The following is a 144,179-nucleotide window of genomic DNA, read 5'->3' as shown; positions in this document are numbered from 1 at the left end:
GCAAAAATGTTTTCTCATTCTGTAGGCTGCCATTTTATCCTATCGGTGATGTCCTTTGACTTTCAGAAAATTTTCGGTTTCATGAGGTCCCATTTATTGATTGTTCTACGTACTGTGTGTGCTACAAGTGTTCTGCTCAGGAAGTTGACTGTTGTAGCAATATGTTCAAGGCTATCCTCATCTTTCTTTTCTAAGAGGTTCAATGACTTTCTCTTTATGTTGAGGTCTTAGATCCACTTGGATGTGAGTTTTCTGCAGGGTGATAGATATGAATCTATTTGTATTCTTCTACATACAAATATCCAGGTAGACCAATACCATTTACTAAAAATATCTTCTTATTTCCATTGTAGATTTCTCACTTCGTTATCAAAAACAAGTGTACATAGGTGTATGGGTTTGGGTCAGGGCCTACTATTCCATTCCATTTTTTTACTTCTCTGGTTTTTATGTCAATGCCTATAGTGGAGCTTCAAATCATAAATGGTGCAATCTGCAGATATTATTTTATCGTGCAAATTACTTTTATGTTTTCCACATGATGTTGATTATTATTCTTTCAATGTCTACAAAGAACTATGTTAGATTTATGATGGTGATTGTGTTGAGTGTGTAGATTATTTTGACAAAATCCCTAACTTTACTGTCAATTCTATTGATCCATGAATATAGATCTTTCCATCTTGTGATGTCTTCTCCAATTTCTTTCTTCAAAGATTTGAAATTTTTGGCATAGAAGACTTTCAGTTCTTTGGTAAGAGTAACTACAGAGTGTTTTTTTGCTATTTGTGGCTTTTATGGATGGTCGTGATTCCCTGATTTCTTTCTCAGTCTGTTTGTCATTTGTGTTTAAAAAGGGTACTGATTTTTCTTATTTACTCTTGTATCCAGTCTGTTCAATGAAGATGTTTATCAGATGTAGGAATTCCCTGGTAAAATATTTGGGCTCACTTATATGTACTACCACATCCTCTGCAAATACAGATACTTGAAAGTCTTCCTTTCCAATTTAAAAATTTGTATCCCCTTGATCTCCTTCAGTTGTCTCATTGCTCTGGCTTGTACTTCAAGTACTATATTAAATAGATATGGAGTGAGTGAATGACTTATCATGTTCCAGAATTAGTGGAATTGCATTCAGTTTCTCTTCATTTAATTTGATGATGGATATAGGCTTGCTGTAACATGCTGTTATTATATTTTGATATGTCTTTCTGTACATAATCTCGCCAAGAATTTGTCTTAAATAAGTGTTAGAAACTGTCAAAAGTTTTTTTCTGTATCTATTGAAATGTTCATGGGTTTTGCACTTTTTTCTTTCGGTTTGTTTATACAGTAGACTCATTTAGTGATTTTTGTATGTTAAACTACCCCTGCATATCTGCGATGAAGACTACTATATCATGATGGATGGATAATTTTTTTTATGTATTCCTGGATTTTGAGAGTACTTTTGAGTATTTTAGTGTCCATGTTCATGCAAGTAACTGAACTTAAATTTCTTTGTTGAATCTTTGAAGGACTTGGGTATCAGGGTGACTGTGGCTTAATAAAATGAATTTAATAATGTTCCTTCTGTTTGTATTTTGTGGAAAAATTTAAGGAGTATTGCTGTAAACTCACCTTTGAAAGTCTGGTCAAAGTCAAAACCATCATTTGTTTGATTTGGAAGTTTTCCATTGAACAGTTCAAATTGTAGGAGTTGTGTGTCTATTTAAGTTGTTTACCTGATATTAATTTAACTTTGCTAAGTGTATTTATTCAGAAAATTATCCGCTGGGACAGACATAAGACACAGAGCTTCTAAGGCAGGCCCCTTTTCAGGCTCCAGACATCCGGGCACCTTCCCTCCCAGAGTAGAGGTGTCTGCCCACCCGAGAGGCCATTGCTGGAGCATGTGCTGGAGACATATTTGTTCCCAGATCCTGCCAAGACTAGTCTGCACAGGTGAGAGTGTAGACGAAAGAAGCTAACAGCTTCAGGGACAGGCCCTGTTTCAGGCCTTCATCTTCTGCCAGGAGGCAAGTGTGAACAACAGATATCTGTGCACCTTCTCTGCAAGAGAAGAACTTGCCTGGAGAGAGTGCTCTAACCACTGAAACTCAGGAGAGAGCTAGTTTCTCAGGACTGCTGGTAGAGGCTAACAGAATCATGAAAGGAACAAGCTCTAACCAAAGACAACTATAACAACTGATTCCAGAGATTACCAGATGGTGAAAGGCAGACTTAAGAATCTTACTAACAGAAACCAAGACCACTCACCATCATCAGAACCCAGCACTCCCACATCAGCCAGTCCTGGGTACCCCAACACACACGAAAAGCTAGATCCAGATTTAAAGGCATATCTCATGATGGTGGTAGAGGACATCAAGAAGGACTTTAATAACTCACTTAAAGAAATACAGGAGAACACTGCTAAAGAGCTACAAGTCCTTAAAGAAAAAGAGGAAAACACATCCAAACAGGTGATGGAAATGAACAAAACCATATTAGACCCAAAAAGGGAAGTGGACACAATAAAGAAAACCCAAAGTGAGGCAACGCTGGAGATAGAAACCCTAGGAAAGAAATCTGGAACCATAGATGCTAACATCAACAACAGAATACAAGAGATGGAAGAAAGAATCTCAGGTGCAGAAGATTCCATGGAGAACATCAGCACAACAATCAAAGACAATGCAAAAAGATCCTAAAACAAAACATCCAGGAAATCCAGGACACAATGAGAAGACCAAACCTATGGATAATAGGAGCAGATGAGAATGAAGATTTTCAACTTAAAGGGCCAGCAAATATCTTCAACAAAATTATAGAAGAAAACTTCCCAAACCTAAAGAAAGAGATACCCATTAACATACAAGAAGCCTACAAAACTCCGAATGGACTGGACCAGAAAAGAAATTCCTCCCGATACATAATAATCAGAACAACAAATGCCTAAATAAAGATAGAATATTAAAAGCAGCAAGGGAAAAGGATCAAGAAACATATAAAGGCAGGCCTATCAGAATTGAACCAGATTTTTCACCAGAGACGAGGAAAGCCAGAAGATCCTGGACAGATATTATACAGACACAAAGAGAACAGAAATGCCAGCACAGGCTACTATACCCAGCCAAACTTTCAATGACCATAGATGGAGAAACCACAGTATTCCACTACAAAACCAAATTCACACATTATCTTTCCACGAATCCAGCCCTTCAATGGATAATAACAATAACAACAACAACAACAAAAAAAAACCAATACAAGGACAGAAACCACATCCTATAAAAAGCAAGAAGGTAATCCCTCAACAAACCTAAAAGAAGACAGCCACAAGAACAAAATAACAACTTTAACAACAAAAATAATAGGAAGCAACAATTACTTTTCCTTAATATCTCTTAATATCAATGGACTCAATTCCCCAATAAAAAGACATAGAATAACAGACTGGCTACACAAACAGGCCCAACATTCTGCTGCTTACAGGAAACCCATCTCAGGGAAAAAGACAGACACTGGCTCACAATGAAAGGCTGGAAAACAATTTTCCAAGTAAATGGTATGAAGAAACAAGCTGGAGTAGCCATTCTAATATCTAATAAAATCGACTTCCAACCCAAAGTTATCAAAAAGACAAGAAAGGGCAATTCATACTCATCAAAGTTAAAATCTTCCAAGAAGAACTATCAATTCTGAATATCTATGCTCCAAATGCAAGGTCAGCCACATTCATTAAAGAAACTTTAGTAAATCTCAAAGCACACATTGCACCTCACACAATAATTGTGGGAGACTTCAACAAACCACTTTCATATATGGACAGATCATGGAAACAGAAACTAAACAGGGACACAGTGAATCTAACAGAAGTTATGAAACAAATGGATCTATCAGATATCTACAGAACATTTTATCCTAAAACAAAGGAATATAACTTCTTCTCAGCACCTCATGGTACCTTCTTCAAAATTAACAGTATAATTGGTCACAAAACAGGCCTCAACAGATACAAAAATATTGAAATTGTCCCATGCATCCTATCAGGTCACCATGGATGAAATAAGGCTGAACTTCAATAACAGCATTAATAATAGAAAGGCAACATTCACGTAAAAATTGAACAACACTCTTCTCAATGATAACTTGGTCAAGGAAGGAATTAAGAAAGAAAATAAGGACTTTTTAGAAATTGATGAAAATGAAGCCACAACATACCCAAACTTATGGGACACATTGAAAGCCTTTCTAAGAGGAAAACTCATAGCTCTGAGTGCCTCAAAAAAGAAACTAGAGAGAGCACACACTAGCAGCTTGACAACATACCTAAAAGCTCTAGAACAAAAGGTAGCAAATTCACCCAAGAGGAGTAGACAGCAGGAAATAATCAAACTCAGGGGCGAAATCAACCAAGGGGAAACAAAAAGAACTATTCAAAGAATCAACCAAATGAGGAGCTGGTTCTTTGAGAAAATCAACAAGATAGATAAACCCTTAGCCAGACTTACTACAGGGCACAAGGAAAGAATCCTAATTAACAAAATCAGAAATGAAAAGGGAGACATAACAATAGATCCTGGGAATCCAAAACACCATCAGATCCTTCTACAAAAGGCTATACTCAACAAAACTGGAGAACCTGGATTAAATGGAAAAGTTTCTAGACAGATACCAGGTACCAAAGTTAAATCAGGATCAGGTTAATGATCTAAACAGTCCTATATTCCCTAAAGAAATAGAAGCAGTCATTAATAATCTTCCAACCAAAAAAATCCCAGGACCAGATGGGTTTAGTACAGAGTTCTATCAGACCTTCTAAGAAGATCTAATTCCAGTTCTTCACAAACTATTCCACAAAATAGAAGCAGAATGTACTCTACCCAACTCATTCTATGAAGCCACAATTACTCTGATACCTAAACCACAGAAAGACCCAACAAAGATAGAGTACTTCAGACCATTTCCATTATGAATATTCATGCAAAAATACTCAATAAAATTTTCACTAACCGAATCCAAGAACACATCAGAACAATCATCCTGAGCAAGTAGGTTTCATTCCAGGGATGCAGGGATAGTTTAATATACAGAAATCCATCAATGTAATCCACTATATAAACAAACTCAAAGACAAAAAACGCATGATCATTTAGTTAGATACTGAGAAAGCATGTGACAAAATCCAACACCCATTCATGATAAGTCTTGGAAAGAGCAGGAATTCAAAGCCCATACCTAAACATGATAAAAAGCAATCTACAACAAACCAGTAGCCAACCTCAAAGTAAATGGTGAGAAGCCGGAAGCAATCCCACTACAATCAGGGACTAGACAAGGCTGCCCACTTTCCCTTACCTATTCAACATTGTACTTAAAGTCCTAGCCAGAGCAATTCAACAACAAAAGGAGATCAAGGGGATACAAATTGAAATGGAAGAAGGCAAAATATCACTTTTTGCAGATGATATGATAGTATATATGAGTGACCCTAAAAATTCCACGAGAGAACTCCTAAACCTAATAAACAGCTTCAATGAAATAGCTGGATATAAAATTAACTCAAACAAGTCAATGGCCTTTCTCTACACAAAGGATAAAAAGGCTGAGAAAAAATTTAGGGAAACAATACCCTTCTCAATAGTCACAAATAATATAAAATACCTTGCCATGACTCTAACTAAGGAAGTGAAAGATCTGTATGATAAGAACTTCAAGTCTCTGAAGAAAGGAATTCAAGAAGATCTCAGAAGATGGAAAGATCTGCTATGCTCATGGATTGGCAGGATCAACATTGTAAAAATGGCTATCTTGCCAAAAGCAATCTACAGATTCAATGCAATCCCCATCAAAATTCCAACTCAATTCTTCAACGAATTAGAAAGGGCAATCAGCAGATTCATCTGGAATAACAAAAAAACCCAGTATAGCAAAAACTCTTCTCAAGGATAAAAGAACCTCTGGTGGAATCACCATGCCTGACCTAAAGCTGTACTACAGAGCAATTGTGATAAAAACTGCATGGTACTGGTATAGCTACAGACAAGTAGACCAATGGAATAGAATTGAAGACCCAGAAATGAACCAGCACACCTATGGTCACTTGATCTTTGACAAGGGAGCTAAAACCATCCAGTTGAAAAAAGACAGCATTTTCAACAAATGGTGCTGGCACAACTGGTGGTTATCATGCAGAAGAATGTGAATTGATCCATTCCTATCTCCTTATACTAAGGCTAAATCTAAGTGGATTAAGGAACCCCACATAAAACCAGAGACACTGAAACTTATAGAGGAGAAAGTGGGGAAAAGCCTTGAAGATATGGGCACAGGGGAAAAATTCCTGAACAGAACAGCAATGGCTTGTGCTGTAAGATCGAGAATAGACAAATGAGACTCATAAAATTGCAAAGCTTCTGCAAGGCAAAAGACACTGTCAACAAGACAAAAAGGCCACCAACAGATTGGGAAAGGATCTTTACCTATCCTAATTCAGATAGGGGTCTAATATCCAATATATATATATATATATATAAAGAACTCAAGGAGGTGGACTCCAGAAAATCAAATAATCCCATTAAAAAATGGGGCTCAGACCTAAACAAAGAATTCTCACCTGAGGAATACTGAATGGCTGAGAAGCATCTGAAAAAATGTTCAGCATCCTTAATCATCAGAGAAATGCAAATCAAAACAACCCTGAGATTCCTCCTCACACCAGTCAAAATGGCTAAGATCAAAAATTCAGGTGACAGCAGATGCTGGTGAGGATGTGGAGAAAGAGGAACACTCCTCCATTGTTGGTGGGATTGCAAGCTTGTACAACCACTTGGGAAATCAGTCTGGTGGTTCCTCAAAAAATAAAAATGGACATAGTACTACTGGAGGATCCTGTAATAACTCTCCTGGGCATACATACCGAAGATATTCTAAACCGGTAAGAAGGACACATACTCCACTATGTTTGTAGCAGCCTTATTTATAATAGCCAGAAGCTGGAAAGAACCCAGATGCACCTCAACAGAGGAATGGATACAGAAAATGTAGTGCATTTACACAATGGAGTACTACTCAGCTATTAAAAAGAATTTATGAAATTCCTAGGCAAATGGATGGATCTGGAGGGTATCATCCTGAGGGAGGTAACTCAATCACAACAGAACTTACATGATATGTACTCACTGATTAGTGGATATTAGCCCAGAACCTTAAAATACCCAAGATATAGGATACAATTTGTGAAACACATGAAGCTCGGGAAGAACAAAAACCAAGATGTGGATACTTTGCCCCTTCTTGGAATTGGGAGCAAGTAACCCATCGACCGAGCTACAGAGACAGAGTTTGGAGCTGAGACGAAAAGATTGACCATCTAGAGACTGCCATACCCGGGGATCCATCCCATGATCAGCCTCCAAATGCTGACACCATTGCATACACTAGCAAGATTTTGCTGAAAGGACCCAGATATAGCTGTCTATTGTGAGACTATGCCGGGGCCTGGCAAACACAGAAATGGATGCTCACAGTCAGCTATTGGATGCATCACAGGGCCCCCAATGGAGGAGCTGGAGGAAGTACCCAGGGAGCTGGGGGGGATCTGCAACCCTATAGGTGGAAAAACAATATGAACTAACCAATACTTCCCTCCCCCACCCACGAGCTCGTGTCTCTAGCTGCATATGTATCAGAAGATGGCCTAGTTGGCCATCAGCAGAAAGAGAGGCCCATTGTTCGTGCAGACCTTATATGCCTCAGTACAGGGGAACGCCAGGGCCAAGAGGTGGGAGTGGGTGGGTGGGGGAACGTGTGGGGGACTTTTGGGATAGCATTGGAAATGTAAATAAAGTAAATACCTAATAATAAAAAAAGAAAAAGGAAAATTATTCATTTCTTTAGACTACAGTATTTTCAAGTATCACCTAATGATTCTCTGGATTGCCCCAGTGTCTGTTGTTATATGCTATTTTGATTTCTAATTTAGTTAATTTGGATATTCTCTATGTGTCTTTTACTTAGTTTGGATAGGGGTTTTTATAATTTGCTAATATTTTCAATGAACCAACACTTTGCTGGTTCATTCTTTCTTTGTATGGTTCTCCATGTATTGATTTGATTGTTTTTAGATCTCAGAATATTTTCTGATCATACTCCTCTTTGATGGACTTGCTTCTTTTTGATTTAGTGCTTTCAAGAGTGCTGTAAATTTACTAGGAAATTTCTCCAATTATTTTTCTTTTTCTTTACCTTTTCATTTATTTATTTATTTACTCATTCATTCATTCATTCTAAATCCTCATAGCAGCTCTCATGCATACTCTTTTCCCTCTCTCACCCTTATAAGTCCCTTCCATTGCATCATCCTCTTTTCCTCAAACAAGGGGGAGCCTTCCTTGGGTACAATAGTGCCCTAGGTTTGCCAGCGACAGTAGGCCTAAGCCTATCCTTTCCTACTGAGTCCCAAACAGGCAGTTTATTTAAGGAAGGGGATCCAATGGTAGGCAATACTGTCACAGACAGATTCGATTACAATTGTTAGGGGACCCACATGAAGACCAAGCTAAACATCTCCTATGAACGGGTAGGGAGCCCAGTCTAACCCTTATATCCTCCTTGATTGGGCGTTCAGTCTCAGTGAGCCACACGCGCTCAGCTAATTGACTATGGACACTTCTTGTGGTGTCCTTGCTCCCTCCAGCCAGCTGAATTCTATCCCCTACTGTTCCACCAAACTCCCCAAGCACCTTTGGATGTGTCACTGTTGTTCTCTGCATCTGTTTCCATCCATTGCTGGATGAAGCCTATCAGGAGACAGTTATACTAGGTTCCCATCTGCAAGCCATTTATAGTGTCAGTGATTGGCTCTCTAAATGAGATATATCTCAAGTTGGCTATTCCTTCCACCTTTGCTCCGTCCTTATTCCTATTAACCTAAAAGGAAAGACTACATTGAGACTGAACAGTTTGTGAGTGGGTTGATGTTCCCTTCTTTTTACTAGAAGACCTGCATAGTTCCAGATGGTGGCCACTTCAATCTCCATAACAATTTGTGTTATGAGTCTCAGCTAGAGGCACTACCATAGACACCCTGAAACTCTCCCTTGTTCAAAGTATCCAGCTACTCCCAAGATTCCCCATTTGTTTACCACTCTCACTCCCAGCCCTCTCCCACACCCCTCTTCCTATACCTGATCCCTATCCCCTTCCCAGTCCTCATTGTATCTCCGACTCAGTTCCCTTCCTCCATACACCTCCAGTGACTATTTTGTTTCTTCATCTGGGTGAGATTCACTTACCTTCCCTTGAACCTTCCCTATAGCATCTTTTGGTATGTGGATTGCAGCATGCCTCTTCAGTATGTTATAGCTAATGCCCACTTAAAATTAAGAGTATGCCATGTTTGTCTTTCTCTGTTTAGGTTATATCACTCATAATGATATTTCTAGTTGCATATATCTGCATGTCAATTTCATGATATCCTTGATTTGATAGCCAAGTGGTATTCTGCTCTGTAAATGAACTACATTTTCTTTATCTAATCTTATATAAAAGGACATTTAGGTTGTTTCTAGTTAATAGCTATTAAGAATAAAACTTCTATGAACATAAACTGAGCAAGTGTCCTTGTATAGAATGGAGCATCTTATGGGTTTATTCCCAGAAATAATATGTTTAGATCTTGGGGTAGAACTCTTCTCAATTGTTTGTAAGAAACAAATTGATCTCCAACGTGGTTATACCAGTTTCCTCTCCCATCATCAATGGAGGAGTGTTCCCCTTGATGCATATCCTCAGCAGTGTATGCTATCTCCTGTGATTTTGATCTTAGCCATTCTGAAATATGTAAGATGGAATTTCAGAAATGTTTTGATTTGCATTTCCATGATCTGTAAGGATGTTGAACATATCTTTAAGTGTTTCTTGGTCATTAGAGATTTCTCTGTTGAGAATTCTCTGTATAACTGAGTACTCCTCTTTTTACTTGAGTTATTTGGCTTGTTGGTGTCTAATTTCTTGAATTCTTTATGTATTTTCAATATTAGTTCGTTGTCAGACACATTGTTCTTGAAGATCTTTTCCCACTCTATAGGCTGCGATTTGGTCTTATTGAAGGTATACTTAGACTTACAAAAGCTTTTAAGTACCATGAGGTTCTATTTATTATTTGTTGATCTTACTGCCTGAAATATTATGTTCAGGAAATTGTCTCTTCTGCCAGTGTGTTCAAGGCAGTTGCTCAGTTTCTCTTCTATTAGATTTAGATTGTCTGACAGTAAATTGAGGTCCTTAATCCACTCAGACTTGTGTTTTGTACAGGGTTATAAATATGGATCTATTAGCATTCTTTTTCAGGCAGCCATCCAGTACTATTGGACCATTTGTTGAATTTTTTTTTAACATTGCACTGTTTGGGCTTCTTTGTCAAAAATCAGGTATTCATAGGTGTGTGGGTTTATTTCTAGGTCTTCAGTTCTACTCCATTAATGAGCCTTTCTGAATTGAAGCCAATACTATGAGATCTTTTACTATTGCACTGTAGAATAGCTTGAAATCAGAGGTGGTGATACCTCGAGAAGTTCTTTTACTTTATTTTTACTGTACTTTAACTATACTTTTACTGATTGTTTTAGCTACCCTGGGTATTTTGTTTTTTCATATGAATTGAGAATGTTTCTTTGACACTGTTTTTAAAAATGTGTTGGAATTTTGATGAGAATTGCACTGAATCTGTAGATTGTTTTTGGCAAGATGGCCATTTTCACTATGATAATCCCACCAATCCATAAGCTGGGAGATCTGTCAACCTTCTGATATCTTCTTCCATTTCGTTCTTCAGAGACTTGAAGTTCTCACATAGACCTTTCATTTGCTGGGTTAGAGCTAAAGCAAGATATTTCATATTATTTCTGTCTATTGTGAAGGGTGATGTTTTCCTAATTTCTTTCCCAGCTCATTTTTTGTTTTTATAAGGATTTTTTAGTTGATTTTAATCCTACAACTGTGCTGAAGGTGTTCATCACCTATAGGAGTTTTCTGGTAGAATTTTTGGGGTCACTGATGTGTGCTATCTTATCATCTACCAAAAGTGATACTAAGGCTTCTTCCTTTTCAATTTGTGTCCCCATGATCTCCTTTACTTGTCTTACTGCTATGGCTGGAACTTTAAGTTCCATAACATAAATTGAATAGATAAAGAAGAGAGGGTGAGCAGCCCTTTCTTGTCCTTGATTTTAGTGGAATTGCTTTAAGGTTCTCTCCATTTAATTTGATACTGGCTATTGGTGTGCTCTATATTGCTTTTATTATGTTAGGTATGCATCCCTGATCATTCCAAGAATTTCTTCACTTGTTCCTATAACTTGAAATTTTGATTTCTCTCATGGTTCCCACATATACAAACTTTTTAGGCATGCTGTCTGTCAACTGGGCCACATCCCAGTCCCAATAGCTGAGTTTCTCCTGATAATACATTGTCTCACTCCTGTGTGCTCCTTCAGAATGATTACTTTTCCTAAAAGAATTTGGAGGATGTGACACATTCTTAATTTTGTCTCTAAAATGTTAATTATTAGGGGAGACACTAAAGATACTGTCAAGTAAGTATGGAAGGGACAATGAATATTTTGGAAGCAGAAAGGATACCATGGGGAATCTGAAAGTGTTTTCTACTTTTAAGTGGCATGTTATTGTTAATACTTTTGGTCACAATGACAGGAATTAGTTAATCCACAAAGACAGATATAGAATGGAGAGAATAGCTCACACATGGGAAACCCAGAGCTCAGGTGTTCCTACTCTACTGTTTTCCTGGAATTTGGGAAGTTCACTTTTCTATTTGATAGTGTTACTTCCTAACAACCTCAAGGTTAGAACTGCCTTCTCCAGGTGACATGATAACTGTGGGTCTAGAGGGATACTAGCTGATGACATCTGTTCCTTATAACTCCTTCTTGGGACCTCATTCCACAAGGATGTTTGTAAAAGGCCCAGCTGGGTGAATGTTTCCTTACTCTTCATTTTAATGAGAACTGAAAGTGTGTGGTAGAAGGAAGCAGGATTTTCTGTAATAAATGATTAGAGAGTTCTGTTTGCAATATTACTTTTGAGCCACTCTGAATAACAAGCATTCAACAGACACTTGTAGACATAAAGGTATCAATGTAATGATTAATAAAAAAGTATATATTTATCTTAATATGATCTCTGGTTATATAGGTAACACTAGAAAGGGGCTACTCAGAAGAGCAGGGCCTAGCAGAAAGGTTGCTAAAGATAGAGAAAAGACTAATAGAGTAAAGATGACAAATAGGTATTATATATTCAGTGAACATGTCATGCAATCCATCATTTTACAAGGACTGTACATTCATATACATGTAAAAAGTTGCTCCAGATGCAACATTTAGGGAGCTCATAGTAATATCCTTAGAGTGACAACAAACAACAAAATGGTTCTACATAAGTATTTCCAAATGCGCTCATTTTCCATCCTGAAACAAAACACTGAAATACCTTAGAGGGTGATAAACAAAGAAACACACTTATTGGTGTGCAGGATTACCTTCATAGTATTAAGTTATCATAAATTGTACTTTCTCATTTTACTTTTCTCAAATTGACTGTCTGTGAGTGTTTAATAATATGTAACTTAAGCTAAAAATATACAATTATTAACTAATTTAGTGTCTATCTGTAATTTTTCACATTTACATATCCTTAAGAATTCTCAGGAAAGTTTTAAATCATAGCCTAGGAATACATAAAACATTGTTAACATTATATAAAAGGGTTTTTTATCTTTATTGACATTTGTTTATTACATTACACTGATATTTTTTGCTTACAAAATTACATTTGTTTATAATTTATTCTGTTTATGGGAAATTATTCAAGCTGGCTAAGAAATTTCTCAAGTCTTACATCTAAGAAATTACACAGGTAAGCATTTGAATTAGTTATACAATCATATAGCTTTTGTGTACATCCATATCTTAAATGGATAACTCTTTTACATATCACAGGCAGATGTTTAAGACAGTGGTGCAATTATCTTTATGGCATTTTCACAAGAAGTGTTAGGAACAGGTATATCTATCCAGTTATCAAGTATAATTTTTGATCACTAGGCTCTTTGGATAACTCCAGCTTCAGTCAACATTCAATATTAAACTAAAGAAATCAATACTGAAAGTAAAATTTTAGCATTTAATGAAACCTCAAAATAATACTAGGGTTTTTGCAAGTATATTTATAATTTTATAAAAATAACTCTTAATTTTCCATTACCATACTCCATATATATATGGAGTAAAAAGATATACATATATATACATATATATATATATGTATATCTTTTTACATGCATAATCTCCCAAGTATTGCTTGTCAGCACAGACAGCTTCAGGTTCAAACATTATATGCAAGCTTATATTCAGTCATTTAGCTTGGTAATATCAATTTTTCACCCTTATTGGCAAAAGTACCCAACGTTACATGGTTCTATGCTATAGACCACAAATGTAAATTGAGGCAGCACTGCTACTGGATCTATCACTAATCAGCAGTTTTTTACATTAACTTTTGATCATTTACTTTGGGCATATTACCCTTGGCTACCAGTACTGAACATTTATGTGTGAGAGACTAGCAATTAAATATCCCAGTTCCTATTCAAGTGACTATACACACAGTGCTCATTGCCTCTTTGGAATTATTCCTTACTTTACAGCAGCAAAATAAACCTGGGAAATGTTAATATTTTCTTCTGGTAAGTCACCCTTATTCCACCAACTTTTTTCACAGTTCTTCTCCAATAAAATTAATTATATTTGTTCCCTTTTATTCAAAGATGTTCACCCTACAATGTTCCTACCACGACATTTTCATGCCTTTCTTGTACTGGAGATGAAAGTAAAGATCAGTGGCCACCACCTTTCTAGCAGTGGGAGATTAAACAGACAATGTCCTGGGAATTTCAAAGTTCTCTGTGTTTCACTATAGCATCTTTGCAATGATTTCTAATAAAATGGATCTTTTTCTGTGTATTTCAAACATATCTGGAAATCTCACTCTCTTACTTCTTAAGTCCACATAAATTTATCCTTAGAAAAAAGGAAAATGAGATAGATTTGTGTTTCGATTCAAATAAATTCAGTTTTACAATTTCAAGTTTTCTAAATTGAACTTTGTAACAGCACTACTGATATAATATTGAGTAAGCTATTCATTAACAGTGAGAATTTTTTTTCAATTTTCAAGTAGTATAAAATTATTTAAAGTCAAATTCCTCAAGGTTTCCTCTAATACTTACAAATATAATAAATTACTCATTAAAATATTCATTCACAAAGAAATGCCAAATAAATTTAAATTTAGATGACGAATATCATAAGTATATTTTTATTTTGCTGCAGTGTCAGTTACTAATGTAATGGATTATAATGGAAAATGAAGACAGGTATTGTGCTACATGCATATGATCCTAGCACTTTGAAGGTTAAGGCAGGAAGAATGTGGATTTGATTGAAGTCAGTCTGAAATACAGGTTGTGATCTTCCTCCTTCTTTTGCTTCAACACACACACACACACACACACACAAATACAAGAATATTAAACTGGAAAAGATAATGTAGAATTATAAAATTAAGATTTTTAAAAACAACAAAATTATGACAGTTAATATCATTAAGTCACTGGCCACATAGTATCAATACCACAAAAAGCAAATGATAAAAAATGATGTTTATCAGCCACCAAACCCAGACACTATTGCATATACCAGCAAGATTTTGCTGACAGGACCCTGATATAGCTGTCTCTTATGAGGCTATGCCAGTGCCTGGCAAATATAGAAGTGGATGCTCACAGTCATCTATTGGATGGAACACGGGGCCCACACTGGAGGAGCTAGGGAAAGCACCCAAGGAGCTAAAGGGCTCTGCAACCCTATAGGAGGAACAACAATATGAACTAACCAGAACCCCAGAGCTCATGTCTCTAGCTGCATATGTAGCAGAAGATGGCCTGGTTGGCCATCATTGGGAGGAAAGGCCCTTGGTCTTGCGAAGATTATATGCCTCAGTATAGGAGAATGCCAGGGCAAGAAAGTATGAGTGGGTGGGTTGGGGTGCAGGGAAGGGGGAGGATATAGGGGGCTTTCGGGATAGCATTTGAAATATAAATGAAGAAAATATCTAATAATAAAGAATAATAAATGGTGTTTATGTTTGTAATCATTACAGGATGTTTAGTTTGTTTTACATAATTTACATTGAATGACTGTACCAGTCCACTAGGTAAGGCCCATGCACTTGATCAAGTCAATCAGAAACAGAGGACACCTTCTCCATTTCCTTAAAATTCATTTTACTTCATGAACAGATTTAATTTAATTTTCAGTTTTTCACTCAGTTGATGTAAAGGTATTCATGTTAGAGGACCCGGTCCACACTATGTCGTTGCTCTAGTCTAAGTCTCAGTAGGCCAATAATTTCACACACACACACACACACACACACACACACACACACACACACACACTTCACATTTCCAGTGAACACCTTTAAATCTTTCCCAAACTCACACCATGTAATTTATGAAGCTCTGGGGATGATTGCTTCCACAGTCTCTGCAGGGACTTTGACACTGCCACTGCTGCTGCCGCTGCCTCTGCCGTTGCACTAAACTCATTTTTGACAGAACAATGAATACATTTCATTTATTTAAGAGGAACAGGTAATATCTATGTATTAACACTTTCTTAATAAGTGATAAGTACTTCTTGTGTATTTGGTCTTTCAATTTCAGCAGTGATCAGTTCTTCTCTGCTGTTGCTTATGCCAATGTGAGTGAGAACAACCAGTTGAAGGTCACTAAATACTACTCACATTTTCCCATGAACAACATCATCAGGCAAATGATTTTAACAGTGTCAACTTTAAGAGATGTGTTTCTTACAGGAGTCATGATAAACACAAGTGCATACATGGTGATTGTCTTGTATAGACATCAGAGAGAATGCAAGCATCTTCATAGCATCAGGCACCTGACAGCATCCACTGAGAAAAAGGCCACACAGACCATCCTGCTGTTGGTGGTTTTCTTTGTGGTCATGTACTGGGTGGACCTCATCATCTTACCCACCTCAGTCTTGTTGTGGAGGTATGACCCAGTCATCCTGACTGTTCATAAATGTGTGATGAATGCCTATCCCACCACTTCTCCTTTGGTACAAAATAGTTCTGATAACAAAATAATCAATGTGCTGAAAAACTTGTGACCAAATGCCATCAGGATAATATAGGGTAACTTTTTCTCTTCTTTTAAAAAGGAGATTTATTTTATTTTATTTTATTTTATTTTATTTTATTTTATTTTATTTTATTTTATATGTGTAAGTGTTTTACCAGCATGTTTGCATTCCTGGTGCTCAAAGAGGTCATAGGAGGTCATTGAATCTGTGGAACTGGACTTAGTAATGTTTGTAAGGAGTTATTTTGGTCTAGCTTCAATTATTTCTCTTTAAAAAAAAACAGATACTTTTTGGACTGTTTAATAGTTCAACTTGCAAAAGAAGATTTTTCATATGGTTTGAATAAAATTAGTGATTTCATACATTCTTTTAACATTTCTGCTCCACTTTAAGTCATACCATAAATGTTCCCTGATACTGAGTTCACTCAAAAGAATTTTGTTACTTTTAAGTGTTTTGTAAAATATCTTAATTTACCCCAAATCACCAGAAAGAGTTTTAAGAACACATTGTAGATTTGTTTCCTAATTATTATTATTTTTTACTCTTTCATACTGTACTTCCTGACCTCAGCTTTCTATCCCTCTACTAATTCCCTTCCATCCACACCAACTTCTCTCTCCCAAATCCATTCATTTTCCCCTGAGAAGAAAGGAACAGGCTTCCCAAGGATATTAACTGAGCATGGTATAGCAAGTAATAGTAAGTCTTGGTACAAACCCTCGTATTAAAGCTAGATGAGGCAACAGGGTAGGGAAAATTAAGGCCCCAAGCATAAGCAAAAGAGACAGAGACATCCCAACTCCCACCTTTAGGAATCCCATAAGAACACCCAAACTGCACAACTAATCATGTGTATGTAGAGGGCCTACCTCAGACCCATACAGTCTGTGTTTGTTGCTTCAATCTCTGTGATCCTTTGTGATCCCTGCATAGTTGATTCTGTGACCCTGTTCTCTTGGTGACCTAAACCCCTCTGCCTCCTTTAATTCTTTCTCCTTCTTCTCAGCAGTGGGTTTTCCCTGACTCTGCCTTGTCTTTGCCTATGGATATCTGCATCTGGTTCCATCAGTTGCTGGATGATGCTTCTTTGGTGATTATCGGGTTGTGCCAATCTCTGAGTATTGCAAAATATAACTAGGAATCATTTCATTAATAATTTTTCCACTTGTGTTTGGTTCTGTCCTGGGTCTATGAACTGTCCTGACATTGGTTCCTGGTAATAAAAAAACATGGGCTCCCTCCAGGGCTATGAGTCTAAATTTGTACCAGAGATTTTTTAGCCACTCCCATAAGCTCAATGTCTCCATTACCTCAGCACATCCTGCAGGCAGAACAGATTATAGGTAGACTGTTTTGTGACTGGGTTGATGTCCCAGACCCTCTGCTATGAGCCTTGCCTAATTATAGAAGATTACCAGTCCAGGCTACAAATCCCACATTACTCGGATACTTCACTAAGATCACTCTCATTTATCTCAGAGAGTTTCCACTTAATTAAGTTTTTACATTGCCCTCCCCCAATTCCAGTCATCTTTCTTACTACTCTCTCTCTCAATCCCTCCCACCTTCACCCTGATCCCTTCTGTTCCCATGCCCACCTGCCCCCCAGTATACCTGCAAATTCTATTTTTTCCCCTTCCCAGGGAGATCCATGCATCTCCCTTTGAGCCTCTTTGTGACTTCACCTCTCTGGGCTGTGAATTGTACCATGATCATCTATTATTTTATAGGTAATATCTGCTTATAAGAGTGTATACACATTTGTCTTTTGGGTGCTGAATTACCATGCTAGGATGATTCTTTTCCTAGTTCTATCCATCTGCCTATAAATTTCATGATGTCATTATTTCTAACAACTGAGTAATACTCTATTGTGTATATTTACCACATTTTCTTTATCCAATCATAGGTTAAGAGCCATCTGTGGTGTTTACAGTTTCTGACTATTATGAATAAAGCTTCTGTGAACATAGTTGAGCAAGTGTCCCTGTGTGTGTATAATTGAGTATACATTGTATACATGTATACATACCAAGGAGTATTATAGCTAGGTTTAGAAGTAGAATGATTATCAATTGTGTGAGGAAATGCCATATCGATTTCCAAAGTTCCTATACAAGTTTGCATTCCCCTTAGCAATGGATGAGTCTTCCCCTTATTCCAGACTCGTGCCAGCATAAGCTGTCATTTATGCTATTAATTTTAGCCATATTGAAGGGTGTGTCTTAGTTAGGGTTTTACTGCTGTGAACAGACACCATGACCAAGGCAAATCTTATAAAAACAACATTTAATTGGGGCTGGTTTACATGTTCAGAGGTTCAGTCCATTATCATCAAGGTGGGAACATGGCAGTATCCAGGCAGGCATGGTGCAGGAGGAGCTAAGAGTTCTACATCTTCATCCAAAGGCTGCTAGTGGAAGACTGACTTCCAGGCAACTAGGGTGAGGATCTTATGCCCATACCCACAGTGACACTCCAGGTCACACCTATTCCAACAAGGCCACACCTCCAAATGGTGTCACTCCCTGGTCCAAAAATATACAAACCATCAGAGGGTGTAAGTCTCAAAGTAGTGTTGATTTGCATTTCTCTAAGGAGTAAGAATGTTGAACAAGAGTTCCTCAGCCCTTAGAAATTCCTCTTTGGAGAATCCTTTGTTTAGATATGTACCCCATGTTTAATGGAATTATTTAGTTTCTTAGTGTGTAGTTTCTCTGGTTCTTTATTACTTTGCATTTTAGCTCTCTGTCATATGTGGATTTGGCAAAAATCTTTTCCAATTTTGTAAGCTGTCATTTTATCTGATCTTTGATGTCCTTTGCCTTTCAGAAGATTTTCTGTTTCATGAGGTCTCCCTTATTGATTGTTCTATGTAGTACCTGTGCTACAGGTATTCTGCTCAGGAAGTTGTCTCCTGTAGCAATATGTTCAAGTCTATTTCCAACTTTCTCTTCTATGGGGTTCAATGCATTTCACTTTATGTTGAAGTTCTTGATCAACTTGGATGTGAGTTTTCTGCAGGATGATAGATATGGACATACTTGCATTCTTCTACATGCCAACATCCAGATAGACCAGTACCATTTGTTGAAAATGCCTTCTTATTTCCATTGTAGATTTCTTACTTCTTAATCAAAACACCAGTGTCAATAAGTGTGTGGGTTTATGTCAGGATCTTCTATTCTATTCCATTCCATTTGTGAATTTCTCTGATTTTTATGCCAATACCTTTAGTGCAGCTTAAAATCAGGAATGGTGCAACCTGCAGATGTTGTTTTATTGTACAAATTACTTTTATGTTTCCCACATGAAGTTAACTATTATTCTTTCAATGACTGTAAAGAATTGTGTTAGAATTTTCATGATGATTATGTTGAGTGTGTAGATTTCTTTTGGAAAAATCGCCAATTTTGCTATGTGAATCCTACTGATCCATGAGCATAGATATTTCCATCTTCTGATATCTTCTCTATTTTATTTCTTCAAAGATTTGAAGTTTCTGGCATAGAAGTATTTCAGTTATTTGGTTAAAGTTACTCCAAAAAGTTTTATGTTACTTGTGGCTATTGTGAAGGGTCTTGTTTCCCTGATTTCTTTCTCAACCTGTTTGTCATTTGTGTTTACAACAGGTACCTATTTTTGTTAGTTATTCTTGTATCCAGTCATTTCACTGAAGTTTTTTTGTTTTATCAAATTTAGGAGTTTCCTGGTAAAATATTTGGGCTCGCTTATATGTACTATCACATCATCATCATCTCCAAATATAAATACTTCAACTTCCTCCTTTCCAATTTAAAAGTATGTGAATACTATGCATGTCTTTCTGGGTTTAGTATATCTCACTCCTAATGATATTATCTAGCTACATATATTTGTGTGCAAGTTTCATAATATCCTTGCTTTTAATAGCCAAGTAGTATTCTACTATGTAAATGAACTACATTTTTTATACATTCTTTAAGTGAAGGACATTTAGGTTACTTCTAATTACTGACTGTTGTGAATAAAGCTGCTATGAACATAGCTGAGCAAGTGTCCTTGTATAAAGTAGGACATCTTTTGGGTTTATGCCCAGAAGTACTATAGTTGGGTCTTGGGGTAGAACTATTCTCAATTATTTCTAATAAACAACCAAATTGATCTCCAAAGTGGTTGTACCAGTTTGCACTGCCATAGGCAATGGAAGAATGTTCGCCTTGATCTACAGACTCACCAACATGTGCTGTCTCTAGCAATCCTGAACTTCACCACTCTGATGGGTAAAAAAATGGAATCTCAGAGTTGTTTTGATTTATATTTTCCTAATGAGTAAGGATGCTGAACATCTATTTAAGTGTTTCTCTACCATTAGACATTAGTCCAGATTAATTGAGACATCTGGTCCTCTTACAGTGTTGCCCTCTTCCTCAGCTTCTTCCAGCTTTTCCCTAATTCAACCACAGTGGTCAGAAGCTTATGTCCAGTGGTTGGATGTAAATATCTGCATCTGACTCTTTTAGCTGCTTCTTGGGTCTTTCGAAGGGCAATCACGATAGGTCCCTTTTTGTGAGTGCTTTATAGCCACAGTAATAGTGTCAGGCCTTGGGATCTCTCCTTGAGCTACATCCTACTTTAGGCCTGCCACTAGACCTTCTTTTCCTCAGGCCCTTCTACATTTTAATCCCTGCAGTTCTTTCAAACAGGAACATCTATGCTTCAGAGTTTTGACTGTGGGATAGCAATCCCATCCCTCACTCGATAAGGCCCTGTATTTCTGCTGGAGGTGGGATCTATAAGTTCCCTCTCTCCACTGTAGGGCATTTCATATAGGGTTTCTCCCTTTGAGTCCTGCAAGTCACTTACCTCCCAGGTTTCTGGTACATTCAGGAGGGCCCCCCCAATTTTCTACCTTCTGAGGTTGCCTGTTTTCACTATTTCTGCTCACCTTCAGGGACCTTCAGTCCTTTCCCCTACCCGAACCAGACTATAATACCCACTTCCACACACCTCGTTTCCACTTTTCCTCCAATATTCCTTCCTCCCACTCCCACCCCCTTGTGATTGCTTTCTTTTCCCTTCCAAGTGAGACTGAGGTGTCCACACTTGGGTCCTTCAGCTTATTAACCTTCTTGATTTCTATGGTCTATATCTTGGGTATTCTGTACTTTTTTTGTTTTTGGCTAATATCCACTTATTAGTGAGTACATACCATGCATGTCCTTTTGGGTCTGAGTTACCTCACTCAGGATGATATTTTCTAGTTCCATCAATTTGTGTGCAAAACTCAGGATGTCCTCATTTTTAATAGCTCAGTAGTATTCCATTGTGTATGTGAATCACATTTTCTGTATCCATTCTTCTTTTGTAAGACATCTGGGTTGCTTCTAGCTTCTTGCTATCATGAAGAAAGCTGCTATGAACATAGTGGAACACATGCCGCTGTGGCATGGTGGGGCATATTTGGGTATATTTGCAAGAGAGGTATTGCTGGGTCTTCCGTTAGATCTATTTCCAATTTTCTGAGGAAACTCCAGATTGACTTCCGGGGTATTTGTACCAGTTTGCAATTCAACAGGCAATGGAGGAATGTTGCTCTTTCTCCACATACTTGTCAACATGTGCTGTCACCTGAGGTTTTGATTTTAGCCATTCTGATTGGTGCAAGGTGGAATCCCAGTGTTGTTTTGATTTGCATTTCTCTGAGCACTAAGAACTCTGAACATTTCTTTAGATGCTTATCAGCCATTTGAGAGTCCTCTATTGTGAATTATCACTTTACTTCTATATTTTCCATTTTTTGATTGCATTTTTTTGGGTGGTTAGCTTCTTGAGATCTTTATATATTTTGGATATTAGCCCTCTAACAGATGTGGAGTTAGTGAAGACTTTTTCCCAATCTGTACGTTGCTGATATGTCTTATTGACTATGTCCTTTGCCTTACAGAAGCTTTCAATTTTCATGAGGTCCCATTTATCAATTCTTTGTCTTAGAGCATGAACCATTGGAGTTCTGTTTAGGAAATTTCCACCTGTGCCAGTGAGTCCAAGGCTCTTTCCCACTTTCTCTTCTACTACATTGAGTGTATCAGGTTTTATGTTGAGTTCCCTGATCCACTTGAACTTGAGCTTTGTGCAAGGTGACAAATTTTTATTTTTCTACATACAGACATTTACATAAACCAGCACCATTTATTGAAAATACTTTCTTTTTTTCCATTCGATATTTTGAGCTTTTTTTTTTTTGTCAGAAATCAAATGTACATAAGTGTGTGGGTCCTCAATTTGTTTCTGGGTCTTCAATTCTATTCCATTGATCAATGTGTCTGTTTCCGTACCAATATCATGAAGTTTTTATCACTATTGCTCTGTAGTAAAGCTTGGGGTCAGGGATGGTGATTTTTCCCAGCCATTCTTTTGTTGTTAAGAATTGGTTTTGTTATTCTGGGTTTTTTTTTTGTTTTGTTTTTTTTTTTTGTTTTTTTTTTTTTTTTTTTTTTTTTGCCTTTCCAGATGCACTTGAGAATTGCACTTTCCATGTCTTTGAAGAATTGTTTTGGGATTTTGATGGGGATTGCATTGAATCTATAGATTGCCTTTTGTAAGATGACCATTTTTACTATGCTTCTACCAATTCATGAGCATAGGAGATCATTCCATTTTCTGAGATCTCCTTCAATTTCTTTCTTGAGGGACCTGAAGTTATTTCATACAGGTCTTTCACTTGTTTCATTAGTTACCCTAAGATATTTTATAGTATTTGTGGCTATCATAAAGGGAGTTGTTTCCCTAATTTCTTTCTCAGCCTGCTTATCATTTATATAAAGGAAGGCAACTGATTTATTTGAGTTAATTTTATATCCAGCCACTTTGCTGAAGTTGTTTTTCAGTTGGAGAAGTTCTCTGGTAGAATATTTGGGGTCACTTATGTATACTATAATATCATCTGCAAATAGTGATACCTTTATTTCTTCTTTGCCAAATTGTATCGTCTTGATCACTTTTTGTTGACTTATTGTTCTAGCTAAAACTTCAAGTACTATATTGAATAGATAGGGGGAGAGTGCACATCCTTGTCTTGTCCCGATTTCAGTGGGATTGCTTCTATTATCTCTCCATTTAATTTGTTATTGACTGTTGGTTTGCAGTAACTTGCTTTTATTATGTTTAGATATGGGCCTTGAATTCCTGATCTCTCCAATACTTTTAACATGAAGAGGTGTTGTATTTTGTCAAAAAAAATTTTTTTGCATCTAAGGAGATAATCATGTGATTTTTTTCATTGAGTTTGTTTATATAGTGGATTACATTGATGGATTTTCATATATTGAACCAACCTTGCATCCCTGAGATGAAGCCTACTTGATAGTAGTGAAGGATGATTTTGATGTATTCTTGGATTCGGTTTGCAAGAATTTTATTGAGTATTTTTGCATTGATAGTCACAAACCAGATTGGTCTGAAGTTCTCTTTTTTGGTTGGATACTCATGTGGTTTAGGTATCAGAGTAATTATGGATTCATAAAAGGAATTAGGTGGTGTTCTTTCTGTTTATATTTTATGGAATAGTTTGAAAAATAATGGTATTAGGTCTTCTTTGAATGTCTAGTAGAATTCTGCACTAAATCCACTTGGCCCTGGGCTTTTTTGGTTGGGAGGTTTTTAATGACTTCTATTTCCCTATAGAATATGGTCCTGTTTAGATAAGTTTACCTGCTCTTGATTTAACTTTGGTATGTGGTATCTGTCTACAAAACCATCCATTTCATTTAGATTTTCCAGTTTTGTTGAGTATAGGCTTTTGTAGAAGAATCTGATGATTTTTTTGAATTTCCTCCATTTTTGTTATGTCTCTCTTTTCATTTCTGATTTTGTTAATTTGGATACCACTTCTGGGCCCTTTAGTTAGCTTGGCTAAGGGTTTATGTATCTTGTTGACTCTCTCAAAGAACCATCTTTTGATTGTGTTGATTCTTTGTATTGTTCTTTGTTTCTATTTGGTTGATTTTGGTCCTGAGTTTGACTATTTTCTGCCCTCTACTCCTCTTGGGTGTGTTTGCTTTTTTTTGGTCTAGAGCTCTCAGGTGTGCTGTTAAGTTCCTAGTGTAAGATCTCTCCAGTTTCCTTACGAAGGCATAAGTGCTATGAATTTTCCTCTTAGCACTGCTTTCATTGTGTCCCATAATTTTGGGTATGATGTGTCAACATTTTCACTAAATTCCAGGAAGTCTTTAATTTCTTTCTTATTTCTTCCCTGACCAAGTTATTATTGAATAGTGAGTTGTTCAGTTTCCACATGTGTGTGGGCTTTCTGTTGATTTTGCTGTTACTGAAGACCAGCCTTATGCCATGGTGGTCTGATAGAATGCATGGAATTATTTCAGTCTTCTTGTATCAGTTGAGTATTGTTTTGTGACCAATTATACGGTCAATTTTGGAGAAGGTACCATGAGGTGCTAAGAAGAAAGTGTATTCTTTTGTTTTAGGGAGAAATGTTCTGCAGATATCTGTTAAATCCATTTGGTTCATAACCTCTATTAGCTTCACTGTGTCTCTGTTTAGTTTCTGTTTCAATGACCTGTCCATTGGTGAGAGGTGGGTGTTGAAGTCTCACACTACTGTTATGTGCATTTTGAGCTTTAGTAAAGTTTTTTTGTTTTCTGTTTTTTGTTTTTTGTTTTTTTTTTATGTGGGTGCCCTTGCATTTGGGGCATAGATGCTCAGAATTGAGACTTTCTCTGGTGGGTTTTTTCTTTGATGAATATGAAGTGTCCTTCCTCATCACACTTGATAACTTGTGGTTGAAAGTCTATTTTATTGTATATTAGGATGGCAACTCCAGCTTATTTCTTGGAACCATTTCCTTGGAAGATCTTTTTCCATCCTTTTACTCTAAGATAGTGTCTGTCTTTGTTATTGTAGTTTTTTTTGTTTGTTTGTTTTGGTTTGTTTTGGTTTGGGTTTTTTTTTTTTTTTTTTTTTTTTTTTTGTATGCCACGAAATGCTGGATCTTGTTTGGGTATCCAGTCTGTTAGCTTATGTCTTTTTATAGTTGAGTTGAGTCCATTAATATGGAGAGATACTAAAGACAGATGACTGTTGGTTCCTGTTATTTTTGTTTTTGTAGATGACTTTAAGTGTTTGTGGATCTCTCCTTTTGGCTTTGTTGAAAGATGCCTAATATCTTGTCCTTTCTTTGGTGTAAGTGCCTTCCTTGTGTTGGAGTTTTCCGTCTAGGATCCTCTGTAGGGCTGGATTGGTGAATAGATAGTGTTTGGATTTGGTTTTGTCCTGAAATATTTTGTTTTCCACATCTATGTTGATTGAGAGTTTTGTGGGGTATAGTAGCCTGGGCTGGCATTTGTGTTCTCTTACAATCTGCACGACCTCTGACCAGGCTCTTCTGGCTTTTAGTGTCTCTGTCAAGAAGTCTGGTGTAATTCTGATAGGTCTACCTTTGTAAGTTACTTGGCCCTTTTCCCTTGCAGCTTTTAATATTCTTTCTTTGTTCTCTGTGTTTAGTGTTTTCATTATTATGTGACAAGAGGATTTTCTTTTCTGCTCCCATTTATTTGGTGATCTATAGGTTTCTTGTACCTTTATGGCCATGTCGTTCTTTAGGTTGGGAAAGTTTTCTTCTATGATTTTGTTGAAGACATTTTCAGGTCCTTTGAGCTGGGAATCTTTGTTCTCCTCTATTCCAATTTTCATTATGTCATGAGTTCTCTGAATATTTTGGATTAGGAGATTTTTGTATTTTGAATTTTCGTTGCCAGTTGTTTCCATCTCTTATACAATATCTTCTACACCTGAAATTCGTTCTTCTATCTCTTGTATTGTGTTGGTGATACTTACATCTGTAATTCATAACCTCTTTCCTAAGTTTTCCATTTCCAGGTTTGCCTCCACTTGTTTTCTTTATCGTTTCTACTTCCACTTTTAGGTCTTGGAGTGCTTTATTCAATTCCTTCACCTGTTTGGTTGTGTTTTCTTGTATTTCTTTAAGGGATTTATTTGTTTCCTCTCTAAGGGCTTCTACCTGTTTACCTGTATATTCCTGTATTTCTTTCAGTGAGTTATTTATATACATCTTAAAGGACTATTATCTTCATGAAATAGGATTTTAGGTCAGCTTCCTGATTTTCACATATGTTTGTGTATTCAGGGCTTGCTCTGGTGAAAGAGCTGGGTCCCGATAAGACCCATGTGTATTGGCTTCTGCTGCTTATGGTATTGTGCTTGCTTCTCACCATCTGGTTATCCCTGGTGTTTGGTGGTCTGGGTGCTTCTGTCTGAAGTCTGCCTCTTTTGTCCCTGGGTTGCTTCAGGTTTCCTGGTAGGCCTGCAGCCCTGGCTGTAGCAGACCATCTGTAGGACCTTCCAACTGGGGGCTCTTCAGAGGGGCAGAGAAGCTACTGATCTGTTGCCATGGCTGCAGTAGATCTTCTGGGAGGCCTTAAGATGGTTGGGTCTTCAGAGAATCAAGCTGTTGTCCAGTGTGAAGCTGTTCCCCAGGTGTCCTCTGGACAGTGGTTTCTGTTTCCCTGTGTGCAGTAGAACTCCAGGGAGGCTTTTGTTCTGTTGACTCAGTTGCCCTGCATGCCACAGATTCCCCGGGAAGTCTTCAGACTGTGGTGTCTGTTGTCCCTGTGTACAGAGGAACTCCTGTGATGCCTTTCAGCTGTGGTGTGTTCAAGGGAGCAGACAAGCTGGTAATCAGTTGCTCAGTTTCTCTTTGTGCAGCGGATCTCCTGGGATGTCTTCAGGCTGTGGTATCAGTTGCTCTGTGTGTAGCAGATCTCCAGGGATGCCAGTTGTCCCTGCGCACAGTGGATATCCTGGGAAGTCTCATGCTGCTCTCTCAGATGCCCTGAGTGCAGCAAATCTCCTGAGATGGCTCAGAATATGGTATCTTCAGGGGAGCAGTCTGTCTCAGCAGAAAGGACAACACAGAGGGGAGTGATATTCAGAGGGCAGGTGTTTTGGGGGATGATGTGTCCCAAGTCCACTGGGCTCCCAGCAGCAGCCATGGGACTTTGGGAGGGTTCTTACCAACTGCTCTGAGTACAGCGCATCTTCTGGGATGGCTCAGGATATGGTGTCTTCCGGGGAGCTGACTAGCTAGCAGTATCATTTTATATTTTCAAAAAGCTTTTTCTTAATTTATTGAGTTGATCATGTGGCTTTTGTCTTTAAGTCCATTTATGTGGTTTACTACACTTATTAAGTTGTATGTGTTGAGCCATCCCTGCTTTTAATGGAGAAAGATAAAATGATCATGGGTAGACCTTTCTTTTCTTTTTTATGTATGCCTGTGTTCTGTTTGCAACTATTTTATTTATTTATTTAGTCCATTCTCCTAAGGGATATCAGCTTGTAGTTTTCCTTTTTTGTTGGGTCTTACTTAGTTTTGGTATTAAAGTTACACTGGCTTTGCAGAAGTAGTTTGAGAGTCTTCCTTATGTTTCTTTGTGTTAAAAAAAAATGTGTGAGAAGGATGGGCTCTAGACTTTCTTTGAATGTCCAGCAGACATTCTGCTGTGAATTTATTGGTCCTAGAATTTCCTTGGCTGGAAGGCTTTTATTATTATTTAAGTCTCCTCATTTGTTATTGGTCTGTTTAGATTGTTAATGTCTTGGTTTGATTTTGTGATTTGACAGAATTGGTCCATACAGGACCTTTCGATTTTCCTGTTTAATAGAGTACATGTTTTTAAAATATCCTCTTACAATAGCCTAAATTGCTTTTGTGTTACTTATAACATTTTCCTATTCATTCGCTTCTGTGTTAAGTTCGGTTCTATCATTCTCTCTCTCTCTCTCTCTATCTCTCTATCTATCTATCTATCTATCTATTTATTTGTGTTGTTTTCTTTGTTTATGTTTTATTGATTTCTGATTTATTTTCTATTATCAATTTGATTGTATTTGGTTTTTATCAGTTTGAGTTGTGTTATCATGTCATTTATTTGTGCTGTTTGTTTCTATTTTAATGTCCAAACTTAGAGCTATAAATTTTCCTCATAGGATTGCTTTCAATGTATCCCATAGGTTTTACCTTATTATTTCATTTTCACTTAGTTAACAGGAAGTTTTTATTTCTCCATTGATTTCTTTTTGGATACTGTCATCATTCTATAATATGTCGTTTAATCTCTAGAGTGTTTGTACTTAATAGAGATTTGTTTGCTATAAATATTACATTTTATTGCAGTGTGGACAAATTGGATACAATGAGAGATTTCAAACTTTAATTTTTAGTGATTTGTTTTTTATTTTGGGATGTGGTCTAATTTAGAAAGGTGGTTTTTGCTGCAGAGTAAAATTTGTGTTCTTTGATGTTTGATTAGAAAATTCTGTAGATGTTTGTTAAGTACATTTGGTGAGTAATGTCATCTATTTATTTGATGTTTCTGTTTATTTTTGTCCAGATAACCTACCTATTGGAGAATGTTGGGTATTAAAATCATCTATAATTAATGGATTGATGTTAATCTGTGTCTTTCAATCCCCCTGCCCAATAGAAGTATTGCAGTTGTGGCTGCTGTGTCACATGTGTGTCAGTAGGTGGCAGACAAGATGCTTTGTCTGTGCTAAGTGTTCTCACATATGGACATCTGAATGCTTAGTAGCCTAACATTCGCTGAAAAAAACCGAGCCTGAGACTATCACCATCTGGTACCGGGGACCTGCACAGGGAGCTACCCTAAGACAACAACCACTCTGGTACAAGGTGGGCTGGGGCTAGCCAGAAACCTGCTAGAAGAACCCAGTCTGGTCTATGGTGCCCCAAAAAAGGAGCTAGCCTGAGATGAACACCAGTCTGGCACTGCCCAGACCTGGGGGAGGAGGGGAGACCATGCTCAAGAAGACCCTCCCCCTACCACACACACACACACCATACTGCATAATGCATAGTGTTAGAGGGCTAACAGGGCATAAGACTCCTAAGATCACTCCTGAAATGACTCAGATATTCAGACCCTGGACACCACTAAGAAGAGCAAGTAAGTGATAGAGAAATAGAAGAGAAAGAGAAACAGGAGGATGTAAGCACAACTAAGAAAGGTAGAATTCAATGTTAATTTAAAAAAAAAAAGCCTGATATGAGTTGTCAGTGACGCCACCTGGGACCATGATGCGGTCTTGACCTGTACTGACACTGGAGGGTGTTGGGTAGGGGTGGTATCTGGGTCTGTTGCACTGCACAGTGGTCTGTTACCACCGAAGTACAGGAGGACATCCTTGGTTTGAACTGCTACTAGGGACATGTTGATGTCTGAGGACTGTGAAGAACTGGCTTCACCCTTTACCTGGGCATCCTGGGAGAGCTGGCCCTGGAGGCATGAGAACAAGAGAGCTTACCTTGCCCCTAGCCAGCTGTACTCTGGAGAGTTCCCTGCACATTTTGGGAGTTGCAATTGAGTCGGTGTGGGATAGCTGACCCTACCACTCATCTTCCTCTGGTAGCATTTTCCCCCCTTACCACGTATGGCAGGCTGGAGACCTGGCCCTGGGGTGAAGAAAGCAGGAGATCTGGACTTGTCCTTCAATCTGGCTCGCCCTTCACCTGTGCAGCACAGTAGAGCTAACCTGGGATATGGGAGTTAAGATAAAGTTGGCCTTAAGGACTTGAGTGTGGGAGAGCTGGTCCTGTCTCTTGTCTACTGTGCAGTGACTTCCACAAAGAAGAGATTTCCTCCTCTCTCTTTTGCCCTTACCACCAGAGGTGGGTGGAAAAGTTGACCCTGACAGGATCATGAGACCAGGAGAGCTATCCCTACCCTTCACATGCTGCAACATTTGAGAAAGCAAGTCTTGTACTTCACCTGCACAGCAGGATATAGCTGGCCCTGGTGGCAGGGGTTGTAGATGGTCTGGCCACAAGGGAATGGGAGTGTGAGTCTGCTGGCTGACAAGGTCAACTACCTCTCAGGCCTAGATGCAGGCCTTTGAATTGGTCTGCCTCAGCATCTACCCTATCAATGAACTGCCACTGTGCATGAAGTACCATTTCTACAGAGCCAAAACTATAGGATCACCATGACACAGGGCAACAACAGGATATCAGAGAGGAGTCTCAGTGAGATTCCAGTATTGATAGAGTAGTAGAAGCCAGAGGCCTCATACCATGACTTGTTAGTCATTACAATGAAATTTTATAAGAAAGAAGTGTGGACAGAAGTGAATAATGTGGGACAACTGTGACACACTACAGATTCCATGATGAGATTATTTTTATTTGTTGGGAGGGAGGTTGCAAGGGTGGAAGGCCAGTACAAGAGGAGAGGGATTCTGGTACCTGATGTGAAGTTCACAAACAATTAACAGATTTTAAAACCTTAGAAACAAAAAGAAAAGACATTAGTTATCCCTGAGTTTGGCATATATATGTTTAGAGTAGTAGTTTTTTCTTGGTTCACTGTTCCCTTGATTAGAATGAAGTGTCCCTCTTCATCTCATCTAATTAGTTTTAGGGCGAAGTCTATTTTGCCAGTTGTTTGGATAGTGACTCCTACTTTGTTTCTGATTCCATTTGATTGGAGTACTTTTGCCCATTCTTTAACCCTGACGTAGTGTTTAATACTATGATGTGTTTCTTGTAGGCAGCAAGCAGAGTTTGGTTTCTTGATCCTTTCAGTCACTCAGTAATTTTTGAGTGGATTGCTGAGGCGATTCATTCATACATCATTATTGAAATCTGTGTGTTACTTCTGATCATCATGTTGATTTTTGGAGTTGTTCTTCATGGTACTTGTTATTTTAATAATTGTAGTTTTATATTTTTTCCACTGTCTCTCAGCTTTCATTATTCCTCTTTTCAGGCCAAAATAATGTTCCGTGTATTTTCCTACAGTATGGCTTGTTGAATTTTTTTTTCAGACCTTTAATGTAGAAATTTTTTTTTTCTCTCTCAATCATGGCAGCCATTTTTCTGGGTATATCACTTTAGACGGAATGTTATTTAGGACTTGGGATATATTGCTTCAGGCTCTTCTAGCTTTAAAGTTTTCTCTTGAAAAATCAGCTGTTCTTTTTTTTTCTTTTTCTTTTTCTTATTACATATTTTCCTCAATTACATTTCCAATGCTATCCCAAAAGTCCCCCATAACCTCCCCCCACTTCCCTACCCATTCATTCCCTTTTTTTTTTTTTTTTTTTTTTGGCCCTGGCGTTCCCCTGTACTGGGGCATATACAGTTTGCATGTCCACTGGGCCTCTCTTTCCAGTGATGGCAGACTAGGCCATCTTTTGATACATATGCAGCTAGAGTCAAGAGCTCCGGGGTACTGGTTAGTTAATATTGTTGTTCCACCTATAGGGTTGCAGATCCCTTTAGCTCCTTGGGTACTTTCTCTAGCTCCTCCATTGGGAGCCCTGTGATCCATCCAATAGCTGACTGTGAGCATCGACTTCTGTGTTTGATAGACCCCGGCATAGTCTCACAAGAGACAGCTACATCTGGGTCCTTTCGATGAAATCTTGCTAGTGTATGCAATGGTATCAACGTTTGGAAGCTGATTATGGGGTGGATCCCTGGATATGGCAGTCTCTAGATGGTCCATCCTTTCGTCTCAGCTCCAAACTTTGTCTCTGTAACTCCTTCCATGGGTGTTTTGTTCCCAATTCTAAGGAGGGGCCTAGTGTCAACACTTCAGTCTTCATTCTTCTTGGTTTCATGTGTTTAGGAAATTGTATCTTATATCTTGGGTATCCTAGGTTTTGGGCTAATATCCACTTATCAGTGAGTAAATATTGTGTGAATTCCTTTGTAAATGTGTTATCTCACTCAGGATGATGCCCTCCAGGTCCATCCATTTGGCTAGGAATTTCATAAATTCATTCTTTTTAATAGCTGAGTAGAACTCCATTGTGTAAATGTACCACATTTTCTGTATCCATTCCTCTGTTGAGGGGCATCTGAGTTCTTTCCAGCTTCTGGCTATTATAAATAAATCTGCTATGAACATAGTGGAGCATGTGTCCTTCTTACCGGTTGGGACATCTTCTGGATATATGCCCAGGAGAGGTATTGCTGGATCCTCCGGTAGTACTATGCCCAATTTTCTGAGGAACCACCAGACTGATTTCCAGAGTGGTTGTCCAAGCCTGCAATCCCACCAACAATGGAGGAGTGTTCCTCTTTCTCCACATCCTCGCCAGCATCTGTGTCACCTGAATTTTTGATCTTAGCCATTCTGACTGGTGTGAGGTGGAATCTCAGGGTTGTTTTGATTTGTATTTCCCTGATGATTAAGGATGTTGAACATTTTTTCAGGTGCTTCTCTGCCATTCGGTATTCCTCAGGTGAGAATTCTTTGTTCAGTTCTGAGCCCAATTTTTTTAATGGGGTTAATTGATTTTCTGAAGTCCCCTTTCTTGAGTTCTTTATATATGTTGGATATTAGTCCCCTATCTAATTTAGGATAGGTAAAGATCCTTTCCCAATGTGTTGGTGGTCTTTTTGTCTTATTGACAGTGTCTTTTGCCTTGCAGAAGCTTTGGAGTTTCATGAGGTCCCATTTGTCAATTCTCGATCTTACAGCACAAGCCATTGCTGTTCTATTCAGGAATTTTCCCCCTGTGCCCATATCTTCAAGGCTTTTTCCCACTTTCTCCTCTATAAGTTTCAGTGTCTCTGGTTTTATGTGAAGTTCCTTGATCCACTTAGATTTGACCTTAGTACAAAGAGATAGGTATGGATCGATTCGCATTCTTCTACATGATAACAACCAGTTGTGCCAGCACCAATTGTTGAAAATGCTGTCTTTCTTCCACTGGATGGTTTTAGCTCCCTTGTCAAAGATCAAGTGATAATAGGTGTGTGGGTTCATTTCTGGGTCTTCAATTCTATCCCATTGGTCTACTTGTCTGTCATTATACCAGAACCATGCAGTTTTTATCACAATTGCTCTGTAGAAAGCTTTAGGTCAGGCATGGTGATTCCACCAGAGGTTCTTTTATCCTTGAGAAGAGTTTATGCTATCCTAGGTTTTTTGTTATTACAGATGAATTTGCAGATTGCTCTTTCTAATTCATTGAAGAATTGAGTTGGAATTTTGATGGGGATTGCATTGAATCTGTAGATAGCTTTTGGCAAGATAGCCATTTTCACAATGTTGATCCTGCCAATCCATGAGCATGGGAGATCTTTCCATCTTCTGAGATCTTCTTTAATTTCTTTCTTCAGAGATTTGAAATTTTTATCATACAGATCTTTCACTTCCTTAGTTAGAGTCACGCCAAGGTATTTTATATTATTTGTGACTATTGTGAAGGGTGTTGTTTCCCTAATTTCTTTCTCACTCCATTTATTCTTTGTGTAGAGAAAGGCCATTGACTTGTTTGAGTTAATTTTATATCCAGCTACTTCACCGAAGCTGTTTATCAGGTTTAGGAGTTCTCTGGTGGAATTTTTAGGGTCACTTATATATACTATCATATCATCTGTAAAAAGGGATATTTTAATTTCCTCTTTTCCAATTTGTATCCCCTTGATCTCCTTTTGTTGTCTAATTGCTCTGGCTAATACTTCAAGTACTATTTTGAAAAGGTAGGGAGAAAGTGGGCAGCCTTGTCTACTCCCTGATTTTAGTGGGATTGCTTCCAGCTTCTCTCCATTTACTTTCATGTTGGCTACTGGTTTGCTGTAGATTGCTTTTATCATGGTTACATGTGAGCCTTGAATTCCTGATCTTTCCAAGACTTTTATCATGAATGGGTGTTGGATCTTGTCAAATGCTTTTTCTGCATCTAACGAGATGATCATGTGGTTTTTGTCTTTGAGTTTGTTTATATAATGGATTACATTGATGGATTTTCATATATTAAACCATCCCTGCATCCCTGGAATGAAACCTACTTGGTCAGGATGGATGATTGCTTTAATGTGTTCTTGAATTCGGTTAGCGAGAATTTTATTGAGGATTTTTGAATAGATATTCATAAGAGAAATTGGTCTGAAGTTCTCTATCTTTGTTGGATCTTTCTGTGGTTTAGGTATCAGAGTAATTGTGGCTTCATAAAATGAGTTGGGTAGAGTACCTTCTACTTCTATTTTGTGAAATAGTTTGTGCAGAACTGGAATTAGATCTTCTTTGAAGGTCTGATAGAACTCTACACTAAACCTGTCTGGTCCTGGGCTTTTTTTTGGCTGGGAGACTTATTATTAATAACTGCTTCTATTTCTTTAGGGGATATGGGACTGTTTAGATGGTTAACCTGATCCTGATTTAACTTTGGTACCTGGTATCTGTCCAGAAATTTGTCCATTTCGTCCAGGTTTTCCAGTTTTGTTGAGTATAGCCTTTTGTAGAAGGATCTGATGGTGTTTTGGATTTCTTCAGGATCTGTTGTTATGTCTCCCTTTTCATTTCTGATTTTGTTAATTAGGATTTTGTCCCTGTGCCCTCTAGTGAGTCTAGCTAAGGGTTTATCTATCTTGTTGATTTTCTCAAAGAACCAGCTTCTCGAATGGTTGATTCTTCTTGTTTCCACTTGGTTGATTTCGCCCCTGAGTTTGATTATTTCCTGCTGTCTACTCCTCTTGGGTGAATTTGCTACCTTTTGTTCTAGAGCTTTTAGGTATGTTGTCGAGCTTCTAGTGTGTGCTCTTTCTAGTTTCTTTTTTGAGTCACTCAGAGCTATGGGTTTTCCTCTTAGAAAGGCTTTCATTGTGTCCCATATATTTGGGTATGTTGTGGCTTCATTTTCATCAAATTCTAAAAAGTCCTTATTTTCTTTCTTTATTCCTTCCTTGACCAAGGTATCATTGAGAAGAGTGTTGTTCAATTTCCACATGATTGTTGCCATTCTATTATTTATGTTGTTATTGAAGTTCAGCCTTATTTCATCCATGGTGACCTGTTAGGATGCATGGGACAATTTCAATATTTTTGTATCTGTTGAGGCTTGTTTTATGACCAATTATATGGTCAATTTTGGAGAAGGTCCCGTGAGGTGCTGAGAAGAAGGTATATCCTTTTGTTTTAGGATAAAATGTTCTGTAGATATCTGTCAGATCCATTTGTTTCATAACTTCTGTTAGTTTCACTGTGTCCCTGTTTAGTTTCTGTTTCCATGATGATGAAAGTGGTGTGTTGAAGTCTCCCACAATTATTGTGTGAGATGCAATGTGTGCTTTGAGCTTTACTAAGGTGTCTTTAATGAATGTGGCTGCCCTTGCATTTGGGGCATAGATATTCAGAATTGAGAGTTCCTCTTGGAGGATTTTACCTTTGATGAGTATGAAGTTTCCTTCCTTGTCTTTTTTGATAACTTTGGGTTGGAAGTCAATTTTATTCGATATCAAAATGGCTACTCCAGCTTGTTTCTTCAGACCATTTGCTTGGAAAATTGTTTTCCAGCCTTTCACTGTGAGGTAGTGTCTGTCTTTTTTTCCCCTGAGATGGGTTTCCTGTAAGCAGCAGAATGTTTGGTCCTGTTTGTGTAGCCATTCTGTTAGTCTATGTCTTTTTATTGGGGAATTGAGTCCGTTGATATTAAGAGATACTAAGGAAAAGTAATTGTTGCTTCCTTTTATTTTTGTTGTTAGAGTTGACATTCTGTTCTTGTGGCTGTCTTCTTTTTGGTTCGTTGAGGGATTACTTTCTTGCTTTTTCTAGGTTGTGATTTCTGTCCTTGTACTGTTTTGTTTATTTTTTTCTGTTATTATCCTTTGAAGGGCTGGATTCTTGGAAAGATAATGTGTGAATTTGTTTTTGTCGTGGAATACTTTGGTTTCTCCATATATGGTAATTGAGAGTTTGGCCGGGTATAGTAGCCTGGGCTGGCATTTGTGTTCTCTTAGTGTCTGTATAACATTTGTCCAGGCTCTTCTGGCTTTCATAGTCTCTGGTGAAAAGTCTGGTGTAATTCTGATAGGCCTTCCTTTATATGTTACTTGACCTTTCTCCCTTACTGCTTTTAATATTCTATCTTTATTTAGTGCATTTGTTGTTCTGATTATTATGTGTCTGGAGGAATTTCTTTTCTGGTCCAGTCTATTTGGAGTTCTGTAGGCTTCTTGTATGATCATGGGCATCTCTTTCTTTGTTTGGGAAGTTTTCTTCTATTATTTTGTTGAAGATATTTGCTGGCCCTTTAAGTTGAAAATCTTCATTCTCATCAACTCCTATTTTCCATAGGTTTGGTCTTCTCATTGTGTCCTGGGTTTCCTGGATATTTTGAGTTAGGATCCTTTTGCATTTTGTATTTTCTTTGATTGTTGTGTCGATGTTCTCTATGGAATCTTCTGCACCTGAGATTCTCTCTTCCATTTCTTGTATTCTGTTGCTGATGCTCACGTCTATGGTTCCAGATCTCTTTCCTAGGGTTTCTATCTCCAGTGTTGCCTCGCTTTGGGTTTTCTTTATTGTGTCTACTTCTCTTTTTAGGTCTAGTATGGTTTTGTTCATTTCCATCACCTGTTTGGATGTGTTTTCCTGTTTTTCTTTAAGGACCTGTAACTCTTTAGCAGTGCTCTCCTGTATTTCTTTAAGTGAGTTATGAAAGTCCTTCTTGATTTCCTCTACCATCATCATGAGAAATGTTTTTAAATCTGGGTCTAGATTTTTGGTTGTGTTGGGGTGCCCAGGACTAGGTGGGGTGGGAGTGCTGGGTTCTGATGATGGTGAGTGGTCTTGATTTCTATTAGTAGGATTCTTACGTTTGCCTTTCGCCATCTGGTAATCTCTGAAGCTGGCTGTTATAGTTGTCTCTGGTTAGAGCTTGTTCCTCAGGTGACTCCGTTAGCCTCTATAAGCAGACCTGGGAGGCTAGCTCTCTCCTTAGTTTCAGTGGTCATAGTATTCTCTGCAGGCAAGCTCTCTTCTTGCAGGGAAGGTGCCCAGATATCTGGTGTTCGAACCAGCCTCCTGGCAGAAGTTGTGTTCCACTCACCAGAGGTCTTAGGATCCCGTGGGGAATCCTGTGTGGGCCCTTGCAGGTGTCGGGAGACTCCGCTGGCAAGGCACCCCGGTGCTCGAGTCTCAGCTGTTCTTTTGGTGGGTTTTTTTTCTCCATTTGTGATGCTCTGTTATTCTCTTGCAGCTTTTAATACACTTTTCTGTTCTGTGTATTTAGTTTAACTATGTGGTACCATGGAAATTTTCTTCTTCCTCTTCTGCTTCTGCTTCTGCTTCTGCTTCTGCTTCTGCTTCTGCTTCTGCTTCTGCTTCTGCTTCTGCTTCCTCTTCCTCTTCCTCTTCCTCTTCCTCTTCCTCTTCCTCTTCCTCTTCCTCTTCCTCTTCTTCTTCTTCTTCTTCTTCTTCTTCTTCTTCTTCTTCTTCTCTCTCTCTCTCTCTCTCTCTCTCTCTCTCTCTCTCTCTCTCTCTCTCTCTCTCTCCTGTTTACTTCCTATATTTCTCTGGGTTTGTCTTTCTTAATTAGGGACGATTTTCTTCTGTTATCTTTTTGAAGATCTGGTCCATGCCATTTGACATAGGATTCTTCTCCCTTACTTGTACCTATAATTTGAAGGGGTTTTTGTTTTTGTTTTTTACTGTGTCCCACATGCACAATACTGTCAAGGCATGCACTCTACCAGCTGAGCTACATCCCAGTCACTGAATTGAATTTCTGCTGATAATACATTACCTCACATATGTGTGCTCTCTAAGAAAGATTACTTTTCCTGAGTGTGTTTGAAGGAGTTAATATTTTCTTAACTGTATCAAAAGAGCTGTTATTTCTAGGTGAGACCCCAAAGCCACTGTCAATTAAACATGGAGACCTCCATGAATGTTTTGAAAGAAGGAAAAATACTTTGGGGAAGCTAAAATGTTTTGGGGAAGCTAAAATGTTTTATTACTTTTTAAAGTAGGGTGTTGTTATTGTTACTTTTGTTCTGCTCATGAGGACTGGGATCACTTAATCCACACACTGCCTGGAGAGAATATCTCACACATGGGAAACCCAGAGCTCAGCTGTTCCAACTGTACTGTTCTCCTGAAATTAGAGAAGTTGACTTTTCCATTTGATGGTGCAACGTTGTAACAACCTCAAGGTCAGAACTGACTTTTACAGATGACATGATAATTATCTGTCTAGAGAGAGATGAGCTGATTCCATTTCTTCCTTATAACTGCTTCTCAGGGCCTCATTCTACATGAATGTTTATCAAAGACCCAGCTAGGTGAGTGTTTCTTTTATTCTTCATTATAGTGAAGAGGTGTTAGAATGAAGCATGGTTTTCTGAAATAAGTGATTAAAGAATTCTCTGCTTAGAATTTTACATTTGAGCCATACAGTATCTTAAGCCAATAAAACAAGTGCTGTAGACATGGAAATATCAGGATATATATATATACATACATACATAATTTCACACACACACACACACACACACACACACACACACACATTTTCAGTTAACATTTTCATATCTTTCCCAAACTTATGCCATGCAATTTGTGATGAAGCTCTGGGTATGATTGCTTCCCCACATTCTCTGCAGTGACACTTTTGCTGCTGCTGCTTCATCTCAGGGAACTGGCTCATAAGTGTGAGACTGTAATATTCTAGTCAGTGTCTGTGTGCTTCCAGTTACACTTGTGCTAAACTCAATTTCCAAAGAAAAGTTAAAAAAATGATACCTCTGATGTAATATATTTGTATATCCATGCATAATCATTGTATTATTACATCTGCACATATATATATGTATGTATATATATTACAGTAGAGTGGGGCTATTGAAGACAGAGACCTGCAGATGATTGAATACAGTCGTGAAAGGCTCATAAGATGAAGATGAGCAATGGGTATTATATATCAAATAAAAATGTAATGAAACTCATCACTTTTTAACAATGAGTGTACACTAACACTTATGTAAAAAGTAACCCCAAGTAAACTATTTTAACCAGTATATCTGACTATGGATAATCCTGAAGGTGTACTTTAATAATTCTAAGGGTGTATTTCTACCTAAGTAATAGCAATTGTGTTAGTTTTCCATTCCTGACACAAAACACATGAAATAACTTAGAGGATGAAAAACAGAAAACACACATTTATTGCTTTGCAGGACTACATTTAAATTGTATTTTGTATTTTCTCATTTTAGTACTTTTCTCAAGTTAGCAGATTATATTCACTTATTTATATGAAACTTCAGCTAGGAATATCCAACAAATATAACTTATTTAGTGTTTATCAATAATTTTTAGTCTGCTAAATTTACATATACTTAGGAATTCTTAGGGAAGTTTCAATTCATGGCCTATGAAAACAAAAGATGTTTTTAACATTATATAATACACTTAAATGTTTACATAGATTTGTTTCTTCCATTGCATTGATTTTTAAAAATAATCTTTTCTGGATACCTCGAAGTATCTAAATACTTTACCTCACTTATCGCATCTTTGTAAATGTATCCTTACAAAAATGTAAACTAGAAGTTTTCAGTATTTTGGATGTTTTAAGTAAAATAAATTCAGGTTTAATATTTCTTGTTTTCTAAATTGAACCTTGTAACATTGATATGATGCTATAATGAGTAAGTTTTCCATTAGCATAGAAAAAACATTTTAATTTCTCCAGAAGGATAAAATTATTTAAAGTAAAAATCCCCAGTGTCCTCTAATAGTTACAAGTACAATTACTTGCTAAAATATACCCTTCCCAAGAACACCAAGCAAATTTAAGTTTTAGCTGCTGAAATGTATCATAAATTCGTTTTTATTTTGCTAGAATATTATTTACTAATGTACATAAAAGAATCAAATCAACAATGAAGCACTTTCAAGTCTAAGGCACGAGCAGTGTGTGCTTGATTAAAATCAGTCTGAACTAGAGGGTTAAACCCTATCTAACACACACACACACATACAAATAGAGAGAGACAGACAGACAGACAGACTCATATAATACAGAAAAATTAAATTGAAGTGGAAATTAATAACATAGAATTATGAAAATATTGTTTAAAAATGCAACAAAGTTCTTCCAGTTAATGTCATTAAGGCACTGGCCACACAGTAGCCACACCACAAAAACCATATGATATAATCACTAGTTTATGTTTGTAACTGTCACAGAATTTTCAGTCTATGTAACTCACTGGTACACTAGGCAGAGCCGCCAACAGATCTCATTCAGTCAACCAAGAAACATAGGACACATTCTCCACAATCTCCGTTTTCCATAAACTTTATTTTATTTTCATGAACATATAATGATATAATCCTCAGCTTTTCATTTAGGTGTTATAGTTATTTGTGATCACAGTCTTAGCACACACTATGATATTGATCTATTCTTAGGCCCAGGAGCCCAATAATTTCACACACACACACACACACACACACACACACACACACATTTTCAGTTAACATTTTCATATCTTTCCCAAACTTATGCCATGCAATTTGTGATGAAACTCTGGGTATGATTGCTTCCCCACATTCTCTGCAGTGACACTTTTGCTGCTGCTGCTTCATCTCAGGGAACTGGCTCATAAGTGTGAGACTGTAATATTCTAGTCAGTGTCTGTGTGCTTCCAGTTACACTTGTGCTAAACTCAATTTCCAAAGAACAGTTAAAAAAATGATACCTCTGATGTAATATATTTGTATATCCATGCATAATCATTGTATTATTACATCTGCACAAAGCAGAATACAGAGACAACCATAAAACAAAACTTTCAAAATCAAATATTATGGCAATGAAAAAGTAAACTGATTTGTCTCTGAAGAATGTAGATATGTGGATGAAGCTGCTCTTGGTTTATTTTGTTGCAGTTCTCTTCAGATATCTGCCTACAGACTGCATAATGTTTTGCTCTAGGTAAATTTCATAGTTATAACTTCTCCACTATTATGAATGTTTATGAATACACTTTGAGTTTTAGTACCTACAACTAGAGTTTACAACTTAAAGTAATGTGAAATCCAGACGCACAGCAATAACTGTCATCTACAGCGTATGCTCTGAATGTGTTCCTGTGATTTCACATCAGCCTGATCAGCCCTAACCTGTATACTCCTGTAGACTGTGAGGTGCGTATACAGTGAATAGTCAGAGTGTCATAGAGGATCCAATTCTCCCTGGCACTATACAACTTTGTAGACTTTATCTCGGATGTTTTCTTCTATTTTAGGGCTTTTTAGTTAGCATTACATTAGTATAGGCCTTGTTATTCTTTTGCTATGGAACTGACAGAGTTATCAAATACAAATCTCTGATAAATACTTAAATTTTAAATTAAAATGAATGGTTCAGTTTGATATTCAAACCAGTAACTCTGTCACTCAGGAGGCAGAAGCATAAAGAACATAAATTTAAGAACATCTACATACATAGCAAGGTCAAGCCTGCATCAGCTGTATAGTGAGGTCTTGTCTTAAAACCGGAAAGAAAAAGCAAACAAGCAACAAAAAGCCAGAGCTTGAGATCATGCATATCAGTTTTAGAGTGCTCTCCTAAAATGTACAAAATATTTAGATTAACCCCAGCATTGCAAATTATTTTTCCAAATAAAACAAATGACTTTTCTCGGGGCAGGCATATGTTAACAACTCAGTTTATAGCCATGGTAGCTCTGGTCATTTCTGGTCCAGTCTCAGATTCAATGAACCCCAGAGGAAGATTCTACTTGATCCATCAGAAGATGTGTTATTTTCTGTATGTGATAAGCATCTACTTCGCAATGAATATGAAATAGAGTGGGGAGTTGCATGCATCTTTTTGTATGACTCATAACACATGTGCTATATTAATAAGTTGAAGACATAAGAAATAATAAATGATTCTACATACATTTGCAAATTTAAAATTAGAATTGTGCTATAGCTATAGTTCTTTCAGTTCAGAGACCAAGGCTTGAATTAAGTATTATACTAGAGCATTTATTTGTTTGTTTGTTTGTTTATTTTAATGCTTGTTTTATTTATAAAGATGAGTGTTTTGCCTGCGTGTATGTCTGTGTGCCACTTGCATGCCTGGGTTAGATAGGTTAATGTATCCCCTGGAACTAGATTTATAGACGGTTATGAGCCACCATGTCATTGTTGGGAATCTAACTCCTGTCATTTGCAAGAGCAAAAATCATCTTAACCACTCAACCATCTCCCTAGCTTTTAGCCTGGAATTTTAAAAGACAGAGCATCACTATACAGCTACTAAAATATATATATTGTTGAGAAAACCAAATGTTTGATTCTGGCAATTGGGAAGAATCCATTATTTTGCTAGATTAAGCTTTTTAGGAGCAAAAATTATGTAAGCATAAAATATGTGACTCATGGTATCATATAAATGGAAATGTTATAGGGTGGTCTCACCCACCAATTTCTGCATAGTTTCCATACATACATGCATGTACTATATACGTGAAATATGTAAGTGAACTATATAATTTGGCACTCTTCTAACACAAGTCAGTATAGTCATTTTTATTTCTGTATCATAAAGCTGGCTTTAAAGTACTAAACTAAATTAATTTGATATTAAATTGATTTGGGTAACCACGACAAATAACTTACATAAACACCAAAGGTATTGATGATGTGTGATAACACTGGAGACCTTGATTTTCACTGCATGGGAAGGAATCTCTTTAAAACAGAAATTTCAAAACAGAATCACTCTATGGTCATCTTTGGTGAGTTCATGTTTATAATATCGTGTAGAAAATTAAAATGTTTGTCTTAGAGTCTCATGTTCTCTTTCATTGGAGAGATTTGGATCTTCAAATGTGATTCTGTAGCCTGTAGAAACTACAGAAAACAGGGATGTAAAATAATACCATTGCCAGGATAGGGCTGGAGGTGGTGGTAGAAGCAATAGAGAGGAGAATGGCAGAATACAAGTGATCTCATAAGGGAAATGGAAAAATAGGAGGTGAGGGGGTGCTTAGGGAGGTTGAGGGAGAAGAAAGAGGAAAAGAAAAAGGGAAATGGTGTGATACAAGTGTTCTCATTAGGAAAATGGAAAAGGGGGACTCTTTAGGAAGGGGAAGAAAGGTAAATCCAGAAGAAGCTGGGAGGAGACTAAAGGGGAATAGCAGAATAGAATTGATTTGATAAGGAAAATGGGTGCGTTTTTAGATAAGGGTGAGGTAGATAAATACAGAAGGTGGAGAAGGTAGGTAAACTAACAACCAGGGTGGCTGAAAAAGCCATGAGGGATCATACTGTTAATGATTTACTTCCTTCCCCCACAAAAAGAAAAGAAAAATAGTGTCGGTCTTACAAAGGGTTGAAATTGGATGGGAACTGAACCAGAAGACCATTTAAGACCATAGTTAATTGTTATGCAATTAATAGAGTGTGGAAAGTCCATTAATGATCTCCAACTATATCTGTGTCTTTAATTCCAAATTCTGGTGGTGTAAGATGTTTTGGAAAAAGAAACATAAAAACAGATGAATTGTAAAAGATATTTTGATGATTAAAATAGTGAGATTACCATGAATTAAAACTGTGATTCCATTAGAAATACAAGTTAATACATGGATAGTTGCTAAATAGAGCACAGTAAAATCATGTAGTATGAGACTGACATCTTAGTTTTTTGGATTCCTTTTGTGGTTTTTCCCAGACTGATATGATTTTTGTTGAGTTGTGCAAATGTGATCAATATTCTGTGCTCATCGTTACTGGATCAGGTGATAATTACAAAATGAGACAATTTAAATTATAGGAATGGTTTTCTAAGGCAAGAGGCTCAAATGCAATACAGGCACACAAAGTGTACATTCTGTATAGAAGTTACTGTGGATGCATGTACTTTCTATAGTATGAGATATATCTAGGAGATACACGTAAAGCATATAGAAATTTATGCTATGATGTACAGTCTGGAGCATTAAAAGTAATAGACACAGGATATCAATAATAAGTAAGTAAAACAGAACATACATATACATATGCATATAGAGAGACTATTAATCAAAAGTTAGATGTACACACTATTATTTTTTCTAGATATGTGAAATATGTTTCCTCTCTGCTTTTTTCCCTCTCAGCTTTTATGATGAGTAGTCTTTTCACTTATGTCCTCATCAAATACTGTCCTTTACTTCCAAGCTGGATTTGGAGTCCTAGTCAATATGTTTCTTCTTTTTTTCTATACTTTCATAATACTATGCCACAGACCTAAGCCCATGGACCTGTTCTCCTGTCAACTAACCTTCATTCATATAATGATGATTCTCACTGGTGGGGACACTTTGCTTGCAGACATATTAGAGTCACTAAAATTTGGGAATGACATCAAATGTAAGACAGTATTTTACATAAACAGGGTGATGAGAGGCCTCTCTATCTGCATCACCTGCCTCCTGAGTGTGTTCCAGGCTGTCACAATCAGTCCCAATACCTTCTTGTTTGCAAAATTTAAACAAAAACTAAAAAAATACATGATGTATGCTTTTTTCTATCTTTGGTCCTTCAATGTATTATTCAGTAGTAGATGGTTCTTCTACGTTGCTGGTTTTACCAATATGAGTGAGACTCACCAGATGAAGGTCTCTAAATCCTGCTTTCTCTACCCCGTGAACCACATCATCAGGGGATTGATGTTAACAGTGGCAATGTCTAGAGATGTTTTTCTTGTAGGTGTCATGATGACCACAAGTACATACATGGTGATTATTTTGTTCAGACATCAAAGGCAATGCAAGCATCTTCATAGCATCAGCAACCTGAGAGGATCCCCTGAAAAAAGGGCCACCCAGATAATCTTGCTCCTGGTAGTTTTCTTTGTGGTCATGTACTGGGTGGACTTCATCATTTCATTCACTTCAATCCTGTTATGGGCATATGACCCAGTTGTCCTGACTGTTCAAATGTTTGTGATGAATATCTATCCTACAATTACTCCTGTGGTACAAATCAGTTCAGATAAGAGAATAATCAATGTGCTGAAAAACTTGAGGTCAGAATGACACTGTATGTTTTAAATGAGGTAATTTTTCTCTTCTTTAAAAAAATAAACTGATTTCTTTTATTTATAACTATAAATTTGTGAGATCATGTATGTGTGTTTGTATTCCTGGTGCCCAGAGAAGTCAAAAGAGCTCATGGGATCCTCTGGAACTGGAGTTACAGAGTTTTTAAAGACTCCATGCTGGTGCAACCCCCAACATTTTTTTTCCTAAAAGATATTCTTTTTAAACTTTAATGGTTCAAGTATCAAAGCAAGATTCTTTATATGACTTAAATGAAATGTGCAGTACCACACATAAATATTCTTTGACATTTCTGCTGCCAAGAAGTATAGAGTTCTTTAAGTTTATTGTACACCATAAGTTGGTATTTCCACATGAAATCTTTTACACTTCCATTTTTTACTTTATATCATAAATATTCTCTTGATGTTGAAGTTACTCAAAGAAGCTTCTTGGTGATAGTGACTTTTTAAGCTTCTTTGCAATATAGATTTATATTTACTCTAAATCTTTAATAACAGTTTAAGTATCCTATTATAGCTTTAATTCTGTTTCCTACTTATAATTTTGCTGGATCATAAAATAATGTGAATTTAGATTTTCCAGCTTTTTATTTAATGTGTTGCTTATGAATTATATATCCTGTTTTCACTTCATTTCATCTACAATTATTAAAACAATAATGGTAAATAAAAACTGTTTATCTATTCGTATGTGTTATACAATGTGGTTTTTGTGTATGTGCACATGGAGGCTTGGAGACAACCCTGTCTTATCTTCATATGGTATTTATCTTGTATTTTGAGAGAACATCTCTCATCGTGACCTGAGACTTGCCAACTAGACCAGGATAGAAGTCCCAGGGATTCTCCTGTCTTTGCCTGTCCCGCTCTAAAATTACAATTTGCATCTCTATGCCCTAATTAATTTTTATTGAAAATAACTTTTTTCATACAATATATTCTGATTAGTGTTTTCTCTCCCCAATCCATGCCAGTTTCTCCCCACCTCCCCTCTTATCTGGATCTAGACTCTCTTTGTCTCTTCTTAGAGAACAAATAGGCATTTAACTAATAATAATAAAATAAACAAGAATAAGAAAACAAAGTCAAACAAATCTGAATAGGACAAAGAAAATCAAACAGAAAGGGATTAAAATCACACAGACACACACACAGACACACAAAAGAAACACATACAGACCTAGAGCTGCATAAGTTCACACACACAGGGATCTCAGAAAATCACCAAGCCAGATGCCACCATAATACATATAGAAAGTACTTGCAACAGGAAAAAAGTATTGCCATAAGCCCATATTATGAAGCAAAAAGCTTTCAAAGATGCCATTGAGTTTGTTTTCTGTTGGCTGTCTTCTTCAGGGCATGGGACAACCCTTATAAGTGGTTTGTTTACCTAGTAAGACTCCTTGAAGCAAACTATTTTTTTCATTTACAAATGCCTATCAATTAGAGATAGCTTCTGGGTTAGGGATTGGGCATGTGTCCATTTCTCCTATTTGCTCTAGAACCCTATCTTGTGCAGACCCCCATAGGTCTTTTGCATGCTGCCCCAGTCTCTGAGTCTATATGCATGTTCACAGTTTTTTATATAGAAGGCCTTGTTTCCTGGTAGCCCTTCATCCCCTCTGACTCTTACAGTCTTTCCATCTCCTCTCCCACAGAGTTCCCTGAATCATGAGGGGAAAGATTTGACTGAAACATTCCATATAGGGCAAAGTGTGTCAAGGTTTCGTGTTATTTACATATTTTCTGGGTGTGGGTCTCTCTGGTGCTGGCGAGGCTTCTCTAATGATAACTAAATAAGACGCAGATCAAAGAGAATAGCAGAATATCATTGGGAGACATTTTAGTGCTAAGTCCCCTTAGGAGAATGGTGTGTTGGTTTTTCCCTCAGTTCCTGGCATATGTAGTCTCAGGTTCTTGGCTATCCAATCAGTATGGGGTATAGGTTCCATCTCATAGAGTACATGCATTAAGTCAAGTCAGTTATTGGCTGGCTTGTCCCACAAGCTTTGTGCTAATATTGTATCAGCATACCTTTTGTTTTTGTTTTTGTTTTGTTTTTTTGAGACAAAGTTTTTCTGTGTAGCCCTGGCTATCCTGGAACTCACTCTGTAGACCAGGCTGATCTCGAACTCAAAAACCCATCCTCCTCTGCCTCCCAAGTGCTGGGATTAAAGGCATGCACGACCACTGCCCAGCGTGTCAGCATACCTTGGAGACAAGTTATCATTGTAGATTTTTAGGTAGTTAAGATGATGCTTACCTTTCTCTCCTTTGGTAGTATGACGAGTACTTTCTAGTACCATGAACACTAGTCCATAGGGGTGAAGTCTCTACATTGGCACCAGCATGAATTATCCACGTTTACTGAATTGCATAGGTTTTGTCTTCAATGCCTTAGTGTTAGTTTGTGATGAACAACCAATAGCCTGAGCTGTCTGGGGGTTCCTGGCATAGCCACATCTAGTGGGAACGGTGAAAGTCATAAAGCCAGCACATCTGCTTGACAAAAATCCCACAAATCTAAGCTACTACTATCCCATCTTTCACTTTTGGTTTTGATCTCCTGTGTGTTGCATGCTTGGGGGGCTTTTATACTTGTACAATTTGGGGATATTGGATTGATGGGAAGTTTCTTATGAGTCATATACCTTCTCCCAAGAGTACTGCTTTTAACCTTCTCCAGGGAAGTCCTGAGCATACTACCCTTCCACTTTTAGGGAAATATCCATATCTGGCCTTACGTGAATGTCTTCCTTGTGCCGTGGAAGTTGTGACTCACATGAAAATGCCAGAGATCTCCTTATAAGAGTCTGGCTCCAAGATACTCTCAGAACATCTGACCCTGTACTTACTCAGGAACAAGATAATCCAAACAAAGTAAGCTTAATAAGGTAAACAAGATGCAGTGGGCTAGAGAAATTGGCAGCATATCCGATTAAATTCACTCAGGTGATGACATAATGCAATATAAGATTGGGGGTTACATATGATATGTCCATCCTGGAAAAGATACAAAGTTAGATTGGCAGAGGCCCTAAACAGGGGCTTATACTGATGGACAAAGAATAGTGTGGATAAATGATAAAAGTGTTAAAACCACCCTTTCTTACAAAAGTTATCTTGTGCAGGAACAAAATTAGACATATAAAATCTACAAAGATATAAACATTGTGTTATAACAAGAATTGAATAATAACCACAGCAACTTGGCCTGAAGATTTTTCTTGGGCCTAATGACAATTATCATTCTTACAATTTGAAGTTGATAATTCACTGCCTGGGGGCATGGCAATCTTCCCAGGCTGGCTTGGAGATTTTCTTTCTGTCTAGTGCCTTTTAAACTGCAGAAGCTACCAGACTGAGAACAGCTGTCAGGCTTTGGCAAATTATGCTTCAAGATTTTTAAATATTGGCTTATGGGGTTGATGATGGAAAATGATTGTAAAAGATAACTCTGATCATTGTTTATCAATGATGACTAAACTTATGACCAAGAGGAAGTCAAAACACACGTTCAGGGACCAAAATGATAAGATCTATGTTTTAGAACAACATGAATCTATCCCTGCCTACAGAGTTCTGTATAAATAGCGAAGCACCTCAACTACCAGTCAGGGTGCACAATTCCCCAGAGCCCCATACATTACTCACTCCTCCCTCACTGACTCCTTGTCTCTTCTCTGGGACCTGCCCATAGCCAGGCTGGTCCTTGGCAGGTTCCCATAGGGCTCCTTTGGGCAACAACTCAATTAGGTTTAAGAATGTCTCCAAGTAGAAGCTTTGTTTGGTGATAAGTGATGTCAAGCTGGAATTGCATCTCCCCTGTTACTTCTCTATTTCATTTAGATTGCTTTTATATAAGTATATATTTTAGGAAGCTTCTACTAAATTAGGTTTCCATACAACACCCCCCCAAGCTGTTCCTCAGTTTTAGCTGTCCCTCTATGCATTCCCTTCCTTGCCCCTTTCTTGCCCCCTCCCTCTTTAATACACCCATTCCCCCACCTCTGTTTATCCTCTTCCTAAGGAGATCCATCCCTACTCCTTGCCACAGTCTCTTACTCTTAACTTTGTGGTAATTGTAGGGTGGTGGTGCTTCTTGTTGTTGTTGTTGTTGTTGTTGTTGTTGTTGTTGTTGTTTAAATCGATGACATAACAACTAAAATCCAGAGAAAGACAAATTGTCTTTTTGGAACTGGGTTACCCAACTACAGGTGATTTTTTTTTTCTGGTTTTATCCCCATGTGAGGCGAGGAGGTAATTTCGTTCAGCAAAACTCAGTAAGCCATGTTGATCCCAACTTTGTCTGACACAAGTAGTTTACTTTAGGTATATTTAAGCTCAACACAATTTGGTGATTTTTTTCTCCTGTTTAATAATTAACTCAATTCCATGTGCACAACAAAGCTAAGGACATAACTACATCAAAACCCTTTGTAAATTACGAGTAACAGCTTCCACAAAGATAGGGTCTACAATTTGACCAAAACAAATAAGCTCAAGACAGGGGTATTAGGAAGGATCTGGTGTGGTCTCTGTCACAGAGGTATCACAATGGTCACCAGGCTAGCAATCATGTCTAATCCAAGGTTTCTGGGAAGAAAACAGGTTATACACCTCTCACTTTGAAGAGATTACGCATATGTTTAACATTTCTGGTTCCTCTGCTGCTTGTCTATGAGCCCAAACCCTCTGTGCCTCTAACACTTAGGTATGTAGATTTATGCCTGGGTCTTCAATTTAATTCTATTGGTCATGTTGTTTTTATTACTATAGCTCTGGGGTACAATTGTAGATCAGGGATAGTGACACATCCAGCAGGATTTTTTTCTTATTATCTTTAGCTTTTAGCTATACTGAGTCTTTTAGCTATAATGAGTATGGTTTGTTGGTTGGTTGGTTGGTTGGTTGGTTGGTTGGTTGGTTTTTCTATATGAAGTTGAAAATTATCAAGTTCTGTGGAAATTGTTGGAATTTTGAGAGGATTATATTGAATCTGTAGATTGCTTTTAGTAAGATGGCCATTTTTACTACAGTAATGTTACTGATTTATGAGGATGAGAGATCTTTCCATCTTTTGATATCTTTTTCAATTTCTTCAGTGTCTTAAATTGTTTATCATATAAGTTTTTCATTTGCTCTATTAAAGTTAGCTAAAGATATTTTATATTTTGATGCTCTTATGAATGTTGTTGTTTCCCTGATATCTTTTTCTGTCCATTCATCATTTGTATATAAGGAAGCTACTAATTTTTGTGTGCTAATTTTCTATTTAGACACATTGCTGAAAGATTTTATTAATGGTAGGAATTTCCTAGTGGGAGTTTTAGGGTCACCTATATAAACTATGACAGCATCTATAAATAAAGATATTTTGATTTCTTTCCTATTTGTATCTCCTTGATGTCTTTCAGTTATCTTATTGTTCTAGTTAAGACTCCACAAGTACTGTACTGAATAGGTAGAAGGTGAGTGGATATCCTTGTCTTGTACTTGGTTATAGTGGAAATACCCTGAGAGAGAGACAGAAACAGAGACAGAAAGAGATAGGGACAGAGAATTACACACAGAAGAGAGAGTGAAAGAGAGTGTAGCAGAGACAGAAAAGGAACACACAGAAAATGTGGGACATCATAAAAAAAAAACCCTTTGAATTCTAGACATAGATGAGGAGAAAAATTCAAAGTTAATGGCATAGAATAGCTCTTCAAAAAGATCATAAGAGAAAACTTACCCAAAATAAAAAAGAGCACAGCCATACAAATATAAAAAGTACAGAGAACACCAAATAGAGAAGACCAGAAAAGAAAACTCCCACATAATAAAAATATTAATTGTACGTGACAAAGAAAATGTATTGAAAGCTTCAAGAGAAAAACTGTAAGTAATATATAAAGGAAAACCCATAAAGTAACAGAGATTTCACAGTGGTAAATTACAATGCCAGAAAAACATGGAATAATGCATTCCAAGCTGTAAAAGACTATAAAGGCCAGACTAGACTAATATGCCCAGAAAAAGCTATCTGCTATATCTTTGAAGGGGAAAGGAAAACTTACTGTAATATAAAGAACCTAAAAAAAAATTGTAATCAACAAGCCAAACCTGAAGAAAATATAGTGAGGGATTCTTCAGTCTGAAGAATAAGAATAGCCAAAAGGCTGTGGAAAGGAATACAAAGCCAGAATTATTAAAACACAAAGGACTACTAGTAATATAAACAATACCATCAAAGCTCTCCAACATAATGGACCACAATTAACACACACATTTAAATACTAACTTTAAACAGCAAGGGCCTCAATTCTCCATTCAAAAGTCACAGGCCAAGTAGATGGATCAAGAAACAAAATCCACTAATCTGTATTTTATAAAAAGTCCCGTATCTTGTCTTTAAAGATAGGCACCACCTTAGAGTAAAAGGATGAACAGAAGTAGTCCAATAAAATGGGACCAAGAGGCAAGCAGGTGCCACTATCGTAATATTTGACAAAACAGATTTCAAACTAAAACCAATCAGAAGAGATAGAAGCAGACACTTAATTTTAATTAAGGGAGCAGTTAACCAAGAAGATATTACTATTCTAATAATTTATTAATCAAACTCAGTGACACCCATTTTCATAAAAAAAAAAAACTATTACTGGATTAAAAGACACAGATTGACATCAATCCATTAATGGGTGATTCCAATAACCAACTTTCTCCGATAGGTCATGTGGACAATAAAATGAACAAAAACATCAGAATTAACTAACATCATACAGCAAAAAAACTTAACAGATACCTATAGAATATTCAATCCAAACTCCAAAAATATACAGTCTACTCAGCAGTACATAGGTTTCTCATATAGAACTTATGTGGAAATGCAAAACAAATCTTTACAAATTCAAAAAGATTTAAATCCTCCCTATATAAACAAAGACTCAAAGTTGCTCAATAAAATACTTGCAAACAAGATAAAGACATACTTGAAAATTACGCAACATGACCAACTTGATGTTATACCTGAAATGGAGAGATGATTCAACAACTAGAACTCACTAGATGCAATAAATCACAGAAATAGACTTAAAGACAAAAAATAAAAAATCTCAAATGATTATCTCAATGGATGCAGAAAAAGCCTTTGACAAAATCCAACATGTGTTCATGATAAAAGTCCAAGATAACGTAGGGCTAGAAGGAATATACCTCAACATAATAAGAATTATCGTGGTAGTTTGAATGAGAATGCCACCAAAGATTCCTGAATTTAAAGGTTTGGTCCTCAGTGAATAGAACTATTTGGGAAGGATTAGCAGGTGTGGCCTTGTAGGAGGATATATGTCACTGGGGTGGGCTTTGAGGTTTCAAAATCACATGTCAAGTAGTCTGCTCTCTTCTTCCATCCTATCTCCTCCACTCCAGCCCCCTCCTCTCTCTCTGCCTGCTTCCTCTGGACAAGGATGCAAAGCTCTCAGCTGCTCCAGTAACTTTTCTATTTGCTTCCTGCAATGATGATTATGGATTAACTCTCTAAAATGAATAGCAAGGCCTCAGTTAAATGCTTTCCTTTGTAAGAGTTACCTTGACCACGGTGTTTCTTCACAGCAAGAGAACAGTAACTAAGATAGCTATATACAAGAAACACATAGCCAACATCATTCTAAATGGAAAAAAAAGATCAAGGCAGTCTTAACTGAAGTCAGGAAAAAGAGAAGAATGGCCACTGTACTCACTGTTTTTCAGTGTAATCCTCGAAAAATTAGCTGGAGCAATAAGAAAAGGGAAAGAAATTAAAGGGATATAAATAAGAAAAGCAGCCAAACTATTCTTATTTGCAGATGATATAATATTATAAATTAAAAATCCCCCAATTCTCAAAGATTTCTAGAGATAATAAACAAATTCATTTATTTGTCAGCATACATAATCAATTTTCACAAATCAGTAGCTCTTCTTTATACCAACAACAGAAAAGAAGATTATGGAAACAAGTCCATTCACAATAGCCTCCAAAAAAAATCTAGAAATAAATCTGAGGAGAAGTGAGTAACCTCTATCATTAAAACCCTAAAGCTCTGAAGAATAAGACACAGAAAAACACTAGAAAATGGAAAGGCATCTGTCTTAGTTAGGGTTTCCATTGCTGTGAAGAAACAGCATGAATTGGGGCTGATTTACAGGTTCAGCCATTCAGTGAATTATCATCATGGCAAGAAACATGGCAGCTTCTAGACAGACATGGTGTTGGCAAAGAAACTAAGAGTTCTACATCTTTTTTTTTTAACAATTTTCATTAGATATTTTCTTCATTTACATTTCAAATGCTATCCCAAAAGTCCCCTATCCCCCCTCCTTCAGCTACCCAACCCACACACTCCCCTCTTCCTGGCCCTGGCATTCCCCTGTACTGGGGCATATAATCTTTGCAAGACCAAGGGACTCTACTTCCAATGATGGCCAACGAGGCCATCTTCTGCTACATATGCAGCTAGAGATATGAGCTCCGGGGGTTACTGGTTAGTTCATATTGCTTTTCCTCCTATAGGGTTACAGACCCCTTCAGCCCCTTGGGTACTTTCCCTAGCTCCTCCAGTGTGGGCCCTGTGTTCCACCCAATAGATGACTGTGAGCATCCACTTCTGTATTTGCCAGGCACTGGCATAGCCTCATAAGAGAGAGCTATATCAGGGTCCTGTCTGCAAAATCTTGCTGGCATATGCAATAGTGTCTGTGTTGGTTGAATATGGTATGGATCCCCCGGTAGGGCAGTCTCTGGGTGGTCCTTCCTTCCGTCTCAGCTCCAAACTTGGTCTCTATAACTCCTTCCATGGGTATTTTGTTCCCATTCTAAGCAGGGACAAAGTATCCACACTTTGGTGTTCCTGCTTCTTGAGTTTCATGTTTTGCAAATTGTATCTTGGGTATTCTAAGTTTCTGGGCGAATATCCACTTATCAGTGAGTGCATATCATGTGAGTTCTTTTGTGATTGGGTTACCTCACTCGGGATGATATTCGCCAGATCCATCCATTTGCCTAAGAATTTCATAAATTCATTGTTTTTAATAGCTGAGTAGTACTCCATTCTGTAAATTTACCACATTCTCTGTGTCCATTCCTCTGATGAGGAACATCTGGGTTCTTTCCAGCTTCTGGCTATTATAAATAAGGCTGCTATGAATATAGTGGAGCATGTGTTCTTATTACCAGTTGGAACATCTTCTGGGTATATGCCCAGGAGAGATATTGCTGGATCCTCCAGGTGTACTATGTTCAGTTTTCTGAGGAACTGCCAGACTGATTTCCAGAGTGATTGTACAAGTTTGCAATTCCACCAGCAATGGAGGAGTGTTCCTCTTTCTCCAGCCAGCTTTGCTGTCACCTGAATTTTTGATCTTAGCCATTCTGACTGATGTGAGGTGGAATCTCAGGGTTGTTTTGACTTGCATTTCCCTGATGATTAAGGATGTTGAACATTTTTTCAGGTGCTTCTCAGCCATTCAGTATTCCTCAGTTGAGAATTCTTTGTTTAGCTGTGTACCCCACTTTTAATAGGGTTATTTGATTTTCTGGAGTCCAGCTTCTTGAGTTCTTTGTATATATTGGATATTAGTTCCCTATCAGATTTAGGATTGGTAAAGATCTTTTCCCAATCTGTTGGTGGCCTTTTTGTCTTATTAAGAGTATCTTTTGCCTTACAGAAGCTTTGCAATTTTATGAGGTCCCATTTGTTGATTCTCGATTTAACAGCACAAGCCATTGCTGTTCTGTTCAGGAATTTCCCTCCTGTGCCCATACAGGCATTTAAGAGAATACTGTCTTCCACGCAGACAAGAGGAGAGTCTTAAAGCTCAGCCCCACTATGACAACCCCCCTTCCTCCAACTAGACCACACTTCCTTCAAAGACCATAACTAATAGTGCCACTCCCTGGGCCAAGCATATTCAAACCACCATAACATCCCATGCTCGTGGATTGGTAGATTAATCTTGTGAAAATAAACATCTTTCTAAGAGCTTTTTATGGATTTAATGCAATCCTATTCAAATCTCATTTTTTTACAGAAGTAGAGAAAACTATCCCAAAATTCATATAGAACCACAAAAGACCTGACATAGCCAAAACAGCCCTGAGAATAGTGCTGGGTGGTTAACATTTCTGAACCATCGTCATAAAAACAATGTGGTACTGGCATAAAAACAGCAAACATGTAGACCCATGGAACAAAATCAAAATTCCATACTTGAGTACAGATATTCGACCAGTTAATATTTGACAGTGATGCCAAAACCATATGCTGGAGAAAAGAAAGCATCTTCAACAAATGGTCCTGGGAAAACTTGATGATCACACACAAAAGAATGAATCTATATCTATCACCCTGCACCAAAATGAAATACAAAAATATTAAAGACCTAAACATGAAACCTGAAACTCTGAAAGTGCTAGAAGAAAACTGGTAGTAGCCAATGTGACATAGGCATAAGAACAGACTTTCTGAATTGGGCTCCATTTATCCATGAATTAGGACCAATAAGTGACAACTGTGACTTTATAGAACTGAAAAGCATCTGTACCACTAAGAAGACCATCAACCTCATGATGAGGAAGCCCACAGAACCAGAGAGAGTCTTTGCCAGATATGCATGTGTCTGAGGATTAAGATCCAGAATATATAAAGAACTAAAAAACAAAGAAGCAAAAAACAAAACCAATCAGAACGAAAATGCAAAAGAAAACAGAAAACAAAAAAGCAGCCTCATGCAACAACAAATCCATAAACAAAAACAATCTATTCCAAAAACAAGCTGGGAGTTCTTAAAAGAAGACAAAAAAAAAAGTGGCTTAAGATGTATAAATAAATAAATAAATAAATAAATAAATAAATAAATAAATCATCCCTAGCAACTACAGAAATGAAAACCAAATAAACTGTAAGATTTCTTCAGACCCAAGTCATTGTAGGGTTATGGTTTCCATGTCTACTCTGCCACAAGGCATGGCCACTTGGGGAAAGGAGACTTTGACTGCACTTACCCCACTCAGAACTGGGGTGGGTGTGGGCTATAGAGAAGCACTGGGATACCACTCCCTGGTGGGGAAGTACAGTGTGAGATGTGGGAAATCTGGAACTGGTTCAGGGGTCCCTGGACCTGCAGCGACGAGGCCAGGGCCATGGGGTTCTCAGACCCTTGGACGTCCAGGAGCCACTGGGTGTCAAGGAAGAGCTGAGAATACAGTCGAGGGCCATGGGCTGGATTTAGGGGTAAAAGGGGAACTCCAGCTAGTTCCATGGTGATGATTCTTGGTTTGTTGGGCAGCAGGCTTGATGGCAGTTGTGGCCCATGGTGCAGAGAGGCCTTCTATGGGAGATTAGACAGTGGCTCTGTAGGAAAAGGCCTTCTCTGTGGCTCCCTATGGTAGATCCTGAGAAAAAGAGACAGCCCATGGTTCTAAATAATTTATTCTCATGGTGGAAAGTAGATGCATAAAACCATACCCCACTTCTCAAGGTAGGCCTTAGATTAATACCTTTTGCAGGGAGGAATATCTCGGAAGGACAGCTTATTGTCTATGCCCTCTGAACCTCTAACTACAGCATTAGCATGGAGACCTCTGTCTTGAGCCTATGTGACCTGTGGTCATGTCTCTTTTATGTGAGAAGCATGGTATGTGTTGTGTTCCAAATCAGGAGTCTGGCAGGGAGCTGGGAGTCACCTAAGCCTCGGGTGTGTGCCCACCAAGTCTCTGAGTCTCAATCTGCTCTACCTTACCAAACTTCCTTGCATGGTTTTAAGTCCCATAAGTCATGACCTTACCTAAGTCATGGCAAAGATCAACAAAACAACTGACAAAAAGTGCTGGAGATGGTGTGGGGGGCATGGAAGCCTCACTCGCTGTTGGTGGCATTGCAGACTAGGTAGCTACAACAGAAATCACTGAGTTCTCCAAAAGCTAAGATTAAATATGCTACATAACAGATTTTCTTTGCATCTGCCATGAGGACTTGACATCCAACTGCACCGATGCTTGCTCAAGCACGTTCATTGTTGCCCTATTCCCAATGGCTAGGAAATGGAAGCAACCTAAATGTCCTTCAGCTGATGAGTGGATAATGAAAAGGTGGTACATGTACAGTACGGAATACTATCCAGCTGAAAGAAGATGAAATCATGAACTTTGCAGGAAAAAGAAAAGAAAAGAAAGGAACAAAAAAGAAAGAAAAAAAAAAGAACTAGAAAAGATAACATTGAGTAGGGTAACCTAGACCCAGAAGTAAAATCATGAAAAATTCTCTGTCTCCAATCTCCAATTCTTCAGATGTGAGTATATAACCTGGAGTAACTGCAGAAACCAGCAAAGTAGAAAATAGACTATTGCCCGGATGAATAGGAGGGTGGGGGAGCAATAGCGAGGGGAACAACAGGGGATAAGAGATCTCAGTGGTACAATAGAAATTAATCAGGGGGTGAGGCTAATTAGGAACAGGGAGAAAGATTAATACTGAGCATGAGAGAAGGATAAAACAATAGTTAGGATATCTGAATAAGTTGTAAGAAATCAAACTAGTCACTAAAAATACCACCAACACTGCATGCCAATCTTTATATAAATATACATTTAATTTAAATGAATTTTTCTCATCTAAGCTGACAATGTTCCCTCCAATAGCTAAAGACCGCTTAAGAAAATTCCCAAGACTGGGCTGATTCAGAAGCTGGTTAGGCTTGTCCAAGAGACTCCCATAACATTACATTTTATTGCTATTGACCTTGGTTATGACCCAGAGGTGGAAGGTAATCCCTATTGTTGAAGTCACTATGTATTTTAGATGCAGGGACCAGAGGCCTCTGAGCTGGAACTGATTTAAAGGTTTCCTCCATGAGGATAAGCTTTCATGGCACCAGAAGGTATTTTGGAAGCCTACAAAGGAGGGAATCAACCAACAGTCTTATCCAGATATGACACCTATGAGTCACAACAGTGACCAGCATTTTACAATAAACCTAAGGGTGAAATTGTGGCACACATACCTTTATGGTAACCAATACTTCTCTAGTTGAATTTGAGACTTAATCTACAAGAGGAAAATTATGTCTTGTGGTGGAAACCTAGCCAACTTCCCAGGGCTAAATTCATGGATCTTAGAGGACAATGGACACTCACCATTTTACTAAAACAGCATAATCCCTAAGTACATACTACACATTTGTTCTTATAACCACAGGTAAGTTTAGTCCCCACTCTTCACCACAAAAATGTTCCTTTGCAAGAGGTAAGGACAACCTTAAAGAATCACAACTAATTAAAATTCAGAGTCAGTGAATCCAGGTCCCAATGGATACATCTAGAAAACAACCCCTACACCTAAGTCTCAGGAAGAGGGACAGAAAGATTGCAAGAGCCAGAGGATCAGGGAGTTTGCAGTGAGACTGTGGTTTCTAGTAATGTCAGAAGCTACACCCATAATGTCTCACCAACCTGACTACCTAAACAAGAGCTGAACAAGGATATAACAATAGTGGATGGAGGAATATCATGAGACTTCAACCCTACACAAAGAGCTATAGGCAACTAAGGAATGCCAAGAGCTGAAAAAAGTCTTCCCTAGGGAAGGGCACACTAATTGGTTATCCAGTTCCAAATGGCCATCCCTGAAAGCACATACACTCAAATAACATTATACAGGCTGAGCAGATTATATCAGTTATATACATACGTGTATGTAACAACAATGAATGAAAAAAAATGGATTTGAAAAAAGATCCCAGAGGGGTATATAGGAGTATTTGTAGGGAGGAATGAGAAGAGGGAAATAATATAATTTTATTATAATCTCAAAATTCAAAGAGAAATAGTAAATTTAAAGTAAAAGAAAGACTTCATGATTAGGAAAATGCTTTAAGAGAAACTTTCCCATCAGTGAAAGGCATATGTATGTAAAGACTTTGAAGCAAAGATTGGCTTAGCTTCGCCTCCTATGAGCTGACAGGTTTGTGACATTATTTTTCTAAACCTGAAGCCAACTCATGTTCCCTCAGCTCAAAATAGTCTCATTATATTCCATTTTTAAAATATTATCATTCACTAAAAATACTATAATTCATTAACACAATTGGGATGGTCTGATGATTAATGTTAACTATCTAGTTGACAGAATCTAGACAGAATCATCTGAGAGGTGGGCCTCTGAGGGATTATCTGGATTAAGTTAATTGATGCAGAAAGTCTCACATTATCTTTGGGCGGGAGAGACCCATATTATCTGTGTGTGGGAACATTCCCTGGGCAGGGTTCCTAAGAAGAAAGCTAAAATGAAGAAAGCTAGCTGAGATGGAGGATTTATTGCTCTATTCTTCTGAGAAAGTAATGTTAACAGCTGCTTTAGGGTCCTACTGCCTTGACTTCTCCTTCATGTTGGATTGTACCTTGAGCTGTGAGCTAAAATAAATATTTCTTTCCTGAAGTTGCTTTTCTTAGGGTATCTTATCATAACAACAAGAAAAGAAACTAAAACAGATGACCAAGTTTCCTCAGAGTGTCTTAGAGGCAACTGACCCATGTATGATCAATGAAGGGCATGTGTGAGTATACGTATATATGTAGAAATGAGATTGGCAAATTCAGACTGATTAAGGTTGTAACTATAGCATAGGTCATTTGACATATTACAGAATATGAGTATTTACAAAGCCACAGAAAGATCATTTGGGTCTCTGTTACATAACATCACTTTGGTTTAATTTTATAAAGGTTAATATACATTTTTAAAAGTTATGTGTTACTCAATAATCAAAGCCATGTACCTTCATGTTACATCGTGCTGTACTTCTGAGTTATACTCCTATTTCTGACTCTGCCTTTAAAGGCCAGTTTGAAATATCATTTCACCCCATTCAGGATGGCTAAGACCAAGAAAACAAATGACAAAAAATGCTGGTGAGGATGCAGAGAAAGGGATGCCTCATCACTGCCCGTGGGTTGGCAACCTGGTGCAACCACTCTGAAAATCAGTGTGGAAAGTTTGCAAAAACCTTAAAGTACATGCACCCTGCTCTACAATCCCTTGCCATATACTGAAAGGACACAACATTCCACTACTTGATTAGCCATGTCTGTTGCTGTTCTATTCACAGCAGCCAGGAAGTGGGGCCAACCTAAATGTCCTTCAAAGTAAGAATGGAAAATAAAAATGTGATTATACACAATGAAATGCCATTCTACTGTAGAGAAAAATTAAATCATGAAAAATTTAGGTAAATGGATGGAGTTAGATTGTATTATATCGATTTTGGTATCGCAGACCCAGAGAGACAAATGCTATAGTCTTTCTTATTTGCAGACCTTTGCTCACTTTTTTTTAAAATGTTTTTTGGGTGTATAATTGGGAGTGACTGCAGAAGATAGAAAAGTAGGAAGAAACTAAGGGTGATGGGGTAGAAGGAGCTCAAGGCAGGGGGATAGTAAGACACGGGTGTTATGAAGGTGAAAGGGGAAATGGAGTGGTGAGGGATTGAGAGTTAAGTGTGGAGAGGGAAGGAGGATAATTCAGAGGGAGGAGGAAAAGAAAAATAACACTAAGAATGCTTGAAAAAGTTATAGGGAAATATTTTATAAACTTATATAAAATATACACAATATGTGTATCCAAATTTTAAAACAAAGTTTTGCCTCATGGGGTGACAATGCTCCCCCAATAACCATAGACCATCCAATGAAAACTTCAGTCCCAGTGTGGTGGTTTGAATAGGAATGGCCTTTATGGGCTCATAGATTTACATGCTTTGTCACCAAAGAGTGGCTCTATTAGGAGGTGTGGTTTTGTTGTTGTAGATATGGTCTTGTTGAAGGAAGGCTACACCACACTGGGTATGGGCTTTGAGGTTTCAAATGCTCAAGTCAGGCCTCAGTGTCTCTCTTCTTACTGCCTGCTAATCCAGATATAGAACTCGTGGCTCCTTCTCCAGCACCATGTCTTACTGGAGACCACCATGCTTCCTGCCACAATGACAATGGACTAAAGCTCAGTTAAATGTTGTCCTCTATAAGAGTTACTGTTTTCATGGTGCCTCTTCACAGCAATAGAAACCCTAATGAAGACAACCAGAAGTGGGAAGCCTCCCTTTGAGTTGTTGGTCAGGATTGTCCAAAGGACTCCCAAAATAATAAATAAATGGCTACTTGCATTGCCCTTGGTTGCCTCTCAGAACTTGGAGGTAAAAATCTTATTGCTGTAGACACAGAATTTAGAAGAATTTAACTGTAACTGATCTCGAAGCCTCTTCCCTGAGGATTAGCTGCTATAGCATCAGAAGGTGTTATGTAAATTGACAAGGGAGAAAAACAATCAAAACGTTTACCCAGGGATAAATCCAGCAAAGCACAAAAATGACTGGCCCAGCAAGACATACCCAATGGCTAATGGCTGTAGTTAAGTCTTTGGGGTAACTATCAGCTGTCTAAGTGAACTTGGGGGCTGCTCAATCAATAGGTGAGAATTATTTGTACTGTAAACCTAACCAATTACCTGGAACTGCAGAGGTCATAAACCTTAAAGAAGAACCTACCACTGCCATTTTCCTAAATCAATATAGGTTTTTAACTGTATTCTTGAAAACTTATGCCCATACCCACAGATGAACATTGTTCACGCTGCTTGCCAAAAGAAGCTCCTTATTATGCAGTAGATGGAAGCCACTATAGAGATCCACAACTAGTCAAAATCAAGAGAGTAAGTATATGTATATACATGAACTTACATATATAAGTTCAGTTTTCTCCAGGAATTAACCCCTTTTAGGTTATCTAGTCCCAAGTGGTCAGCCCTAAATGTGTTTATATGAGCAACATTAAATGCATTCAGTACGTTCTATAATATAATGCACTAGACATAGGTGTTGTGTATAAATGTGACAATAACAATTGAAGATGAGATCATAAATTTGAGAGGGGGTAGGAGGGGCCACAGGTGGAATTGGAGAGGGGAAGATGAAAAAAGGAAATATACATACTCATGCACGAAATTCTTTAAAACAATTTTAAAAATTATTACAAAAAAGATTTGTAAGGAAGACAAAGTTACCATAGCCCAACGATCCTTTACAGGCTTTGAGTCAATTCTGTGTGCACAGAAACAACTCCCCAAAGAAACTGCTTCTAGTGACCAGAATTAAGAATATCATCAGGGCCAAAGCAGAGATTTCCCTGCTCCACTATAACCTATCTACTTAGTGCCTCCACTAAAGGGCTTGATTTTTTATTTTTATCCTGTTACTATAAAACTTCAGGAAGCTATTATTGTGTTGGAACATGGAATTTGAGGGTAATCATGAGGCCAGTTTTTTTTTTTTTCCTTCTTTGCTTGCCAGTTATAGCAGGTATAGTTTCATGGTGTATGCTCTATCTTAACCAAGTATGTGTACTGAAAGTTGGCAAAGTATTTAAGACTCGCCTGTGAGAGATCCGTTTTTCTGTCTTCCCTCCATATCCTGTTGGAGGTGGTTCTGTAATTTAACGAACTCTAGTTGCTAAAAAAAAAAAAAATTAATTCATTTGTGTGCGTGATGTGTTTGTCTGAAGGTATGCATGTATGCCATGTGCCCATGTGATACAACGAGACGATTCTGTTTCCATCTTACATATCCAGGGAGAAGCTCAAATCTTCAGCCTTTCCTGGCAAGTGTTGCTACTTGTTTAGGGATCTCTCTGAACCTAAAGGATTGATTCTATTTCCTGATCTCTGTACTCAGCGTTACGCATCATAGTTTAAACTAGCTGTTTTCTTGTTCACCTCTACATATTTGGCCTCCAGCTCAGGTCTGATACAAGTTCAACCAATGCTTCAGTAAGTTCAGTAAATTCAGATGTCATCTGAGCCTTATTGTTATGTGTGTGTGGAGAGGGGCCAGAGGGGAATGTCTGAGAGAAAGTAAGAATAGTTAGCAGCAATTCCCTATGGTCAAAGAGCCTACCTCAAAGGTGAGGTGCACTGTGGAGTCCAAAGGTGGGGTCCTAGCAGAGTCAGGCAGAAAGATGTTGGCATAAACCTACACTAACCTTTTGCAACCAGCTGTCCTTTCCTTGTGGTTTTAACTGTCCTGGGGCGGAGTGGACCTCCCACCTTACCTACAGGAACCTCAGTGAGAATGTCTCCGTGGCTAGAAACTTCAGGAAGACCCAGTGATGGGTCCATCCGTATCCATCCCCCAGCTCCCAAACCCGGTGTCCTATAAAAACCTTCCCAGAACTATCAAGGTGAGACAAGATGGTCTCTTCCGAGAGAGGAGACATCAGGCCGTCTTCTCACCCAGCCCCGCTGTCTCCGCGTCCCGCAGCGCGCTCCACAGACTTTGCAGGCTCCGAGCCCACGAGCGCGCGCCCGTGAGGTGGATCGGGGGCGCGCGGCGAGGGCGGCCTGGCACGTCCTCGAGCTCCGCCGGCTTGCCGCGCGTCCTTCTGCCGGCTTCAGCTCGTATCCCCGGAGTCCACCCGCCCGTCCCGGGGTGCGGACTGGCCCTGAGCTGGCCGTACAGCCCGGCTTCGGACGGTCCTCGCTGGAGCCATGGGCCGCCGGCTCGGCAGGGTGGCGGCGCTGCTGCTCGGGCTGCTAGTGGAGGTAGGGCCGCCGGTTCCCCGCGCCTTCGGGAGAAGGGACGCGGGAAGGGCATTGCGGAGCTCGCGAGTCTGCGGTGTGGGGCGGCGGAGGGGTCTGATGCCGGGACCCCCTGTCCTCCCTGCGCGCCTCCTCCTCCTGTCGGCGCCCCGTTTCCCTCTCGCTGCTTGCTCGGGCTTGCGTCCCCGGGAGGGACCTTTGTGCGTGTCCACACGCGCTCCCTGTCTCTCGGGGCCTGGGGCGGCGCCTCCCGCAGCTGGTAGGAGGGACAGGGACATTTCTGCCTTTGGAGATGAAGTGCAGGCTTTTAGAGGCGAGGAGAAAAATCCCACGGGGAGCTTGGGTGGTTGGTGTACTGTTGTGAAGCCGCGGAAACTTGATGGTGGGTGGAAGCACCGCCGAGGTACAGCCAGGGTTAGAGCGGGGCTGCGGTCGACTGAACTGCGACATCCTGTGACGCGAACCACCCTTCCTGCTCCAGCGGGTTCATTCAAAGGCAAAAGAGTGGATGTGTAAAATCTGGTGTGTAAAATATGGATTGGGGTTTGGAGGTTTGTTCATACCTCCACAGCTTCAGTATTTTGAAAGATTTTTGTATTAATAAAGTCAGTTTAAGTGGGTAAGGATGCCCCTCTGACTATCACTGTCCTGCCTCAGAAAACTGTAAACTTCCTTGGTTGGGGAGTCAGCGGTGCTTGGAAAGATTCTCATTTATGCTGGAGGAAAAGTCTTTCTTTCCAGGAGAGTTAAGGGAACAGTTTCTCCAAGCTCTAAGTTCGGATCAGAGCAAAGATTGCTCGTTTTTCTTTGAAATACCTCTTTTTTCTTTTCTTTCTGTTTCTCTCGCTCACTCTCTCTCTTTCCTTTCTTCTTCTTCTTCTTCTTCTTCTTCTTCTTCTTCTTCTTCTTCTTCTTCTTCTTCTTCTTCTTCTCCTTCTCCTTCTCCTTCTCCTTCTCCTTCTCCTTCTCCTTCTCCTTCTCCTTCTCCTTCTCCTTCTCCTTCTCCTTCTCCTTCTCCTTCTCCTTCCTCCTCCTCCTCCTCCTCCTCCTCCTCCTCCTCCTCCTCTTCTTCTTCTTCTTCTTCTTTTTTAACATTTAACGTTTTTGAGAAGTGCCACTTCTGGTTTTCTTTCTTCTTGTTGTTCATATTTTTAAAAGCTTAGAAACCAAACCCTCTGGGTAATGATTCAACATTGGTTGCTGTAGAAAAGCAAACCAGAGAGCACTGTTTACAAAAATAAACGTGTGTTTACCTCAGCATATCTCCGTTGAGGTAAATTTTGTAATCTGGCAATCTCATTTGCATGTGTGTGTGTGTGTGTGTGTGTGTGTGTGTGTGTGTGTGTGTGTCTGTGTGTGTCTGTGTGTGTGTAAGGAAGATTATCTGGGGTTCTCTTGTTTCTATATTTGTGCCACTCCTGTCTCCAACTTAGCTTTGTGTGTATCCTAAAAGTCTGCTTCAAAACTGCTGATTTTATTTTTATTAGGGTGGGTGTTCTTTCTGGTTGTGTTTATTTTTTCATTTTCTTTTCTATATTTTTGTATTCGAACGATGTTTATTGAGGAAATGAACATGAGAGAAGTGGCAGACCTGCCAACACTCTAAGGCTTTACATTCAAGGGCCAGCAGTGGAAAAGCCTTCAAAATGAGTCAAGTCAATTGAATTAGCTTTTCTGGGGGAGAAGGGAAACCAAAAGTAACATCAAATATGATGCGCTAAGATTGTTGCTTGTCATCAGTTTTTTTTTTGTTTTTTTTTAATCTACTGCTTTGTTGATTTGATGCCATCATAGTGACGTTGGTTGTCAAGAGTTTTTTGGAATGGACTTTTTTTCTGTGCTGATTTAAAAAAATAAGGCAGTAAAAACAAGGTCTCAGCACCTGGAGGGAGGGAGGGAGGGAGGGAGAGAGAGAGAGAGAGAGAGAGAGAGAGAGAGAGAATGCAGAAGACCTGGAAATCAGAGTTGTGTCAGGCAGTGCTAAAGTTTTATGTTTGGGGATGGGGTGAGTTCTTCCTTTCCCTCTTAGTTGGCTGATTCAGGCTACTACAGGGGATTGGGTAATCCAGACAAAGAAAGGCAAGCTGATTGGTTCCTACTATAGGACCCTCCCCCGCTTCTTGTGGGAGATTTGAAAGACCACTGAATACTTTCAGTCAGGGAAAAAGCCCACTGGTCTTGGTGAGGAAAGAGGAGCAGGAAATTGGTTGTCTCCTGTGTTCAAGTGAAAAGTATATTAATGCCCCTACAACCTGCTTTCCTTGTCAGCCTGCTGACATCATCAGTCTAAAGCCTAATCCTTTAGTGCAGAAGGTTTTGTTCTATCCTGTAACCTGTTTCATTGCATAGGAACTTTTTTTCAAGTGCCAGGAATGGACCTCAGGGCCTTGAACAAAGTAGTCAAACTAGGCCCTCTTCTGCAATCTGCATTCTTGGATTTGTTCATTTAATTTAATTTTATTGTTTTCTTAGCTACCAGAGGGAGTCTGAACCTTACACATGCTGGGCCAATACTCTATTCAGCTACAGTCCTTCTTAAGACAGGATCTTCCTATGTAGCCTAGGCCTCAGTCTCCCACATGCTATGATTACAGGGATGGGTCACCATGTCTGATTGAATTGTTTTATCTTAATGGGGAATTTAAAACTTCTTTGAAGGGCTGACAACCTCCCAAGGGCTGAGCTCTGATGCATTCCTGAAGTTCACTATCTGGATGCTGGTAACATGTGTTTTCTAGGTCGCTCCCGTTTACATGATGATTATCTTCAGTGCCTGATTTCCGGTAGAGAGCTGTGCCCTGTTGAGTGCCAGGACAGCCAAGGCTAAAAGGAGAAGCTGTGTCTCAAAACAGCAACAACAACAAAAACATTTAATGATTTGTCACATGCAAATTTAATGTAAGGTTTTAGTCTGAGCTTTCTCGTTTTATTTTATTTTAGTTTAGTTTTAGTTTTTTTTTAATTATATATTTCCTTGATTTACATTTCGAATGCTATCCCGAAAGTCCCCTATACCCTACCCCCAGCCCTGCTCCCCAACCCACCCACTTCAGCTTCCTAGCCCTGGCATTCCCCTGTATTGGAGCATATAATCTTTGCAAGACCAAGGGCCTCTCCTGCTAATGATGGCCGACTAGGCCATCTTCTGCTACATATGCAGCTAGACACACATAAGCTCTGGAGGTACTGGTTAGATTATATTGTTGTTCCTCCTATAGAGTTACAAACCCCTTTAGCTCCTTGGGTAATTTCTCTAGCTCCTACATTAGGAACCCTGTGTTCCATCTAATAGATGACTATAAGCATCTACTTCTGTATTTGCCAGGCACTTGCATAGCCTCACAAGAGACAGCTATATCAGGGTCCTCTCACCAAAATCTTGCTGGCATATGCAATAGTGTCTGGGTTTGGTAGCGGTTTATGAGATGGATCCCCAGGTAGGGCAGTCTCTGGATGATCTTTCATTCCATCTCAGCTCCAAACGTTGTTTCTGTAACCCCCTACATGGGTATTTTAATCCCCAATTCTAAGTAAGAACAAAATATCCACACTTTGGTCTTCCTGCTTCTTGAGTTTCATATGTTTTGCAAATTGTATCTTGGGTATTCTAAGTTTCTGAACTAATATCCACTTGTCAGTTAGTGCATATCATGGGAGTTCTTTTGTGATTGGGCTACCTCCAGATCCATCCATTTGCCTAGGAATTTCATAAATTCATTCTTTTTAATAGCTGAGTAGTACTCCATTGTGTAAATGTACCACATTTTCTGTATCCATTCCTCTGTTGAGGGATATCTGGGTTCTTTACAGCTTCTGACTATTATAAATAAGACTACTATGAACATAGTAGAGTATGTGACCTTATTACCAGTTGGAACATCTTCTGGGTATATGCCTAGGAGAGGTATTGCTGGATGCTCTGAAGTACTGTGTCCAATTTTGTGAGGAACCGCCAGACTGATTTCCAGAGTGGTTGTACAAGCTTGCAACCCCACCAGCAATGGAGAAGTATTCCTCTTCCACCACATCCTCTCCAGCATCTGCTGTCACCTGAATTTTTGATCTTAGCCATTCTGACTGGTATAAGGTGAAATCATAGGGTTGTTTTGATTTGCATTTCCCTGATGATTAAGGATGCTGAACATTTTTTCAGGTGCTTCTCAGACATTCAGTATTCCTCAGTTGAGAATTCTTTGTTTAGCTGTGTACCCCATTTTTAATAGGGTTTTTTGATTTTCTGGAGTCCAGCTTCTTGAGTTCTTTGTATATATTGGATATTAGTTCCCTATCAGATTTAGGATTGGTAAAGATCCTTTCCCAATCTAGTGGTGGCCTTTTTGCCTTGTTAACAGTATCTTTTCCCTTACAGAAGCGTTGCAATTTTATGAGGTCTCATTTGTCTATTGTTGATCTTAAAGCACAAGCCATTTCTGTTCTGTTCAGGAATTTTTCCCTGTACCCACATCTTTGAGGCTTTCCCCCACTGTCTCCTCTATAAGTTTCAGTGTCTCTGGCTTTTTGTGACGTTCCATGATCCACTTAGACTTCACCATTGTACAAGGAGATAAGAATGGATCAATTCACATTCTTCTACATGATAACTTTCAGTTGTGCCAGCATCATTTGTTGAAAATGCTGTCTTTTTCCACTGGATGATTTTTGCTCCCTTGTCAAAGATCAAGTGACCATAGGAATGTGGGTTCATTTCTGGGTCTTCAATTCTATTCCATTGGTCTACTTGTCTGTCACTGTACCAGTACCATGCAGTTTTTATCACAATTGCTCTGTAGTACAGCTTGAGGTCCGGCATGGTGATTCCAACAGAGGTTCTTTTATTGTTGAGAATAGCTTTTGTTATCCTAGGTTTTTTTGTAATTCCAGATGAGTTTGCAGATTGACTTTATAACTGGGTAAAGAATTGAGTTGGAATTTTGATGGGGATTGCATTGAATCTGTCGATTGCTTTGGGCAGGATAGCCATTTTTACTATATTAATCCTGCCAATCCAAGACCATGAGAGATCTTTCAATCTTCTGAGATCTTCTTCAATTTCTTTTTTTCAGAGACTTGAAGTTCTTATCATACAGATCTTTCACTTCCTTAGTTAGAGTCACACCAAGGTATTTTATATTATTTGTGACTATTGTGAAGGGTGTTGTTTCTCTAATTTCTTTCTCACTCCATTTATTCTTTGTGTAGAGAAAGGCCATTGACTTGTTTGAGTTAATTTTATATCCAGCTACTGCACTGAAGCTGTTTATCAGGTTTAGGAGTTCTCTGGTGGAATTTTTAGGGTCACTTATATATAATATCATATCATCTGCAAATAGTGGTATTTTGACTTCTTCCTTTCCAATTTGTATCCCCTTGATGTCGTTTTGTTGTCTAATTGGTCTGGCTAGGACTTCAAGTACTATATTGAATAGGTAGGGAGAAAGTGGGCAGCTTTGTCTAGTCCCTGATTTTAGTGGGATTGCTTCCAGCTTCTCACCATTTACTTTGATGTTGGCTACTGGTTTGCTGTAGATTGCTTTTACCATGTTGAGGTATGGGCCTTGAATTCCTGATCTTTCCAAGACTTTTATCATGAATGGGTGTTGGATTTTGTCAAATGCTTTCTCCGTGTCTAACGAGATGATCATGTGGTTTTTGTCTTTGAGTTTGTTTATATACTGGATTACGTTGATGGATTTCCTTATATTGAACCATCCCTGCGTCCCTGGGATGAAACCTACTTGGTCAGGATGGATGATTGTTTTGATGTGTTCTTAGATTCGGTTATCGAGAATTATATTGAGTATTTTTGCATCGATATTCATAAGGAAATTGGTCTGAAGTTCTCTTTCTTTGTTGGGTCTTTCTGTGACTTAGGTATCAGAATAATTGTGGTTTCATAGAATGAATTGGGTAGAGTACCTTCTGTTTTTATTTTTGGAATAGTTTGAGAAGAACTGGAATTAGATCTTCTTTGAAGGTCTGATAGAACTCTGCATTAAACCTATCTGTTCCGGGGCTTTTTTGGTTGGGAGACTATAGGACTGTTTAGATCATTAACCTGATCTTGATTTAACTTTGGTACCTGGTATCTGTATAGAAATTTGTCCATTTCATCCAGGTTTTCCAGTTTTGTTGAGTATAGCCTTTTGTAGTAGGATCTGGTGATGTTTTGGATTTCCTCAGGTTTAGTTATTATGTGTCCTTTTTCATTTCTGAATTTATTAATTAGGATACTGTCCCTGTCACCTCTAGTTAGTCTGGCTAAGGGTTTATCTATCTTCATTTTCTCAAAGAACAAGCTCCTGGTTTGGTTGATTCTTTGTATAGTTCTTTTTGTTTCCACTTGGTTGATTTCAACCCTAAGTTGGATTATTTCCTGCTGTCTACTCCTCTTGGGTGAATTTGCTTCCTTTAGTTCTAGACCTTTTAGGTGTGCTGTCAAGCTGCTAGTGTATGCTCTCTCTAGTTTCTTTTTGGAGGCACTCAGAGCTATGAGTTTTCCTATAAGGACTGCTTTCATTGTGTCCCATAAGTTTGGTTATGTTGTGGCTTCATTTTTCATTAAACTCTAAAAAGTCCTTAATCTCTTTCTTTATTTCTTCCTTGACTAAGTTAAAATTGAGTAGAGTGTTGTTCAGCTTCCATGTGAATGTTGTCTTTCTATTATTTATGCTGTTATTGAAGATCAGCCTTAATCCATGGTGATCTGATAGGATACATGTGATAATTTCAATATTTTTGTATCTATCAAGGCCTGTTTTTTGATTAATTATATGGTCGATTTTGGAGAAGGTGACATGAGGTGCTGAGAAGAAGGTATATCCTTTTGTTTTAGGATAAAATGTTCTGTAGTTATCTGTTAAATCCATTTGTTTCATAACTTCTGTTAGTGTATATGTGTCACTGTTTAGTTTCTGTTTCCAGGATCTGCCCATTGGTGAGAGTGGGGTGTTGAAGTCTCTCATTATTATTGTGTGAGGTGCAATGTGTGCTTTGATCTTTACTAAAGTTTCTTTAATGAATTTGGCTGCCCTTGCATTTGGACCATAGATATTCAGAATTGAGAGTTCATCTTGGAAGATTTTACCTTTCATGACTATGAAGTGTCCCTCCTTGTCTTTTTTGATAACTTTGGGTTGGAAGTCAATTGTATTTGATATTAGAATGGCTATTCCAGCTTGTTTCTTCAGACCATTTGCTTGGAAGATTGTTTTCCAGGCTTTACTCTGAGATAGCGTCTGTCTTTGCCCTTGAGGTTGGTTTCCTTTATGCAGCAACATGTTGGGTCCTGTTTATGTAGCCAGTCTGTTAGTCTATGCCTTTTTATTGGGAAATTGAGTCCACTGATATTAAGAGATATTAAGGAAAAGTAATTGTTGCTTCCTATTATTTTTGTTTTTAGTGTTGGCATTCTGTTCTTGTGGCTATCTTCTTTTAGATTTCTTAAAAGATTACTTTCTTGCTTTTTGTAGGGCATAATTTCCCTCCTTGTGTTAGAGTTTTCCCTTTATAGTCCTTTGAAGGGCTGGATCCGTGGAAAGATATTGTGTGAATTTGGTTTTGTCATGGAATACTTTGGTTTCTCCATCTGTGGTAATTGAGAGTTTTGCTGGGTATAGTAGCCTAGGCTGACATTTGTGGTTTTTTAGTGTCTGTATAACATCTGTCCAGGCTCTTCTGGCTTTCATAGTCTCTGGTGAGAAGTCTGGTGTAATTCTGATAGGTCTGCCTTTATATGTTTCTTGACCTTTTTCCCTTACTGCTTTTAATATTCTATCTTTATTTAGTGCATTTGTTGTTCTGATTATTATGTGTTGGGAGGAATTTATTTTCTGGTCCAGTCTATTTAGAGTTGTGTAGGCTTCTTCTATGTTCATGGGCATCTCTTTCTTTAGGTTAGGGATGTTTTATTCTATAATTTTATTGAAGATATTTGCTGGCCCTTCAAGTTGAAAATCTTTATTCTCATCTATACCTATTATCCTTATGTTTAGTCTTCTTATTGTGTCCTGGATTTCCTGGATGTTTTGAGTTAGGATCTTTTTGCATTTTGCATTTTCTTTGGTTGTTGTGTCCATGTTTTCTATGGAATCTTCTGCACCTGAGATTCTCTCTTCCATCTCTTGTATTCTGTTGCTGATGCTTGAATTATTGGTTCCTGATTCCTTTCCTAGGGTTTCTATCTGCAGAGTTGTCTCCCTTTGTGACTTCTTTTTTGTTTCTACTTCCATTTCTAGATCTTTGATAGTTTTGTTCAATGCCATCGCCTCTTTGGTTGTGTTTTCCTGTAGTTCTTTCAGGGATTTTTTGTTTGTTTGTTTCCTCTTTAATGTCTTCTACCTGTTTAGCAGTGTTTTCCTGTAATTCTTTGATGGATTTTTGTGCTTCCTTTTTAAGGGCTTCTACCTATGTTTAGCAGTGTTCTCCTGTATTTCTTTTTTTTTTTCATTTTTTTTATTAACATTTTTTTAATTAGGTATTTTCCTCATTTACAATTCCAATGCTATTCCAAAAGTCCCCCATACCCACCCCCACAATCCCCTACCCACCCACTCTCCTGTATTTCTTTAAGTGAGTTATTAATGTTGTTCTTAAAATCCTCTAGCAACATCATGATATATGATTTTAAATCTGAATCTTGGTTTTTAGGTGTGTTGGGGTATCCAAGACTAGCTGTGGTGGGTGTACTGGGTTCTGATGATGCTGAGTGGTCTTGGTTTCTGTTTTAAGATTCTTATGTTTGCCTTTAGTCATGTAGTAATCTCTGGTGTTAGATGTTCTAGCTGTTTCTGGATGGAGCTTGTTCATCCTTTGATTCTGTTAGTCCCTGACAGCACTCCTGGGAGTCCAACTCTCTCCTGAGTCCCAGTAGTCAGAGCACTCTCTGCAGGCAAGTTCTCCTCTGGCAGGGAAGGTACACAGAGGTCTGGGTCTCAGCTCTGCCTCCTGGCTGAGGATGAAGGCTGGAAGGGACCCTGTCCAAGAAGCTCTGTTGCTTCTGAGGCCATGTGCTGCCCTGCGTGGACTGGTCTCTGGGAGACCTGGGATACAAGATGACATTCTCAACTGAGTCCCAGGGTCAGAGCCCTCTCTGTAGGCCAACTCTCCTCAGTTATCCTAAGATCCTGAATGTGCTAGGGCACCTTCGGCATGAAGAGTCCTCTGGGGACCATGGGACCATCTGCTGAGTTCACGCCCAAGATGGCTCGGGGCTGGCGCTGACCTGAACGAACTCCAGCCACTGGTCGGGCAGGTTTTCTGTGTCCCTGTTCCTGTTGGCCCAAGCTCCTCTGGGTTGTTTTGGAACAAACGTGTTCTACTCACCAGTGATCCCAAGATCCTGGGTGTGCTAGGGTGCCTGCAGCGAGGAGAGTCCTCTGGAGACCTTGGGTGCTTTTTCATTTTAAACTGTCTGCTTTGAATATTTTATCTTCGTACTTTTGATGGCCCATATCACACGATTACATGTGCAGTTACAGAACACATGAGGAGGCAAAGGGTCCTGTCTGAGGACATTAAAACAGTTGGGGAAGCCCTTTCGTGGCTCCAGCTTCTGTTGACTGATACTCAGGACATTTGGTTTTGGGTTTTTTTTTGTTGTTGTTGTTTTGGGGGGGGTTGTGTGTGTGTGTGTGTGTTTCTTGAGATGGTTTCAATGTGTAAATTTGTTTATAGTTGACTTTGAACATCTGCATGAGGTTTTGTGGTAGTGCCCTCCGGCAGTCGCTCATCAAGGAATGCTGTTGAAAATCAGGCTTAGGAGTTTTATATCCTTGAATACATTGAGAATCTTCGCATTTTTAAGAGGGCTTTCCTGTCCCACTCTATCCTTTTATAGAAGGTTACTTGGATGTAGAAATTTGTATTTTTATTGAGTGAACATTCATGGGATGATTTATTCTATTACCAAGCCCTGTTCTGAGCACTTTATAAATACTAATTCATGATTCATCATAGCCCATCGTTATTTCAAGTGGGAGATATTGTATAATTTGTCCCAGGTCTTACTGTTGGTAAATGAGGGGATTGAGGCGCTTGGTTCTTTTGTTTCCCTACCATGATGCTCTACTTCTTCCCCAAAGTCGCTTGCATGGGAACATGGAGGGACTATACACCTTGCATTAGCCCAGAGAGATTTGTAGAGGTGTGAATTCCAACATGCAGGCAAACTGCCAGAACTCCTCCAGAAACTTCTCAGTTCTTCTTAGAGGGATAATCTAATTTAAATGTGACATTTCAGAGAAGGGAGTCAGATGTGTACTAGATAGCAGACATCAGCAAGAACATCCCAGGAAACCTGCTTGTTCAGTGGGACTCCTAGATGAGGACTTAAGAGCAGGAAGAAGCAGCTGACAACAGTATTCTACTCCACTGATGCATCCTGCAGCTCATTTCCTAGAACCACCCTTCTCTCCTGCTTAGTTTCCTATGAATTATATGATCAACTAACAGGAGTCCTTGTCTTATACTCTGCATACCCCACAATCACTGTCTACCACCTGGTTAAATACAAGCTTAAATGTATACCAGATATGTAGCATAATCTATAGGATCGCCACAGACTGGTTTCCATGAGTGGGAGAAGCTAAAAGCCCCCTTTGAGTAGTCCCCAGGTTCTAAGGTTAGATTTAGTTTTGCTGGCTGGCTCCCAAGAGCTCCTTCTAGAAGAGAACAGAACTTTAGCTCCTATTAGGGCTGATGGGATAATTCCCAGTGACCTTCACTGGGCCACAGTAAAATGCTGATTATACTTCGCTTGAAACAGGATTAACCAGACCCCAAGTGCTGGGGTATCTCTGAGACTTTTCCTCAGAGTACATTGTTTCACACAGTTGGTGACACTTTTGAAATGAGTTTAGTCATCCTTAGAAAGGCTACATCCTTCCTGAAGTGTGTGCTTTAAAGCTTTCTTTTTACGTGAGGCTAGGTGTTGGTGGTGAACACCTTTAATCCCAGCATTCAGGAGGCAGACGCAGGAGGAGTTTGAAGCCAGCCTGGTCTATACAGGAAGTTTCAGAACAGCCAAGGCTACACAGAGAAAACTTGTCTTGAAAAACCAAAACCAAACAAACAAAAAACTAAAACAACCAACCAACCAAATAAACAAAAAAAAATCAATTTATCTATGTATATATTTATTTTGGCTGTATGTACATGTCAGGCAAATGCTGTAGCTCTGAGCTATATACTCCCACTCCTGTAGAATATTGTTGAATATGACTCACCCATGCAAGTCTGTAAATTCTCCTATGTTTGTTCACGGGATTGTGGACTCATTTTATAGGTAGGACTAGCCTCAGTATCTTTTTGATCTTTTCTTGGGACCAAAAGCTGAGTATGTAATGCTCTTCTTCCAAAGAACAGTTGGTTTTGGCCAGGAAGAAAGGTCATCTGTGGGAGAGAAAGGGTGAGGAAGTGAATATTACCTTTTGAAGTTAGGGACATAAGAGGATTAGTGTATGTTTTTCTATAGTTCTATGTATTTTGTTGCTTAGAAATGTCAAAATTAGAACTTAGTTGTTACAGGGTGAGGCATTTTTATTGCTTTTCAAATGTTTCATACCCTGGAATTCCAACCTGTGAGTTTTCTAAGATCAATTTTTCCAGTGTCCTACTTTAACGAATATTTAAAATCTGAGCAATCATTCAATTCCAATGGAAAAGGCACCAGGTTTGTCCCTGGAAACTCCAAAGAAGGCTGGGTGGCAGCTACAGGTAAGTAAAAAGAAAGAAAAATGGCAAAGATAAATGAGCCACTAACACATGTAGCAAAGGAATTGCTCGGAAATAGTGAATGACTGTGACCAGATGTCCAGGGAGTGGTGAACATTGTCTAGAGCCTTTACTGTCCTTTAGCTTGTACAGATGATGAAGGCTAGCTGAGGGTGGGGACAAGGATGACATACACAGTAAGGATAGGGTCACAGTCATGGCTGGCCACTTAGTTAGGTCTGCAGCCCATGTGTAATTTCTAGGCACTTATGTTTTGTGGTCTCCCTGGGAAGTCTCTCAAATGTCTCCTCAGTGTGGCCATCTTTTCCACTCAAATAACTTCCATCCCAGTTGCCCTCCCTACCTTTGTCATTCCAGTTAATCCTGTTCCTTCCTGGTACATATCAGCTTCAAAATATCATGGAATTTATCTTCTACCATATAAGCAGTTTAGAGACAAATATTTTAATACCTTTAATTGTCTGAAACATCCTGGAAGACTAGGGATGTAGCTCAGTGGTAGAGGGTTAGCCTTGGATATGCATCACCTGGAGGAGATCTACTCTCAGTGCCATCAGAAATACGTACAGTGCTTGACACATAATAGAGACGTAGTAGATATTTGAATGAGGAAGTAGATAAATGGGTAAGTATCATATGATAGGATCTGAGCAGGGCTGTGGTAGGAGGAAGGTGAGTAATCAGGCTTGGAAGAGGGAGTGCCTGTGCAGTGTGCATGAAATTCCTGAAGCATTTGTTGAACTTGTAAGATATGTCAGTTCATAGTGAGAGTCCCCATTCTCATCCTAGTTAATCATCAATCCCATCCCCCTTTCAACTTCTTCAATCTTTATTTACATATCATTCTCCTATTTACCTCTTAGACAATTTCAGAATTTAGCTGCCAAGTTCTTTTTGTGTCTCTTTGTTAACTACAATGAAGTATTGCTTCTTATGAGATCTGTAAGGTTACTTTCCTGTTCATTTCTTTTATGCTCTTTTAGGACCCTGTGGTTAGTTTGGTTATAGAGCTAAGTGTTAGTGGGAAGTGATCTGTTATTTTATAAATGAGATTACTTTCATGGTGCACAGGAGATATCAGGGTGGTAGTTAAGTCTCATGTCTGGATGGCATTGTGACTAGATTATATAACCTCTTGGCATTTCATGGAGTAGCTGGGAATTTCTTAATAAGTTATGGGTGTGAGCTCTCACTCTCTCACTGACTCAGCTGATTCAATTGTAAAAAAAAGAGAAATGCCTGGCATTGACAGAGCTCTTTGCAAATCCCCACCTGGAGTTTAACTGGTTCCACAGGTTGGATTAAGAGATTCTTAACAGGCGCCAGAGAAATAGATCAGTTCTTCTAGAGTGCCAGAATTTGGTTCACAGCACCCAGTTAGGTGGATTATGATTGCTCTTAACTCCAGCTCCATGGGATCTACTGTTTTCATGTAATTCCCTTATAGACACATAATTAAAATATAAATAAAATGTAAAAGATGAAAAAATTAATATTTCATTTTTTTCACAAGCAAGATTGCAATGCCCAGGTCCCTGCCAAGATCAGCAAGATCTCTTGTCTACCTACAAGAGAGAGCTTCGGCTAATTCCTTATTTAAAAGTTGTGCTTCTAGTAAGTTGTTCCCTGCTCCAAAACATAATTCCATATCCATGCTGATGCAAGCAGCCCTAATTCCCTTTGTATTCTCTCCTTATCTTTCTGTCCTGTTCCTTCTCTTTGATATGGAGGTTATCTACATTTTCTATATTCACTTAAGGATTCTCCAAAATGTGTACTATTTTAACATCATTTTAGAGTAAATATGAAACCTTTTATTGTTGGTTTTAAAGAATTATAGTGGATTTGGTTTCTCATGTATTATAAAAATACAAAGTAAAATTATAGCATTAATCTTCTAAGGTATTCAGTGGTGTCTAAATAGTCTTAGTAATTTGATACTGATTATTATTCCTTTGAAAATACATAAATATCTTTTATACCAGTTGGAAATGTAATCGCATCCCCTTAAATCCTTGAAATTCCTTTCCTAAGGAATCTTATTGTAACAAATATTTATTTATGTTTGAACCGCTTAGTGTTAGCAACTAAACTTACACATTATTTTTATGAGCATTCATTTAGCTCTATGGATGTCTTAGTTAGGGTTTCTATTGCTGTGATAAAGACGACAATCAAACGCAACTTGGAAAGAGAAGAATTTATTTCATTGTACTTCCTTCACCTAGATACCTAGTCATCTAGTCACCTAGTCAAGACAGTTACTCAAGGCAGAATTCTAGAGGCAGAAGCCATGGACAGATGCAGTATTCTATCTTGTATCCCATGGCCTGACTCGTTTGCTTTCTTATTGTCTTACTTATTATTCTTTTGTTTTGAAAAGAGGCTATGACCAAGGCAACTTTGAAGAAAGCCGTTTTATTGGAGGCTTGCTTACATGTTAGAGGATTAGTCCATGACTATCATGGTGGGGATAGTGGTAGCAGGCAAGGATGGTAATAGAGCACTATCTGAGAGCTATATCCTGATCTGCAAGCATCAGGCAGAGAGCCCTTGTAGCTGACATGGGGTTTTGAAACATACTTTCTCCAATAAAGGCACACCTACTTCAACAAGGCCACACCTCTTAATCCTTCTAGTTCTTCTCAAATAGTCTATTCTCTAGTGACTAAGCATTCAAACATATAAGCCTTTAGAGGCTAGTCTCATTCAAACCATCATACCTATACATGAACCACCTGCCTATGTGTGGCATTGCCCCCACATCAATCATTAATTAATAAAATGTCCCACATATATATCCAGAAGCAATCTATGGAGGCATTTTTTCAACTGAGATTCCAGATAATTCTAACCAATCGGGACATTGGCTAAAATGTAAAGTAAGCATTTTTAAAAAATGGAAGAGTTTTCTTGTTTTATTTTGTAAATTTAACATACAAATTTTTTGGTATGTGAAAAGCTACATGTAATGAATTTATGCAACTTCACAAGTTTGAATATAACCATTCTGTACTCTACTCTGTATATAATAAACTTTCTACCTGCCTTCTGTAGTAGTTTGAATGAGAACGACCCACAAAGGAACATATGTTTGATTACTTCAATAGATAGAACTGTTTGAAAAGGATTATGAGATGTGGTCTTATTGAAAATATCTTTGAACCATTCTCAGTTAACTCTCTACCTTATGCTTGTGGGTCAAGATATAACCTCTCAGCTTCTGTGCCATCCCTATGTGCCTACTTCAGTGCTCCCTGCTGTGACAATCATGGACTCACACTCTAAATATGGCCCCAAATAAGTGTTTTTCTTTATGTTACCTTGGCTATGGTATCTTATTAAGGAAATAGAAAAGTAAGATATTAGTTGGTACCAGGAGTTGGGTAGTATTGTTATGGCCTTGACCATTCTGGTAGTTTTTGTTTTGTTTTGCTTTGCTTTTGTTTTTGTTTAGAATGTGGAATACTTAATAGGCCATCTTAATTGGCGCTTGGAAGACAGTGCTGCTGAGAGCAATGTAGACATTGGAGGCATAGCGCAAGAGGCTTAAAGGAGAACAATATTAGCAACTAGTCTGGAGATCATACTTGTGATATTGTGGCAAATAATGTGACTGCTTTTTACCCTTGTCCTACACATCTGCCTGGATTGAATTGAAAAAGTTTGGACTAATTTCATTGGCAGAGGAGATTTCAAGAGAGCCTAATGTTGACTCTGTTGTGCAGTTGCTAGCAGTCACTCATATGCTGCTCTGCAATGGCAGAGAACAAGCAGGGCAAAACAAAATGTAAAATACACAGTTTGAAGTGAAAAAAATGGGACTAGAAAATTTAACATTTGAGCTAAAGCATATGCTGAAAGAGATGACAACCCTGATGTGAAATGGAACAAAGGGAAAGGTGCCCTCAGGGCCAGACACCATCCAGCAGTTGATAAAAGAGGAAAGGCCTGAGGAATTTCTTCACTAAAACAAAGGAAAATTTACAAAATAAAAGAAAGCTTACTCACATATAATCCAAAGAGGGGGTCTGACTCTACCCAAGCAGGCAAATGAACTTGGCAACATTGACCAACTGATTCTGTCTTTACAGCCATGAGAGATGTATGAGTAAGTGGGATGTGGAATCTTTCTCAGTGATTAAGGAGAGCCATTGAAGAATTTGGCAGGGGAGTGTCTGTATGGAGGCCCTGAAATGCCATTGTGTAAAATGAAGCCTGGATGGCATTGGAAACCCTAGAGCTTTAGCTACATACTTGAAGTGAAACCAGCCCTAGAGAGAGAATTATGATGCAGTCAGCAAAGCTGGAAGGGCTGAGCCATCTAAGCCCTTTCGTGTGGGATATGGATCTATAGGATTTAGAGTTTGCCTTGCTGAGTTTCAATCTTGCTTTGGTCCAATATTTCCTCAGGATGTCCCATTCTTCCTTTTGGAATGGTAATGTTCTGTGCCATGTTCTACATATGTTGGAAGTATGTAATTTGCTTTTGATTCTGATTTTACAGGGGGTTACAACTAAGAGATTGCCTTGAGTCTCAGGAAAGACTTCAGCTTTGGACTTTTAAACTGTGTTGAGACTATGAAAGACTGCTCAGCACCATGCCTACCTGCCTGCTGCCTGCTCCCTGCCATGATGGTCATGGACTCTAAACCTCTGCAGCTGTAAGCCCCAAATAAACTCTATCTTCTCTAAGTTGCCTTTGGTCATGGTATCTTAGCAATAGAAACATAACTAAGATAGCAACTGAAACAGTAATAGTAAAAATTGAGCCTGCTAACACACTATAATGCAAAGCTATATTTTATACTACGGAATGACAATAGGAAAATAATCAAATATCTTTTTATATAGTTGTTTCCATAACAACAGAAATGTTTGAATATATAGTATATCTGTTGCCATTTATAACATATGTTTGAATCTGAGTAAGGTATTTAAGGCTTCAATTCTTGGCAGATTGAGGGTATGCACTGTGTAAACTGGGTGTGTTGTATGTTCAGAGCTAAGGTTACTATGAAGTCACATGATATGAAGTGAAGGGATGCTCCTAGAAACACCTTGGATAGTTCATGTAACAAATTTTGAACTGTTTTTTGGTCATTGCACGTTCTGAAAAATTTCACAACAGTGAAATTTTCACTCCATATTCAGTGATTTGACCCTATGCCCATATTTAGAAACTGCAGATTAGGAGACAGGTTCTCTTGAGCTGGTCTCATATCTTCCGTTCTCTGACTGAGTTGTGTTATGTCAGGAAGTGATTTCTTCCAGAAGTCCTTGTTCTTATTATGCAGTAAAGGAATGTCTGTTTCTTCCACAAGAATAGTTATTTTGTGTCCTTTCTCTTTCTGGGAAGTAGGGCTTTGGGTGTGACTTCCCAGACCCCCTGACCTGGATCTTAAGGCAACCCTGTCCTGTCATAAGAGAGTGACTATGCTCTGGATGTAAATGGTCTACAGATTGTTTTCCTGGCCATGTCATCCACCTCTGCAGTGAACATGACCAGATTGGGAAGTGCTGGAACTGCAGGCTAGTATGTGGGACTTTTCTTAAAATGGAGATTTCTTATTGAATATTTCCATTTCATACTGACTATAAAGAAGGAGCAGTTTAATTCATAATGTGGATGTGTGTATGTCTATTGAGAATGGCCTGCTGAGGGTGGAGACTGTAGATTAAAATATAAATCTCACTTGCAGACACTTGCCCTTTGCTTTTGTGTTCGTGGTCAATGTTCAGTACACCAGGACCAAGATTGCCCTGCTGTTTACTGTTAGCTGGTGTATCCCTGCTCCTGTCCATCACCATCACCTGCCCTGAGAGAGGGGTGAATGACTAGAATCATTGCTACCTTTTCTATCCCATGTCTGGATATAGTAAGTTGATCTTTGATTCATCAGACTTCCAAATTATTTGGGGTTCACTTGGAGTATCTGACCTCTGTGTGCCAGGACTATTCCTTCTTTGGTGACAAGAACCCCTCAAATAATCATCCTTGCTAGAAGGTCTAGGAAAGTATCTGTACCTCACCCAGAGTCAAAACTTTTCAACTTTAATGCCCCATAGGGGACCAGCTCCTTGAAACCTATGCCTCCATGCACCTTATCCCCCTGTAGCTACCCCAGGTTCTTTCTAGATGGTGAGGAAACATCACCACCGCCTGGACTATATAGGCTTTGTCCGCTATAGGAAATGCTAGGGTTTCATTATCTTGATGTCCAGTTACAGAACTTACACTTACAGCATACAGATAGGCTTGCTTGCCTTTATCTTACTTCTAATGTGTTGTGGCAAAGATGCTGGTAATTATGGACTGAGTTTCTCAAGTTTCTAGATGAAATCTTGGGCCAAGAAGAATGCTGTAAACCTAAGAACAGGCTGGTGAAAATAAGGACGGCAGAGTCTTAGGTAGAGAGCACATGACAGAGGCCTTCTGTACTGTAAGGACATAAGCATGGATTCTTTGTGGATAAGGTCAAGCTCATTTTGTCATCTGATGATAGGGGATACAGGGTACTCACCACACTCTGATTTAGAAGCTCTTCAATAAGTCTTTTGGTTTTTCAGAAGGAATTGAATATCTAAACTTTTATGTTAAGTTTCTGTATCTTAAAACTACTATGGGGAAATAAAACACTCACACAGGATGGATAGTTGGAGATCATCATTCCAACCCAACTTTCAGTAAATCTGTGCGTTCAGTATGCATGTGCTTAGTTCTCTGTGTTCAGAGGTCTCTGTAAAGGTGTTTTCCTGCTGTTTCTTAAGTTTATCTAATGTACTGGCTGTTTTTGTGTCATCAGAGAGGAAGGAGCCTCAGTTGAGGAACTGCCTCCATGAGATCCAGCTGTAAGGCATTTTCTTAATTAGTGATTGACTGATGGGAGAGGGCCCAGCCCATTGGGGGTAGTACCATCCCTGGACTAGCAGTTCTATGAGAAAGCAGACTGAGAAAACCACAAGGAACAAGTCAGTAAGCAGCATCTCTCCATGGCTTCTGAATCAGTTCCTGCCTCCAGGATCCTACCCTATTTGAGTTCCTGTCTTGATTTCCTTCAATAATGAACAGCAATATGGAAGTCTAAGTCAAATAAAACCTCTCCTCAACTTGATTCTTGGATATTGTGTTTTGTAGCAGCAATAGAAACCCTAACTAAGACATTTGAGATTCTGTAATTTGCAGGAAGTTGGGAAGATGTATTGGTTCACAGAAGGTTAAATTTAAAGACTGCTATACTTTAATGTTAGAGAAGTGTGAGGTTTTATATAATATGTGATAAAGTGAGCCTAAGATGACTAGGTACTTCCTAGCCTTGTTATCAGTTGCTAGAAAGCCTCCGAAGTCACTGGAGGCAGCTCACTGCTGCTTTTCACAGTTATCCAGTTTTGTGGGGAGAGGCAGCCTTAGTCTTGTCAAGATCCTGTGTGTGGTATCCCTGGCATTTCTGTCTTAATTCCTCAGAATTGGGGAGGTAATGCAGGGTTGAGACTGGAAGTGAGCAGGTTGGTAGGTTAGGACAGTGAATCAAACCTCTACCACTTCCAAGAATCAATTCTCTACCACTTCCAAGAGCTTTTGACTATTCTGAAGCTTTAGAGCTCACCTTCGGCTGCTAAAATCCAGGTCAGTGGGATTATGATATATCTGGCTTTCTGCCAGGTAGGACAGTTAGATGTGGGTCAAATGTGATTCTGCTTCACTCATTTGCAAGTCAAAGACTACCCTTCTCCTGTTTCCCTGAGGCACTCAGGGTAGAGTATGGAATTCTATATTCGTGGAGGAGCGGACTGTAGCAGTAAAAATCAAGGCTCAGCTATACACAGTGTAGGCTCTGAGTGATCTCAGCCCTCCTACTTAGGCCTCTTCACTCTTAGCCCTGCCATTCCATTTCCAAGCTAGAGGCCTTAATTCAGGTTTTTCTTAGCATTTGGGTTTGGGCTATACAGAGAGATACACAACGTATTTGTATGTTTTCACATTAACTTTTAATTTTAGAGTAATTTTTAGATTTAGAAAAGTTGTTAAAACTTTTGCAGAGTTCCTGTGTAGCTATTATCTAATTTTCTGTCTAGGAATATTTGGCACTGCTATAGTATGTTTGCCTGAACAACAATAAAACTCAGTCATGAGTCCAAACCCTCCCTGCTCTCCTTCAAATTCATGGCTTCATTTTCCACTAATTATTATTGCAAGCAAATATGTATGCAAATATATATTTATACATATTCCTACATAGGGGTATATTGCAGAATATAAACTGTTCAGTCCATATAATACTTGTATGGCAAGTTTCAGTGCAGACTGTTTGGCACTGAGCAACTGCCATACTCTTCCCTGGGGAAGACCATGTCTCTGGCTCCCAGCTCTGCTCAGTTACCTTAGTTCGTAGGGTTGATACCTTGTGGGCATTCCCTGTCCATGTGTCCCCTCATTGTTCAGACCATGTTTGGACAGTCATGTTGGTTGGGGTAGCTTCTGATTGAACTAGGAGACGCAATCCCAAGGTAAATTCCCCGATCCTCTGGCTCTTAGAATCTGTTCACCCACACTTCTGCAGTGCTTGCTGAGTCTTAGAATGGGAATGTTTTGTAGATGTATCCACTGGCTGGGACTCCGCGTTTTGATCGGTTGTGGTTCTCTGTATTGGTCTTCATCTGTGGCAAAAAGTTTTCTTTGATGAGGGGTGATAAACTCATCTGTGGGTATAAGGACAGATATTACAGATTATAAGGAATTATGCTGTTTTAGTAAATTAGTGGTTGTAGATTCTCCTCCAGTAACCATGGATTCCGCAGCACTGAGTAGCTAGCTCAGGTGTTTTGTTTGCAAGTAGATCTGTGAGCCATATGCACCCCAGAAAAGGGCATTGGGTATCCTGGAACCATGGTTACAGATGGCTGTGAGCCATCGTGGGAGCTAGGAATTTTTGTGCCTTGCTACTTTTTAGAAGAACATATTTCCAAGTCTTTGATTCTGGTAATACTTAACATCTGTGCTTTAAAATAGTGTACATGTACTTACAAATCTTGATTCAACAGTGTTTGCATTATTTTGTCTGTCTTTGTGTATCCTCAGTATATTTTTTATGTCAGTCAGTACAAATACAATAAAATACTGAATGCACTCTAATATGTGTTACATTTTATGTCTATATTAGGATACTATGTATGAATATTTTATATATCAATGTTTAGTAAAAGTCCATATTAATCCTAATTATGTATATTTAAATTTTGTTAACCCTTGAGCTATGTAGAAATGCCAGAATTTCATTTAATTCATTATCTATCTATCTATCTATCTATCTATCTATCTATCTATCTATCTATTTATTTGGGTTTTTTCGAAGTTTCTCTGTGCCCCAGCCATCCTGAAATTCTCTCTGTAGATCAGGCTGGCCTCCAACTCATCTAAATCCAACTGCCTCTACCTCCTACCTCCTGAGCACTAGAATGAAAAGCATGTACCACCACACTTGGACCACTTAAAATACTTTCAATCTTTGGGAATTTCATACAGTGTGTTTTGATTTTATTCACTTTTCAATCCTCCCTGATTCAAGGTTCACATCTACCTTTCTACCTTCTCTCCTACAGTCATTGTTCTCCTCTCTCTATCTCTCCCCTCCCCCCCCCCCAAAAAAAAATACAAGGGCCCACCAAGCCCAATTTGTGTTGCCTATTTACTCCTCAGTGTGCTATCATCCACTGGAACTGGATAATGTTGATGTCCTACCAGGATCCACCTTTAAAGAAAACCTTCTCTCCCTGACCAGAAGCCATTGTCCATAGCTCCTAACTTGGAGGACTTAGAGGTGGGGTTTTTAATCACTTCCTACTCCGTGTTTAGAGTGCTGATTAGCTTGACATTGTGCAAGTGTCCTGTAGATGACACAGCAGCTGTGATGTCATGAGTGTACCCTGTCATGTACAGAAGACACTGTTCAGCTTCAATGCTTCCCAAACTCTGGCTCTTAGAATCTTGTTCTTAGCCATTCTGAAAAGGGGGAGATGAAATTTCCAGGTTTAATTTTCATTTTCCTAAGTATCAAGGATGCTAATCGCATTTTGAAATATTTTCAAGTCATCTTTCTTTTTTCTCTTCAGAACCCCCTCCAGATTCATAGCCCATTTTAAAACCTGATCATTTTTTTCTTGACCATTTTTGAGTTGTTTATATCTTTTGTATATTAGTCCTCTGTCAGATATATAGATGTCAGGGATTTGTTCCCATCTTTCTCTTTAGATTCTCGAGATAGTTTCCTTTGTTTTTATGAGAACCCACTTGTCAGTTGATATCCATAACTCCTAGGCAGATAGCATTCCATTTCAATAGTTACTTGGTATGGTTCTGCCTATGGTTTTTTTGTTTGTTTGTTTGTTTGTTTTTGTTTTTTTTTTCTAGAGATTTCAACATTTCGGGTTTCAAATTGACATCTTTGATCCATTTGAAGTTAAGTTTTTGTTAAGTGTGCTGGGTACAGATCTAATTTCACTCTTCTAATGTGTGGGCACCCAGTTTTCCCAGCCTCATTTGTTGACAATACCATCTTTCTCCAGTTTATTTTAGTAGCCTGCCTATAATAGACTTTCCTATACTGTCCTACTCTGTATACAGTGTTTATGTTTGTAGCCTGCCTATAGTAGACTTCCCATTTCTGCCTGCCCATGGAATGCCTTGAGCAAGATGATTTCTTCCCTTTCCTCAACATGTTTTTGGCATTTGTCAAATCTCAGATGGTTGTAGTTATGTGTGCTCATGTTTGGATCTTCTGTTTTGCTATATTGATAAATACATGTGCTTCTGTGCCAGTTCTGTTTTATTATTACATAGTTCTGTAGGTCTGGTAGTCACTTCAACATTGCTCTTTTTGTTTTTTCCATCTGGGGTCTGTTGTAGTTCCATATGAATTTTAGAATGGTGTGAAGAATATTGTGGGAATTTTGATTTGGATTGTATTGAATCTGTAAACTGCTTTGGGTACAGTGGTCATTTTGTAGCACTGATTCTGCAAATCCATGAGTATGGGAGTCTTTCCGCACTCTAGTGCCTTCTTCATTGTCTTTTTGTCAGAGAGTTAATGTTTGCATTGTAAAGTCTTTCACCTCCTAATTTAGATTTCTTCCTAAATGGTCGTTTCCCTTTGAAGCTTTGTAAATGGGAATGTGTATTTTGGTAGTGTATATGAAAACTATTGATGAATAGGAATGCTATTGGTTTTTGTAGTTAATTTTGTATTTTGTGTAATTTTGTGAAATTATTGATCACTTATACATGTTTTCTGGTTGAGTCTTTGATATCTCTTGTGTATTATATCCTATTATTTCCAAATAGTGATAATTTGACTTCTTTTCCTATTTGTATCTTTCAATTTCCTTCTCTTGCCTTATTGTTCCAGCTTATTGTGCCTTAGTGCTTCCAGTACTACATTGGAAACAACTGGTGATAGTAGGCAGCCCTGTCTTATTCCTGATTTTAGCAGATTGCTTGGAGTATCATTCCATTTACAGTAATGTTAGCTGCATGTTTACCACTTATAGACTTTATTATGTTGAGGTGTGTTCCCTCCAGCCCTGTTCTCTTTAGGACTTTTATAGTGAAGGCATGTTGGGTTTTTTGTTTTTTGTTTGTTTGTTTGTTTCTTTCTTTCTTTCTTTCTTTTTTATTGCGTCCCGCTCGACCGGCAAGAAAGACGCAACAAACCAGAATCTTCGGCGGCAAAAGCTTTATTGCTTGCTTCTCAGGAAGATCCTGAACCGGGAAAATGGCGCTGCTTTTATAACCCGCAGCGTGACATTTCAGCACCTGATATGGCGTGACAGCTCCTGGTTCGTGGCTTGCCCATCACCCCACTATTACACCCCGAGAATGGGAGTGACTAGGAGTGAATTCACTCTTGCACCTGCGTACAGGACTTGTTTACTAGTTAGGCACAGCGGAGGCCCGCGCCATCTTATAATGGCGATTGCTCGCTGCACAAACGGCTCTCCTCAGAGATTACTGGCGGTATGCACGCGATTGCTTGCAGCACATACCGGCTCTCCACACTTTTTTTTTTTTGAAGACTTTTCATGAATCTATTGAACAGATCATGTGATTATTTTCTTTAGGTGTGTGTGTGTATTGAATCACCCTAGAATTTTTGAGACAAAGCCAACTTGATCATTGTAGTTGACCTTTTGATTTATGTCTGAGTTTGACTTGCAAGTATTTTATTGAGGATTTTTGCAACTATTGATCTGTAGTTTTTTGTTTGTTTGTTTGTTTGTTTGTTTTTAATCTTTGTTGTGTTTTCATCTGGTTTTGGTATTAGAGTAATACTGGCTTTGAAAAAGGAGTTTGGGTGTTCCTTATGTTTTTCTTGAATAACTTAAAAGTATTTGATTATAGATCTTTGACAGTCAGAATTGATAGAATTCTGCTGTGAATCCATCTGGCCCAGAACTTTTTCTTACCTGGAAGGCTTTTTTTAATTATTCTTCCAATTGTAGGAATCAGTTCTCTCCTTCCACTAAATTGATCCTGGTAATTGAACTCAAGTTGTCAGGCTTGGTGACAGACAAGTTTAATACTACCTGATATACCACTGAGCTATTTTACCAGACCACTTCTTACTACTTTGTAGATGAAAAAGTCAAAACTCAAAACCAATTGGCTACCAGGCCCAAATCTTTCCGGGCTGTTGACGCACAGAAGCAGGCGTTGTGCTGTGTATTGTGCCATGTTTGTCCCAGTAGGTCATGCAGGTTTTAGATATGAGTGATGTGATCATCTACTCAGCTCAGGGCATCTTTAATCTCAATTCTGAAACTTTTGGTTTTGCTTGTTTTGTTTGGCTTTTGTAATTCTTCCTGTGAGATTCCTGGGCTTTCAGTATTATGTGTGTCATGAGAAGCTGTGACATACTTTTCTTTCTAAAATAGAAATCAGATGATGGACAAAGTAAAGAAGGACAGTTTTTCATGAGTTGCCCTCTGCCTAGGCTTTGGGCTCCTTTTTTCTGCTGATGTTTGTGGAGTGTTGTTGGCCTTTCTCAGCACAGAAAGGTGGTTTTCTTAGTGAAGTTGTTATGTATTTATCTGGTGCTTTGTTTTTGTTTCTGAAGATGTGGTAAAGAATGTCATAGTTACTTTTCAATTGCTGTGACCAAATATCATGATTATGCAACTTAGAAAGAATTTTATATGGGGCTGGTTCCACAATGTTAGAACCTATGGCCATCATGACAATTAGTATGGGAGCAGGCAGGCAGACACAGCATTGGAGCAGTAGCTGAGAGCTTCCATATTGATTCACAAGCATGAGGTAACACATCTCCTTTATCAATGTCACACCTCCCAGTCCTTCCCAAACAGTCCTACTTTGTACCATAATTCCAGCATATAAGCCTATGTGGTCCATTCTTAGTCAACCTAAAATATTCCACTTTCTTATTCCCATTGGCTTGAGGCCATATTGCAATGAAAAATGTATTTATACGAACTTAAAAAGTCCCAGAATCTTTCACAGTTTCAACATGGTTTAAAAATTACAGTCTTTTTTGAAACTCAAGGTAGTATCTTAGTTGTATCTCCCTGAAAAAGCAAAAGCAAGAAGGAAACCTCATATTTTGGACAAACAATGGTACAAAATATACACTATTATCCCAATTGGGAGGAAGAGGGCATAGGACGGAAATACTGAACCAAAGCAAGACTGAAGTCCAGCAGGATAAACTCAGTCCTGGAGCTCCATGTCTGATGTCAAAGAAGTTAGATGGCACCACCCTTTTTGCTTTGTTGACTATAGCACACCTCCCTCTCCGGGCCTGCTTCCATTCCTTGTAAGCAATTTTCTTTGGCAGACATCCTACTGCTCTGCTGCCTCCAACATCCTGGTATTTCTACTTCATTCCAGGTTTGACTTTCATAGCTTTATGCAGTGGCCTCTCAAGGCTTCCATGCACACACCTGATTTCAGCAGATTCACTTCATGACAGGAAGATTCTACAACCCCTTACACATGACTGATGTCGCCAGACTAAGTTGCCTGCTTGGGATGGAGCCTGGCTCTCTTGAATTACATTTGCATAAACTTTCTTTCTGTTGCATAAGCTTTCCTTTACTGTAGGAGTAGAACATTTCTTATGTATTTCCTTTTAACAAATTGGAAGGTTTTCAGGCTGTGGCCTTGCCCTGAGGGCATCACACCCTTTATTCCATTTAGAATGAGGCCTTCCTTATCTTTTCCAGCATAAATCTTAGTTCAAATATTAAATTGCTTGGTGCTCTTTTTTTTCCTTAATTTGTACAGTTTTGTATTTTTTTCCTAGCTTGCCTGTTTTTCTGTTATAGACCTACATAAGAATGATTACTAATAACTGTACCACAGAGACAATATTGTGCTTTCTTGAAATCTCCTCTGCCAATGAAATTAGTTCAAAGTTTTTCAGTTTTGCCTCAGTCAACAATTTCTAACCAGGGCAGAAAGCAGCCATGTTCTTTGCCAGAATACCATTAGAATGGTCTCTAGCCCAGCTACAACTATTGTTTCCTTCTGAAACCTCTTCAGCTGGATCTCCACAGTCCACATTATTCTCAGAACTGTTGTTTTCTAAGCTCCTACTAGGATGCCTGTTAAGCCCTGTGTACAGCATTCAACCACTTTCCTAATCCAGAGTCTTCCACATTTGTCCCTGAATCAGCATGATCAGGCCTGGCACAGCATCACCCACCTCCTGGTACAAATTTCTGTCTAGTTACTTTCAGTTGTTGTCATAAAACCCCATGACCAAGGCAATTCATAAAAGAAAGAGTTTAAGGTTCACAGCTCTAGAGGATTATTATCTATGACAGTCTGGGCAGTGAGGATGGCGACAGTCAGGTAGATGTGCTGGCACAATAGCTAAGATCTTATATCTTAATCCACAAGTGTGAGGCAGAGAAAACTAGCATCACAGACTGCCCTCCAGTGACACACCTCCTCCAACAAAGCTACACCCCCTATTCCTTCCCAAACAGTTCTACCAACTTTGAGCCAAGCATTCAAATATATGAGCCTATGGGGTCCATTCTCATTGAGACCATCACAGGAGTATTGAATGATCATCCCTATCAAGTCACAAAGATCCTTGGAGTTGAGGCACTTTCATTTGGATTCAGATATCTGTTCCATTTTCTGTTAGTGAAATGTTGTCTACAATAAATTTCATGCTAGTTCTTATGCAGGATATGGCACATATTCTAAAAGGTAGGGTGATTGATAATTAATTGGTAGCACAAGAAACTATAACATCTATACAGTGTTTAGGGAGAACACACAGACATTTGCAACTAACATAACTTGTTCCCATTTTGTATTTGCTTCCTGTATTACATTTCCAATTTACCTGTCTGTGGCCTTTGCTTATTTATAAATGGATATCCTACCCAACTTTCAGGATGGCCAGGTTTTTAAGTGATATTTTGTATGAAAATTATCTGAGTAGTACACACACACACACACACACACACACACACACACACACACACACACACGTAATATCAGTGACTATTTCTCCCCATTTAATTTAGCTGGAATAAGAAGTATACATTGTTATGCATATGAGAATGGCTGGTAAGCCACTGTGTGAGATGGTTAATATCAAAAGGACAGATGATACTAATTGAACATGTGGAAACCTGAGCTCTGTTGCATTTTTTTAATATGCATATAAAGAGATGTAACTGCTCAGTGAAACATTGACAGTTTCTCAGAAAGTTATACAAGGAAGCTATGTGCAGTGATAAATACCTGTTTTGTCAGATATTCAGGAGGCTGTGAGGTAAGGTCATTTCAGCCCAGAAAGTTCAAGACCTTGTCTCTTTTTAAAAAAAAAGAAAAAAGAAGAAAAAAACAGATTGAAAAGTTATATATGGTGTGTTGTGTTGCCTAGGAACCCTATTCCTAGGCATCTACCCAAGATATAAGGACATGTATGCAAATGTTTTTCAAGTTACCAGGGAAACTGAGGTTTCCTTTTTGGGTTCTTAGTCTTAATAAGAAAATAATTTTAAAATGGACTCAAAAGGAAGCTCAAGGATAATTTCATTTGAATCTGAGAGCAAACAGCAGGGAAGGCAAGCTGCAAGCCTTCGTGGCTCCTTAGAATAGGCAGATGGAGCAGAGGGAGAGCGAAGGCTATGACTTCTGCAGTGGAGGTAGGTGAACCATGGAGCTCTGGAGAGTGAGTGAGTGGCCCAGGAAATGCCACAGAAAATATAGTCAGCCTTTGGTCAGTATCCAAAAAGAGCCAACAAGAAAGGAAAAGAAAAAGTTGCACTTTTTCAAGTTAGGATTCAGGCAAGTGGGTAGCTACACGGCAGAGGTTCCACAGCGTTACATGGTGGGTACTGCAGACAGCTGCGGCAGGAAGGCTCTTCTGGGAAGGACAGGTACACTCTCACATGTGAGGGGAGTTGATCCTCTCCTCTCCTGAGCATGTCTGAAGGTGACTCGGAAGTCTCACGGTGCTGGGTGTGTACGTTCTTGGCCAGGTTGGACTGACTTTTCCCCCACTTTAAGATGGGAACTCTCTACATACTCCTTCCTGTCCTGGAATTCACTATGTAGATCTTGAACTCACAGAGATCTGCCTGCCCCTGCGATTAAAGGCATGTGCCACCACCACACTCTTGCATGTGGCTGCATTGGATGTCTGCACCATGTGTGAGTAGTGCCCAAGGAGGCCAGAACTAGATTTAGCATTTGTGAGCCACCATGTGGGTGCTGAGAACTGAACCCTCTCCTCTGAAAAAGCAGCTGGTGCCCTTAACCACTGAACCATCTCTCTGGCTACTGGATTGACTCTAGCCAGCAGTAAGCTGTTTTGTTCTACAGCCAGGGCAGGAGGCTGCATTTAGATTCTGTTCTTTTGAGTTTGCCTAACTGAAAAGGCCACCTTTTTTCATGGTAATTTAAATCCCAAGGATTAGCAATCTGGTGTTTATTTCTGTAGTGCTTCCAGAGAAATGACATTTAGGGACCAAGCTACTGTAACATTCTCCCTTCTGGAGAAGTAACCCTAAAACCTTTTAGAAATCAGAGCATGGAGGAAAGCCCCCAAGCACTTTTGACATTTCTGGCCTCCAGCCAGCGTCAACCTAACACTTCCTGTTTCTGTCCAAGGACAAGAATCAGTGTCCCACAACTGCCTGTCATCAGTAGCAACAGCATACATATTAGCCTAAACATAGGACAACACAAATGTCTAACAACTAGTGAATGGTGTTTCCACTCAGTTAGGCCCAAGCTCTAAAAACAGAGTGCAATAACACAGACAGTATCCACACAGATAATGTAACTTTAAAAAATCCGGGGGAGGGGCGAGAGGGAGGGGTGTGCTGGGGCAGGCAGATGTCTGTGAGTTAGAGACCAGCCTGGTGTACAAAATAAGTTCTAGGACAGGCGAAGCTATGTACAGAACAGGCAGGCCTATGTAAAGAGTCTCTGTCTTTTAAAAAAAAATTTTTTTTTTGAAGATTTTACTTTATCAAATCTTGTAGAAAAGGCAAGACTGTAGAGTAGAAACCCAGAAAGTATCCCTTAGAAATGGAATAAGAGATGGAGTTGATTGTAGAACTCGGGGGACAGAAAGCTGTGTTATGTGTGAAACTTGAGTGCAATGGGAAGAGTACTTTGGAAATGGATGGTATAGATGGTATATAAATTAAACCTCAGTAAATAGAGCTGGGACTTGGTTCACTTAACCCTCTCCTGAGGTGTTCAGGAGTTCACATTTCCTACTTTGCTTTCTCTAACATTTCTACAAGCATTTTAAAAACGATGTCTTGATTTGTGACTTTCTTTGTGTTTATGAAAACTTCATGAACAAACCTTTTACTACATTGAAACTCGGAATTTGTGATAATCTGAATCTGTGTTCCTAGATCATGGTTACTCATATTTGACTCCTGAATAAAGCATTCCTTATCCCATTTGAGGTGAGAGTCGGGTTTTCTTCTTGACAGTTTCCATATTATTTTCTTTTTTTAAGAAAAGTATGTAATTCTGGCTTTCTTAGCAGAATATTCCTGTGTTATTCTGTTTCTCCACGATATGAAGAAAGATAATGCCTATTACTGTTTTCTTTGAGTATGTGATAATTTTGTTAGCTAAATTTATATTGAAAGTATAATATGAATTTTTTGTGTTAAATTATAAATTTCTGAATTTTATTTTAGAAATTAAGATTGTTTTTTGGATTTTTTGAGACCGGGTTTCTCTGTATAGCCCTGGCTGTTCTGGAACTCACTCTGTTGACCAGGCTGGCCTTGAATCAGAGTTCTGCCTACCTCTGCTTCCCAAGTGCTGGGATTAAAGGCATGCACCACCACTGCCTGGCATGGTTGGTTGTTTTTCTCAAATTGTTAATAGTTCTTTGATGATTTTTATCCAATGGAGTTTTAGCATATTTACCCCTCCCCCAAATCCTCCAGATTCATCCCATCCTTTCCTAAGTTTAAGAACCCACCTTTTAAGCCCATCAAATACTGTGTTGCCCATATACTATTGGATGGGTGGCCTTCCATTGGAGCAGGTCGACCTACCAGGGGTTCACCTTTAAGACAAATAATTCTCCCTCTCTCAGAAGCTATTAGTTGCCAGTAGGTCCTTAGCTACAGGTGATAATTTGTGCCTTCTCTATTGTGAGTTCATTTGTACGAGTTATATTCATTGCCTCTGACTCTTTGGTTTTTTGATTTTTGTTTTGTTTTGTTTTGTTTTGAGACCGTGTTTCTCCCTGTAGCCTTAGCTGTCCTCAAACTTATTCTGTAGACCAGGCTACCCTTGAGCTCAGAGATCCACCTGCTTCTATCTATCTATCTATCTATCTATCTATCTCTATCTATCTATCTATCTATCTATCTATCCATCCATCCATCCATCTATCTATCTACCTACCTACCTACCTATCTATCATCTTGCCTCTGTCTCTTATAATCTTTCTACCTCCCCTTTCTGCAGTGATCTCTGAGCTTTCGGAGGAGGGGCTGAATAAAGATGTCTCATTTAGCACTGAGAACTCTTCAGTTTCTTATTATCTGCACATCGGCCCCTTGTGGGTCTCTATGTTAGTCACCAAAATGAAACTTCTCAGATGAGGGTTGAGAGAGACACTGTAGCATGACAGTAAATCATTAGGAGTCATTTACGACTATGCCTATTTAGCAGAGTAATGATAATAGGTTCTCCCTTACCAGCGATGACCAGTCTAGCCACAGGTTCTCTGACTTGATAATGGTGCCAGATCAAGATTTTAACATTTGGAATGTGCTTTAAATCCAATCACAAAGCAGTCAGTTACTCCCATGACATACTACTATTGTATCAGTGGGCGTGTTTTCCCATCCTGATTATTATTGGGCCTTTATTGATGGTAGCATGGATAGCACCTTCCAGTACTATGAATGCTAGCCAGTAGAAATGAAGCGTCCAGGTCTATACCTTGATTTCTCCATCTTCTATGACTCAAGTATATGGTGTTTTCAACAATCAGGTCATACCATCACATTCTGGAGGATAACTAAGAGTAGTGGCAATAGCTTGTAATGTTTAGTATCATATGGGACCTCAATGGCCAAGAAATCCAACAATGGTAACCCTGATAATGACTGGCTATAAGGGACATGTGGGGGTTACTTCAGTGGGCTTTATACTTGATAGTCTGTGAGTAATGTCTAGTAAGGACATCGTTGCCCCATTATAGGGTAATTCCATTTAAACTCATTTTTTATATTTGTTAGGCTTTTAATCCCAAATACTTGAGAGAATGAAGCAGGAGGATAGCAATTTCAATACCTGACTGGGGCACAAAGTGTGTTCAGGGCCTGTGTGGGCAACTTAAGATCTCCGGTCCTAGAATGAGAACAAAATAAAACATTGGGGGTATGTTGTGTCCGGCCAGTAGACTACAACCTGGGTTCTAGCCTGGAAAGGCATTTTGGAAACCTGGAAGAGAAGAGGGGCTGGGTGGCGAGAGAAAGAAATGTAGCCAAGACAGTTATTCTGATCAAAGCTCAAATTTTACTGTTGCGACACTAGTTATGAAGGAAGGGGGAGGGGACCCGATTCCCGCCGAATAATCTCAGGTCCAGTAGAAAGGTGAGCACGTGTGTGGCACCAACAGCAAAGCGGCAGGTTCCAGCAGTGGGCGTGGCAGAACGATGAGCAGGAAGCTCCACCCCTGAGCAAGCAGGTTTCAGGCTGGAGGAGGGGAGACTACAGGGATAGGGGCTGGGGTGGAGGTATGCAACTGGAGCACATGCCTAGCACAGGTTCAGTCCTACTACAGAAATGCCTAGCTCAAGGTTCAAGCCTACTACAAAACAAATAAAGACATATACTTTAGAAAATAAAAATGTGTGGAAAATAAACATGATGTGTGGAAAAAGTGCAGTCCTCAGACACATTATTCTCCCGGCAGAATTGTGCATCTTGTCTTCTCCTTTATATTCTTCTCGTCAGGGGATATCAGGGCTTCCTTTTCTATCTTTCTAATTAAAAAGCTTATATTTTCTTAAGGAATTATATAAGCTCTTTATTATTGTTAATTATGGCCAAGTTGTTTTGAACATTTCCTTTATGTTGATACCTTCCCCAAACTATAGTAATCAGCATTGCAAGACTATAATCTTTTGTTTTCCTGGATTTCTTCAGTGCTTCTGCCGACCCCTGGTAATGACTGGCTATAAGGGACATGTGGGGTTACTTCTCATCCGGACACCATTCTTTGGTTATTCCTGGCAGTGGCCATTTTGGGGCCAGAAAAGGAAACCTTTTGGTTTGTAACTCTTCTCCCTTCTTCCAACAACTATTTGTAGTCTGCAAGAGGACGGTGTTTGCTCTCATTTCCAGATCTGGAACCCTTCCTTCCCTAGGTTTTATATGAACCTGCCATTGTAGAAGTTGCTCGTTTCCTTGTATTTTTTCTTCTGCCAACCTTTCAGCTGTTCAATGATATTTAATTTCCACATTATGTAGATCCTTACTATTGTTTGACTTTTAATTTTGGTTATGGAATAATTTTATCTGCAGGAGATAAGGATGTTTATGTAATTGAGTTTAGTACCTTTACAACATCTGTTGCTTTGCATCTCTTTAGTTAAAACCAGGCAGAGAAACTGTATCCATAACACTATAGGTGCTCACAGATTTTTTTCCCCCAGAGGGATATGTAGTTAGTACTAACTTGTGTCTTACGGTATGCATCTTCCCAAAGTCTTTAAGAGAGTGGCTGACTTTAGGAATATTGCTTGTTAGAAGTCATCAAGGTCTCCACAGTACAATTAGGGATGGAATATAGCTTCCATCAAGTCCCTAAGTGACTATTACTATGAAGTCTTGGTTTTAAGGGCACTCTCTTTTTCATCAGCACTTCTTCAGGATTTTTAACAGAGAATAAAGCTTCTTGTAATCAGTATTTTTTACTTATTTTTTATTAATTATTTTATTGGTTTATATTACAAATGATATCCTCCTTCCCAGTTTCATCCCCACAAACACCCATCCCATCCTCCCTCCTCTTTGCCTCTATGATGGTGCTCCTCCACCCACTCACCCACTCCCACCTCACCCCTCTAGCATTCCCCTGCACTGGGGCATCAAGCCTCCACAGGACCAAGGGCCTCCCCTCCCATTGATGCCAGATAAGACTATCCTCTGCTTCATATGTATCCCTCCGTGGATCCCTCCATGTATACTCTTTGGTTAGTGGTTTAGTCCCTGGAACTCTGGGTGACCCAGTTAGTTGATATTGTTCTTCCTATGGACTTGCAATCCCCTTCATCTCCTTCAGTCCTTCCCCTAGCTCTTCCATTGGGGTCCCCTGGCTCAATCCAGTGGTTGGCTGTGATTATCCCACAGTATCTTTTAATATAAAGCAAAAGAGCATGATACTTAGAATCCTTCACAGTCTTAAAGAAAAAAATGCAATTAGCAAGTCATACAATACTGACAAATAATGATTTAGCACTCTCTTAAAGACAGGAGAAAGGGTGCTGACTATGAAGATTTCTTGAGTAGAACGCAGGATCTTGCTCTGTGGAGGGCATCAGAGGGAGAACTGAAGGCATCCTGGGTCTGGCCACAGTTGGTGGTGAGTCTCAAAGAAATGGAGATAGGCAAGAGGTTTGCAGAAGTGATCAGGTTAGGTGTACCCCTAATGGAGGTGGGGAGGTGGAAGAAGGCATGGGCAGCCTACCTGGCAGGAGGGATGTGCTGAGGGGTGCAGGAGTGATCAGATTATGTGTACCCTGGAAAGGTACCCTGGAGATGGAGGAAGGCAGCCTACCTGGGTTCCAGCCAAATGTGGTGTCCCTGTAAGGTTGCTGGGGAGTCACAAAGGGATGCAGATGACCTGAGAGAAATTGCTGAGGACAGCAACAGGGAAGAACTCAGGGAACCCTGTGTCAGTGCTACTTGGTGGCCTAGCCCCAAGGGGGTGGAGTTGGTTAAGAAGAGGAACTTCGGCAGACAATGGTGGCAGTCCTCTCCTTTCTTACATCTAAGAGAACACTCGATCTGGAGCTCTTATGCGCTGCTGAGGAAACCTCACTTGCACTGTCCGACAGACAGGGTCCACTACTTTGGAGTGAATAGTTTGAGTGTGACTTTCATGATATTGCAAAACATAGAGATCTAGAAATGTGACAGTATGTGGGAGATGCCTGTCAAAACGAAAAGTATTGGGGAAATAGAGCTCCCAGTGCTTTGAATTATTCATTATTTACTATTTTGAAGTGTCATACAATTTTAAATGGAGATTGAGTGTAGCTGAGTGGTTAGACCACTTGCCTAGTATACACAGGGCCCCATATTTGATTCTTAGCAACTCCCCCCACCCCTGCCCAAGGATTGTCTTTTGTTTACCCTTTTAAGGAAATATTTGTGAATAATAATTAGAGGCATAGGAAAATAGCTGCTTCTGTTTCCCTCTTTTTAAAAAGGTTTTGAAGAAATGAAGCATCTATGAGAAAGGGAGGAGATGGGATTTCTCGTTACTCACTCACTGCCTGCTTCTCTGCTAGCCGTTTGTGATTTCCTCCATTGCTGCTCTTTCTTTGTTAACTTCCTGAGACCTTTTCAGTAGTGTACAAACCACTGACAAAGTTTTTTTTGTTTTGTTTTTGCTTTTATTTCTAGTGCACTGAGGCCAAAAAACATTGCTGGTATTTTGAAGGACTCTATCCCACATACTATATGTAAGTATAGTGCCTTCCTGCTGATTTGACTGTGGTCAGTTTTTTTTCTCCAGGAGCGGTTTCTTTTATAGGATTGAGTTATTGGATAGAAAGTGCAGTAGAGTGGAGGTTTCGGCAGTTAAGTTTGTGAAGTCCAGAGGTAGTTTTTCAGGGATATTTTACAGAGACAGGTTGCAGAGGGAACAGCCGAGACACAGGTGAAGACAGAATGAACCAGAGAATGAGAAGGAGCCAGATTAGAACAGATTGCCAGAGTTACTCTGAGACCAAGAAGAGCAGCTCAGTGAGAAGCTGAGAGAAGCCAGATTGAATCAGTTAGCTTGGAGAGGCGTTTGTGCCAGAACAGCTGAGCTGAACAAGCCAGCCAGATTTCAGAAAGAGCTAGAGAGGGCAAACTTATTCAGCAGTAAGCCTCTGAGATAACAATTACATAAGGCAAAGAAGTTACTTTAACAGAAATAGTGATAGAGTTCCAACTTAAAGAAAAAAGCCCAAGTCTAAACAAATTCATAGCAGAATTCTATCAGACTTTCCTAAATCTCCAGCCAATACTTCTTAAATCATTCAAACAAATAGAAGTGAAAGGGATAATTCATGCTTCTTTTACAATCCAATATTACTCTAATGTTACAACCAAGTAAAACACAAATATTTCACGGAGACAGACAAATCATCCTAAAATTCACATGGAAGTACAAAAGTCCCTGGGCAGCCAGAGAAAACCTGAACAAACAAAATAAAACAACAACAGCAACATCAACAAAACACAAAGAAACAGAAAAATACAAAGTGCTAAAAAGATTATTACTTGTGATCCAGCTATATCACTGCTTAGCATATTCCCAAAGGACTTAACATCTTATTCCAGAGATGCTCGCTCAGCTATGTTCATGCTGCTCTGTCCACAATAGCTAGGAAATGGAAACAACCTATATGTCCTTCAGCGATGAATGGCTAACAAAAATATGGCACATACACACAATGTAATATTATTCTACTTCAAAGAAATATGAAATCATGAAATTGATAGACCTATATACCGAGTGTAATAATTCAGCCCCAGAAAGACAAATGTTCTCTATTATTTGTAATTCCTAGGTCACAAATTTCTGATGAGAGTATATAATTCTAGTAGCTGTAGAAACTAGGAAAGTAACAAGAGCTATTTGTGGGAGCTTTAGGGAAGTAAATAGTAGGACATAGATACCATTGAGTGAGGGATTGGAAGACTGGGGAAGGTCTTTCACTGGGGGGTTGAGGGAAGATAATAATCAGACAGACAGACAGTGACTGAGACACAGAGCAAATAAGCATTTTTTAAATTCAAGAATCATAATGTTTCATGTTTGCATAAAAGTATATTTGTATACATACATTTATTATTTAAATTATGCCACAAAGGGTGATAATATTTACCACCAAGAGCTATAGATTAATTTAACAAAATCCCCAGTAAGATACATGAGAGAACCCCATTCCACTTGATGACCACGGGAGTCCAAGAGACTCTGAAAGCTATATAGGATATTGACTTTGATGGCCTCCCAGAATTTGGAGGTAAGACTGTGTTACTGGAGAAATTTAGACACAAGACTTGGAGGTTTCAACCTGAATGGTATTTGGAAGTCTCCTGCCTGAACACTACTCTTCATAATACTGGATGCAGCCTCCCAAGGGAGGAAAGTAATAGTCCTACCCCGCTGTGAGGCCCAGAACCACATCAGTGACCATCATGGTATCACATCCCTAAAGGTACATAGTGGCATGCATATACCGGTGGTAACCAGTAGTTAGACTTACTGTCTACTCTATGAGGAGCTCATGCCTGGTACTGTAAAGCTAGCCAAGTACCTATGGCTGGTGGGGCCATGGAACATAGAGGAAAACCCACTACTGCCTCTTCCTAAACTAGTATAAATTCTATCTACTGTCTAAATACTTATCCTTATACCTAAAAATAGTATAGCTCTCACCCCTCATCAAAGAAGCTTTTTCCCCCAGATGGATAGGGATCATTAAAGAAATCTGCAATTAGTCAAAATGCAGAAATAAGTTGGTTGGCATGCTCAACCTCAATTGTTACATCTTTGACATAGCCCCTACTCTTAAGGTTCAAGGAATGAGGTGGAAGAAGGAGCAGAAAAATAGTGCCAGAGTACTAGAGCATCTCTTGGGAAATTGTCATTTATGTATGACACAGGCTGGCTGTATACAAAACAATCTCAACGACATGGTTGTCTAAAGAAGACCTGCATAATGACAGCACTAGTTGACATACTGACGTGGATGGGGAAAACCTCCCAAGACTCCATTCTAGATGAAGACCTACAGACAATTAATGACTACCAAGAGAGGGAGAGTTAGTCTTTGCTGATAATGCCAATAGTCTAGGCCCTCCAATTTGTTATCTAAAGCCAAGTGGTTATCTCTAAAAATGCATACAGAGAAGCAATACTAAATGAACTCAGCCGGTTGCATTTATATAGTTGTTCACACACACACACACACATACACACACACACACAAACTCAGCCGGTTGCATTTATATAGTTGTACACACACACACACACACACACACACACACACACACTCGCGCAACAATAGTTGTTAAAAGAGGACATGAATTTAGGAGGGAATATGATACAGCATGGAAGGAGTTGAAGGGAGGAGTGAGGAAATGATATAACTACAGTACACATAAATAAAACTTAAAATTTTTAGAAAAGAATTATTTCAAAATGAGAAGCTGAGTTCTTGAATTATATATGTTAGTGATTAACTGTGTTACCAATTATGTATCAGTGTCACATTAAGGAATGAAATCAAAACACTTGGCTTAGAGTCACTTAACAAGAGCAAGTTCTTATTTGAGTTATCTACATGTTCCTTGTGTTTTCCATCCTTTGTTGTATGAATATAAATCTGTGCTTGCCTATGTGTCTTTTGTCTGTATATGTTTGTCCCTAGCAAAGGGCTTCACTCTGTGTTTATTAAACAGCGCAGAAAGTATCACAGTGGGAAGGAATGAGTTACTTTACAGAAATCTTTAATAAAGGTTTTAAAAGGGATTAAACCACTGACTCCAATGGATCCCAACTCATCCAAATAACAAAAGTGATTGTTTTATCAACAAATAACCTTAAATGAATGCTTTCCACTTTTATGGTTGATTTGAGGACATTCAACTTCTGTATTGGCTGCTTTCAGCAAGTGATATAAATACGTTCTAATGAGTTAAGATCATGGAGGAATAAATAATTAAGATTGTAGTTATGCCTTAGCCTTAGGTTGTAAAAGCTGATGTCATGGGCAGTCCAAAGCAAGTAAGATTGGTCCTTACATTGTTCTTAAAGGCAAATTAGTTTGAGTACAGATTAGATTGGTCTTAAATTGTGACTCCAAGATGTATTATTAATTTCTCTATGAGCTCCAGCAAAAGATCTATTCTCTTAGAATGTAAGAGATATTTGTATAATGTTGCATCTCTGCAACTGAGAAAAAGTGATAATTTAAAAAGAGTAAGAGAAATTTCTGAGGATGAGAGAGGTTTCAAAGTATTCCATTGTCTAAGGAAGTTTTTATGGCCATGGAAGAAAGTGTAGAAAGGCTGATGTAATTGCTATTGAAATTGATGAATTCTCTGGGGTCTCTTGAGCTAAACTAATGGATCAGTCACATGATTTATGCCAATCTCCCTGGTCCAGGAAATGATCAAGTTCATGTACTGCTCAGTGAAGAAGCCTTTTAGGTGTTCTCTTACACCCCTGCCTAGCTAGTGATTGAGTCTTCTTGACTGAACACAAATGATTTAAAATAGTAAGTACCCCATTGTCCTGTAAGTGGAAAAGGTTTTACCCCAGCCTGGTCTTGGTGCTTGGCTTTCCTCTCTTCTCTTGGAATGCTGAGTAAACTTTAAGATCAATGCAGTAATAGACCACTGGATGCTCAGCCATTACCTTGGAGCTGAAGCATTTCAGAGGGTTTTTTTAATGTTTGAGCCACATCTTTGTTTGCCATACTGAGGGGCAGAAACAGAAGGATTCAGATGTAAATGTATTTAAATGAAAGAACCTGAGGATGCCTCTTTGAAAACTTATTAATGGAAGGGAAGCCGTACCCAGAAGGAAAAGCATGGAAAGGAATATAGGATGGACAGATAGTCTTGTCTCTGGCTTGTCTAGCACCTGACAAAACCCATTCTTCCCAGTACTGCTCTTGTCTGTCAGTTTAATCCAGGCCATTAATGAGCTCCAAATCCCAGGTCCCACCGTTAAACAGTGAAACAGTGAAGCTGCTTTTCAAGAAATTAGTTGTCCTGTGTTATGAACAATGCTGAATGCGTAAATTATCACCCCTTGGTGTCACATTGCACTGAATAGCTTTCCCTAGATAGACATGAACTCATCCCAGATAGGATGCTAGCTAATAGCCAACCATAGAAACTGCTTTACTCAAATGTAGCTTAGTGAGCCCATAAATCTTTGGGCTATGTATAGGAGTATAAGTCACTTTAAGGGATTCGTGCCCTTGGAAAGCTCACCCAGCATGGGGGATAACTCATTGTAGCTCTGGGGCTCCCTAAGTGGCTCAATGCCCACTTGGTGAGTAGAAACATTTTTTCCTTAGCAATTGCTTGTTGATGCCTTGAGAATATTGTAGGCTTCAGATATCAGAGACTTGAAAGTTTTGTTTACTTCTTGAGTCTTTTGACCCTCTCTTATCCCTATAACAGGGAATGTTTCAGTTGAAAAGATACAACACAGCTAACAGAAAGCCCAGAAACAAGCTTCTTTGAGCCAGTGCCCAATAGAGTCACTTTACCTGCCCTCTCAAATAGAAGGTACCAGTGTGAGAGCTAGACAGAGTACCGATCATGGCTCCATTGTGACTCTGGTCCTGATACATATAGGTCTGTGGTCATCTGAACAAGACATATCGGCTCATATATTTAACTCTTGGTCCTAGGTGGCTGCCTGTTTATGGAATCTTAGGAGGTGTAAATTTAGTGGAGGAAGTCTGTCATTGGAACTGAGCTTTGGGGGTTTATGGCCTCGCCCTACTCCCTGTTCTTTCTGCTTCCTATGAGTGTGTGGAAGTATGATCAGCCAGCTTCTGCCTCTGTCTCCATGCTTGCCCTGTCTGCTGCCATACCTTCCCCACCATGATGAACACTAAGCCACGTAAAACCTTTCTTCTTTAAGTTGCCTTTAGTCATGGTATTTTATCACAGTCCCATGAGAGTAACCAAAACAGGGTTTCTCCCACCCTGGAGGTGTGCAAGGAGGTGAAGGATGTGGAGCAAAGCTCTTGTTCCAGTGTAGTTCCCCACTCCCTCTACCCCTTGCTTTCTAAAACCCTGTTCTCTGTGGTTGATCAGGTAGCTGAGTGTAGCATTTGATTGCCTGTCAGATGAGGCTTAGGGAGTCTGCTGTGGAGAAATAACACTTATAAATTACCCAACCTGTGCTGTTTTCTTAAACATCTTGCCTAGAAACAGCAGTGCAGGGAAAGACTAAGCTGAGGAAATAGCCTAGTCATCAGCCTGAACTCTGATCAGGTGGTAGACTTGGCCGCCCTTGCATACCTCATTGCCAAATTCATGCTACTCCATTTGTAGTTTTTGTGCTGTGTGATTTAAATGGGTATCAATTTGCTGTCAAATTAAAAATATTGCAAGGTTCTGGGAGGATTTCTATTTTTTCATTTCCCATATTACCCTGCTGTTCTGTCAGGGTGTGTGTTTCTTAATCTTACTATATCTTAATCTGAATCTTATTGAATCAGAAACTGGAAAGACTGTTTCCCAAGACAGGCCTGAATCAAACTGATTTGAAATGAGCAGCAATTTACTAAAATGAGAAAAGAAGAAAAAGCTGGCTCCTGGGAACATAGTGTAGACTTTCACAAGCTCTTTAGAGCTAACGAAACTCAGCAGGAGTGTGAAGACACATGAAGTCAGATCACCTCTACCCTACTTCCACTGAGTTATTCAAGAGTTACCAATTATGAGAAAATGAGCACTTTCTAATGAGTCCATCAGCATTGCTAATTATAGGATTTATAGTATTTATGATACTTTCCCCCTGGGTGTAAATAAAAGTATAATTTCTTCAAGTAAATGTCACAAACCACCTAAAATACAAACAGTATTGGTTTATGCAAGTTTGAGAAGGTGTCTTCTGATGATAAATAGATCTCTAAATAAAGGACTGGCAAGTAGTCTTTCTTCCTTGGAGCCACCCTGTTTGGCTTTGACCTTGGATATGTTGACTAGATGGAAGTTAAATGACCATCATGGTATGACTCTATGTCTCAACAGACAAGCACACAGACCAGGAAGGAAGGTTCTGACCTTCAATCGAGTAATGCTGATAGAAAAAGAATGAGAAATTTACCCTCAACCTATAACACTTTTGACTTGATAACAAGTTAGATAAAAGCTCTGATGCCTTGTGTCTGAGGAGATGAAAACTATATTTAAAATATATGATGTTAAGTATAGATGTACAGTATTAAGATGACCAGAATGTCATGCATCCCTATTCATCTCCGAGCTCATCAAATTATATAAACCAAATATGCAGCTCTTTGTATGTCAATTATACCTTAATAATTTTTCTAAAATGATTAGGAAAGAAAAACAGCTTTTCCCATCTTCCTTGACTCCCCCCCCCACACACACACACACACATATACATACCTACTAGGTGTAGAAAATAAAAACAGCTACAAAAGCTCTCAGTTTAGGTCATCCATTCTCAGTTCTGACCATGCTAGGGTTGCCTGAGGAATAACTCCTAAACAAAAGGTGCTTGTGCTGAGAACCATTGTTATCTTCACTCCTTCCATAAAACTACACCACTGGAAGTAGTAGGAGACCCATCTGACCACCTCTTCCCTATGTGAGTTATACCTACAAATAAAGGGTTCTGCAAAAACATCTTTTCTAGGGTATGAAAGCACCCTAAAAGAAAGGCTGGAGATGCCATCCTTCAGACTGTGCTACAAGGAGACTGTATATACGTTGCATCATACATGAAAGAGGTTGCTATAGGAAGACCAATCTGGAGATGAATGGTAGACTTTGGAAAGGGTGTGGGTGTCTAACACATTGGTGTGCCTCTCCAAAGTAACAGTGTATAAAAGATGTGATGGAGAAATGCCACATTGGTCACAGATGGCTTTGCTTTGGAGGGAAGAAGCAGTAATACCCTAGACACCTGTTGCTCAGGAGGCAAGCAGCTTACACAACTGAGAATTGTGGAGGGGATATGCAAAAGATTGTCACAGTCACTAGAATGCCAGGAACCTCTGTGATCCTTCAATAGATTATTAGACAAATGCTTGTGATATTTGGAACCCTTCCTCTAATGCCCTGCTATATTCCTCTTGTTTTCTTCAGTGGGACTGAGACCAGGATGTCCGTGACATGACATGATGATATTTGGTAGTGTCGAAGTTGATATCGCTGTTAGGCTAGTTAGGTGGGTTTGTAATTGGTGTGCTAGTAACCCCACCTGAAATATTATGGTTAGTAAAATCTCAGTCTATAGTAGAATCCACCCTTGACTGCATCAGTCAATAAATGATGATTTTATTATTGATTTGAGTGACAATATGTAAGTCATACTGTGACAATCATTTACAAATTGTAGGTAGAGGAACTCACTGTTTTCTCTTCCTCCCTTCCCTGATTTCCAGATTTTAAAATGCAGTTCATATGCTCATGAAGTTTGTTTTCCTGTTTATTTTATCAAAGTGTGAAACCTGATCTACATCTAGTTGTGAGCCTTTCTTCCTGTCTGCTTGCCATGTCTTCTGCTGTCAGAGCTCCTGTCTCTTCCCCTTTGAGATGCATTATCAGCTAACCTAGCACCAGAGTCACTCTGTACCCTCTAGTAGTTTCCTTTGCTTTGCCAGACACTCTCCTAGACTTTAAGAACGTTCAGTTTTTGGATTCCAGCTTGAGATCTCAGGAAGATTTGCTGTGTTTTCAGAACCAGGTCTGACTGTGGAATCACTGGACATTGCCATGGTGCTAAAGAAGCTCCCATTGAGTCACAGTAGGAAGGAGGAAGAAAATCAATTATGCGATCATTTGAATTTTGGGGTCCCAGTGAACGTATCTCACAGTCATCAGTTAAACATCAAAATCTGAAGAAATAATAAACTCCTTGAGTGACAGAATGTGGATCCAAAAATAGGGTAAAATAAAGGCCAGATTTTGTAAGTTGACATTGTCTGAGGTCCATGTAAAATATCTCCATCCTCAGCTTCACTGGGCCAGTACAGGATGGGAAGGCAGGCCTTACTGAGATGAACCTGAATGTTTGTGTTTGTGACTGAGCTTTCCTGAAGAGCAGCTGTGTCTGCTGCGTTGACTGATTGAAACTATAACGCTGTGGCTGGGGAGAGATTGTAATGTGACAGGCCCGGAGCCGAGTGACCTTCTTACCCACCTCTGTATCAGAACTAATACTGTATCCTGAGACTAATGGATGACCACCTTTTCCAATCTATTAACAGGCTACGAGTTTCCACCAGCCTCGAAGCTAAGAATGTTATCAAAAAGCATCTCAGGCCCACAGAAAGCTTCCCCCAGTCTTACCATAATCACTTCTCCGATGTGCTCACCCATGTATTATTTAAATTATTTTTAAATTATTGTCAGGATTTATCACTTTATTCTGTAAAACTACAATTTTATGAACTCTGTGTTCCCAGGCCACGGTCAGTCAGAATGGCTCCAGAATAAACTATGTCATATTCCCTTTAAGATGAGAGTTGTGGTGTTTGCGTTGAGAAATTGATGGAAGGGTTTTCACCATTTCCTTGTTTTGCAGTTGGTAAAAAATAATAGCAAGAAGTGTGGAAATGGGCAAGAATTGGGATTCTTTGGGTAATGGAAAGTCAAGATAGTGCCCAACTTGTGCATAGTCTCCCAGGAAGAGGAAGAATAGTTGGTAGCATTGTCCAAACAGGTCCAGACATCAAATTAAAATATTTGGTATTGGATAGAAACAAGCAAAACAGATAAACAAAAAGAAAAGAAAAGCCAAATGAAGAGAAATAACAACAAAAACCCCAACCCTCCGATTTTGGCAAACATAAAAATGAAGAGAATAGTTTCCGGAATCTTAGTGCTGTAAGCAGGGAAAAGATTGCATTTTCTTTTTCAGTAAGTTAGCGTCCCACTGTGTTGCCAAGACTGAACTGGAACTCCTGAGCCCAAATCATTCTTCGGCCTTGGGCTCCTAAGTAGTTGGCACCATAGTCAAGCCACTGTCCTTAGCTGAGAATTAGATAGTAAGTCAAAAAGCACTTAAAGGATAAAATTATAAGGTTTAATTATTAGCCATACCCTGTCATCTTACACCATCCTATGACGATAGCAGTTTATAGCTATCAAGATCTCTTATCTCTATACCTTGCACCCTGAACTCATATTACAGTTGCTTTACCACATTCAGAGCTAGTTTCTTGCTTACCATTTTAACTGATACCTACTTAACATCTGCATGATATTGGGTTACTATGACAACGTCAAGAGTTTGCTTAAAACAGCAAACATTTATATCTCTATTATTCCTGAGGCTAGAAGACCATGATGGTGCCAGGTGACCCAGTGGTTTGTAGACAGCCACCCTCCTTTCCCTGTAGAGAACACAGGAGAAAAAAAACAGACTGTGTCCTGCCTCGCCTTATAAAGACACTAATCGCCCACTCCAACCTCCACCCCCAGGGCTTCACCTTTACGACATGATAACTTGTCAAGGTTTGCCTTCAGATAGCATCCCATTCAAGATTAGCATTTTTTAATATGGATTTTTGTGGAACAGGCAGGGGAGGGAACAAGAATGTCCAGTTCATCATAGTAACTGAAAGGAAAGGGAGTTTTGTTTTGTTTTTTTCTGAGATGGTCTCCCTCTATAGTCTAGAACTCACTATGTAGATCAGGCTTTGTAAAAAAAAACCACAGAGATCATCCTACTTCTACCTCCTGAGCACTGGCAATAAAGGCTGAGCTGTCACACCAAGCCTAAAAGGGAATCCTTATTTGTCAATATTTAGCTATTTTCAAAATAGAAATATTTTTATTTTGATTGACATTGAACATTCCCTGACCTAATATGCCCTCATAGTCTATCTATTCTTGAGATTTGTACAATAAATGTGGCTAAAGGCCAGACCCTCTTCATTCCTGGACAGTGCTAATAATGACACATGCTTAGTTCTCAACTTTAAACCTCGGTAGAGAGAACATCTCATTCTTTGCATTATTAAACTGCTGCTTGCACACATTGCAAACTCATGGCTCCAAAGCACCCAGCCTTCCTCTTCCTTTCACAGTTGGCACCTTAAGGACTATATCACTTATCATGCATACAAAGAGAGTGAGATAGACACTCTGATGTCATCTTTGTAATATACTGAATTTCAAATTAATACCTGCTCAGGATGATGTGTCCAATTCTATGACCTTAGTACAAGTCTACATTTGGATCCCAGAGTGCAGTGAGAAACACTTGGCTAACAGAAAACAATTTCAGTTGTCCATTTCTGTCAAGCAGAAAGAAGTTCCAGGCCCATATAATTATAAGAACTGACAGGTAAGTTTGGATAAGAAAGATGTTCTTTTCTCCTGTCACCCTGAGAATTTATATATTTGGTGCACAGTAGAACGAGGCAGAAAATCCATTCTGTTGTCACCATCTTTTTAATACCCAGTTTAGTATTAATGACTTCCTTTGAAACATAAATGCTTTTTCCAGGCATTGTATACTTTGAGTGTGTTAGATAATGGGCTATATACCACCTCATTATGTTTTCTACTTTTAGTTGAGCACAAAGTTGTAATTAACATTTTGTTTGTAATTGCCTCTATTAGAAATGGCAGCGGGGTGATCTGCAGTATACCGTCAGCTTTATTGGCAGAAAGTGGTGAAGGCAAAGGGACAAGAGTATTAACCCCCTAGTGACTCTGTTCTTTTGAGTGGCTAGCGTCTGCCAGCATCTGATGCTGAGAGTCAGACCAGACGGCAGAGGAGCCTTAGGGATGCTGAATAGTGAATGGATGTCTAGCTAAACGGGCCATAGTGAATGCTTTGTAAAAGTTTTAAAAGAAGAATGTAGACAGTGGTTTGACAATGTATATTTGCAGCAGATATTTCCAAACTGGTTCCTGAAAACTGGACTTGGGCTTGGATGTTGCATCTTCCTAAAAGGAAGAATCTGAGTTAAGAACTCATAACCCACCATGCTCATGATATTCTGGGATATATTGTTTGGTTCATGTGATATATTAACAAACACAGGTAATGTTTTCCCATATACTTAAATATTAAATACATACACACTCAAAAGTCTAGGCCAGGAGCTCTCGATCTGTATATAAGATAGACAGTCTTCTTGCTTCCTCTGTAGGATGTCAGGACTTAGGCTGTTTCCTATAAAGGCAACAGTAAAAGTGAAACATTTTAGCAAATGTGGACCTGGAAAGACAATCTGAGCATTAAACACACCGTTGTAGCCCCTCACATCCATTATGTAAAGTTACAGATGGAATGGACTGCCATCAGCGTGGTGACAACAGACTGAGCTTTTCCTTCTCATTTATTATTTGCCAAATACATAGATTTTCTGATTGATGAGCAAGAAGAATTGTTCTTGTTATAGCTGAGGTTAAGCCCAGAGAGAGAGACAGAGGAATCCATTTTGCAAATGTGGCATATACTGCTCAGAAGAGCTCCACCTGGCTCCTCCACAGCCCCTGCGCTGTCAGAAGACAATGCTCATCTGTAGCAGGTGAACAGAGTGCTCCCATGTATCAGTATCTTTATGGGAATTATACCTTGTAAAGTTGATCGTTGCCGAATATCAAATGGTAGAATTGGAAGCAAAAATGATAGTGGCCATTTGGCCAAACCTTGTTTTACTCCAGATGTGGGGGGCCAGAAGGTTGGTCCCACTTGGGAGTGCTAACAGTAAAAAGTAACGCCAGAACCAAGAGGATTAGACTTGGGGCCTCCCAGAACTACCCAGGGGGATAACAATTTTGGATACAATAGAACTTTTAGCATACCCAGTGTACTGGCTAGTTTTGTGTCAACTTGACACAGCTGGAATTATCACAGAGAAAGGAGCTTCAGTTGGGGAAATGCCTCTACAAGATCCAGCTGTAAGGCATTTTCTCAATTAGTGATCAAGGCCGGGAGGTCCCCTTGTGGGTGGTGCCATCTCTGGGCTGGTAGTCTTGGTTCTATAAGAGAGCAGACTGAGCAAGCCAGGGGAAGCAAGCCAGTAAAGAACATCCCTCCATGGCTTCTGCATTAGCTCCTGCTTTCTGACCTGCTTGAGTTCCAGTCCTGACTTCTTTGGTGATGAACAGCAATGTGGAAGTATAAGCCGAATAAACCCTTTCCTCCCCAACTACTTCTTGGTCATGATGTTTGTGCAGGAATAGAAACTCTGACTAAGACACCCAGGTTTTGTTTGTTTGTTTGGGACTTTCCCAACAGTAGCTCTGAAGAATATACTTTATGATATACCCTGTTGTACACATGTGACAAGAATATGTCCCAGAAAACATTTTCATAAAAGACACCATCTGACATTTTCAAATCCTTGTTCATCTTGATAGTATCAGTTATAATCACCTCTATATACAGCAGCAGCTGGAAAATACTGTGAGTGCATTGCCACACCAACACCATGCTATATCTTGTATAACCTGTCAGTCATCATATTTCTTCAGTCCTTTAATGATTGGTACTTGCTAAGCATAGCAAGCTCTTAATGCAAATACTGCAGTCCTTTCTGGGACTCTTTCTTGCCAATGCAAAATTCCAAGTTGAACTGAGAACCCCTGTTTATGGGCTCAGCTCAGGGGCCTCCTGCCATTTGCATACAGTTTACAGTGCTACCTTCATGGTATCCTTTCAGTATCCTAGCAGAAGGGTTGAGAACAAAGAATGTGTCCCATGATTTTTGTTTGGTTCAAGTGGTAATGTTCCAGAAACCTACTGACCTCCTGGCTTACTTTTCTTGTGAAGAAAAAGAAAAAAAAAAAACAATTAAGGAAGGGTTTATTTTGCCTTACTGTAGTCCATCGTAGTGAGAAGTCATAGCAGTGAGCATGGCTGGAGCTGAGTCGGTAGGAACACCAGGCAGCTCGTCACATTGCACCTGCATCAGGAAGCAGAGGGCAGTGGGTATGGGTGCTATACTCACTTTGGCTTTCTGGGGTCAAGCCCATGAAGTGTCTTAGTTAGGGTTTTACTGCTGTGAACAGACACCATGACCAATGCAAGTCTTATAAAGGACAACATTTAATTGGGACTGGCTTACAGGTTCAGAGGTTCAGTCCATTCTCATCAAGGTGGGACCACAGTGGCATCCCAGCAGGCATGGTGCAGGAGAAGCTGAGAGTTCTGCATCTCCGTCTGAAGGCTGCTAGTAGAATATTAGCTTCCAGGCATCGAGGAATAGGGTCTTAAAGCCGACACCCACAGTGACAAACCTACTCCAATAAGGCCTACCTCCAAATAGTGCCACTCCCTGGGCCAAGCATATACAAACCATCACATGAAGTGATGAGGGTGGGTCACCCTGCTTCGGTTAAACCTTTCTGGAAATGTCCTCAAAAAACAGGCAACTCCAATGTTTGCCTTCATGTCCCATCAAGTTAGCAATGAAGATTAGGTATCATGCTAACCAAGTTCACTCTTGCTACCAGCAGACAGTAACCAGAGCAAAGAGCTGCTACAGTAGCCCTTGAGTCTTATTCTTTTGTTGTTTGCATCTGACATATGGATACTAGACATTGGCAAACCACTTAAATAGGTGTCTGTAAGAAGTGCTTATATCCTATAAATCTTGCACTTATTTATTTTGCTGTTTTGTAACAAACTGCTACAAGCTTTTTCTAGTTAAAACACCATGCTTGTATTGCCTCAGTCTTTATATATGCTAAGCGTGAGCCCAGCAAAAGTAGTTTCTCTGCTCATGGTCTCACAAGGCTGAAGTCAAGAGACTGGTTCAGTTGAACTCTCATTTTGCACATGGAGTCCTTCTGGTTCTGTTTGGGCATGAGCAGATTTCAGGTCCTTATGGTTTGGGGACTGCAATTTATCTGAGTTTTTTACAGAGTCTAGAGCTTACCTTCACCCCACATGGCTTTCCCATATTTGTGACTCTTCTTCAAACTCAGTAGGAGAATATCCAGTCTGCTCTGGCAAGGTCTTATATCACATACAATCTTAATTGTATAGTCTTGTGAAGTAGACATCATTTTGTTCATAGGACCCTCTGCACTGGTGGGAGAGGCATGTAGACATTCATATTATGAATCTAACATAGTTGCTAAGAATGTTCATTTTTGCAAACCATTGTAGGAACCAGACCTTTCTCTTTTGTTTATAATTGTCTAATTTCTACCCACCCTAACAGTAGGAGTACAATATCTCCCTTAAGCATTCCTCTCTCCTCCCATACATATAAGCTTATAAAGGAAGATATTCTTTGAAACATTAGTTACCCCGGAGTGCTGACTTGGTCGAGGAGGAGATGAAATACTGACGAAGCTTAATGAGTCATTGCCGGTTTACAATAGGTCTCACCTCCAGTCAGGGACTTTCTTAAGTGGTTCTTCTGGGTTAGGACAGCCCCTGAGCATGTCTCCTGAGTCTGGGTCCTACCAGAGGCCTTGAGTATCTAGAGATCTGTGGGATGAGGGAGCCTGAGCAGACATAGTCTTTATGTAAAGATGAGGCTCTAAATTCACTTGAAGGGGTCCCATCGTTCTATTTTGCTATTAAAGAAGCTGAGGCTGATAGGGTTTAATAACAGAAATCACATAGCTAGTAAGTGCCCAGACCTACTCAGTTAACTCCACTCTGTAACCTGTGACTTGTGCATAACTTGTGAGGCATATGGAGGCAGGCCCACCTTTCCCATGTTCCTGGGTTAAAGTCAGCATAGAGCACATCCTTGCTATTACTCGTCTGTTGCAGAGCTTCCTTGGAGCACAGAGCTGGTAGATTCGATGCTTTTCCAGGTCCTGGAGCCTCTCCAAAAGGAATCCATTTTGATTTTTCTAAGAATGTTTATGCTTATAATGATTCTGGATGGAACACCATGATGAGAAAATCTACCCCTTTTAACCCAAAATTGTGCTTTCTCTCCTGCAGATGCCGTTCCTATGAAGACTGCTGTGGCTCCAGGTGCTGTGTGAGGGCCCTTTCCATACAGAGGCTGTGGTATTTTTGGTAAGTTATAATTCTTGCTTGGTCTTGGAAAGTTCCAATCGGCCTTGAGCAGCTTCTTAGCCAGTTTTTAAGATGATGTTGGAGCTGATTGTCTTGAGGAATCAAAGTCAACGGACTGAGATTTATGACAGTTTCTGCTACCTAAAAATCTTCCCACATCTGTGTCTACTGTGCCTTAGCTTTCAAGACAGTCACCCTGCATGCTCACACCTCCCCAGGCTTCTCACAGAGCTTGAGAGAACATACAACATCTATCAGATCACACCAGGGGCATCCTCACACCTCCCCAGGCTCCTCACAGTACTCTAGAGAACATACAACATCTATCAGATCACACCAGGAACATCCTCACACCTCCCCAGGCTCCTCACAGAGCTCTAGAGAACATACAACGTCTATCAGATCACACCTGGAGAGAAGGGTGGGAGGCAAACTGTCACTTAGAGAGTAGCCTTGTGCAAGTCTTGGTTCACAGAGAGGCTCCACGAAAGTCTCTGGGAATAAACTGTGCTCTTGTAGCTAAGAGGCATTTCATATGCTGGGGATAGCATGGTGCTGGAGAGGGGATTTCTAAAATTCACTGAGCATTTCTTAAGCTCATCTCCTTGGCTTGCTTGTAGTGATCATGTCCTCCAGTACATGCAGCTAAGGATTACGTCATCACACACTCTTCATGACTTTAAAATTCTGACTGTACTGATACTTTAACACAATGTTTCAGGAAGTTAACAAGCAGCCATGTGAGTTGTTCTAAGGGTTTGCCTCTTTCTCTTGACAACTGTGAATAAGGAAGTCAACAGGGATGGCAAGTGTTTCCAACAGATTTTTTTTTCTTTATAGCATAGATCCTGTACCACCAGCAGCTCCTTGATCAGGCTTGGGCATTTAGCATCTGGGCATCATCTGCTCACTTGGGGCATAACTAGACCTCCCTTGGGCAGAGGTAGCCGTGCCTGGATGGCTGTACTTCCCCCAAGCAAAGAGTTGGTGTTCTGCCTTTCTCCTTTTCTCATAGCTGCTAGAGGCAAAGCCTCTGCCTAGCAGAAGCTGGCATAGAACCTGAAATAATCCATGTGAGAAAGTTACACAGCACCATACTTTATTAAGCCAGTTGAGAGCTTAGTGAGTGCTGTAGCCAGCTGACCAAGCGAAAGCTCAGGGTTTTCAAAGTCAAAAGGCTGCAATCACATCTTTCCTGTGTATAGGGCAGAGGGTCTTTACAGTGTGACCTTTGATCTTGTGGAACATTACACAAGGTCTTTCCTCCAGGTTGGTTGGTTGGTTGATTTTTTTTTTTTTTTTGAGTTTGTTGTTGTTGGTTTTTTTTCACATATCAGAAACCTTCCTCAACAGGGAGGGAGGGTCCTTCTGGTGCTGTAATGCACTTTACCAAGAGGAGAGAGAAGACAAATGTGGCTCCCAAGGGAAGGAGGTGTTGGGGGTGTGTGGAAGGAGTAGGGGGTGGGGAGGGATCAGGACAACCTGACTTTTTTTTAAGCTGTTTTACTCTCCTCTTCTCAACCCTAAAAAACATTACTTTAACACAAAGTATGTATTGTTTGACAAAGTTTAGCAACTAATTTAAACAGAGTTTGACTATTAGACAACATATAGCAGTTAGTAAAATTGTGTGTCAGACTCCAGTCCTAGGGAGCCATTGTAGCTAGTCCTGTAAAAGCATTATGATGAATAGTTCCATGAGTCCAAAGTGCAGAGAGGCCATAGTGACCCTTGTTGAAGTCCTCAAGCCTCTGCCATGTGGAGACCTATTGGCTTCCAGTGGTAGCAGTACTGAAGAAGCTGTAGCTGTCACCTCTATGAGGTGACCCAGAGAGGCTCTCTGGAGGGACTATCACAGTACAGGTCTTCTCCTCCTCACCCACCCAAGGCATCTGCAACTTAGTGTTTGGATGAGTGCCCGTAGCTCAGCTAGCTGCGTTGCTGACCAACTCTGTGGCACAGGCTCTATCTTCTATTATCTAACACTTTCTTGGGGACTTCCTATACAACTGGGTAATTACTTCTTAGCCCTGAAGAGTTTAGCTAAGAGAAGAACTGAAAACCAAGGTATGTCAGCTCTAGAGATATTGAGTACCTCTGTGTAGCAGTACTGCATTAAATCTAATCAAATTGATCCCAGTGGCAGTGGCGGCACATTCTTCACTGCCTACCTCAATGTTCTGGATTCCCTAATGAAATAAATACACACACACATACACAGAGAGCCTTTATATTTTTATATGCCTTAAACAGCTCGATGGCTGGGCCACTTCCTAACCTGCACATGGCTGATCTGCCTCCCTCTGATATTCCCAAGTTACTACTTAGTAAAATATATATTCTATCTTAGCTACCCTGGGACCACTCTTCCCCAGGTCCTACATGGTGGTGACCTCTCTGTCCCCTGACTTCTCAGGCATAGCATCTTTCCTGTCTTCTTGGCATGATGGATCATCGTCTTCCTCCCTCAGTCCCATGCCCGACATCCTATATGCTCAATTTCTCCAAATAGCTAAAGCTTAACAGAGGTATTTAATGGTTAGACATACATCTTTAATTTTTTGTTAACACGAATTGACTATTAAAAACACAGGAATCTTAATCATCAAACATACATTATCCTTAAGTCCTATCATTCTTTTATTTTATCATAAAAATCAATTCTTGATCCAAAGTTTATTTTAACCTTTTTTAAACCAAAAACATAGCCTCATATTTTATAAGACATTTCATTCCTTTTTTTAAAATTTTATTTCTCTAAACAAGAGTTGAATTCAAGGTATACACATGCCATACTGTAGCAAATTAAGATTTGCTTAACTTTGCAGACTGTTAACTATCAAACATTTTTTGTTGTAAGTTTTGAGTAATATTTCCAATTAAAATTTTACAGTTTTTTTAATTGTTCCCCCCTTCCCTCCAATGGTCTTACAGTTCCTGAGAGGAAGAAAATTTACATTTCAGCAAGAGCTTTAAAGATACACCTGACTTTGAATGGGAGAAAAAATTGAAAACAAAAATTAAGAAAGAAGCAAGCATTTAAAAAACTAAACATATGAAATCACTTTTAGACAACTTATCCTTGATATATATAAAGCTTTCTGATTAAAAAAATTAAATACTATGAGATACAACAGTAACAAATAAATTTAACACTTGCTCTAGGAAATTTTCTTTATGAGGGAGTGTTAGGCAATGTCTATTTTTATTGAGATCTTTATAAGATAGAGAGAGAGAAAGAGAAAGAGAGAGAGAGAGCGCGCAGCATTTTCACTGTTACATAGGTGGGCATCTTTCCTATTCTTAGTTTTTTCTCCCAAAATTTTTGAGGTCTCATGCAGTTATGTCCTGATTACATACAACCAGCTAGGAAGAGTGACCAAATATGCAGATGAGAATCTAATGACCTTGCCTATCTCTTCCTTTCATAAAGGAATACTAATATTTAACAAGCCCATCTTTGGTTAAGCAGGCACAGTATTATTGAGAAGTTTTTTAAAAAGTTTTTGTGATACTTTGAATGAGAATGGCCCCCATAGGCTTATATATTTAAATGATTGAGTCCCAGTTAGTAGAAACTGTTTGGGCAGGATTAGGAGGTGTGGCCTTGTTGGAAGAAGTAGGGGTTGACTATGAGATTTCAAAAGGCCAAGCTGAGTATTTCTCTCTGTCTTTGGATCAGGATATAAACCTCTCATCTACTTGGCATGTATGTCTGCTTTCTGGGATAATCATGGATTAACCCAAATCCTTAACCAATTTGTGTGTGTCTAAAGAGGAAGGCTAACAATATAAAAAGCTTAATAAGGTGTTTTGGTTTTTTTTTTTATAAAGATACCAAGCTGCAGAATGATGATAGCATGGTAAACTAGAGACCATTAAACAGAAAACTATGAAAACCAGACAATAGTACTCAAAAAATGTTGGCATCATGTTGTGTCCCCCACCCCAGGTGTCGATCTCTGTAAAACTGAGAAGTAAAAGCAAGAGTATTGAGGCTTTGTGGGACAGAAACAAAGGCAGACCACAGGCATAAGGCAAAGGAGTCCTCAAAACAGGAAGAATGTCCCCTCTCAGATAGGGGAAGCAGGTTTAAAGACAAAGTAGAAATGCAAGCATTAGGACCTAGTGTAGATCCTACCTCCAGCCTCTCTCCTGAGCCACATAGCTAAGGGCTGGGCATTCCCCAAAAAAGGATCTTGTACCTGTGGTCACTCTGAGTGCACATTGTCACATCATTTATACAGTCAGCTGGTCCTTCATCCAGACTAAAAGCCAAACAAAAACTGGATCTTTATTCATATTGTGGTTACATACCCGCCCAGCCATAACATTATTTTTGTTGCTACTTCATAACTATAATTTTCTACTGTTTTGAATCATAATTTAACTATCAGATAGAGAGGCAGAATCAGAAAACCAAGCCTTCTACCGTTTGTATCCCAACTTGGCACAGGAGGACAAAAGAAGGAGCCTCATCATGAGTTTTCTTCACAAGCCTTAAGCCTTCTCAAAGCATCATGTCTTCCTCAACTCTAAGAGTGCTCCCCAACAGGCCTACCCATCATTCCCAAAACAGGATCCTCAAAGTCCTGTCCTTCTCCCTAAGAGAGCTCCTCTAAGAGCCCTAGGAGAGGCCCAAACTTTCTAAAGAGACCTGAGTTCAGTACACAGACTTACCTCCTAGGGGTTTTAGAAGGATTCATCCATTTTGTCTGGCAACACTGAAGTCATTTCAGACCTTTTTGGTTTCAGTGGTCCTGTATTGTTTGCAGGAGGTTCCTCACCTGAAACTTCTCCTTAGACAGGAAGGCTGAGTCCTCTGTTGGTGTGGGAGATCTCACTGGAGCCTCAAATGTGAAAAAGCTACATATTATGCTTTATTAAGTTGAGAACATAGTGAGTCCTCTAGCCAGCTGACCAATAGTAGACTTATACCTGAGATTTTTCGTACAGAGACAAAGGAGGTTAGGGCTTGTTTGTCTGTATTTTAAGTCAAAAAAAAAGGGGGGGCTGCAGTCATATCACACCTAGTGTAGGCTAGAGGGTCTTTATGGTGTAACCATTGATCTTGTAAGACATCACACAAGGCCATTCCTCAAGAGCAGTGATTCTCAACCTTCCAAATGCTGCGACCCTTCAATAAGTTCTTTATGTTGTAGTTACCTCCAACCATAAAATTATTTTTGTTGCTACTTCATAACTGTAATTTTTCTGTTGTTATGAGTCATAGTGTAAATATCAGATAAGCAGGATATCTGATATCTGACCCCTGTGAAAGGGTTGCTCAACCAAAGATGTCATGATCCAAAGGTTAAGAACTACTGCTTTAGAGGAACTAAACTGTTTTTATGTACCACAACCCTTTCTTACCAGGGAACGAGGGCCGTTGTGACGTTGTAAGGAACTTTATCAAGAGAAATGAGAAGACAAATGTTTACAGACAAATGTGGCTCTCAAGAGACAACCTGACCTTTCTTAACCTGTTTCACAATACCCACGCATAGGCTGCTAAAATAGGTAGAACGTAAACTGAACTGAGGATTATTGAAGAGCAACCATACTGTAAAGTGGATGATGACACATCAATACTAGTTTAAGGAAAAAAAGGAAACAGCACAATGGAACATGAGAGACCCAAGTGTACACGCCAGAGGGCTCAGCCAACATCAGGAAGTGCTGTCCTTGGAGTGCATGCACAGTTTCCAAGAACTGAGAACACGGGTTTAGACAGAGTGCCTCAGAAGATCTGTGCTCTACTTTCAATGAAAGTCATGAATCCTAACAATTTTAAAATGCATTGGTGGTTACATCAGAGAGAGAGGAGAAGCGTTTCTGTAGGCTTCAGATGCTGTCTGATGACATTCTTAGCTTTTGGGTTGGTAGAAGGTAGGAATCCAATAAATTTAATACATTCCAAAAGGGTTTCCTCTATCAGTTGCAGGGTGTTAGTCCTGTCACAGAGGTCAGAAATAATACCTATTTAGACACTAAAGCTAGTCCAAGTCATTAGCTTCTGGACCTGCAACATTCCGGCCTCTCCACATCATTACAGTTCTAGTTGATCTCACAGACACAGCTTCTTCACTGGAATTCTCATTCACAAGATCAAGACGTTCAGCAAAACAAGCCAGACTGAGACAAGCATTACATGTGTTCTTTCAGTTGTTCCCTAGATTTACTTATAGACACATAAAAACATTTCCGTACACAGTGTGAAAGAAGACTACAGGAAAGAGATTAGTGGGGTATGAAGGTGTTCCACACACAGGATATAATTGAAAGAGATTGTCTTTATGGGACCCAGCACTATGTACTGGGAAAACACCAACTTAAAATGAAGTAAGTACAACTCTGGAAAAGAAGATGAACTTTTCTGCCCAAACTTCCAAATGTAAGAATTTGTTTATCTCAAAACAAAAAGGAAACACAGCAAAGGACACTTCAGCCTATGGCCTGGATTCAAGGCATGCCCTCATTTAGTAATCTTCTTTCTGAGGCTCAATGGAAGAGGCAGGACTACAGTGCAAAGAACCCTAATCCTAGGAGGAGTCATGGGTATGCATTATATGCAGTATATTAGGGTTATTAGGAATGTCTCTAAAAATGGTTAAACTTGTCAGAATGGGTGTTGAGAAATGAGAGAGAGAGAGAGAGATCTTGTTTGTTTGTTTGTTTGTTTGTTTGTTTTTCGAGACAGGGTTTCTCTGTATAGCCCTGGCTGTCCTGGAACTCAGTTTGTAGACCAGGCTGGCCTCGAACTCAGAAATCCGCCTGCCTCTGCCTCCCGAGTGCTGGGATTAAAGGCGTGCTCCACCATGCCTGGCTGTGAGAGAGAGAGAGAGAGAGAGAGAGAGAGAGAGAGAGAGAGAGAGAGAGATCTTACAGGGATCTATGTGCTTTTGATTTCTAGGCTAGGGCACCTGCTAGTGGTGGGGTAACAGTGAGGCTATGCATGGTGTTTGGCAGTATCTCACACAGACTGAAGCATTTGTGAGTCCCACAACTTTGCTCTTACAAGGCCAGAGTGCCAGCTGCCAAAGAGTTGATTAGGTTATCAGAGTTTCAATTATGGCACAAGTTACAACTGAAGATATAGCCAGAATGCCTAGAAATGGACTCTGAAGTGCCCTAGTCAAAACATAAGCGCCCTTGGCTGACCCATACGTTTCTTCTCTCTGTAAACATTCAGTGCTTAAGATTCCTGGGCTTCTCTAGAAAGACTTCTGTGGCAACCACATTCCTGAAAGGGACAGCTTCCAGTAGACAGGAACTATTAGATTGAGATTGGTGGACACGGCGTGGATGCAGAAAGAGCAGACAGGCATCTCTGGAAGCAAAACTGACCTTTTAATCGGAACAACTGAAGGGTGGAGACTGCACACGGCACAGGGAGCTATGGGTGCATAGGGCAGGAAAGGGGAACTTTGGGGATATAGATTACTTGAGCAGGTCAGTTGCCCTGCAGCCTCGGAGTGGCAGGTACCAGCGGGTGCTTCTATGCTGATCTTATCAGGAGCTTCCTGGATCCCAGCAGGCCACAGGTGTTATCAGAAAAGTTAACTTTAACTGTCTGGATTTTCTCAGTCCATCTGAGGCTTTTAGGCCATTAATCCTTCAGTAACAAGACTCCACAAAACATTTTTTAATTATTTATTCTTGTTTTATATGCATTGGTGATTTTTCCTGTGTGTATGTCTGTGTGAGAAGTTACAGATCCTGGAGTTATAGACAATTGTGAACTGCCATGTGGGTGCTAGAAATTGAACCTGGTGTCCTCTGGGAGAGCAGTCAATGCTCTTACCTGCTGAGCTATCTCTCCAGCCCTGCAGAAAGTTTCTGATACCCTTAATTTCGGAAAATGCTTCAAAGTTTTTGAGTTGGTCTTTGAAGTGAGGTATTTCCAGAATATGAAGTAATAAGCATTTCATGCGGAAGAGGTCTGGGGCTGAGAGAAAAGTCAATGGTATGTTTACTCCTCCTCTTCCTCCTCCTCCTCCTCCTCCTCCACCTTATCCTCATCCTCTTCTTTCTCTTTCTCTTCCTCCCTTCCTCCACCTCCTCCTCTTCTTCTTTTTCTTCCTCTTCCTCCTCTTCTTCTAATCAATTAATTTCTTAATTCTTTTCTCGTATATCACATCCCAACTGCAGTTTCCCCTCCCTCCTCTCCACCCAGTCCTTGCCCCTCTCTCTCAGGCCTACACCTCCTCTGTTTCCCTTCAGATAAGAACAGGCCACCCAGGGACATCAACCAAACATGGCATAACAAGTTACAGTAAGACTAGGTACTACCCCTGTATTAAGGCTGGACAAGGCAACCCAGTAGGAGGAAGAGGGTCCCAAAAGCAGGCAGAAGAGTCAGAGACAGGCTCTGCCCCCCCCCTGTTGGGAGCCCCACAAAGAAAAGGCCCACCTTGTTTGTTGGTTCAGTCTCTGTGAGTCCCTATGAGCCCTGCTTAGTTGATTCAGTGGGCCTTGTTCTTATGGTGTCCTTGACCCCTCTGGCTCCTATAAACATTTCTCTCCCTCTTCTCTGGGGTTCCTCTGGCACTCTCTGATCTTTGGCAGTGAGTATCTGTATCTGTTCCTATCAGTTGCTGGATGAAGTTTCTGATTGTGCTGGGCTCCAGTATTGTGGTTTGGAAGAGAATGCATTTAAGAGGCCCTGCCACCTGTAAAATCTTAAGCTGAGAGTTTGTTTGTTTATTTGGTTTGTTTTTATTTACAGTCCAAAAGCTGCCTCCCCTCCTGGTCCCCCTCACAGATTTTCCCCCTTCTCCCTCCCCCTATCTTCTGAGAGGGTGTCCCCTTGCCAGGTATCTCTCCAGCCCGGGGCATCAAGTCTCTACAAGGTTAGTAGAATCCTCTCCCACTGGGGCCAAACAGAGCAGCCCTGTTGGGGAAGGTTTGAATTAAGTTGTCACATTTTGGAACTGTGGCTGTTTGTATCCTTCATTAACATTGTGAAGCACATGTTGCCAAATGGAAAGGAAGAGGTTCCCATACCTCTCCTGGAATGGATCCAGGCCACAGGGTCTTGTGTCATTGCTGCCAGTCACCAGGACATTGCAGAATGGAGAACTTCCCCCCATTAAAAGAGGAATTGAAAAGGCAAACTAAAATAAAGAAACTGGATTACTTCTGACTTCATTTACAAAATGAAAACAACTTCTCCCAGTCAGTCCTTGGAAAGCTTGCCATCTATGCTGCACAACAGAAGAGACTGCAGTGTGTGACCTGCATAAGGGTCAGAATCCTTTAAAAATGACTTTCTCATTAATTGCCACAACTCTTGCCCAGGCAACATGCAGTTCATTTTCCTGGCCTTTTGTCGGCTCCCCTTTTAGGAGTAAGTCCTGAGGCTAATTTTTCAATAAGGAATAGATCTGTTACTGTGTGATACCAAAGCCACAAGTTGGCCTCCTGCCAAGTGACTCTGTCCTGTGCTTGCTTCTGAAGTGTAAGGTACAGTGTCGATTTTCATCTAGGAGAGAAAAGGTCCATCTGGCAGGGTAACCAGCATCTAAGCCTTTTCTCATGCTGAAGACCAGAGAGCCAGGCCTGTTAGGGTGACCAGCAGCGTCAACTGAGAAAGTGAATCTATGCATATCCCACCTGTCTACACGTTTCCCAAAGTACACAGATATGTATTGTGGGACTTAACACTGAAGGCAAGATAATTAGCTCTAAGAGGCAAGTCCAGCTGGGCCTGGTGGCACTGACCTGTAGTCTCAGCTCCCTAGGAGGCTAAGGCAGGTGAGTTCTATGTTCAAAACCTGCTTGGAATACAGAATGCATTCATGTCAGCTTGAGTAAGGTAATGAGACTCTACCTGAAAGTTAAAAAAAAAGGTAAAATGGGCCGAGGATATAGGACTGTACTTGTAAAGATGGGGAAAGAGTGGAAAGGGAGAGTGGGGGGAAGACAGAGACAGTCACACAGACAGATAGACAGACAGACACATACAGAGAGAGACAGATAGACACAGAGAGAGGACGGGGAGGGAGGGGGAAAGAGAGAGACAGAGAGACAGAGAGAGAGAGAACCCTTTGTGATTCCTGCATTCTTGCTGATGAGTTTCTTGGCTTCTCCAGACCTCTGAACCCATTTCCTGAGTCCGGCCAGAGCCAACTCTGGCATGTCTTCACTGAGCTTGCTGTTCTCTAGGTCTCTTCACCTGTGCCATTCTTCTCACAAGACTTCCTATTCTCCCTCTTCCTGTCTTTTAGAACCTACCTCAAATATAGCTGAAAGAGAATACTTGTTCTTTATTTGAGGGGGAGCTTTTTGAGACAGGGTTTCTCTATAATACTGTCCTGGTACTCACTCTGTAGAACAGATCTCGAACTCAGAGATCCACCTGCCTTTGCCTCCTAAGTGCTGAGATTGCTACCACCACTAGACTTATTTGTTCGTTCTTATCTACAATTGATATCTTAGTGTATATCTCCCAGTGCAGTGACTTATACACTTAAAGTAAAATGATGAATTTTGATACACGTAATATATCACACAGGTCTATTCTTCCAGTCTTCATTTTTCTTGTCATTTGTTATGAATAAAGAGTTGTATACATTTGCCATTCAGTTTTCACCGCTTCTATTAAAACTGCAGTTCACTGAGGTATGGGGAAGGGCCTTACCTACTGTCTTAGGATTTCTACTGCTGGGATAAAACACTGTGACTTAAAGCAGCCTGGGGAGAAAGGAAGGGACTTATTTCATCTTACAACTCTCAGGCCATACTCCATCACTGAAGGAGGTCAGGGCTGGAGCTGAAGCAGATGCCATGAAGGGACACTGTTTACTGGCTGGATCCTCGTGGCTTTCTCTGCCTGCTTCTTTATATAGCCCAGGTCCAACTGCCCAGGAGTGGCACTGCCCATTGTTCACTTGTTCCTCCCGCATCAAGCAATCAAGAAAATACCCTGTAGATTTACCTATAGAGAATCTGATGGACACATTTTCTCAATTAATATTCCCTCTTCCCAAAATATGTCTGGATTCGTGTCAAATTGGTAAAAACCAACCAACATACCTACTTTACCCCCGGTGGACATCAAAGGTGCCGAACAGTTACTTGTCAAATAAATAATAAATTGAAAGAACAAAGAGACTATAATTTCAGCCCTTTCCTGAGTCATCTCTGCCTGTGTCTGTTTTAAATTCCTGCTCAGTATTCCAAGATTATCTGGCAAGTGCCTATTGACTATTGGCCTTCTCCATAGTCACATTACTATTCTCAAAGGTCAATCATATATTCTTGTCTTCAACTTTTTCTTATTATATTGTCTGATGTCATTAGCTATGACCAACCCTGCTGTGTCAAGACCCAGAGTATGGGCATGTTGTATGGAGTTCTAGAAAGTTACATGGGCCAGAGCTGAAGAAGAATTTATCAGTATTGCCTGGAAGTGGCCTTTAGTGATGATCTACTAGAGAATCTTAGATGGTTTAGACCAATGTCTTATCTGTAAAGCTCACACTTCCTTTGCCTGATAGGCATTAGGATCAAAAGATGGAGAGTAAACTACAATGTTACAGCCCAGAGTTTCCTTAGTATTCTTCTATTTTGATGACTGTGTTCCTCTATCTCCCTATATTTCCCTAGTGATTAAGCAAGTGCTCTAGATGCTTTTTTTAATTATTAAATGTTCAGCTAATTATGTAGAAAGGTGTTAGGAAGGATAAATGTAGATTTATGTGGCTTTGAAGTGAAGCATTGGAAATGTTGAAACAGTAACAGAGACTAGATTTGGCAATGTCTTCTGTTTAGACTAAAATGTTGTATTCGAAACCAATCACCTGTAGCCGCTGTGATACAGATTTTTTTATTTTTTTCAAGCCTCTCAGTGTTAATAGCTTCTATTCTGGGGATACCTCAGAGGTTTGCAGGATGAGTGTCTCACTGCTGCTGTCCACAAGAGAAGGGTCCCAAGGTGAAACAATCAAAAGACACCCAAAGTTAGTTGCATGTCCTCATGGCTGGAGACTTCTCACAGATTTCTGGATCTCTGTGCTTTACCATTGGGGAGTGGTGTTCCGAGCCCCTGGAGAATCCTCAGGCATTTTTGTCGCAGTTCTCTAGCCTGACTTTAGCCTATGTCTTGAACTCTGACACATGTCTGTGTTCTTTGCAGGTTCCTGCTGATGATGGGTGTGCTGTTCTGCTGTGGTGCCGGTTTCTTCATTCGCCGGCGCATGTATCCGCCACCACTCATTGAGGAGCCCACATTCAATGTGTCCTATACCAGGCAGCCACCAAATCCTGCTCCAGGTCAGTTAGTCTCATCGTTGTCTGTCCTCCTTGTAATCTGAGTGACCTCTTCAGACATCACTTATGCCCCAGAGTGTGCTAGAAGAGATAAATCAGGCTACTTGATCATTTAAGTTCTGATGTGCAACTTGATTGTTTGTTCCTGCTGGTCGCAATGCAATATATTGTGAGTGTATCATCTGGTGTTCTTATTTTGTTACTGATGTACTTTCTGGGGCCCTGCCCTAGCTGTTCTTTCTTCTTGGTTTTCTCTTGAGGTAGCAGACAGGGAAAGAATATCAAGGTGGGCAAAACTTGGTCTTTAGAGATTTTTAGGGTTGCTGTTTAATAATAAAACGTGTACTATCTAAAAGTCTAGATCACTTTACTGCTATCGCTGTCCTGCCTGAATTCCTCTGAAGCCAGAAACTGCAGTATTGGCCTCAGAGGTTTAGTACTTCATCATCAAATAGCATCGAGGGATTAAGTAAAGGATTAATTCCTAGGGCCTTTGACCTCTTGTCTGGAAGCTTCTCACTTGTCAGGCTTGGGGGAGGTTTGGAATAATAAACTTCTATTGAACCAAGAGAAGACAGTCACACTCACTGAAAGAAAAACTTTTGCACAACCAAATATGAATAAACTCACATAATTTCTTACACACATTCATGTCTTTCCATTAAAACCAACTGAGTTCACCTTATATACTTACCTCATAATTAGATACTTAACGGACACACACGTCCATACTTAACATATGTTTATGGAGCAAAAGACCAAGCGCCAGTGCAGAAAGAACTCACTCATTCTGGACGAAAAATGAGTTCCAATCTTTATTTCATAGAGAAAGGAAACACTTCTACACTTTCATTGCTAAATGAATTAAGCCTGAGTCTATAAGAAAATGTTCTCTTTAGTAAAACTAAGCCTGCCTTGCTATTAAGAAAAGACCTGTTCTTTCCCATGGTAAGGAAAAGCCTGCCTGATCCTTTTGCTCTGTCTGCAGCTTCTCTTTTTCCTCTTTCCCTCTGCATTCTACATACTGCTCTCCTAATTTTTTAATCTGCCTTATAATTTCTGAGTTATTCCTCTTTCTTCCTCTTTCCCTCAGTGTTTTATACACTGATCTCTTAATTTTTTAAGTTGCCTTATAACTTCTAAGTTATTCTACTCTGCATTCTCCTTCTAATCTTGCTCCTCTTGCTCTGATGTGACAATGATAATGTCCTTACTCTCAGTGCCTTTACTTCCAATGCTGTGCTTGCCAAGAGATCACAGGGTTTTTCCAAACATCCCTCTCTTTTACAAACGTTCACTATAAATTCAAATCATATATTTAGTAAGACATATACAAGAGAGAATGTTTACATGCATATTCAGTAACAGTAATTAATTGTAGAGCAGCAGTAAACACCTTCATAGAAGTTACCAATGGCCTGTAGAACATATTACCCGAAGCAATGTTTCAATATCAAAGAGAATTAGCTATTTCTTTGTTCTTAAAAGACAATTTTTCCTTAACTGTATAAATCTCCCCCATATTATACTAGTTGGTGCTGCCTCCCCTCAAGACACAGGCTGGTATAGGGGTTTTGACAGTGTCTCTGAGGTCCCCTTGCTTGGAAGGAGCCATCTGTACATAGAGAGTTGCACGGTGCCAGAAGGCAGAGTAGACAGGCACTGCTCATCCTGGTTCTGAACTAAAGATTCTATGTTTCATAAATTTGAGGGCCAATATGTTGATTGCATTCACACCACTGTGCTCCCAGGCACACTGCTGGATTTCCAGCCACACTGCTGTGCTCCCAGATATGCTTCTCTGCTCCCAGTCACGTTGCTGTGCTCCCAAGAACGCTGCTCTGCTCCCAGTCATGCTGCTGTGTTCCCAGGCACACTGCTGTGCTCCCAGTCATGCTGCTGTGCTCCCAGGCACACTGCTGTGCTCCCAGTCATGCTGCTGTGCTCCCAGGCACACTGCTCTGCTACTAGGAACACTGCTGTGCTCCCAGGCACACCACAGGTAGATGACTGGACCGTTCTTTCCTTTTGCAACATTTCTATTATACAGAACAAGTAAGTCCAATAGATCTACTCAACATCTTATGGACTATAATGAACAAAACTATAGTTAAAAATATGCTTGGAAAAAGTTCACTTAGAGATTAGGACTAATGTATTCTTATTATATATACAAATACTAATAGTAAGTTAGACGACAGAGGTCTGTAGGATACATTGTAATATGGGCCATGGTGATTTCATAGGTGTTACCTTCAGACCCATCAGGTTTCATGCAATAAATAAGCACAGTATTTAATTTGTCCATCATGTTTAAATCAGAATCAAAGAGTGGGAAGGTTGAATGTAACAGGTATTGTAGCCTGTCTTGCTTTCTTGGTGACATGCTCAAGATGCAAAGAGAATTGTTCTTCTATCTGACACTTGGCAGAGTTTTCCCTTCCAAAAGATCTTTCTTTAATATTTTTAGGATTATCACCAAGAAAGATGTGAATGTATATTTTCCATATGAGTTTACTGGGAGCCACACCTTCAATTTTCACTGCAGTTTGGCATCATTTTGTATTCATACATTCATCTTATTATTTTAACTCTGCTCCTTTGGAACTTAAAACACAAATTTCCATTTAAAACATTAAGTGACTTCATGTTAAAACCATTCGTGAGTGGCTTTCATCTGGATCCATCACTCTTGGATAGAGAAAGGGCGTGCAGGACACATGTCCTTCCTGTCTAGAACTGGCCCAGTGACAGGACTGATGCTCCTGTAGTCATCCAAACTAGAGCCAATGTGGTGAGCAGGTGATAAACTGAGAGCCACACTTTGGTCTGTGCAGCTCACCTTGAGTGCCCTGTGGTATCCGAGTATTGCCAGAGGAGAATGCATCATGGCCACTCACATGTCTTGTTTTTGAAAGCAATAAACCCTGTCTCTGGAACTTTGGTCTCACTTTGGCTACACCCAGTAAATCAAAATATCTTACCAAATTTTATTTCAGACCTGTATTTTTCCTGAGAAACACTTGTTGCCTTTTTTCCTACAGTTCATAGTCTCACTGTGGCCATCTCTGTCTTCTAAGAAGAAAAGGAACATGTAGTGGAGCTAAAAACTACAACTCAGCACTCTGAATCCAGCTTTGAGGACAGAAACCTGATTATCTAGATACTGCTCACTGTTGATTTAGCATTCACTTTCCAACACTTAATTTTGTAGCTGAAGAGCTCAACTCTTTCACACTCCGTATGCATACTGAGTTCCTAAGCACCCCCATGCACATTTCATGACTTACACCCAAGTGACATAGCCCAAAGCATTCACACAAATGACCTTATCAGCCATCTACATCTAAGTTTCATCCCTGCAGATTTAACCAACTACAAGTCAGAAGTATATGAAGAAATGTTATATCCATTCTGTGCGTGCATAGATTGTTTTTGTAACATTATTTCATAAACAATATAGTATTAAGAGATATTTGTATAATACTTACATTTCTCTAAAATCTTGAATAATCAAGAGTTCATTTAATACACACACACATACACACACACACACACACACACACACACACACACACATATATATATATGTTTGTGGTTATAAACTGTGCCATTTGATACAAGAAACTTGGGCATTTGCAGATTGGGCTACCTATAACAGGTTCTAGATGCCAAAGATGCCTATGTATAGTTGCTGTACTGGCTAGTGTTACATCAACTTGACACAAGCTAGAGTTATCAGAGAAGTGAGAGCTTCAGCTGAGAAAATGCTTCATAAGATCTGCCTGTAGGCAAACCAGTAGGGCATTTTCTTAATTAGTTATTTACTGGGAAGGGACCAGCCCATTGTGGGTTGTACTATCCCTGAGCTTGTGTCCTGAATTCTGTAAGAAAGCAGGCTGAGCAAGCCATAAGGAACACACCAGTAAGCAGCACTCCTCCATGACCTCTGCATCAGTTCCTGCCTCCAGGTTCCTGCTCTGTATAAGTTCCTGTCCTGATTGCCTTTGGTGATGAACTGTGATATGGAAGCATAAGCTGAACAAAGCCTTTCCTCCTGAAGTGGCTTTGGTCATGCTGTTTCTTTCTTTAAAAAAAAAAATTTATTAGATATTTTCTTTATTTACATTTCAAATGTTATCCCCTTTCCTGGTTTCCCATCCAAAAACTCCCTATCCCCGTTCCCCTCCCCCTGCTCCCCAACTCACCCACTCCCACTTCCTGGCCCAGGCATTCCCCTACACTGGGCCTCTCCTCCCATTGATGACCAACTAGGCTATCCTCTGCTACATATGCAGCTAGAGCCACAAGTCCCTCCGTGTGTTTTCTTTGATTGGTGGTTTAGTCCCAGGGAGCTCTGGAGGTACTGGTTAGTTCATATTGTTGTTCCTCCTATGAGGCTGCAAACCCCTGCAGCTCTTTAGGTCATTTCTCTAGCTCCTTCATTGGGGACCCTGTGCTCAGAAGCTTGGAATACTCAAGGTACAATTCGAAAAACACATGAAACTGAAGAAGAAGGACGACCAAAGTGTAGATACTTTGATCCTTCTTAGAAGGGGGAACAAAATACTCTTGAAAGAAGTTACAGAGACAAAGTGTGAAGCAGAGACTGAAAGAATGACCATCCAGAGACTGCTCCACGTAGGGATCCATCCCGTATACAATCACCAAACCTAGATACTATTGTGGATGCTAACAAGAGCTTGCAGACAGGAGCCTTATATAGCTGTGTCCTGAAAGGCTCTGCCAGTACCTGACAAAGACAGAAGGTCATGGTGTTTCATCACAGCAGTAGTAACCCTAATTAGGACAGTTGCTAACCATAATAGAAGCAATGTTGGGGTGCTTTTAAACCAAGTGAACTGAAAAACGTCACCTGGCATTCAGAAGTAGGCACATGCACTGAAGCTGAGCTGGGGAGGGGTTACAGACAAGATTAGTGGATGAGACTGTGTGGCGGTGACATCTCATCAGACTCTTAAAAATGTCAGTAGAGACTCATAAGCTTCAGTTTTAACTAGCTACTTTAATCCCAGTGGGTGTAAGACTCTACATCAGGAGGGACACCAAGCTTTTTGGGTTTTTGTTTGTTTGGTTTTGGTTTTTTGTTTGTTTGGGTTTTTTTTTTTTTTTTCTGCCTGTGAAAACATCAAAGGCCATTTGTCAATCTGCCAATCGGGGGATGCCAAGGAGTAAGGACTACTGAGTGTCCTACCTCTTAGATCGGTCTTGTGTTCATGTGATTAAGAGACTGGGGGAGGTGAGGATTTACACACCACATCCATGCTCTGGTGGCACCTGGAGGCATTCAGAAACACAGTGCCCTTATTTTATTCTATAGCCACCCATGTTGCAGACCCTATTGGCATTAAAGGATCCCCATTGCAGGAGACAAGGATTTAGGTCCCTAGCGCCATTTGTTCCAAATTCCTTTTCTAAGAATGTGAGCATGGCAGCACACAGAGGGTGCATGCCTAGTCAATGCTTAAACATAGCACAGATTTTGTGCATTTGTTGTGGGAATCCTCTGGTAATCTAAAGGACAGAAACTAGATTTTAGGGAACTAAAAGTTCAGCATGTTTGAAAAACACTACTCTCTGACTGAGCAACCCAGCCCTCGACTTTTAGAGAAAGGATTTTACAGTATAGCCCAGGCTGACCTTTAAACTCAGTGTGTGGTCCAGGCTTTCTTGAGACTTCAGACCTTCCTACCCCAGCCTGCCCAGTGTTTGGATTTAAGGGATGCACCAACCCATCTTGCAAGCCATCCTTACTAACGAAGAAGGAAAGGCAGATTTTAGAGAATGAATTTCCATTCCCTTGGGCAAGAGATGATAGCAATTTATAGTCTGGCGAGAGAAGGAGCTTTCAGTGCTGTTTGAACCAGCATCCATGTGTGGTATCACTGGTGTGGCCACACTGGAAAGGTGCTGCTGATTGGCCCTGAGGAGAATGATCTGGCATCATAGTCCTGGGACCATCCCATGGGCTGAGCAGGGCTTTGCGCTAATAGGAAGGCACAGGAAGACGCCGTGGAGGCTGAGGCTCATGGGTAAAGCTCCTTGTGAAGCTGTCCCACCACGTTTTCAATTGAAAGCCTGGGGTTGATTGGGAATAGATACCAAATAACAGGGAAGGAGAGTTTGGTAAAACGTTCTGAGAATAAAAAAGATGCTGACTGGGATGCCTGAAGTCCGTGAGATTTAGGATGAATCACTGTCCTTTTCACACATCTTCCCTGGCCATGGTCCCTCAGATTAGGCTTCACTCCCTTTGAGATGAGAGCTGTGGTTTTTGCATCAACACTTCCATGCACCTGGAAGTCACTGTTCAGTTTCCCTCTGTGCTTTAGCTCCCTGAACCTTTATTTTCCCGGTTTCAATGTGTGCTTGTCATCCTGCTCTGCAGATTTATCCTGCACAGAGGATATATGGGTTTCCTTGGGAGCTTTTGTTCTTAACCATATTATTTGTGATGCAGTTGGCTGTAGCTCTGAGGTGTTTTTGATTTCCATGGAGCCATGTATGCGTCTGCCTAACTCGCCAGCCTTGTCTCCGAGAGTTTCATACCTGCAGTGACATCTTCTGCTTTTACTTCCCTGAGTATGCGTCTCTGCCTCAATCAGAACTGGATTCGTCTGCTTTCAGTTGTCCTTACTGGGAGCCCAAGCAGCTGACTCGGTCAGAGCCTTAGCACCAGATCTTCCAGCTAAATCAACAGAACTGGGGAGAGGTCTGGACTGTGCACCTCCTGAGAACTGCTGTCCCTATCCCTACCTTGTTGTCTGTCTGGTGGGAGCCTTCAGCTGCTAACCACTAGCATGTTGAAGTCTGGTAGCTGTCAAGTTTCTCTACTAAAGAAGAATGTTCTTGGTAGATATAACTTGCCCATATGTCATCTATTCTGCTTTTTAAGTATTCTAAATGCATCTCCATGTTCAAACATTTTGTAAAATTTTAAGATATCTCCAGCTTGCCAGTTCCTACAAAATCCATGAACTGGTACTCACTGTTAACTTGAGTAGCCATACTGTGGGACATTACAAACACAGCCCAAGCTATATCTCCAGTACAAAGACAACACCCTTCCATATGCTCACCTGTCATAGGCAGTGGGGCCCCTCTTCCTCCTCCTGTGGTCCTCAAGAGCAGAAAGCTAAGTGTATATAATAGCCACTTCCTTCTGCCACAGAAGAAGCAGACATATCTCAGGAAACTACCACGTATACCCACTTGGGCTTGTGGAAGTTACCTACCTGCCTGAGACCTTTGGCCACCCTGGATGACAAATACTCTGCCTTCATAAAATGATGCAGGAATGGAGACCTTCACTTAAGATATAGTGAATTTCCGGCAAATTGTGTTCAAAGTGTAATGGGGCTATGATGAATCTGGCCCAAGAGTCAGCTCTACCAAATTTAGCCACCTTGTTTTTTCCTCTCTCAGAATCTGTGATGGGTATATGTGTGTCCGTAGAATAATCCACCATTCTCTCATTCTCCTGTACTTTATTGTACTCTGAAGACTGATACGACATTTTAGCAATATCTCTCTCCAGAGGAATTGTACCTCCTGAGGGCACAGCCATGTATGTTTCTATTGCTCGTTACCAAATTTAGGTGTTTACTGTCTCAGGAAACGTTCTGTTTCTAATAGACACAATGCAGTGAATGACTGGGCAGGAGGGCCTGGTTGTGTTGAGATGTGCCAGATGATGGGTGTCTCTCTTTTGCACTCAGCGTTTGGATATCTGTCTTTCAGGAGCACAGCAAATGGGACCGCCATATTACACCGACCCTGGAGGACCCGGGATGAATCCTGTTGGCAATACCATGGCTATGGCTTTCCAGGTCCAGCCCAATTCACCTCACGGAGGCACAACTTACCCACCCCCTCCTTCCTACTGCAACACGCCTCCACCCCCCTATGAACAGGTGGTGAAGGACAAGTAGCAAGATGCTACATCAAAGGCAAAGAGGATGGACAGGCCCTTTTGTTTACCTTCCCATCCTCACCGATACTTGCTGATAGGGTGGTCCAAGGGAAAACTTGGATATTCTCAAAGCAAGCCCAGCTCTCTTTCAAGTCTTTTGTGGAGGACATTTGAATCCACACTGTCTCCTCTGTTGCTTCTGTTTCTGATGTAGTCTGTGCTCTCTGAGAGAGTGTGGCAACAGTCCCTGAGGGTTGATATTCCTAGGGTGTCCAGGGTAGATCCTCGGGAGAGAGGCTAAGGGGAAAGGAAGGCATAGCCTGTGTGTTAGGGGGCAGATAAAGTGGTCAGGCTGAGATAAGACTCACATGATGCAGTAGTTGGCAGTGAACTTCGAAGAGACACTATCCACCATCCCAGCCCATTCTCCTAATAGAAGCTGTGGGGCTGTGTTGTTGATGCTCTTTGGTCTCCACTCACATTTTGAAAATAGGCTTTCCTCTGCAGGAATAGGAAAGACCCAAGTACATATTTGCTTCCACTTAAAAATGAGGGTCAGAACCAGGCCTCAGTTGGACATCTATAGTTAAATAAAGGCCATTAGAGAGGGGAAATCTTTAAGTTAGGGGAAATTCTCTAAATGGAGACATTGCGTTTTATGAATCATCGTCTGGCTTTTCTTTTAGTGCATGTATTGAAGTGAGGGTGTCCTTTGAGATCAGATGGGGAGAGTGAACTCTGCGGGGGGTGGGGTGTCTCTACTCAGAGGGCTCCAACACCCTTTTCTTAGGTAGTTCTGGTGATGGGTTTTATGGGCACTATAGAGCTGAGGGGCACATTAGGCCGGGTAGTTACATTGACCCTTGGAGAGGAAGAGGACAGCCAAAGAAACTCAGCAAAGCAAGACCAGCATTGCTGAGTTAGAGCTAGGGTTGTATGTGATCCCAACAGAGATGTGCTGGCCTCAGAAGAGGGGACGTTTGTGGATAGAGCCGTGAAAACCTACTTAGTTGCACAGATGACATAATCAAAAGTAGAGAAAGAAGTGTAGTTAGAGATGCCATTTCCCAGGTGAGAATCAGAGCTCATCCATAGATTTACAAGTAGTGGCTGGAGTTAACAGTATGGAGTTCTTTTCCCTTGCGTAGTTAGTCACGTTGATGTGTATTTAAACCCAGGTTGAGACCTTGTGTACTAAGAGCAAGGAAGTATAGCTAAGATGTCTAGATTATTTATATGTAGTATGGTGGGGAGTGGGGCTGCAAGGAAGGGGGCTGACATTGTAAATGAGAAAATCAGAGCCATTTGATAAACTGTTACTTGTTGGATCAGGCATCCAAAAGTGTCTCTTGAGTGGACATTGAGTATTCTTTACCACCTACAAGACCAGGAGGCATGGTGTCATTCTCCATTGGGGTATTTATATGAGGTAGAGGTTCAGGAATCGACAGTAGCTGTGTGGGCTTAGTTTAAGGACTGAAAGCATAGGGACTGGTAGACAGTTTCATAGGAAACTGCGGGGAAGGAATGGATACCTTTAAAGACAGTTTGTGGATGCAGATGCTGCCACCCATCATTGAGCACCCTTGTGTCTCTGGCTTCCTGTCACTGGATCCAGTACCCCTCCATGCTTGGGTCCTTGTTTTACATAAGACAACAAAGCACAATGTCTGCTGTTTACAATCAAGACGACTACATGGTCCAAACATTTCTTCTCTCTTCTATCACTTGTGGCTTTAACTTCCATTTCCTCCGTTCCTTTTTAAAATCAAGAAGCACAGTCAGAGCTGCCCCTGGGATTGCATCAGGGAACGGCTGATCAAGGCATTCAGTGTCCATGACTAAATCTTATCTTTTTGATAGCAAATCCTTTTAAGAAACTGAACAATTGCTAAGGCTCAGCAATTTTATACTCCAATGTCTGTGTAAGGTAAATTTTGTTTGCCATTGAGCCCACATTGGAATTCCTTCTGACGTCAACACTGACAATGCCTATGGAAATTGCACTTCTGGGTATATGTCCCAGCATCCTTGTTTTCTTATGTTTGGTGAGTAAGGCTCACCCCTTCCAGCAGCTCTACTTCTGTGTGCTGAGGTCCTGTAGAGCCGGGGCTTGGGCACAGACATGAGGCAGACTTGTGCATGCTCTTTCTTGGCAACACTTGGCTCATATTTCTTGTTCTCTTTTGATAGAGTCCTGTTTCCTATGTATTTAAAAAATAATAAAAGTGAATTTAGTCATATGCTGTGATTTTTTTGGGGGGGGGAGTGGGACTGGGGAGTGGGAAAGGAGTGGAGATTGAGTTGCTAATGAGAAATTATGTACAATTTATCATGAATTCACATGGGAGGCATGGTAGGGTAGACGATGCTCCCCTCCTACAGAGCTGGAAGTTAAATGTTCCTGAGGAACATATGTTCCTCTTGATCAAATGACATGTTTCGAAAAACCAAGATAGAAAAAAGTTGTCCAAAGCAAGTATAGAAGCAGAGTTACTTACCTCACAGGGGATGGTCATATTGGGGCAGGAAACGTGGCTCTGTTCTACAGTTATTGGCCCTCACTGTAAAGTCCCATTCTAGAACTGAATGTGGTGGTATTCAGAAGTGATATCAACCGGTTAGGGACCTAACCCAAAGGACTCTATGAATGCAGGCGTTCAAGACAGGCTAGATTAGAAAACAGCTCTCTCATCCCAGGACAGCAAGTATCCTCCTCTAGTGTGCAATTTTGCTTTGGGGGCACGACTAATGATTTGGCTGCAACAGGTAAGCTGCATTTTGGTGAATTACTAAATGACAATGTTTTATATTCTCACTTCTTAAAATACTTGTCTTAGACGCCTGACCCCTTCTGTTTGTAGACCCACATTTGGAGTGTTTATTTCAGGGCTATAGCCAGACCATGTTATTTTCATTGAACAATCTGAGAGGCACAAGCTAATACTAGACAAGTTTACAAATTACTTTGTCCTATTGGGGGAATGGGGAAGAGAAGCTTAGGGGGTTATCACAGCCCTTCTGCCCAAGAACACATCAAAAGATTGGTGATTCCAGGAGAACAACTAAAACAAAAAAACAAAACAAACAAACAAACTATCTGGTCTTCCCATCTCTTTACTCTGCACTCTGTGGCTGGGCCTTTTATTAATGGACGTTATTCAGTTCTTATTACAAAATAGCCCATCTGACAAGTATATCTGCTCAATACATGGCATTACATGGATTTTTCAAAGGTCTATTTACACTATTTACATATAGTCATCAATAAGGTACAACACACAATGGCCCATTTCATGTTAAAAACCTACTCAGGTTAAAGCATAGCCTCAAAGCAATGCATGAATGTGAAATAGTCTTAAACTCTGTATAAGTGAAGCTGCATGTGGTAATAAGAATCTGTGTGTGGTTGTACACAGTTGCTATCTCATTCCTCAGGAGGCTGAGGCTCGGAGGATCACTGGAACTCAGGAGCACAGGATTTGTTTGAGTAATACACTAGGATTCTGTTGCAAATAGACAGACAGACACAGTAGATGTGTATCTATGAAAAATAAAGCAAAATTCCAGCTTCTAGATACTTCAGTTAAGTAGGGTTCCTCAAACCTGGACCACAACAAAATGCCATTGAGTAATTGTATCATGAATAATTTAAAACTCACAAAAAATTTTGAGAAAAAAGTAGTGTGAACACCATAAATTCACCACTTGAATTCTATAACTCTTGGGAATGTTAAAATGATTTTTTTAATAGCAGTTTACATTCTATGACAGTTTCTGTGCTACAATTTACAACACTGACAATTGCTGACAGACTAAGGAAATAATCTGTATGTAAGTTTTAATGTATTTATGTTTTCTCTTCTACCCTTTTTACTACTTCTGGGCTCAGTTCTAGTCTTATTTCTTCAGGACACTACCTAGGATTTCTATTGCTATGAAGAGACACCATCACCATGGTTAACTCTTACAAAGGAATAGATTTCTGTTCTGAAACTGACTCACAATTTCCGAGGTTTAGGTCATTGTCTTCATGATAACAAGCATAGCAGCCTGCAGATAGACATGATGCTGGAGAGGGAGCTGAGAATTCTACACATGGATCTGCAGGCAGGAGAAGTGAAAGTGACATTGGCCAGGCTTAAGCAGAGACCTCAATGCCCACCCCCTAGTGACACACCTCCTCCAACAAAGCTGTACCTCCTGAAACAAGGACATGCTCCCTAATAGTGCTACTCTCCATGGGCCTAATGGGGTCATTTTTATTCAAACCACCACATTCCACTCCCTGGCTCCCATAGGCTTATAACCATATTATAATGCAAAATGCATTTAGCTCAATTCAAAAGTCCCCATAGTCTATCATGATCTCAACCTTGTTTAAAAATCCAAAGTTAATTCTGAGAAACATTGCAATCTCTTAACTGTAACCACTGTACCATTAAAATGGGAAAAAAAAAAAAAAAACAGATCACATACTTCCAACATACAATACTGTTCTAAAAGGAAGCCTAGTGAGGAGATACAGGACCAAAGGAAGACTGAAATCTAGCTGGGTAAACTTCTAACCCTGCATCTCCATGTCTGGTGGCAAAACACTCTTAAGATCTCCAACTCCGGGCTGGTGAGATGGCTCAGTGGGTAAGAGCACCCGACTGCTCTTCCGAAGGTCAGGAGTTCAAATCCCAGCAACCACATGGTGGCTCACAACCATCCGATCACGAGATCTGACTCCCTCTTCTGGAGTGTCTGAAGACAGCTACAGTGTACTTATATATAATAAATAAATAAATAACTCTTAAAAAAAAAAAAAAAAAAAAAAAAAAAGATCTCCAACTCCTTTCAGCTCTGTTGACTACAACATATTCTCTCTCTCTCTCTCTCTCTCTTTCCCTCCTTTCCCCCATCTCTCAGCTGGTTCCTGTCACTGTTAGCAACTCCCTTTGGCAGGTATCTCACAGCTCTGGCATCTCCAACATTTTGGTGTCTCCAAAGCAATCCAAGCTTCACCTTCATAGCTTCATGCAGTGTCCTCTTTAGTGTTCCATGCAGGTACACCCCTGACACAAACCTTGACTTAGCAGCTTTCATTAGTCATAGAGGGGGATTCCATAACCCCTTTCTTCTATTCTTGATTCTAACGAATAGAAGAACCATGTGGCCAAAGCTGGCAAGTTCTGCTTGCTGGAGCTAGAACATGTTCCTCTTACTCAGATACATCTTTACCAGCTTTCTGGTTTTGATGAGTTTTTTGCTGCCTAAGCTTTGTTGTATTGGAACTTGCTGTGTACACAACTGAACCCAGAGATACACTTGTCTCTATCCCCTGAGTGCTGGGATTAAAAGTGCATACCACCAAGCCTAGACCTAATCTCTGCTTTAATTCCTTTTCATAAGTGAGAAGCTTATCTGAGTGGGGTCTTGCCCTTAGGTCACCACTTCCTTTATTCCATTTAGCATCAGGTTTTTCTTTAATCTGTTTATTTCCTTGAATGTGTAATTTAGTTCCATTCCACTCCTGGTGCTCCTTTTCTCCTTGGCCTGTGCTTTTAATATTTTCATTACTCAGCTTGCTCATTTTCATTATAGATCTTCATAAGAGTAAACACTAATAACCACAAGACAGAGTCAATACTAGGCTGTTTTGAGATTAACTCTGCCAATGGATTTAATCTAAAACTTTTCATGTTAGTCCCAGGAAGACTTTTAGGACAAGGGCAAAAAAAAAAAAAAAAAAAAAACCCATTCTCATTCTTCACCAAAATATCACAAGAAAAATCTCTAGACTACATAGTAAAATCCTCTTGATCTGGCCTCCACAGTTCAAATTACCCTTAGCACTGCTGTCTTCCATGCTCCTACTAGTATGCCCCATTAAGCAGCACTTAAACCATTCAACTGCTTTTCTAATCCAAAGTCCTAAAGTCCACATTCCTCCAAACAAAAGCATGGTCAGGCCTATCATATTAATACCCCACTTCTGGTACCAACTTCTGTCTTACTTAGGGTTTCTATTGCTGTGAAGAGACAACATGACCAAGGCAACTCTTATAAAAGAAAACATTTCTGAAGCTGGCTTACAGTTCCAGAGGTTCAGTCCACTATTGTCATGATGGGAAGCATGACAGCCTGCAGGCAAACATGGTGCTGGAGAGGGAGCTGAAAGTTCTGCATCTGGATCTGCAGGTAGCAGAAGTGAAAGTGGTCAGATTTAAGCTGAGACTTCAAAGCCCACCCCCTAGTGACACACCTTCTCCAAAAGGCCAAAACTAATCCAATACCCTTATATAGTGCCACTCCCTATGGGCCTATTAGAGCCATTTATATTCATAACACCATAACTGCTAATGCATTTTGTGATAAAATGCCTGGGAAGGAAGAAGCATTTATTTGAATTCACAAACTGAGAGATTTTAATCCATGGCCACTTGGATATGTTGCCCAACAGCAAGCATGCCATATAGGAAGCACAGGTAAAAGAGGCCTTATTTACATCAATGATAAAAAAGGCTCTTTGCAAATATTTCTTTCAGGGATATGTTCTCGGTTACCTAAGTTGCTCCCCTTCAGTCAGCCTCCACTACCTTCCGGTAGTACTCTGGGCTCTTAACAAGCTTCTCAACGTGGTCTTACAGAGACATTCATAATTCTAAGTATAATACTACCTGATTTCCAGTCACCCATATAAAAAGAAAACTGGATACTTCCTTTCAGGCCTGAGATCCCCCAGGTGCCTTGGCCCTTAGAATACCACCTTGCCCTTGAATTAGCTATCATCTTGCAGCTACATCTTCTTGCAGCGCTGTTTTCTTGCAGCTGCTCCAGTGCATGTGTGGCACCTACCTATCTGGGGACATGGCTGTTTAGACCTGGTAGCAGTGCTATACCAGATAGTTTGTCTAGGCCCATTCTTCAACCCATAGGTCAGGTCTGGCCATGTATACAGATAATAGTAATTAAAAGTACTTTGAAGGTTTTCAGTACCACCCAGATCTATCATTCAATATGGAATTTCTAAAATATATCACTTCATCTGGAAAGGATCTGCCTCTATCCTTAACAAGAACTTATTCCTTGGCACTCTGCTTGTGGCCCTATTTCCTTACATTATAGCTAGTGCTGTGCTGTTAGTTACTTGAAAAGAGTTCTAGATCCTACTCGCCCTTAGGACCTTTTTATTTAAGTCTTTTAGTCTGCAGTGAGTAACTGGCCATGTTTTTAATGTATTAAATTTTCAAATTTGAGCGTCTGTTTGCATGTGTTTGTGTGTGCCTCCCATACATGTGGAGGTCAGCTGACAACTTTGTGATTCATTCCTTCCATCTTGACATGGAATTTGGAGAGGAACTTAGATTTTCAGCAGATGTCTTACCTGGATACCCATTTTGCAGGCTCCTTAATTTGTGGTTTGTATAAGAATGCCTCCCGCAGGCTCATATATTTAAATGCCTGGTCATTAGGGAGTGGTACTTGATATGGATTAGGAGGTATGGCTATGCTGGAGAAACTGTGTCACTGGGAGGGAGTGGGCTTTATGGTTTTAGAAGCTCAAGCCAGGACTAAAGACTCAATTCTCTTCCTGCTGCCTGATAATCTGGATGTAGAAGTCTCAGCTCACTCTCCAACACCATGTCTACATGCCTACCTGCAGCATGTTTCCTATCATGACAGTAATGGACTAAGCCTCTGAAACTGTAAGCAACCATCAATACAATATTTTTCTTTATGAGTTGCTGTGGTCATTATGTCTCTTCACAGCAACAGAACACTGACTAAGGCAAGTTGTTTTGATGACTGCCTAGTTTTATTTGATTAGGGGTATTACAAGGATACATTTGGCAAATTCTGACATCACTCAAATCCCTTTAGGTAGACAGGAAACAAGACCGAAAAGGCTCACTGCCTTGCATTACATCTATGTTAGGCAGGAAAGACCCCTTCTGGCCAACTTCTACCAGGAAAATGGTTGTTTCCAAATCAAAGATGGGAAATCTAATGCTCACTTTCATCTGTGCTTTCCAAATTCCAATAAGCTTCAAAATATCCATCACAGCTGTCAAAACAAAAGATGGCAAAAACAAAAATGTGGAATAATCTCTGAAATAAAACGAGGCTGATGAGAACTCAGGTGGGACAGGAAGGGGGCATAGCCAGAATGCTGAAGGAAAGAAGAAACCTGAGGGAGCATTAACAGGCTCCACCTGGAGATGCTCCAGGCACACGGGTGGACCAGAAGCTGGCTTCTGACCAAGTGCACACTGAGTGGCAAGGCATGGTTCTGGGAGGCGGGCTTCTGGAACCGTTACCTGATTTTAAGGTACTCAATGCTTCTATTAAACATCTTTGTAGCTTAGGGTTCTTATGGCTTTCCCACAATCTCTAGTTCTCTGCTATACTTTGAATTTAATGTGCATGGCCCCCAAGGCCCATGTGTTAAAGGCTAGGGCCACACCTGGTTTGAAATATAGGGTGGTAGAAACTTGAAGAGGGAGAACCTAATGTGAGAGCTGACTGTTCGGGGCACATCTTTGAGGTGGATATTGGAACCTCCCCGTTAAGCTCCCAAAGAACCTTATCTTTATCCTTGGCCATGAGATGAACAGCTCTGTTCCACTATGAACCTTTGGATAATTTAGCTCCTCATCACAGGCCCAAGCAATAAGATCAACCCATCATCATGAGATGAAACCTGGAATACTGAGCCAAACATTGGTTTCCTTTGCTATTTGTTACAGCAATGCAAAGCTGCCTAGTATAATTGCCATCTGAATGAATGGGGAGATGATGTTCAAAATAGAACCTGATGGACCTGGAGAGAGTTACCCCAGTTCCTCATATTTTTGGTTGTGAGCCTAGCCTTTAATAGCTGAGTCATCTTTCCAGCCCATGCCTCTTTCCTTATCACCATCGTGCAGATGCTTTTCCTAGCACCAGAAAAGATATAGCTAAGTAGCCTGCCTCCTCCCTCCACTCTGTCCACATAACTGTAGCCCTGAATCTTTTTTCTTGGTTCAAGACAGGGTTTAGCTGAGTAACAGCGCTGGCTCTCCTGGAACTAATTTTGTAGACCAGGTTAGTCTTGAACTCATAGAGATCCAGCTAAGTAAGGCAGGAGTCTTTATTCTGCCCTCTGTGTCACTTTGTTTTTACTCTAAGGTGTTGTCCTGTCTAAACAGCCCTCCTATCTAATTGCAGAGGCATTTCTTTGCAAAACTGCTCCTATCTTGATTTCCTAGTACATTCAGCTTATAAACAACAGAAAATTTCCCTCAGTGTTTCAGAAGCTTAAAAAAAGAAAAGAGAAAAAAAAAGAAGGCAGGAAAGAAGAAAAAGCTGAAATTAAGGTGCCAGTGGAGATCCAACCCATTGTGCCAGTGATAGAAGCCGGAGAGTGCGAACAATTATAGTGTTACTGTGAATACAAGTGGTCTCCAAGGAATGGCAACCATGTGGACAGAGGAGCCAAATGAGTATAAGTTCTAGTGATGAGAGATGCTGATGGTGGCTACTAGAGTATGAGTCTAAAAGTCCAGAGAGCCATCCTAAAATGCCACGCTGTGTTTGTGTGTATGGTGGTGGTGGTGGTGGGGTCCGCAGCATTGTTTGATGTTGAGGTACTGAACAATCAGGACTATCTGGTAATGTGGGAGGCTTAGGACACTGGACCTCCTGATACCTCTACATCCTCCAAAAGAAGTGGACTTGGGAGGTGCATGGACATAGAAACGCTCGAATGCAGCAGCATCACAATTTGGAGGAGGTGGGAGTGGGGAAGTCTGTGGGAACTTGAATGCAGCTCCCTATTCATACCACTACAATGGTCAAATCTGTCTTATGCCTAGGACTCATAAAAATCAAGTCCAGGAAGCACAGTGTAAGAGAGGGAAGGCAGAGACCTTCAAACCTCTATGGAATCTACAGGCCTGCTGCATAGCACATGGCACAGACAAACAATAGGTACCCTCTTACTGCTATGCCAAGCAGCATGGGTGGAGAATGT

General features: G+C 39.8%; 2 protein-coding genes, 1 non-coding gene and 1 pseudogene across 7 annotated transcripts; all 4 read left to right on the top strand.

Moving 5' to 3' along the window:
• On the top strand, positions 15,768–16,268 carry Vmn1r-ps12 (vomeronasal 1 receptor, pseudogene 12; annotated as a pseudogene).
• On the top strand, positions 28,736–28,864 carry Gm25726. Its single transcript, XR_003956618.1, has one exon. It is a non-coding gene; the product is annotated as a small nucleolar RNA SNORA17 (small nucleolar RNA).
• Positions 28,865–44,226: 15,362 nt separating this feature from the next.
• Positions 44,227–45,120, top strand: Vmn1r21 (vomeronasal 1 receptor 21). The gene has a single exon (NM_134183.1). The coding sequence runs from the start codon at positions 44,227–44,229 to the stop codon at positions 45,118–45,120; it is 894 nt and encodes a 297-aa protein (NP_598944.1).
• A 15,580-nt stretch (positions 45,121–60,700) lies between these two features.
• Vopp1 (vesicular, overexpressed in cancer, prosurvival protein 1) lies at positions 60,701–136,420 on the top strand. 5 transcript variants are annotated; one of them, XM_030255332.1, is made up of 8 exons: positions 60,701–63,757; positions 79,992–80,148; positions 81,187–81,363; positions 97,490–97,602; positions 98,649–98,707; positions 113,896–113,973; positions 126,113–126,249; positions 134,008–136,420. In XM_030255332.1, the coding sequence occupies exons 3-8, from the start codon at positions 81,351–81,353 to the stop codon at positions 134,196–134,198; spliced, it is 591 nt and encodes a 196-aa protein (XP_030111192.1). In that variant the 5' UTR covers positions 60,701–63,757; positions 79,992–80,148; positions 81,187–81,350; the 3' UTR covers positions 134,199–136,420. The 5 variants fall into 5 exon arrangements, with proteins under 5 accessions (XP_030111192.1, XP_017177015.1, XP_017177017.1 ...); XM_017321526.2 differs by lacking the exons at positions 81,187–81,363; positions 97,490–97,602; NM_146168.1 differs by lacking the exons at positions 79,992–80,148; positions 81,187–81,363; positions 97,490–97,602 and having other exon boundaries at positions 63,559–63,757.
• Positions 136,421–144,179: the final 7,759 nt, after the last annotated feature.

The sequence above is a fragment of the Mus musculus genome, chromosome 6 (assembly GCF_000001635.26).
Source record: "Mus musculus strain C57BL/6J chromosome 6, GRCm38.p6 C57BL/6J".
In the NCBI taxonomy this organism is placed as follows: domain Eukaryota; kingdom Metazoa; phylum Chordata; class Mammalia; order Rodentia; family Muridae; genus Mus; species Mus musculus.
This window is presented reverse-complemented; position numbering and strand designations above follow the sequence as displayed.

What these genes read in the sequence shown, in the direction of transcription:
- Vmn1r21 (NM_134183.1), top strand. Translation starts at nt 44,227, where the DNA reads ATGTCCTCATCAAATACTGTCCTTTACTTCCAAGCTGGATTTGGAGTC.
- Vopp1 (XM_030255332.1), top strand. An exon ending in GGGTCTGGCCACAGTTGGTG is followed by an intron (nt 97,603 to 98,648) that starts GTGAGTCTCAAA and finishes TTTTATTTCTAG; the next exon opens with TGCACTGAGGCCAAAAAACA. An exon ending in CTCTATCCCACATACTATAT is followed by an intron (nt 98,708 to 113,895) that starts GTAAGTATAGTG and finishes TCTCTCCTGCAG; the next exon opens with ATGCCGTTCCTATGAAGACT.